Genomic DNA, 138,633 nt, shown 5'->3' on the forward strand with positions numbered 1-138,633 from the left:
AGCAGCTGCCCACGTTTTAAAACAGGGCGGTGTCCGTCACGCTCAAGAAAAAGTGGCCAACTATTAGCCGTCTTCATGTGCCAGAAACAGCTCAGCCTTTTCTCATCCAGCTGCCTTTTCATCTCCGCGCTGACAACAAGAAGACACTAATAATGAAGATTTGCAATTCCACCCACACCCCGGCGCTTCAAACAGATGATCTCTGAGCCAAATCTCTCCATGCGTTGATGTAGTCAGCGTTACCTCACTGGAAAAGGTGCAATATTGTTTTGAGAGGGATGTTTAGCAAATAAATGAGTGTCAGTGACTACATTTGGATTTGTGCAGTCCTCACTCCTCAGGGTTCAAACTTGTTGGATAAGCTTCTTAGTTTTATGTGACGATAAGCGGCCCTTGATTGGACAGATTTCAGAGTCAGGTTGACGATCAGAATAGAACCAAACGAGGAGGTGGTAGATGAAAAGTTCAAAAACCATCTTACATGCACTTCTATAGGAAGCTAAAGCTAAAGCTAACTGATAATGCAAACTGTTTTCTTTATGGACACATCTCATCATCTGGGTGTAGAATCATGAAAGCCACTCATCACAAATAAGTGACATTTTGTTTTACTGAACTATACATGATGAAGATCCTGTACTACTTTAGTTTTCATTATTCATGTTGAACTATTTTCATTTATTTGGCTGAATTGTACTTTTCTTTAGATACCATTCCTTCTTTTCAAGGTCAACAAAAATCAAAAACATTTTCCACATTTTCCAGGTGCTTTGTCTGAACAGGTTGTTTTTCTTGGATTAAAATATACATTTATTCCCTTAAATTTTTTTGTTGAGTTTCTTAATGACTAGACTGAATGCTCCCCTGACTTAAAGGTCACATATTCTCCTCCTCTTCAACCAGTTTAAATAAGTCTCAGAGCTCCTCAAAACATGTGTGTGAAGTTTCTTGCCAAAAATCCACTCTGATCCTGTATTTGATCATGTCTATAAACCCCTCTATTTCAGCCCAGTTCAGAACAGGCTGTTTCTGTGTCTGTACCTTTAAATGTAAATGAGCTGTGTTTGACCACGCCCCTCTTGAAGGGCTTGTGTGGCTTTGGTTTTCTTGCACCATGTTAACAGTGAGAAGGCAGACTCAGAGGGCAGAACAAACACCTAGCTGTGGGAGTGTCACCCACCTGGCGGAGGGGCTACTGCCCTTTGTGATGTCATGAAGGGAAAATATGTTTAAGCACACATTTTCTGAAAAGTGGAGCCGGCAAAAGACAATGAAGATGGACTTTTCTCATAATTGGGGGGGTTTGTAAACGACTAGAGACACATATTAGTGTTCGAAAAACATGGAGAGGTTTAGTTTGCATAATATGTGACCTTTAAATAAAAATTGATCATTAAATAAGCAAAACAACTTTCAAAGGGGAATTCGACCACATATTTAAAAATTAAAAAAAATAAATGTCTTCTTAAGAATTCAGTCGTATTCATTTGAAAAAGGTTCTTTCCTTTTAATTAAACTCTACATGACCTTTATTTGCTTCCATGGAAACGACAGAACGATCTTCATCAGTGACGTACAAACCTGACGAGCAAAAAAAAAGAGAACGGCTTTTGGTTGACTTCAACTTTTGCTCCATATAGAATTATTCCGTATATATTTAAATCTCTGATGATAGATTATAGATGCCCTTTAAATTCACAGTAGGTCAGATGCAGATGGCCAGTTCTTACGTCGCAGGATACACGATGCTGAAAACTCCAGTATCTACTACTAGAAATCAAAATGAGGCTGTATGGGAGGCAGTGATTTCTAAACTACACTCTAAAAACTACACTTGTGCTTCCTGTCACCAGTCTACATCTATGCTTCATCTTTACAGTTTTTTATTTTTTTTAAATATGTTCTGATAGAAAATATAAACTATATATAATCATTTATTAAACATAGCAGATCACCTGTAAATATTCAGAGCAGGTGTTTTGAAGTTCTCCTTTCAGGGGCTTAACAGGACACACTGGAGCAATCAAAATGGACAATGGTGGCTTCATTGATGTGTCTCACTATTTACTAAGTTATGTTTGTTAAAGAGATGACAGTAGTGTAAAAACGAGTTTTGAGTCGTCAGTGTGCGGTGACTTCCTGTTGGACACCTGAATGTTTCTGCTCTTCTCAGCACCTGGAATAAGAGCGATGCCGCACACTCCTAAACATCAGTTATTCTCTGCAGAGAGATGCAGTGTTTTTCCATTCTGTCTGCTGTGAGTGACGTGGACTCTGTTCCTGTCGTTTCCAGTGTCTCTCTGTGTGTGTGTGTGTGATCTTGGCACTTTGGTTGCGGAGAGCAAAGAATGAAAGTGATGCCGACCAGGCCCGTCAGCCGCCTCACATTTCCTGCTTCTACCAGGCCAGAGGGGAAGACAGTCTGGGACTCCTGGGGTTTTCTGGAGTCTGGGTCTCGCTGAGAGCTCTCTGGAAGATAAAACAAAATGACCTCATCTCACTTCTGCTTATCTCACAAAATAATGTTCAAACTCAGGGCACATTTGGCTATTCCACAGGCGGCAGCAGTTTGCAGCTTAATCACTCTGTAGCTGCAGGCTGCTGTCAGCAGAACGTCTAATTGTTTTGGAGGTTTGGATCAGTCAAGCACCTGCTGCCGGTATCCAAATATGAACTTCTCAAACTCCGGGGACAAGCCAGCTGTCTGAAATGGACACAGTGCTGAGTTGGCTCACCTCAAACTTGGAGATGAAGTCTGCAAAGATGCCGAAGAAGGCGTCCGTTTTGGTGGACTTGCCGTCCTCTCCAAAGTAGGAGACCACCTTCGAGAACTCCTCCATGGTCCGGTTTTGCAGGGACTCCAGAGACTGAATCGAAGGGTGGCTGTTCTCCAAGAAGCTCTGTGGGTGTGCAGTGTCACAGATTAAAGGAATGTACCAAAGAATGTTTAAACATTAAAGTCAGTCTACATCAGGAGTACTGCTCAGCCAGTGATAAGAGCATAGAGTCACCTGTAGCTCGAATAGTGACATCATAACGCCTGCTCTTAAAGAATAAATAAACACTTTATTTGTTACAAACTGGGGATTTAGATGAACATGCTCGAGTTACATTAAAGGAAATTTGGGATTTCTGGATAATGGAAGGCTGTGCATGTTTCATGCCCATGCCTGTGCCTGTGCTTGTGCATGAACTGAACCATGCCGAAGCACACACGTCTTCCAACCATACCAGGGCTAAGGAAGAGCGCACTCACACTGGTCAAACGAACTGGACTCTGAGGATGAAGCGTGTTTGGCATGGTACAGATTGCCTAGTGTGAGTGCGCCCTAAAAGTATTTGGAAAGTTTTAGCAAAAATATTTTAAGTTGCTTTCTTGCTGAATCAAGAAAGAAAAATGCTTCTGCTTGACTTGAGTTGGCTTAGCTTAGCATAGAATAGACCAGAATAGAATTACTTTATTGATCCCAAACTGGGAAATTGTGGAAAGTTTGGGATCATTAAAGTAATTCTATTCTATTCTATAAGGACTTGACATAAGACAGCTAACACATCAAAACAAGAAATCACAATCACATCAAAGCTTTTGGAGTGCTTGCAGGTGGATTTAATATCCTTTGGACGGAGCCAGGTTAGCCTTTTCACCTTCATTTCTAGTCTTTATGCTAATCCATTAATGACTCATTTAATGTAATTCAAACACAAAGTGTGTTTTTGAAAATGCAATTGTCATATTCCTAACGCAGTAAGCTTACGCTCATGACGGAGGCAAAGTGGTCCTCAGAGGTGGGCGGGATCTTCTGACAGGCCGTCCTGATGTCCTGGATGGTGGTGTGAAGGTCACTCAGCTCTGCAGTGATCCCCTTCTGGTTCACTGAACGAGTTGAACATGAAAAATGTTCAACGAAGAGTCAACAAAAATCATTACAACATGAGAGCTCTGCTGCTGCGACGTCACCGTTACCTTTGGCGGCCAGCGGCACTGTCGTCAGGTCTCTCGAAAAGTTGAGTAGCTCAGGGAAGTGTTGGCACAGAGACTTGGCCAGAATGTGGAGAAAGGTGGATTTCCCGTCCACTGTTTTGGTCGTGCTTAGCTACCAAAAAACAAACAGAAAATAAAGAATGATTTAAAAACCAAGAAGACGTGAAAACAAGAAGGTTAAAGCACACGAGTAAACACTTACCTCAGTGAGGAAGTTGATCTTGAAACTGGTCGTCCTGTTGCTCTTTGGCTGCCCGTTGTTGAGGTAATTCCCCATCGCGAGAACAAACTGTTGCCAAGAAAGCTTTATTTAACACGATTAGCATACAAACTCATGTTCTCATTGATCCCTGCTTCGAACGTTTACCTCCAGGATTTTGGCCAGTTTCTTGCTGCTCCTCAGCTCCACTGAAGCTTTGTAGATGTAATCGTAGGCCACCTTCATCTCCTCCGTCCTCTCCGGCAGGGTCATCTTAAAGTGGAGGCTCCGCAGGCGGGTCTTATACTCAGGCACCATCAGCATCTGAACGTGTATAAAAAAAAAGTTCACTTGAATCATCTTACTCTTTTAAAACGTTGTTAATCTGGGGGGTTGAGTTTTTAGGAGTACCTGGAAAATGAACTGGTCGGGGTCGCTCAGTTTGGCCGGGTCCTCGTCGAACTGCTCGTACTGTTTGACCTCGTCGTCGTCGGGGGCGTAGAGGAGCAGCTGCTTGACGTGAGCCGGCTCCAGCCTGTCTGTGGTCATGTTCATCAAGACCTGATGCAGCTCGCTGGTGGAGAGCTTCAGGTGGGCGATCAGGATGGCTGTGGAGGAGGAGGAGGAGGAGGAAAAAGGAGGGGGAAGAGGAGGAGGAGGAGGAGGAGGAAGAAGAGGAGGACGAGGAGGAGGAGGAGGAAGAGGAAAAGGAGGGGGAAGAGGAGGAAGAGGAGGAAGAAGAGGAGGATGAGGAGGAGGAAGAGGAAGAGGAGGAGGAAGAGGAGGAGGAGGAGGAAGAGGAGGAAGAGGAAGAGGAAGAGGAGGAGGGGGAGGAGGAGGAGGAAGAGGAGGAGGAAGAGGAAGAGGAGGAGGGGGAGGAGGAGGAAGAGGAAGAGGAGGAGGGGGAGGAGGAGGAGGAAGAGGAGGAGGAGGAGGAAGAGGAAGAGGAAGAGGAAGAGGAGGATTTAAGCAGAACAAATCATTTGAACACAGTAAATGGATTCTTTTATTTCCTTGTATTATTATGTTTGCTCTGGTGCAACCTCTGATATTCTATAATTGCACTTTCAGCTTTGACTTTGCAAACAAAGTGTTTCTGAGCATATTTAAATATCACTGTGTGACATGTAAAGTTATTATTAAATTGTGCATATGATTTTTGGGTTTAAAGGTTAGAGAATCATGACTTTTGCAAATCCTCAAATAATAGAAAAAAAGACTTAAATGTGTGTCATTCTGCTGGCACACACACAAACCGTCAGGTGTGTGCGTGATGTGTTTTGGTGTCACTCACAGGCGTTGTAGGCTTTCTTATGAGACAGAATCTCCACCACGTCTTTCTTTTTAAAGTTGTCTGGCAGGAAAGCTGGCTCTGGAGGGGACACTGATCATTTCAACAACACTGTAAGGAAGGGTTCTCCAGGCACCAGGGCTTACACACACACAGACACACACTTACATACACAGACACACACAGACACACACATACATACACAGACACACACAGACACACACATACATACACAGACACACACAGACACACACATACATACACAGACACACACATACACACACATACATACACAGACACACACATACATACACAGACACACACAGACACACACATACATACACAGACACACACATACACACACATACATACACAGACACACACATACATACACATACATACAGCGGTAACATGTGGCAGGTTTATGGGTTAATAACACAGCTCTGCCAGTGAAGCTCTAGTGGTCAAAAGGTCGCTGGATATCGACTGTGAATAAGTGTTTTTTCCTCTGGCTGAGCCGTGTTATTACTGAGATCTGTCATGGGAGGAGGGGGGAACAGGTGGGTTTGGTGCCTTATGGAGAATGAAGAGATGAACAGGTGAATGAAGCAGCTCCAAAACAAGGTTATGGAGAGCATCATAACTGTGAAAGTACAAAACAAAAGAGGAGATGTGAACATAGAAACGCACATTTTGACACTTTTTACAGCAAACTGTGGTAATTAAAAAAGCTTCTATAAGACACTAAGCATGATATAATGTGCAGTAAAGTGTGATTACAAACTAAACCACTTACTGGGTCTGCGCTGAGTGCCGAAGTGCAGATCAAGGTCCAAGAACTTCACCATGTCAGTGAGCTTGTCGTACTCTGAGTCCTCCCCGAGCTAAACAGAGACGAGGTCGAGGACTTGGTGAAGAGGAGACAGTCAAAGCGTTCTAACCCTGAGAAGCTGTCTAAGTATCGGCTCATGCACAGAACTATCCAACATGTCTGAAGTGGCTGCAGAGAGTCCACATTATGGTTCGATTGGAACAGATGCGATCCACCATATTCTGTTTACAAAGCTCAACGCTTGCCATGACTCATCAGAGACACAACACAGTCGATGAGTCGCTCTTTCCAAATATGGAACCAGAAAATGTAGGAGGAGTGAGAATGTTCGCAGCCACGGCGTGAACATTCACAAGTTATCCCTCGCTGTATTTACTGTCTGGGACAGAAGCTGGATTGTTCAGGCTGAGTCATGCAAACTTTTTTTTTTTTTTAATCCTCATCATCAGAGGGTTTTTTTTATGTAATGAAGTTTCACCGCTCACCTGACCCCATATGGTCCCCTCTGAGTTCTCCACCTGCTCCCAGCGCAGCCTCTTCACACTCATGTGGTTGGTGTCTGAAGCGCTGTGGCCCGAGGTGGGCAGCGGAGGCGGGTCACATGGAGGGGGCAGGGGTGGAGGTGGGGGTGGCGGCGCCTTGGGAGATGAGAGAAAGAAAACACTGGTTTTTGCTATGTGCTTGTTGCACCTTTGAATGATTTGTCTGTTCTGGTTTGAACCTGTTAGTAGAAGATATTTTTTTAAATCCCTCGAATGGAAGTATTCTGCTGCCTTCCAAAAAGAGAAAAAATCATTACAATGTAAAACTATTATTGTTATAACAAAATGTATTCATTTTCTTTTTTTTAACATTAAAATGAAATAAAAAGTTTCAAACTGAATGGAAAGACGTTGAGGTCATCGTCCAGCAACACTTGATGTTCTTCATGTTACATTAAAGCTTTAAAGAGTTTTTTTTCTGGGAATGAAACCGACTTAAATGAATATTGATGCCTCTTAATGACGTAAAAAAATCAAATGAGACCATCAGGATAAAGATTGATTATTTCAATATAGTTATTTCAAATGTCTGAAACCACGTCCACAGAGTAGGTGACAGGCGGAGTGATTTGCAGCAGGGAATCTTTGGGTGTTTCACGATTCAATTCAATTTAGATTCTTGGGGGTAACAATTTGATTCAGAATCTATTTTCGATTCAAAATGAATCCATGGATTCAAAGTCTATTTTTGAATTAGTCCATACTTCAGGATCTACTCCAGTCATCTGTGAGACTGGCTGAATTAGACTTGTGTAAATCTAATGTACTTCTAGTGATGAAAGATACAAAAGAAAACTCAAAGTACTGCTAAGTGTAGCAGGGAGTGATTTAGATCGTTGGAAGTTTTGAATCGATTTAGACTCTCTGAAGATAACAATCTCGATTTTTACATAAAAAACATTTTTTTCCCACCTCTAATTGACCGCACTCTGCAGAAACAGCTTCTTAAAAACTTTCATTATTTCATAATAACATGATTCATTCATTTGTTAAACAGGGAGCTAGAACACTACCTACAAATGCACATAACAAAATCAGCACAGAGAAGGACAAGAACCTAAAGCTGTTCACAGGAGCTTTAAAATGAATAATAGGTGGGTATAACAGGAAATAGTTTATTGTTAAAACATGATATGTTTGTATGTTTTCATGATGTAACATGAAGCAGATTCATTTTTGTATCTTCTTTAACGATAAAATGTCGCTGTATCAGCCACCATGCATGATACCTGTTGAGGCTGGTGTTCCTGCCGTGTGGTTTCATAAGTCTTCGTGTGTCCGGGGAGCGTGGAGTGAGAGGGCGGAGTCTGGGACAGCAGAGTGGACCCTGTGGAGCCTTTGCTCTGACACCGTGATGGGCTGTGATCCTGCAGGGACGGGGGCAGCGGGCCCTGGTAGCTGTGCTGGTGGTGGAGCTGGTGGTGCCTCTGCAGGACGAGCTGGCTCGGCCTCAGCGTCTGAGGGGGGGAGGGCCCCGGTGACGGCTGCAGGACGGTCTGGGGCTGGCTGAGCTGACGGGGGAGGTAGCAGGTGCGGGACGGCTGCGAGGTGCGCAGCGTGGAGGAGCCGAGGATGGTGTGGACCGTGGAGGTGCGGCCGGAGGCGGCCTGGAAGCGCTGGTGAGTGTTCTCCGCCTCCTCTCTGGTGGGGAGGACTTTGTGGAGAGGGGAGCGGCTGGAGAGGATGGTCCTGGGAGGGGGCGGAGGAGGGGGGATGATGGGGTGATGCGGCTGGAAGGGCATCCGACTGCGGGGGATGTGCTCGGGGGAGAAGCGGACGGGCGGCAGAGGGTCGGTGAATTGGACGGGAGGGGGGATCAGAGCCTGGAAAGGCGGGGGAGGCGGGGGGCTTTGGGTGGGAGGTGGTGGGATGGGTTCAGATTCGGAGGAGTAGGTGGGGGAGGAGGCCTCGTCGCTGCTGGTTTGCTCCTCACTGCCACTGCTGAGCTGGCGGGGCATGAAGCCCATGTCCTGGTCCTCCTGGAAACTCATCTGGAGGGTAGAGAGGACACCGTCAGACCTGATAATCACAACGTGTACCTCCAACTTACATACAGCTATCTATAAATACAAATAAGAAAATGCAATGTGGCTTCTATAAATGTCTAATGAACAAATAAGTGGCAAAAAAAATCAAGAAAATGCATGAAAATAAAAATGATAATCTACTTAGTTTTTCACACACTAAATTACAAGTACTCCAACCCCTCTACAACTGTTTCCATAGCGATGGGGATGCTGTGTAAAAACAGATTGTGATGATTGACAAAACATTTGAACACATATTTTATTGACAACACAAAGACAACATGCCAAATGTTCAAACAGATCCTTCATATTTTTTTGAAAATCATATGCAGGATTTTGAATTTGATGCCTGACACAGGGTCGTGTTTACCGCTCTGTTGCATTACATTTTAACAACACTCTGTCAGCGATGGGGAACCGAGGAGACCGATTTCTGTATTTTAGAAAGTGGAATGTTTTACCATGCTTGCATCATGTAGGATTTCAGCTGTTCAACAGTTCAGGGTCTCCTTTGTCTTATTGTACACTTCATGATGCGTGTTTTCAAAGGCTGACCGGTCGGATCTGAAGGAAGTGAATCACCTGGACTCTTTCACTACAGAGCCATGCTCCAGTACTACATGCAGAGGGATCATTATGGATCAAAAAAGTGATGCCTTCAATGACAAAGAAGTTGTCTAGCTCGCATCACATCGCCTCAAAAACCTCTTTATGGTTCAGCATTAATGGTGCCTTCACAAATGTGCAGGTTAGCCCTGCTGTGAGCACTAATGCACCTCATGATGGATGCTGGCTTCTGAACTGTGAGCGGATAATAAAGCGAGTCCCTCTCCTCATTTAAAAAAAAAATAATGTTTTTGCATTTCATAACTTTTCCAGTACCACTGTCCCAACTCTTGGACCTTTCATGCCTCCATTGGAGAAATAGGACAGTGGATATAAACCAGGGAGAGAGAGTGAGAGCGAGAGAGAGAGAGCGAGAGAGCGAGAGAGCGAGAGAGCGAGAGAGAGAGAGAGAGAGAGAGAGAGAGAGAGGGAAATGACATGTGGGAGAAAGGAGCCCCAGGCTGGATCTGAACCCTGGCCGCCCGCCTGGAGGACCACAGCCTCCTGCATGGAGGTTGGCACTCCAACCACCAGGCTCCTGTCTCAACTCCTTAGAAAGCTGTTGCTAGCATCAAATTCAAAATTGGCGTATACTGTAGAATCCCAAAAACAGTGACATCTGTCTGTTTTTAACATTTGCAGCCTAATTGCTTTGGAAACAAAGATTTAATTATAAAACCCATGAAATAAATAAAAAATGACTGTTAACATATGAACCTGGTGAATCATGTTTTATATATTCTGTTATTGGTTTAAGTCATGACAAACACTGTATGACACTTAGATGATTCCATGTCAGAAGTTATAAACTTAGATTTCTACTCAGTACTTAGCAGATCAAATGAGACTCTACTGTATAACTGAGTGTCATGTTTTTACTTACAAGCACCCCTCTTCTTCTGTAACCATGACAACCACCTTGATATATCTGTTCATGTGACACAAGTGTTCATTGTAGCGCACATTAGAGCCGCTCTAATGTCAACATGCACAACTACAACGCTATAACTGCACTGTAATGTGAGCTTGCTTTATATTTAGCAACGATAAGCAAACGCACCAAAAGTCAAACTGTACAGAAATAAAGCTTTCTTTTTTTTAAAACATTTGACCCAATAACTACGAGACATTAGTATAATTCCCATGAACAAACCGGTGCAGTACAGTCACAGCATGTCTTCTTCATTGCATCACACATTAGGTTCCCTCACTGAACACAAATAGATGTGCAGTGGTGCACTCCAACAACGTCCTTAGTCGTAAGAATATTTAGACTTTCATAGTCAGAAGCTGTGAAGATGAAAACAGGCTCACTTGAGATCACACGCTTTGCCAATGATTTAGTCACGATCTCTGTTGTTCACGGCAATTATACTAAGGTGTCGAAACGTATTTAGAAATCATTTATTTATAATCCACAGACAGAGTATGTATATATCTTCTACTCGCATCATTCTTTGCTCCATCACACCTTGCCTGACTCATCAGTGTTTTCCATTTATTTGTTTGGCTGAACTCCATGTTGTCTATGACAAGCAGCGTAAATACAAAAGTGAGCATAGCAATAAAAATAAAGCTAGTATTTTAATGACTGTAACCATGGTGACATCACATATTGGTGGAGTACCATTACGAAGCCTAGAGTTTGGCTTTTTTTATTTTTTTTGGGGGTGGAGCCACGAGACCATATTTGGTAACATTGATGGATATGTTTTGGTCCGTCTCTTTTCATATTTTGTGTACTTTGTCAGTCTGCCTGGTAGCCATGTCCTTAACCATACCATGTTTTTCTCTCGTACTTGTCACTATAGTTTACATAATGAACATTGTTCTGTATTCAAGTAGACGTTAAACTCTGGATTTAGACCATAAAGTGATGAGGAAAATGTTTCTGAGGACATAAATCAAATAAATGTAGGGTCATCTTTTTGCAGCCCTGCGGAAAGATGTCTCCAGGTTCATATACTTCCATATTCATTGCTCTATTCAAATTTAGAGGAAACTTGTATCTCTGTAGTCGATAGTACAGTCAGTATCTGGACTACCAATCTACATGCGCACAAGTGTGTCTGCTTAAAAAAACATGACTGTCAGCAGCAAACCGATGCTTGTATGGCAAGAAGGGAATTGGCTTCAGCAGCTGATTTGTTAGATAAACTCATTGAACAAATCTGAGAGGACAGGCTAGTTACTGCATGCTCACAGAAACTCTCAGATTAAAAGCTTCTACAGAGTTATATCAGCAGGTTTACACAAATAAAAAACTACATCAAGATTCTGCAGCTTTAAATTCAATTATTTTGTGAGTCGAGGTTTGCACACAGGCTACATTGATCCTGCTCAGGTTCCCCCTTTTGGAATGTTGATTCCATTTTTTAACTACAAAGACTGTACCATACAGCTAGAGGAAGATCACAGTCAGTTTTATTGATTCTTCCTGGTTTACAAAAAGCATTTTGACTGTTTGTGCATCCATAACATTTTAGCAAACACTAAAGGTTCAAAAGTGGGGGCTGGGGCCCCCTAAGGGGTCGTGAGACCCCCCATCTGAGACTGTTTATTACATTTTGTCTGTCCACGCAGTGCTACAGTCCATACATGGAGATCACTTGTGTTCTGCTTCTCGGGGTTCTCACATTTATTACTATAATAATGTCATGTTTTTTAGGTTTTTGTGTTTGTTTGTGTTGTTCTTATGCCAGTGTTTGGATAGGCCTATTAGTGCTCACGCCCGGCAGTGTGCAATGTTAAATGCTTTAACTACCCCAAGGGACAGTGGGAGTCCCCAGTCTGTTGCCCCCTTCTTTTTGGGGGTCGCAGGCTGAAAGTTTTGGGAACCCCTACACTATACTACCGTGGTTAGTTGCTGCTTTCTGAAGCCAATGATTTAGCTCCTCCCCTTCCTTGCAGTTGCCAGTTTAACAGAAAAACTGGAAGTCACCAATTATTCACACAAGGTGTCATGGAGTTTGAAATAAAAATATATAAAATAGTCTTCAAATCTCACATTGTAAACTTTGAACAACTTGAAAGACCGTAATAACAAAGCATAAACACAGCTTCCTCACCTCCTCATAGTCGTTCTCCCCGGGTATGAAGTCGTCCACCAGAGTGACCCGGTGGCCCAGCTGCTCACTCAGAGCGTCCAGGAACTTGTCCGTGTCCCGGCTGCGAGGCGGGCGCGAGAAGGTGAACAGCTTCTTGCGGCGGTTCAGCGTGTTGGGACCGCCGCCGTCGGAGTGCGCGGGGGAGGCCGGCGGGCTCTCCAGGCTGACGTAAGGGTTCGAGTCCTGGCTGCTCTGGTGGTGGATCTCGTACACGGGAGTCGGGAGAGGCTCCTTCCAGGACAGCGTGAGGCCGGATTTACGGCTCCCTGTGAAAAAAAATCAAAGATGGCGGTCCAATCAGAAAGGCGCAACTGTGCATGTGATGTTTCAGATCAAGAGTTTTTTTTTAATTGGGTTGACTCGGCTTCTAATCTATGCTTCTTTACTCCATCTAAGAAATCGTGAGTGAAGTTCTTTGTCATGTTCTGTTTCTCTGAGCGGTTACCATGGCAACGAAAGGATAAACTGCAGGCTTACATGCAAATATAGAGTTTAAAATATAGATGAGTTCTTAAACACTTAATCAGTGGACCTAATGCCATGTCACATCAGTCAGATTGTTCAAAATCAAACACTTTAAACACTTTAAATGTGGGTATTTAATAATTAGAATTGACTTCATTCATTAACAATATATGGTGCATTTTTAGAAGGTTGTTAGATTGGATGCCATGTTTGTTATCTGTAGTGATCCACTGCCTCCACTCTGTATTTACCAATCAATCATTGACATTCTTCCCCATTAAGAAGCATTTGTTTACAGCAACTCGATGTGAACATGGCATCAGACATTTGACATCAAGGCCCCCGATAAACACAGTTTTCATTCTTGCAAAAAAAAAAAAACATTTCCTCAATTAATGCATGGAGTCTTAACGGCACATGAACCTTTGATGAAAGCATGTGTGTGCAAGCGTCGAGTGTTTAGGCACGTGTGTCGGCCCCAGAGTACCTTTGAGAGGGGGGAGTGTGAGGGGGGAGAGAGGGCGCCCGTAGGCCTCGGTCTGTCCCGGGCCCTCGGGCTCTGCCGGGGAGCCCCCCTGCAGCGGCGGCACACCCTTCCCTGCGTACAGAGTCTCCAGCTCCGTGTACACACCTGTCATCTACGGGGGCGGAGGCATGATCAGCTGGTTAGCACACAAATTGCCGCAGCACATTCCCTTTGAAGGTCTGCTTGTTTTTTTTTTTAAAGAATGATTTTGCAAACCAGCCGCAAATCAAGTTCAATAACACCGTGCTGGATTACAGTTATTACGAGCAGACCTTCAAATGATGTGAGGTCCAGAGAGCACAGTTAATCGGAACTAGCATTCATTATGCCAGTTGCTTTTGTAGCAAGGTGCGGAGAAGCTGCGGTAATACCTACATGATTGAGGTCAGGGGACTCGGGAAAGGAGGTTCCGTCTCCTGACTGCCTCTCCTCCGGATTCCCAGATTCATCCACATGAATCCCTAAAGCACAACAAGGCATGAAGAACAGTGACACATGGAACGCCTGAACGCCTCCTCTGTCCATCCACCCCCCAGCCACAGGAAAGGGGGGAGAAGATGAAGAGGAGGAGGAAAGCATGAAGGAGCAAAAAACGCAAACGGCTAACCTCCTGGAGAGCAGGAGTTAGCAATGGTAATGAAAAACAAAGGAAATCAAGACAAATATTCCCTACACCTAAGACACAGATATGGAGTTCATGTATGACTACAAAGCAAAATGTTTATCTCCTATGTGAACCAGTCTGCTGCACGTTTTTAACATATATATACATATCAGTTTCAATCAGAAGCTGACCAACACAAACATAAAACTATAAGTGAGCTCTGGGCAGTACAAGTGGAGTCACTGCTGCCTCGTTTAAGGGAATATAAATAGTAAATGAACTGTTGGAAGAAGCTGATTTTCTGCCTCCAGGAGGATTATTCTTGTAGGTCCGACCAAAACAAGATGCAATAACCCTGAACACTAAATTATATATGAAGAAAAAGATTTGAAAAACGCACACCAGCTCTCATAATGAAGCTCAAAGTTCTTACAATATTATACCTGTACTTACATGAAAACAGAAGTACAGTATGATACTATAATATACGAGGTCATCATTTAGAACGCCCCTTAAAAGGTAAAGGGCAGGTGTTGTCGTCAATTTGATGTTTGTGTTGTAAGTCATGTAGACACTTTGCAGGTAGATTTTTCTTTTTTTTTTCTGTTTAATTGTTTCTGAAAAAAGTAACACTATAAGAGGTGAAAGAGAACTAAAATAAAGCTGCCGACAGATCATATACGACAAAAAAATCAACGTCTCAATGCCATTTGAGCAGACTTTACCTTTAATTATCTCAAGTTTCTTGTCACCTGTCACAGATCTTTCAAAATAAAATATCAAATACGACATGATGAATATCATAGCGTCGGAAATCTGACCGTAGAGCTGAAGGTCACATTGACATGCCATAAAGCTAAGGTGGTGATAAGGGGGGGGGGGGGCTGGAGATATGTGTGATTATTCAATAATTTCACAGTTTGGGTTGGCTCTTTCAATACTGTGTTGCATTGTCAGAAAGAAAAGAGCCTCAACGATTCATTAGCAGACGCTTTAATTAGGTTAGGCTCCACGTCTTAGTGGTTTGATTCAGGAGTGAAACCCCAATCAAGAGCTACTTAGAACTCCTGTGGTTGTAGATTTTTGGGGATTTAGTGCTACATTAGCAGTACATCTTTGTTCCTGTTTGTTGATATCTGCAGCGTACCCATTCCCAGGTGAGTCCCGATGATGCAGTCGTCAGAGCTCCTCTCTCGGATGCTGCCTCGGTACGACGTCCCTGTCACCCGCATAGAGCTGCTGCGCCGGTGATGCTCTGGACCTATGTCAGGCTCCAACACAGCTGGGTTAAAAAAAACACACAAAACCATCGATCAAAATGGAAATGTTTTTTTTTTTAAAAGCAGAGGTGTAAAGAGTACTAATATATTCTACTCAAGTAAAAGTACTGTTACTTTGATAAAATTTTACTTCATTTTTATTTAAAGTACCAGTTTAAAATGTACTTTAAGCAAAAGTTACTTAGTTACTTTTTTTTAACAATGCATCTCTCGTGTGTCGTGAAAAAAAGACGAGAGGATATTAATCTCAAAGTTGTTTTAATTAAAGGCCAATCTTTACAAAGATTTATCTTTTCAGATAAACATTTTCTTTTCTACCCTTGACAAAAACAAAATATACATAATGATGGATAAATAATCAAGGATTATATGTTCAAGTAATCAGCTGTTTATGAAGGGAATTTTTTTTACTATTTAAGAAAATACTAAAAGGGTCTTTGTCTCAATCATAAACAGTGTAAAGAGTATTTTAGTGTTTTTAGTTTTATTATTCTGAGGCTGGTTAGTCTCAAATGCACCAAAAAACTACTCAATTAACGCGAGTAAATGTAATTGGTTGCTTGGTTAGTTTAGGAATAGGGCGGCTGTGGCTCAGTTGGTAGAGTTGTTGCCTCTCAACCAGAAGGTCGAGGGTTCAATCCCCAGCTGAGCAACATGTCCGATGTGTCCTTGGGCAAGACACTTAACCCTGAATTGCTCCCACTGCTTCAGTGGTGGTGTATGAATGGGATTAGTCACTTCTGATAGATGATACTACATAGCGATCACTACCATCAGTGTGTGAAAGGGTGGGTGTGACATGTGGTGTAAAAGCACTTTGAGTAGTTGGAAGACTAGAAAAGCACTATATAAGCTCAAGTCCATTTACCATTTACTTTACACCTCTGTTTAAAAGTCTATTATTGCACATCTGCTCCAATGTCCCTGCAGTGTAGTGATCACTAAAACACAGCAGGTTGTTGAATGATGAAACTTCTCAAATCCGTTCATTTTAAATGTTCAGGTTGCAAATGAACCAAGCCACTTACTGACTGACTGTCTCTTGATGCAGTGTGTGTCTAGTCACTGATCACATGTCCGTGTTGTGGTTTTCACTCACCAGTACTCTTGAAACCCAGGAAGCGCGACAGCTTGCCCTGGCAGCGCTCCTGCTCGTCGTACGTCAGAAGCTGGTAGATGAATTGCCAGATCAGCTGTTTGGCCGGAGTGTCCAACACCGGAAACACGTCTACAATCAAAGTGTCCACATTCCTGCAAACACACACATTTCATAATGACATTCATGCACATGAAGCCTTACATAACCAACTTCTGCATACGGCTGCAAAACATATTTTGCATAGATTTAAATTCCTTACATCTATGTTTGACACGTGAAGCTGAGATGCAGATTGAGAAAAGGTGGGAGGATCACAGGGATGTCACTTACAGTAGGATCGGAACCTTTGGGTGTTTTTACTGTATGCACATGCTGTATAATTGTTGTTCTGTGGCGTCACATGTTTGCATCATCTGCAGAGCTTACAGCTGCATCCATCTCTTTTCTCTTGTTCATCCATTTTTTGAACCCAAATCCCTCTATTGAAAATATAGACATTGAATAAGGTAAAGCACAGTCTTGTGTTCATATTTAGTCCGTGATACAAAATGTGTTTTAAGAGACAATGTTTAATGTTTGTGAATACTGTTGCGTAACAGAAGGCATGGAGATAAACGGTGAACCCTCTGATGTTTATGAAAGCAACACATCTCTAAACCCACATCACACTTCACTATTTGGGGGTTCAATGTCTAAGTTGAATACTGATGAGGAACAAGCAAACAAACTACATGAAGCAGTATCAGAAGAGACACCTCCATATTGACATTTCTCTAAAGGAAAAGTTTCTCTTCATCCACACCCAGATGATAAACATAATATCTTATATATGACCTTATATGGTCATATATATATGTATGTATATGAATGACCACATAAGGCAACATTAACCTCTTAACCTCTCTCTTGATTTTGAAAGACCGTTATCACATCCTCTGTTCTCTGGATATTGTAAATGGTTATGGTAAATGGACTTGATATAGCGCTTTTCTAGTGTCCCGACTACTCAAAGCGCTTTTACACTGCATGTCACACCTACACATTCACACACTGATGGTAGAGGCTGCTGCGTAGTATCATCCATCAGAAGTAACTAATCCCATTCATACACCACCACTGTAGCAGCGGCAGCAATTCAGGGTTAAGTGTCTTGCCCAAGGACACATCGGATGTTGCTCAGCTAGGAATCGAAACCTCGACCTTCCGTTTGAGAGGCGACAACTCTACCAACTAAGCCACAAACAAAAACAAATCTACAAACAGATCTTAACTTATAAATGTTGAATGTTTTGAAACCTGTGAACTATACTGAGTCAAGGCTTTATATACCTGAATGTTTCATGGCATTCTTTTAAAGTGACCTTGACCAACTGTTTGTATTTGTTGTTTATTATTGAAAACAAAGAGAAAGACTACAGGTCTACGATATTCCAGAAATGTTACAGTCACCCCTGGTGGAATACATTTCTGGAATATTGGAGCCCTGCAGTGTGGGAGCCGACTTCCTCTTTGTTTTCAGTTACTTCTTTCCTCGACTCAGCACCTGACCTGTTTGGTTTGGTTTTGGTCAGGTTGCCCCAGTAACTGAAATCATCCATCTGAATAGGGCTGAAATGGTAAAAAAAAAGGGTAAAAAAGTATCCTAATATATATATATATTATGGAGCAGGGGCGTGTCCGTACTGTTTGGATTGGGATGGTGCAACAGAGGCCCTGACTCATGCAGGTTTGTGTGCACACACACAAGAATGAAAAGCACATTTTTAACCCTTTCTGTCTCCATTAATCACATTTATTTTAAATATTCACGTTCAAGTATAATACTGATGTTTTCGTCATACTTAAACTAATAACACAAGAGACTGGCTACATTCAAATCTTCTTTGATTCATTCTTTAAAGACTCAAAAACAAGATGCAATGTCGAGAGTCGCAATCGAAAGGACGTACAAAATGAAATGTGCTTCATCAAAGTACAGAGAAAGCTACGAGCAGCCTGTTTCAAACCAGCACTAAAAGCTGATTTAAATGTAAGGCCTGTCTCTGATGAGGCAAATAGCCAGTCATTGTTTAGGATTTTGGAGTGGCACCAGGGGTGGCCAATTAGATTCACGGGGGCCCCATGCCACCCTGGTTCCCTCTCTGGACACGGCCATGCAAAGGAGATGAACTCTGCCCTCTATTTATATAAAGACCTCCCTAGCTAAGAGTCTAGAACTATTGTTAAAGCAGTTCTGTAACATAGCAGTGAGTGAATGACTTCAGACTCTCATGTAACTGAACCAAAGGAACTCAGTGACATCTGTTATAAAACAGTAGGAAAAAAACGTATGAGATAAAGTTTCTGCCAAACTTTGTACATTTGTTTCATCACTTTATTTTCCCTCTCAGTCCATCATTCATTTTCTCCCTCTCTCCTTTTTCGCCTACATAAGTAGCATCCTTGGCAACCAGCTATAAAGAGTATGGTAGAAATACAGTTTCCCAGGCAACGGCTCATTTACAGTTACAGTATTTGTCAATGAAAGCTAGTTCATTTTCCCACAAAGAAGTTGACCAAAAAATAAAAAATAAACTGAAACCTGTATTATTACATCTCTTGCATTTGTACATCCTTTCTGTCTACTTTTGATTGGATTAGTCCCCCCGCCTCACTGACCTGTGCTGGAAGAAGGTCTCCAGGGACTTGCAGACCGTGTACCTCTCCTGAATGGTCAGCAGGTGCTCCAGCTGCTGGCTGAAGGTCCGCCCATGGACCCTGATGCTTGGGGGTAAGATCTCTGCTACCCACTGCAGAGAACTGAGGGCAGGAGACCTAGCCATGAGACACAACAGGACATTATTCTTTTTATTCACACATTCCTTTATTTCTAAAGTCGTCTTTCAACCTTTGTTTTGGAGCCCTTTATTCAAAAACATGCAGTGTGGTATAATACAGGGGTGAACCCCCTGAAAATGTCAAACCAAAATGTCAGGTGTGTCGGTGTGTAATGACCTGGAGCGGGGTAGCGTGTTGTGTGGCAGGCCCGGAGACTCCTCTGGGTCGGTTTGTTCTGAGGAGAAGTCACACGGACCCTCCTCCACCACCAGAGTGGGCATCCCCCCGCTGCCCTGTAGCATGGACACCACCTTCTCATGGGAACAGTTCCTGCAATGAGAGAGAGACCTTATTGGTTGAGTCAACAGGATGACATCAAACATGCTAACATTGATATCAGACTGTACTTAGAAATGTTTGATTTATGACTATAGTTGCAAAGGACACACACACACACACACACACACACACACACACACACACACACACACACACACACACACACACACACACACACACACACACACACACACACACACACACACACACACACACACACACACAGCTCTAGCAACTAAGGTTTCATGCAGTAGATCACACGATAACACCAAAATCACAAATCCACCCTGTTGTAAAAGTACAGCAAATTATGTCTACTTCTGATTGCTATGTTTGTCTTTAATACGTTATATTTGTCTTGTTTGGGATATTTTTTCAATGTCTGCTGTCTGGACCAATTCCCTCAATGTGTAGGGTGAACATACGTCATTAAAAAATGATCTTCTTGTTTTGTAAAATTTTGCAAAAGATACACCATAGGTGTTTACGGACTAAACAGTTTTGGGGACTTTTTGAATAGGAACTATCCAGCAGAGAGTTCCCTCAGATCTACACACCATGGGGACTTTTTTTGTTTTTGTCTGCATTAGCACCACCATGGTGTGGAGAGAGTAACTACACTGGAGTAGGAGCTAAAAAGGTTCCTCTAAACGGGCTTCTATGAACTACAATAGTTCATAGTTCCTGTGAATCAATAACAAAAGGGGGAGGGTTCCAACAGTTCCTGGAACTATAAAAAAGTTCCTGCGTTCCAAAAATGCTCATGTTACAACACAATCTGAGAACCTAGATCTAGGGACTTAAATATCAAGAAATTAAACAAAAGACGATTAATACCAATGTGATGCTGGGGACATTTTGCTACTTTAAATGAAAAACTACATGGACTACAAGTGTCCAGCTCTGATGCATCACAATGTATGATTGAATGGATTTAAACAGACAGATAAAAATGATGGGAGGCTGAGATTCCTCTTCAAACATGTTTGCCTTGGTAATTCATGTACCTAATGTTCTGTGTTTAACTGATGCCGCACACCGTACAGTATGTTCACTTTGTGAGTACAACACAGAAAGCTCTCGTGGACTTTCCTTTCTTTCTCTGCTGTACTGTGTAATCAAGGAGGCCAGAGCAGAATCACAATCAGGACGTCAGGCGGAACAGCTCTGCAATTTTTCTCTCACATGGCAGTCAGGCTAGCAGAATGAGTAATACTGGTTTTCACAGCAGTGGCTAAATCAGGTTATGTTTTTGGTTAATACACTGTATTTGCTGGGTGAGCTAAAAGGTACAATTCAGTTTCATCCACGATGAATTTCTTCCCACGCTCACTCACTACAGATCCAGAGACAGAAGGTCAAGAAGTTGTAAAAGTCCACAGAAGTACCTTGACTACAACTCCTACAAGAAAAGCTGTGTTTACATAAAGGCTGAGTTCACGTGCATCGCCCCATAAATACTGAACCTACACAAACACACTAGTCAAAGCTTGAGAAGAACATCAGACAGAAAACACAAGTATTTTTGTATTTTGGGAAAATAAGCATATTCACTTTTTAGTTAAATGAGGAGATCGATATCAGTCAGCTATAAAGCTGTGGCTAGCAGCCAGTTAGCTTAGCATAGCGAGGGAAAAACAGCTAATCCATAACTCTTTTGTTTTCTGGCACAAAATGACTTTTAGGACTTTTCCTGTTTAGTAGGGATGTGTATCATTAGGATTTTAATGATGCTGGTAATATCAATATTCTTATCAATACTCGTATTCTGTTTCCTGCTTTAACCAGAAATAACTTTTTAGAGTATTAAACCTCATTCACAAAATTCCCACTGAGAAAGCCAAATGAGGAACATACCATAAGAGATTACATCACAGCAACAACGTTTTGTACGAGCGGTAACCTTGCTCAGGCCCGGTTAGTCCTGGAGCAGTGTGAGTGCAGACTAGCGGGGGAATGGGGAGGGGGGACACTCGTGCTTAAGCACGGTCCGGGGCAACTTTGTTTATTAGTGTGAGTGCCCCCCAAGTCTGGGATCAGTGATGGTAGCTGGCTTACATTATGTCGTCAGAATTGTGTCAAATAGTCAGCGTCCTATTGGCTAAATGACTTTGTTGATGTTTGGCATGTGGTAAACATATTCAGTTAAAAAAGAGAGTTGTTTTGGGGCTTTTTATGCCTTTATTTTAGAGACAGGAAAGTTGATGAGAGAGAGAGAGAGTGGACGTGGACGCCTGTTTGGAGGAATATGCCTCGGCAATAACCGCTAGGATACCTGATTTAATTTATTATTTCAACTGATGTTCAAATGTGTAAAAATGCGTTCATGTAAATATCAATGTAACAGACATTTTTGGGTCCTGTTGAATGTTTAAGTAATTCACGTTGCTTTAAATTTGTATTACTATTGTATTTCAGTCAGACAACTCTCGTTTAAAATATTTACTGCAGCAGAATATAGTCTGTGTTTGGTGTCTAGGCTCCGACGTCATTACTGCTCACAGTTTTAATTTACATGCAGAACAGAATTTGAGGAGTGATGGGATGATATTTTAACACCCCCCTTTTTCTTATGGATACAAATCCTAAAAATTCCCCAAATCAGAGGAGCTGGATGTAAAGAAAATTGTAGATCTGCATCGGTTTTTTTGGGGGGGGGGGCTTATTTCATAGCTGAGACTTTAATTTTCCCCTGAGGATAACCTACAGGAGAGGGACACAGAGAACCAAGCTGAAGAGGTGAACTCAGCCCAAAACCATAAAAAATAAAAGCTTCATGTGTTCTTTGATGGATAATCTGGCATTGAGTGAAAGATGATTTTATAGTGGTGGCAGATGGCTTCTCCTCCACAGAAACAACCTGATATCTATTAATAAACTACCTGAGTTCAAGAGCTTGGACAGCAGGCACAGACAGAATACTACTACAACTGCTGCTAATCATAGTGTTATCTGTTCAAGACAAACCTCATGTCCAGTCCATTGAGGAAGAGGATACGGTCGCCTGTTTTCAGTCCACATTCCTCAGCAGGACTATCTGAGGAGGAGAGGAAGATGGAGAAAAAAATAACATGAAACATCAATCAGAGATTTGGCACCAAAACCTTACCCGCTAACGAGGTGCACTGAGCAGACTGCTGGAAGAAGGGGACAAAAAAAAAAAAAAAGATGGTGACTAATGTGGTGCTGTCAATCTGTGTGTGACATCCAACAAAGCCCATCAACAAACGAGATGATCTCTGTGCTAAATCGTATTACGTAAGGAAAACAGTGCTGTCAAAACAAAACCTCAGCGGAATATGTTCTGCCTGCACTGTGCCGTCCACAGTCGCCTCCTCATGTGTCAGCTCCCTGCTGAATGTTCACCACATCTGAAGCCATTTCATCCCGTTCTTTTACTTGAAGTTCAGACGTAACAAACTCGTCCATGTTTCGAAGGCACGAGGCAGACTTTCAAATCTTTTGTTTGTGTTTTTTTTTCTTCATGTTGTCAGTATTCAGATCACGATCAGAGACACGCTTACCCACCCCCACCATCTCCATATCAACCTCCATAAGGCCCACTGAGTCAGTCGACTCTGGCCGCTCCAGCACATAATGGTGGGAAATGTTGGTGGGCAGGAACAGTGCCGTCATCTTCTAACACACACACACACACACACGTGCACACACACACACCTCCCTCCTACAGTAGCATATTCCCTCCACAGCTACTTCGCAGCCTCTCTTGTCTGCTACTTTTATTAGTGTGAGCAATAACAGTTAATTAAAATCAGCTTTTACTGCTGCAAATAAAATAAAAATGAAAGTAATTAATATGTCCAACAAACGCTCTTGGTAGCAATCGCCCCCGACAAATATTGAACTGAGCGTTTGGCTTCAATTTCTAAACATTGATTCAGAGGGGGGGGATAAAAAAAACAAGTACAAGTACGCTGATTAAAAACAAGAGCAGTTTTAATCTGTGCTGCTTGAAGGGGCCTGACTCTGTAGTCAGACAAGTGTTGGTCTAAAGGAAATCCATGTGAAGTGACACTCGATGCTACAATTGATCTACACAACAAAAAAAAACTATTCAATAGGTGATATTTTAGATATTTCACTTTATTGTCACCATATATATTGACTTATAGACTGGAGTCAGCTTAAACATGTATCTGTTATCAATATTAAGCTAGCTGTAACCAGCAGCTGAATTGGCTTAGCTTAGCACAAACATTGTAAACACAGGAGGGAAAATGAGCCGTTCTTGTCCAAAGCTAACAAAATCTCCCCGACAACACCTTTAAAGCTCGCTAGACAAAGTGTTTGTGGTTTGTTTAATCTATATTTAAAAACAGCATAAGAGCATGTGGGGGTATGGTAAGAAATAATCCTGTGAACATTCACCTTCTTCAAAGCCAAAATGATTTTTAAAATCTAAAGTGGAAAAGTAGTCGTCAGTGGAGGCACTAATAGGTGCTGAATGTGAGGTAAACCTCACTCTTACAAGTTATGACATCACTGATTGTTTTGACTGTTTGATGTCAACTGAACATCACATCTGTTCCTCCTCCTCCGCAGATTTTTTTCATCTACATTCATCATTTGTAGTCACTCAAATGAAATGAAATACCAATTACCACAACATCTTAAAATATGAATGATTTGAAAGAAAAAATATGGATGAATGATTTATAAAATGATTATTAATCCTGTGATGTTTACACTGTTATTTAAACTGTTTATTAAACTGTTAACATGCTACACATGAAAGAAACACACACATGCACAAACAGGATCATATGGACATGCTCTAATGGAGAGATGTGAGGGGGCTTCCCACAGCGAGCTCTGCTGAGCTGATGGGAGTTCAGTCAGTGCCTTGCTTAAGGAAGTGAACTGGCACATCTCCAGCAACAAGACCAAGTCCCAGACCTGACCTGGTCAGTGCCGGGACTACAACCCGCGACCCACTGGTTGCCAACCCCACAGATTGAGCTACCGCCGCCTGAAGACAAACCTCAAAGCTAGGCCTACCCCTCTAATTCAGGGGTCTCCAACCTTTCTTCATCTGAGAGCTACTTTGCAAAAAATGAAAGTGGCCAAGAACTACTTGCATCAAATCGCTTGCATTTATTCACATAGCACACCTCAGCTGAATTAAGCTACTTATTTATTTCAATTAATTTCATTTGAATCATTTTTATTTGAACATATTTTCAGATTTAATAATTTCAGTGATTTTTTTAATTTTCTATTTTAATGTTTCTTTTCTTTCTTCTGTCATGATGCTTTTTGATGTCTTGTGTGAAGCACTTTGAATTGCCTTGTTGTTGAAATGTGAGACATAAATAAACTTGCCTTGCCTTGTTCAACTGTGTGAAATTGCAATAAGCCAACGCTAATCAATAATCCTAAATTCACATCAAGGTCCAAGAAACAATGAATATTTTACACTTCTTATTGTTCCACATAGTAAGCTATGTTGCTGAAAATTCACATCAATGTCCAAGAAAACATCACTACTTTACACTTGTTTTACGGGCCAAATATATGACAAGTGGGAAGAGGTGCATTTACTGTCGTCAGATTTTTTTTTTTTTTTTTAACACAGTCGGTCAACCTATAGACGAGCTACTTAAAAACCTGCCCGCGAGCTCCCTGTTGGAGACCCCTGCTTTACTTACTACAAGCTAGGGCCAGGTGCTAGAGGGATGTTGATATCATTATAAAATAGCATCCGAGGTCCCATCATGATTTGTGAAGCAAACTTTAATTAAACTTGTGAGGCTGTCAGGCTTAAAATAAGGATGAAAGTCATGTTTTCAAACTGCTATCACTCCTATGCAAAAACCTTTCAACATCAAATAAGTTCATAGTAATGAAATGGCTGTCATGTCATGTGCTATGAACAGGTGTTAAAGATAAAACCATGATGACACGTTATGAAGTTTCTAGAACGTCTTATTCATCAGTTATCTCATTTGTAAAAATGTTTGAGTATTTAGAAATCTCCAGCTTCAGATGAAAGTCTCTTTGAGCTCCCTGGTGGTCGTGGTGAGGCGCTGACTGACTGCTAGAAGTGTCGCTTACTGCACGGCACAGCCTGTCCTAAGTGTTTTCCTCTTAACATTTCATTGGTGAGTCACGCACATTCACTTCCTGGTACACTCATAGTCACACACACACACAAACACCTCCTGATCACCTCCAACCTCCAGCGGCTGGCACCACAACAGACTCAGCCCACATAGAACACATCCACGCCTCTCAGCCAACACAGAACAATGTTTGTAAAAAAGAGAGGGAGGGAGCGAGAGAGCGAGCGAGAGAGAGAGAGAGAGAGAGAGAGAGAAGGCACTGACCAGGCTGTTCTGTTCTGCTTTTTTAAATTAGATACCTGGGATGACGGAGTCGATGCAGACGGGAGCGTGGCCTCGCAGCGTGAAGCCGAAGTTCTTCTTTCCCCTGTAGACGCGGATGATCCTGAGGAAGAAGAAGAAGAAGAGAGGTGAATACATTAAACAACAGATTGAGGAACTATTCGAGGGATGCACCCATGCATCAGTTCAACGTCAGCTGATATCGAGCCTGTTGACAGACATCGGTTAAGAATGTGACATTAGAGCCCGATTGTATAAAAGTCGGGATGGCATGTCAGCTCACACTGTACGACTGACCAGACCTTGAGATTGACGTGCTCACACTGTACGACCCAATTGTTGGGCACGGCCGGAGAGCTCACGCTGTACGAGTGAAATCGGGACGGAGCGTTGACAATTATTAATAAAGTTTCATTTGAAAAAAACAAAGGAGAAAGAGAAGGAAGTGGAAGTTGTTGTAGGATATAGAAAAGTTGATACAATTGTAGATATATGGATACAAGTTTCAGAAAAGTGCTGCACTGATGATCTGTACAGAAAAGTAAAAAAAAAAAAACCGCTGGGTTGCGTCCTGCCGCTGGTCGTCATGACTACAGTCCTCCCTTGTCACTTCTGTTGGACCCTTTTCATGATGTAATCGTCAAGATTTTAAATTCTAAATATCAAACATGTTTGAAATAAATCGGGGCGTCCCCGACGATCGCCGGGCAGATCGGGGACGTTAAGATTGGATCTTTGTACCTCTCACACTACAAGATAATCTGAACAGAGAATCGGGTCCAAGCAGCCTGGAGTCGGGAGAGACCCTGAAATTGTCGGGAAGGAAGAATCGGAGCTCAAATCGGCCTGATTATCCTGCAGTGTGAGCCAGGCTTTACAGATGTCAGTAGACAATGTTTATTTGTTGTCTTAAATCTATCTAATTCTCGCATCTAGAACACCTAACTAGTGATTCAGAGGAGAGTTTTTTTATTTTTTTATTGGGCAGATGAAGTCACCTGTTGAACAAACTCTGACTTGTTTTTATTGTTAAACATGAGAGACAGTGGAGGCATTGTGGGAGTCTGATACCAAAAGAAGTCATGAAACAAACAACTGAATTTAAAACTTGCTGTAAGTTAAAGCTCTGAATTTTGAATATAAACACTTATTTTCTTTATTATTATTATTATTGTTCCAGTTCAACAGAAGAAACCATTAAAACCAAGTATGGCAGGGTAAAATTAATCGCAATTTCATCGCTATGGCGACATCAGCGTCACAATTACCACATCCCCCGAGAGTCTAATTAGTACGATAAAAAGAGGCTGTAATGTTCATGCTTTCAAACCATTCTGATGCAGTCACATTACACTCAAGACAGCGACCAGCTACTCTCACATTTATGTTTATTAGAGGTAAAAAAAACAACAACAACAACAACAACAACTTTTGGGGTGATTCAGGAGAGACATGCTGCAAACACAGGTATTGTGTGAAACATGAAGAACAGCAGGTAGCCATGAAGAGATAGAAACAGTCAGTCAGAGAGAAGTTTCACTCATATTTGCAAAATGCAAAAATGTTAATGCACAATAATTTTTTCTCATATCATACAGGCCTACTACGATAAAATCGATAAAATCCCAAATAAGTTTAACATTAGAACATGTACCTATTCCTTCTCCCTCACATGATATATGGACGGTTGGAGAAAGGGAAATGAGTTCAAACTAGAACATTTCTCCTTCTCTCACCAACCCTCTAACAAAAGTCAATTGATATATTATTTTTATCTTTAATGTCATTGTTTGCCTCGCGTCAGAAGGGAGAAAATCATTTCACAAATTGCTCTTTGAAATACTTTGATTGTCCAACCACATATTTCATTCTCAATGATCCAAAACTAAGATGCTAATTATTCCCATTTGATAAACTGGAGGTTGTTTTTCGTTGTTTGTCTTTTTTTGATTCAAAGATAATTTAGTTAATTGCTCTCAATTGTCTTCGATCCCACTCGGCACTAAATCGTTTCAGCACTAATAGTGTCATCATTTCACCGCTGATGCTTAACACTGATAGTTTTGTTATTCTGTGAATGGTCGGGAAGCCCAGCTGTCTCTGTTTGGACCTCTCGCTCTCTGCTGCGTTTCAAGGCTTCACTGTTGTTTTGATCCGTCACTTCCTGCGTGTGGGAGTCGGAACGGGTGGAGAAATGACGCTTGTCTTTACTGCGATCTGGGTTTGAGATATTCAGGCAGATGACATGAGTGTTTTTTTTTTTTTTTTACATAACATCCCAAAGTTGCTCAGCCTCAATCCACATCCCTCCAAAGATATCTCTCTCTCTTTGTTTTCTGTCCTTAATGAAAATAAATCAGGACTCAGTCGACATGAACACAAGCTTTGACATTTTGTTGGGGGAGGGGGGGGGTGTTGCTCTGCTCTCCTTCCCCCCCATGTGGAGGAGAACACAGGGTTGAACCTCCCGCTACATCAAAGATGAGACACTTGCGCTGTTTATCCAGGGTGCGTTTCCATGGAAACGACTCAAGGCAACACTGCCTTGATATGTAAACAGTGGGGAGGACTAAAGAAAAAGAGAGAGAGGGGAGAGAAAGCAGACGGATCTATTCTTTTATAGATGCTTTCACTGGCTCTTATATAAGACGAGCTAAATGCAGATGGGCACATCGGGTGCTGCATGTGTGTGAACGTGTCAGTGTGTGTGTGAGAGGAGGGTGTCAGATACGCAGCACCAGCTTCGAGCACACTTGACAATCAGAGTGTTTACAACAGGCTGCTTCAAGGCCTCTCCTGATTCCCATTAGTCGACAATAAACGCACGTTGCACTTTTATGGGCCTTCACGTGAGTCAGTCATTAAAATAATCATTACTTCATGAGTCCAAGTGCTGTCTCATTGTTCTGAAGCTCCAACACTGCCATGAATACACACAAGTCAATCCATAGTGATCGATAGTGAGCATTTATATCAATGTGCTCTTTTGTTAACAGGCATCGGCACGGCTATTTTCAAGCAGCTGTGATAAGATTCATTCGAGGAAACTTAAAATCCCGCTAGTTAAGCTAGCTCATACAACACAACGCTCTTTATATGACTATTGAACAACCCTGTTGATATTAACCATTAAAACCCAGGTGCCCTCCTTTAATGAGATAGGACGGTGGATAGAGATGGAGATCAGGGAGAGAGAGAGAGAGAGAGAGAGAGAGAGTGAGGGGATTAACATGGGGTAAACGAGCCACATGTTGGATTTGAACCTGGGCCACCCGCTTGGACATGGGGCGCGCACACTAACCACTGTGGCACCAGCGCCCCCTGAAGGTCTGTTTTTTAATAAGCACGTTTTGTGTTTTAAGCTTGTTCAATGTTTTTCTTTGAAATGTGACACCTTGTGTTCTACATGGAAAATTTGCAAATGCAACTCAAAAGTCATATTTCTGCCTTTATGCATGTAGAAAATTACAAAAGAAATAATGGACAATAAAAAGTAGGAGGCGTGATATATTATCTCACAAACTATTGTGCTTATTTCAGGCCATTATTGTAACCCTCAAAGGACACAAGATATTAAAGGGAACTGCATCACTTTGCATTGTGCTGATCAGTCTACCTACACATACGTTTGCAGAGTTGAGTTGGACTATAGAGACTGCAATGCTACATGAGATGTGTCGGGGTCTGAATTATTATTATTATTGGACATCTTTAAGTTAGACTGCAGGCCAAATCTTTAAAACCTTGAGAACATTTTATTATAATTTTAAAGGTATTCTTTTTGGCCTTTAATATATAAAGGCAGATATATTCTATATATACAGACAGGACAGTGGATAGAGTCAGAAATCTGGGTGAAAGAGAGAGTTGGGATTCGAACCCTGGGCCGCCCACTAGGAGGTCTACTAACCACTAGGCTACAGACACCCCTGAATATCACATTTTAACAGCCCCTATCTATCTATCCATCCATCTATCTATCTATCCATCTATCCATCCATCCATCCATCCATCCATCTTTGTGGTTTCAGTGGAGACATAACAGTGTTACACAACACTCTTGAGGTTCAGGAGAGACGCCTGCCTGCAGCTCAACTTATCATCGTGACTGTGCCACTTCTTCCACATGAATTAAACTCTCTCAAATGCTCTCCTTCTATCGATGTGTGATCTGCCATTATGATACACTCCACACTACTCAGCCTCACATTGTCCCTGCCGCCGCGTGGATGAACACAGGTCTCAGGGTTTAGCTGGTTTGTGTGGGCGTGAGGGAGTGTGCTGCCTCCCCCCCTGTAATCCCGCACTGAGCCCACTGCGCTGCTGATAATTGGACAGTGTGTAATCAGTGTGTTAGTGGGTGGATGAACAGCAGGGGATCAATGGTTCAGGGGCTCTACAATGATGCAGGATGAACATGTTAAATAGGTGAGGGGCTACACCAAGGCAGGGGCTAGTTAAAGAGGTTGCCTAAGCACGTTTCCTTCCTCAGGACTTATGTAACAGGGTGTGAAAAACATCTTCTGATGAACACAGAGTTAAGTTTATTCAAGTGCAGCTTTTTGACAGGACTCAGAAGACAACAGCAGGGATGGAAAAGGTGACACATTGTCCACGCTTTATTTTGCATTTTCTATTGAATCTGGACCTAAAAGTCTGAGAAATAAAATGCATCTTTTCGCTGCTGCATTATGTGTTGAAATAACCTGTTGGCAGCCAGAGTTCTCAAAGTTAACATCACTACGAGCAGAGTTGAGGAGCTCATTTAGCACAAAAATATAAACAACAACTTGAGTTGTCGGGACACTAAATACCAACACCTGTATCGATAACGATACCATAATCGATACCGTACCTCTAGCGTTAACAACACCAGTGTTGGAAATGGTGTTGCAATGCAGCCAACAATGAGTGTTCCAGTTAATGTGAAAATCCAATACCATCATTGATTAATACTTGCCCAAAAAAAAATTAACTGGCTTCAAGTAAATAATGACGTTCAGATAACAAAGAACAATGGAACTGTGAAAAAGAGTCAGAAGAGTTAAAGGTTGTTACATGTCATCAATATGTGTCACAATCAGTTTTGTTTATTGAGAGAATGGAGGGACTCAGGATATCTACAGGTACCCACATGTATGTATTTGGTCAATGGCATTGGGAAGATAAAAGTCATATCAGAACACTCTGGCAGTCATGTGTCTTGTTACATGTGCGCTCACCTCTGGTTGGGTCCGATGGGGGGATGAGCAGGCATCCCGGAGACAGACTTCCTGGGGCCCCTGTCCTTCTCCCCGTCGCCCCTCCCTCCCGGTTCTCCATCCCTGGGCACCGAGCTGGCCCGTTTGGACCTGTGGTGGCGATCCGAGTGATCCTCGCTCCGACTGCGGCGGATCCTGCCCTGCGGCTCGCTGATGCTCTTGCTGCGACAGAGACGGTTGATCACGTTCTGCTGGACGGAGTCGTCGAAGCGCTGCCGGTGCTTCTTGGGAATGAAGATTCTGGAGAACATGGTGGCATGTGAGGGAAATTAAAAAAAAAAGGGGGGGGTGATATTACTTTTTGTCCATCAGAGTTTTGTCAGGAAAAGAGTTAAGGAGATCTAAATCAGAAGTTGGTCCATTCTGAAAACATCTGGTCCTTTGGCACAAAAAAAGATAATGAGAAACATCCAGAGCGAGCAGAGATCCAAAAGTAGGAATCAACTCCTCAGCTGCGACAATAATCTCTTCAATCCAACTCCACTCTTATGCAAATCAACAGGCTTACTTCTTCAAATGGTTCAAAGAAAAAAGCCCACTAAGAGGCGACTTCTTCCCCCAGAGACAAAGAAAAGAAAGACAATTTTAAATGGAGGTCAGGAAGAAAAGATCTTTTTTTCCCAAGAAGCAGACACAGTGAGGAAATCTCGACATCACCCGCAGCTCGCTGGAGTCTCAATGCTGCAGCGTGAGGTACCAGAGCTCTAATACAGCTAGAGGAAAAAAAGGTGTGGGAGTGAGTAAGCATGGGATTTCTCTGCTCCCTTCTCTCTCTCTCTCTTTTCTATGTAAATTATCTCACTCTCCTACACTTCCGTTCCACGCCTCACCTCTGTGTCAACCTGACAGCGTGAGCACTGAGCGGAAAGCTGTCATCTTCTAATTGACCTCGGGTCTCGCCAAATTCACCGTTCTTTATAGAGAAAATCAAGCTATGACATTAAAACATCCGCCTAATTAACCTGATCAGAACTGTAGGCGGGAAGGATTAAACTAAATTATTATTCATTCATTATTCATTATTCATACCGAGAAGCCAGTATTCTTCCAAAAGCTCCAGTCATTATTAAAAAGCTCAACTGATTCATCCTTCAATAAATACTGACTACAAACAGGAGAAAGAACATCACAAACACCACACTAGGAGATCCATCCTCATTTATTCCCCTCAAGGTTAAATTCAGAGATTAAGTTTTGCATTACTTACAGCATTGGGACCAAAGACTGTAAATAAAAGTGGACGAAGCCTGAGTGACATCACCCAAGGGGGTCTTTGAAGCCCATCGGTGGCGGTCCCCATGCTGGAACCTCAACCTAACTTTCAGTCAACCTAACAGCAGGATGAGAGCTGGAGGGCGGGTCTTAAGCCTGCTGACAGACAGCTACAATGCGCTCTCAGATTAGCTACTCGCCTTATTGTGTTTATCACCTATCCTTCACCCTCACTGGACAGTGTGTGCAGTTAGAGACATGAGCTAAGCAGACCCATTTTGATTTTCAAACAGAGCTGTAAACATGTTAATTTCTCCTCTAAACACGGACATATTTGAATGGGTGTGTATGTGACTTCCAGTGCTTCTGCAGCCACCCTCAAGTGGACAATCGATGTACTGCAGGTTTTAGCATTTCTGTATCAGTTTCATTTTTTAACACAGGAGACTGAAGCTTGATTGGAACTCAATTTAAACATGGACGGTCCAAACTTTCTACAGTTGATGCAACGATGTGTTGACTTTAAGTCTGCGTGAAGCTCCCAAAATGCTATCTTCTAAGATTCCCATAATGCAACTAGATACAATCTGACATTAGGCGCTGCCTGCCCTTCTTGCCACCCAGGTATATTTCCCACCATGTGATCAGCATTTAAGACCAGAGAACTAGTAGGTCTTGAGATCTGATACCTGAAAACTACAAAACACACTAAAACATACATTTTGTGGCGTTATACCCAGAAAGGTCAAAGAGGGGTAAATATGTTAACTGTACATGTTGATATAATACATGTTGGCTGTGTACACACAACAGTGCAGACTTTGAGAACAAAACAAATGAGTCTTCCCCCACACACAGGGACAACAGAAACAACATTTCATTCAAGTTCTGCTGCCAGGAGACAAAGCAAACACCCACACATCCATGCTTGAACCGTTTTATACTGTGACGATGCCGTACCCCTCCAACTGTGCTCTTTGTTTGTTCTCAGGCCTGGGCTTAAAGGATGAGTTCACCTGTTTTTATAGTTGGCAAGGAAACTGATGTACCTGGATTTCTTTGACATTTGTTTTGTCAGTGTCTAAACAGAAAATATCAGAATTTAGAAAAGAAAAATGCTGATATGATTCTTGGGTATAAAGTTAACTCCATTCTGGGAAATGTAAAAAATAAAACACGAGATCTTCATTTTCCTATCACAGACTTAAGACAGACAGTGTGTGCATATAGGGGAAGCTTTTTTCAGTTAAAAAAGATTCAATTAAGATTCTGCAAGAAAGATGGGGCTACCGCAAGCAGTCTGTTAGCATAGCTTTAGCTTAGCATAGCCTAAATAGAAGAATCAGCCAGCTAACTTAGCTAGCTTAGCCCTGTCCAGAGCTAGCTACATATTGAAATTAGTTGCCAGTAGTCTGGTTATGTAATCTAAGGGCGCACTCACACTGGCAAAGTCCAGTATTAGCTTAAGCACAGTAGCCTACGGAACAACTTTGCTAATGTGTGCGCCCTAAGAATAGAACCAGGGCAGCCTGTCTTTATGCTAAGCTCACATCTCAGACTGCTTCTATATCATAATAGTCTGGCAACTAAATAAGATAAGAGTCTGTGAAAATAAAAAATAAAAAATCAGCTACCTAATGCGACCTGTTAGCATATCTTCCCATAGCCTACAGGTATCTATTTCAAGTGGCCTGTAAGCATAGCTTAGCATTGCCTAAAGAGAGGAAAAATCTAGCTTGAAGCAAAGAGTTCCTTGTACTCTGGTTTGTGAAATCTGGATAGAGATAGGCAGGCTTTTCTGAGTTTAATGCTATGCTATGCTAACAACCACGAGGACAGTCAGGAGGTGGTCTCAGGAAACCAATGAGCTCCTGCAAGGGTGTTTTGAGGCTACAGACTGGGATGTGCTCTGCGAACCCCATGGGAATAACATTGACTCCATGACGGACTGTATAACTGACTACATCTCCTTCTGTGTCGATAATGTGGTACCTACTAGGGAGGTGAGGTGCTTTGCAAACAATAAACCCTGGATCACCAGTGATTTAAAATGTCTGCTAAATAAAAAGAAGAAGGCATTCAGGGACGGTGACAGTGAGTTGCTGAAGAGCGTTCAGAGGGAGTTGAGGGTGAGGCTGAGAGAAAACAAGGAGGCATACAGGAGGAAGCTGGAGAGCAAGCTCCAGCAGAACAACATGAGGGATGTGTGGCACGGTATGAAAACCATAACCGGCTTCAAGGTGAAAGGAAATCAGGCAGAAGGTAGTCAGGAAAGGGCCAATGAGATGAACGTGTTCTTCAATAGGTTCAGCACGAGGCCTTTGGCTACCTCCCCGGCCCCCTGATAGCCACACAGACCCTACATCCTCCCCCCTCACAAGGCCCCCCCCCCCCCCCGCAAGTTACCTGGACGGCACCCACTGCCCCCCCCCCCCCCCCCCAACATGCTCTGACCCCCACCGTGCCCCACCCCTACCCCACACTTCTCTGGCCTGTCTGTCTGTCTCCAGTAGCCAGGTGAGAATGCAGCTCGAGAGACTCGGCCAGAACAAGGCAGCAGGTCCAGATGGCATCAGCCCCAGAGTTTTTGAAAGCCTGCGCAGGTCAGCTATGTGGCATTCTACAGCATCTTTTCAACCTCAGCCATGGGAGGGTGCCAGTGCTGTGGAAAACATCCTGCCTTGTTCCGGTCTCCAAGAAACCCTCTCCCTCTGCCCTCAATGACTACAGACCAGTTGCCCTAACATCACACATCATGAAGGTACTTGAGAGGCTGGTCTTTGCCCACCTAAGACCACAGGTGACCAGCTACCTGGACCCATTGCAGTTTGCATACTGCCCAAGGGTGGGGGTTGAGGACGCCATCATCTACCTACTCCACAGAGCCCACTCTCACCTAGACAAGTCTGATAGCACTGTGAGGATTATGTTTTTTGATTTTGCAAGTGCTTTTAACACCATACAGCCCATACTGCTACGTGAGAAGCTGGAGCTGATGCAGGTAGACACCACCACAACATCATGGATTACCTGACTGACAGACCACAGTTTGTGAGGCTGGGGAGGTCTGTGTCTGAGCGGGCGGTTAGTGGCATAGGAGCGCCGCAGGGGACTGTGCTGCCCCCTCTCCTCTTCACACTATACACCTCAGACTTCCAGTATAACTCTGAGGCTTGTCACTTACAGAAGTTCTCAGACGATACTGCGGTAGTCGGGTGTATCAGTGGTGGAGAGGAGACAGAATACAGGATGCCGGTGGATAACATTGTTGCATGGAATGGGAAGGACCACCTGGTGTTAAATGTAACAAAGACCAAGGAAATGGTGGTGGACTTTAGGAGGGACAGGCCTGAGCTAAGCACCATCTCTATCCTTGGGGATGAGGTGCAGGTGGTGGAGTGCTATAAATACTTGGGGGTGCACATCAACAATAAACTGGACTGGAAGCACACAGAGGCTGTCTACAAGAAGGGTCAGAGCAGACTCTACTTCTTGAGGAAGCTTAGGTCTTTTAATGTGTGTAGCAAAATGTTGTCCATGTTTCATCAGACTGTTGTGGCAAGTGCCATTTTCTTTGCAGCCATCTGTTGGGGCAGGAGCATCAGGGCTTGTGACTCTAAAAAGCTTAACAAGCTGATTAGGAGGGCTGGCTCTGTGCTGGGGACTGCTGTGGAGCCCCTGGAGGTGGTGATGGGGAGAAGGATGATACAGAAACTGTTGAACATTATGGACAATAACATGCATCCCTTACACAATCTCGTGTGTGAACAAAAGAGTGTTTTTAGTGGGAGGCTACGGCAGCTAAGCTGAAAAAAGGACAGATTTAAAAATACTTTTTTACCTACTGCAATTGCACTTTATAACGACTCAACTTTAAGTAAGGACAGAAGACATTTAAACTTTTAAACTTTAGCCTGAGCTGCATATATCATATATCAAACTGTATTTTGCACACTTGACTGCTTTTTTTATAATAATTATTTATTTATTTATCATACTATGCACTGGCAGAGCTAGTATTTTGTACTGTTATCTATGAGTAACAGCTACTTATGCACATGGACCATCCATACCACTTTTTTATCCTGGCTATGTATTGTGGGCTCATGTTTTTTGTATGGGTGGGATATGTATGTATATATGTGTTGTGTTGTGTGTTTGTTTGTATGTATATATGTGTTGTGTTGTGTGTATGTATATATGTGTTGTGTTGTGTGTTTGTTTGTATGCTGGCTGCTGGAACACCTACATTTCCCTGCTGGGATGAATAAAGTATATCTTATTTTATCTTTATCTTATTATCTTCTTATTATGATAGTTTGACTGTTTAGTTAGACGAGACTCTACCAAAAAAAATGCAGCTACCTCAAGTAGCCTGTAAGCATAATCTAACCAAGTTTAAAGAGAGAAAATACAAGCTAGCCTATTGCTGCACAGAGTTGCTAGTAGTCTGGTTTGGGACACTCTGGATAGAGCCAGGCTAGCTTTGTTTGAGGTTCATGCCAAGCCAAGATAACTCTGGCTGCTCCTTATTATAATAGTTTGATAGCTTAGTTAAATCAGATTTAGCCTGTGAGTGAACACTAGCATAGCCCAATGAGAGGAAACACACAGCTAACAGTAAGCACTTCTGAGTCCTTATGTTAATTTCAAACAGTTTCTTTAAGTCAGCTAATCAAGCCCCCTAAAAAAAGTGAGAACTGGCCAAAATAACTGTATTTTAGAGGATTTAAAACAAAAAATGTGGCCAAGCCAAGGTTACTATGGGTAAAGACCCAGGCCCCGCAAATGAAAATGAGCTATTAACTAAATCTGGTAAAATTAAAAATGTTTTGTCAATTGTTCCTTTCAATTCTTTCAAATTGTTGTTATCAAAAAAGGGAGAAAATGAATATTGAACCTAAGTTGCTACAATCTAATAACCAGACCTAAGTGAAACAATTTTGAGACTGCACTTGTTAAATTGAATAGAAAGAACCCAAGTCCCAGCTCATATATCAAGCCAGTGTGAAGATAATTATTTTCTGTTTCATAAATCCCAGTGGTTTTAAAATCAAACTAGCACAAACAACTATTTTCAATTCCACCTCCAGCAGTCTGTTGTGTTGAGATGGCTGATTCGCTGTTGATCTGCTGATCAGATGAATCAGCCACAAGCAGACTGAGTCTCTGAAAAACAAAAGAAAAAAAAAAACAGTACCCGCGGAGTAATTAGCAAGCAAACTCGCTGATGGTGACGAGATAACAGCTACCACTGTAACACTGTACATGTCCACGAGATGCTAATTAAGCCGCATGAGCACAACTTTGACGGCTAAATAAAGCAATTAGGGCACTTTGATTGTAAAGAGGGAAGGAGAGAGGGGGAGGAAAAACTAACTTCACAGCTAATGTCAGCCTTGTTCATTTCATTATGCAGAGATACCAACGCTCTTTGTTTAATGGTATTCAGGTAAACACAGAAGACCCCCAGCCCCGTGCTGTTCCTGCATGAAGCCAATAATGAAGGCTCATTTACATGTGGAACATAAAGGTCTCAGATTCTGTCACTATCTGCTCTCTATAAGAAGAGTGCAGCTGTTCAGTCTTTAATATGTGTACAGATCAGCCTACAAGCCAGACCACTTCAGACTTTTGAGGCTAGCAGTATAGCAGTAGCTATTTTACATGTTGTTGTTTTTTTTTAAATATGCTGAACATTATATGTTTGAGTGGAATATTTCACAGTTGTTTGATCAGGATGCAAAATGTTTCTTGATGGACCATTGCCATTATTAGACTTAATTATAAATGATTTCATGTTATTACAATCAGTCAGCATATTGCTTTATATTCAGTGTGATACTGACTGACAATATTGTTAATCCTCATCACTAATGTTCTATTATTTCATACTTTATTTCCGTGTCTTTCACTCTGTTTTCAATATGTTGGCAACTCAACTCCTTGACTGATGAAGATACTGTACTACCCAAACATCAGACATGATATTCACAGACATGAAGGAAGAATTCAAATCTTGCTGCTGTAGAAGCAGAAACTAACACTGCACTGTTGAGATGAAACATGTCAACACTACTATAAACTGAAGGCTATCAGACACAGAGGATACAGATGTTACAAAATGCCCAAATGACTTCTTTAAAAGTAAAGTATTCCAATTTTCAAACATAAAGAAACAACACACTGGTTTTTAAATATTTTACCCGCTATGTGGGGTCGCATGGAATTCAAATGGAGTCGCCTGAAATGTGTTTTCATGGATCAATAAAAAAATATCTTGTATATTATAATATAGTGAACATAGGCTACTGTGGTCCATTGTCATCCATTGTGCAGAAATGTCATCTCAGCCTTTCTTCCTCTATCCACAGTAATATACATGAAAAATGCCTAAATGTGATCTAAAATCAATGTTTACTTGCAACACAGTAAAAAAAAGAAAATATTACATGATTGAAAACTGATTTGAGAATAAAGTGTTTTGGATGTCGCCAGCGTTTTGTGAAGTCAAAGCGGGGTCACGAGCCAAAAAAAAGGTTGTGAACCACATGTGCTACTCTCTTCAGAGGAGCTGTCCAGTCAGCACCACAACAACACGGGACAAAAAGCAGCATGCAGCAGCCAATTATTTCTGACATGTTTCTCTCACATGCTGCTTGAATAATGTATTTTTTTGTTGTACCGCTGATGGCTCACAGCAGGTTTGGTGTATTGCAATGTAATTAAAGGAGCCAATTATCTAGAAGAAGGGAGATCGACCGAGTTTATCCATTAACCTCAATGTAGTTGTCACAAAGAAGTACCACCGCTCCTGTGAAGATGTCTTCTGAGAGTCTGGAGAGGAGCTTTTAAAAGTTTTGGGGAAAAACAACCCTGATGATGTCAAAATGATGTCATAGGGGTTTGTCTGGATTTCAACTTGAGTTATTTTGTTTTCATTTTGTTTCATTTGGATAAGGTTTAGGAAAGTCTCTCTTGTAAACTGGGTGTATGAAGGTGATGAGTGTCCAGCAAGGCATGCTATCAGGTTGCATTATGGGAAGTGTAGGATCCAGGATTTTATGGGGCTAAAGTTAAAACAAGCTTCATGTGACAACATCTCATTCACTGCTGCTCTGATGTTGGCTTATTTTTAATTCGGTACCTTGATCTGCCTTGAGGTGTCTTGCGGATATGCTTTGACTCACCTGCAACCCTATTTTTAGGGGATGTTTGGAAAGTTTAAAGCCTTTTTTTTCACAACAATAATCTAGTCATAGGTAAATCAAAGTTGAAGAAACAAGAATCTCAGATTTTCTATCACTCACATCCTACAGTTACACACGATTTGACCATTTGATTAACATATCCTCACATATTGACGCCATCTAGTGGTGAAAATGCACAAGTGCAGTTTCATCTCCTCCATCCACGTTCAGCATAAAACACTATAGCCGTCAAGTTAAGTACTTTTGAAAGGTAGTGAAATTTAAGGAGGAGCAACTCACATTTGATTTAAAAAATCTGGCACATTTAGATTTGTCAAAAAAGTTCACAATTTGTTTTTACTGATTCAGTATTCTGCACTCTATAGATATGGTCGGCCTGTATCTCCTCTTTCTAAACAAATGTGTTCAGTTAAAGATAAAGGCTTCTCCGCCTGCTGTCACTCTCTCTGCAGATTGTGATGGAGTTTGATGTGCACATGTAAATGACTGCAGTCTGAGACAGTGTTGCCTGAGCACAGACTACTGGTTACATTAAAAAAGACTCCTGGGATATAAATAAATGTTCTATAGTGAGGTAGGTGTAGCAACCCACACACTCCCTCTCTGCTGGCGATCCATGTTTCCTGCTATTTGTCATCTATTCATATCACAGTGCTAATACCTCCCTCTCTTGCATATATATATATACTGTACATACACACAGTATAGTATATAGTTAAAGGATGTGGATGTTTGCATATAGCTGCTGCTCTTGTATATGTCCAGACATTTCTTTGCTTTCTAATGCACAGCCAGCCCATCTGTTGAAACAGCCACCTCATCGCATGAAAAAAGTTTTTCCGCGTCGACTCTTTGAAACTAAGTGAGTGCTCTGATTTGACCTCATTTATACGGAACAGAGATCTATAATTATCTGATGGAGAGTTGCGGAGGAGGGAGCAAGCAGGGAGGAAGGGACGGATTTCTCAAAAGGGAGAAGTGACGAGCAGAAAACTACAATGAGGAGACCTCATTTCATTTCATTTCAAGTGTCCGGATGTAGCTCAAACACAGGCGAGTGAGAATCTTCGGTTCGATCGGTTTTGCCCGTCTTTTCTTCATCACGGACAAAAAAAAAAAAAAAAAAAGAAACCTCAAACGCACTGGATGTCACACATTAAAGAGAAAAGCGAGTGGAAGTCAAAGATCATTCTATCGTTTCAAATCCAATATGAGCATCACTGCTGGTTTGTTTCCAGGAACTGGCTGAAAGTGGAAGATTAAAAATGATGCGGTCGGAAAAAGTTAAGCTGTATCTGATCCACTGAGCAAACAATAAAGGTTAAAGAGGTAAAGTTAACATGTGATCATGGTATGTTCATGAACAGAATGCTGATACATAATAAACAATAAAACATGCAGATAAAAACTTCAGCGGAAAGAAAAAAAAAGGCTTGAACCTCTGATGATCGGTTACATAACAGAGTTCTAGTTTAAAGAATAACTGCAGAATATAATCTGAAAATACTAACATCTATCACAATGTGATGTAATTACACAGTATCCCTCTTCACATTCCATTTACTCAACGATCCTTAATTCTTTTTATGTTCTCTGCTTCAGGTGTAACTGTACGAGAAGATGCTTCTGAAGTTTAATTGTATGAAAGAACCTCTTCATGTTTTTTTACTACAAACTGTCAAAAAACTCCTCCTCTGTTCTTTCCTGTAGGATGTCAAAGACTGAGATCCAGCAGGTCTGCTGTCTGCTCTGTGAGGGTACAGACTATATGAAGCAGAAGACACCACGGTGACATCGTAAAGAGGTTATGGACTATCTTCTTTGGAGCTAGAATTGAGGCTGCACAATATTGGCTGACATAACATAATTATACGACCGATTAAGCAGACACTTTTATCCAAATTGACAGAACATCAGAGAGTAAGTAGAAGGATCTAGAGGGGAGGAAGTAAGAGCAAACAGACAGCTTTAAATCTGACCGGACACACACACAGGTGCTGACAGGCAGTGCACAGAGGAAGAGCACTTTAAAAAAAGAAAACATTCAAGTTAAAATATTGTCATCGAGAGCTGTTCTTGAGAGTTCTAATCAGCATCAAAACCATCCTTGATATCGTCATAATCATCGTCATTATTAACATTATTAAGTGCAAAATGTGCTCATGAAAAAGCTAGGTCTTAAGTTTTTTCTTAAAGGTACAAAACGACAGATTGAATGGAGTATGGTGGTTCGTTTCAGCACCAGGGGGCGACAGAGGACAAGAGTCTAGTTAGAGACTTATGGCCTATGGGAGGGAGTGTAGACCTGGATGTGATACATATTACCAAATGAAAAAGTATAGAAATAACACAGATGAATGCAGTATTTTTATGTACACATATACACTTAGCAGTCATGTTTTTTTAAATATGGGATTAAGGTCACTTTCTGCTGACAAGACGAGTGGAGCGACGCGTTTCTTAAGGCTTTATCCAAAAACGTGTGTCCTCATGTTACTTATGTCATCAACTGATGTTCAAATCTGTATTATTTACTCCCTCCGACGTCATGACAATAACTTTTTAAAATGAAAGCCCAGAGTCTGGTGTTTTCAGGGGACTCACACATCACTACACCGTGCACCTGAGCAGCAAGTGTTCCCACTTAAAGCAAAACTTTGGCGGCATGTCAGCGCCTTTAACAGCCTGCATATATGACCACCTTCATCATCATAAATCATCATCATCAGGTGAAGGGCTGTAATAATGATATGTCAAACAGATTGTTCATGGAGAATAAGAATATGAGATGGAAAACTGGCAAGCTTTCATGAAGCATTAGGCAACAGAAGGGAGACAGAATGATGTGTTTCAGGTCATATGTGTGACATCACGTGTGACTATGCACATGCACAGTTTGTATCTGCGATGGTTAAACGAGATATAGTTCAGCCCCTGTGGTTACACAGTGTTACAAACTGGTATGAGTACTGATTCACAGTTTGTGTTTGTGCCTTGTAGATCACAGCTACTGTAGCCAGGCATAGAAAGTAAAGTCTGCTTCATCATGAAACAGCACCATCATTCACTAAATGTGTACAATGTGATTGGCAGCATTAACTCAAATGTTTACTGAGTAAATACATTCATTAAAAAGTTGGGCTGTTTCCTTGTAGACTCAGGTACAATCAGACTGATGGTGGCGCTGGATGAAAAGTCATCATTATGATGGTCAGTCATGATGATGACTTTTCATCCAGCGCCACCATCAGTCTGATTGTACCTGAGTCTACAAGGAAACAGCCCGACCCTCAATCAACCCTGATGCGGGCATGATCGTGACAATCCAGGAGAAAACTTTCCTCCAAAGATGAGTAAAAAGTGTATATTGATGAAACATGTTTGTTGAAATGAAATAACCATATGAATGAAGCAACTCTTTGAAAAAAAAAAAAGTATAAAAAAAAAAAAAAAAGTGTATAATGATGGAGAGAGTAAACTCCAAACTATTTATGTTTACTACTGGCTTGTAGAGCTGCTAGTTCACCTCTTCCCATTAGACAGCATGCATTAATGTTTCTCATGTTGGAGCAGCTCAGCGCCCTGCAGCCACTGACTCTTGCTGTTCACACTAAACCCCATCTTTGTCAGCACTAATGAAAAGAAAGCTTTGTGCCCAGCAAGCACTGGGGGAGCTGATTAATGTAAAACTTGTGGATTATTTAGACCCGGGATGATCAACTACTTATTTTCATTCAAAGCATTTATATCACAGGTATTAAAACATGGTCACAAAAAAAAAAGATTGGTTTACTTGTTAGAGCTGTGTGCATTTGAGTCTGATTTCTGCAAAGCTTTAAAAGTAGAGCTCTGTTGGCACAAATCTTAATGACCATAATGCACTATCAGACATAAATCACAGAGACACTAAGCACGCCCGCTCATCGCATCAAGAAACCCGCACAGACTCCACTGAATACGGGCAGATCAGGTTTGAAATGAATATTTATGTAATCCAAAAAAAATAAAAAATAAAGATCAACATGCAGCTGCAACATCAGTACACAGATACACACACACTCGTGGCAAGAGATTACATCCGTCAATCAGAGCATCACTCATCCTAATGACTTCAGTCCCTCCAGAGACAACAAAAACAATTGTGTTTCTTCTGTGTTGCCGACTGTGTTACAACCAGCTGCATCGCATCAAACTACAAACACACACTGTTGACGGTTGATTTGAGTGAATTAATTATGGATTCAGTCTCGGAAAAAACGCCTTGAAGAAAGCTAAGAAAACAAACCAGGGAATAACGGAGGCAAATATCAAACATCTACAGGAGCAAACATCTTGAGCTGTATTCAGCATGAAATATTCACTCACCTATCACTTTGCATACACAATTACACTGATGCCACTTTGTGCAAACAGTGCAGACCAAGAGATGGTTTCATCAAATTTAAGCAATAAACGACAACAGAGTGGAAAAGAATGGAAAACGACACTCACCCCAGACAGTTCATCGTCTCAGCTGTCACCCATCGCTCAGAAATCAAACCTTAGCTCTAAGTTGCATCATGACACCCCTGCTGCTTCTCTGAGGGAAATGAAATATATGGAGGAACCTTGGTGCATGCAGGAGGCTGTCTTTACCAAAATGTCAAGGGAAAACAGTCACCACACAGAAAAAGAGAGAGAGAGAGAGAGAGAGAGAGAGAGAGTTGGGAACAGCCCGAGCTCTGAGCAGAATAATGAGAAGAAAATCCATCAGAGCCAAACACAAAACCCCCTTCAGAGAGAGAGGGGAGGGGGGGGGGGAGAGGTAAGAGAGTTGGGAGACGGGTGGGGGGATGGAAAAACAATGGAGGAATGGCATAAAGGTCGTTATTGGTGCTCGTGCAAATATGAGTGCACTTTATTATACAAATACCAACGAGGAGTTCTCAGGTGTTTGAATTATTCATGACCTGTTTAAGGCAGAGATAAAAACTCCCAAAACCTCAACACTGATTTCATACAGCTGGAGACCCCTCTACAAAACGAAAGCATTCGATACGATGCTCCTAGATACAATACAAAACTATAAAAAAAGATACAATACAATATAATACGATATGATACAATACATTACTACTTGATACAATACGATAAAAAAAGTTTTGATGGGGCGCTGGTGGCGCAGTGGTTAGTGCTCCATGTGTGGAGGCTATAGTCCTCCAAGCGGGCGGCCCAGGTTCGAATCCAGCCTGTGGCTCCTTTCCTACATGTCATTCCCTACTCTCTCTCTCTCCCCGATTTCCGACTCTATTCACTTTCTTATCTCTCCATTGAAGGCACAAAAAGCCCAAAGGTCCACTGTAACACTTATATCACAATACAACAATGCTGCATAAAATTGATGAATTGCAAAACATACATATAATAATAAAAATACATCGGAATATTTCATTAACTGAAGATTTTTAAAAAAGGAACCTAAAAATATAAAATGCAGGATTCATGTATTCATTCAGTCATCCTGCTTCATCTTTTAACTTCATTTCACAGCTCTCTGACATCATCCCGCTGTCTACTTCTTCTTTGGCTGATAAGCTTCTGTTCAAGTTTCCCTCATTCATGTCATAAGTACGACCATATGGGGTCATGAAGAAGAGGGCCATTTCTTTTCCCTAGATATTTGGAACCATCACACGAGTACAGGACTACAATATATTGCGGAATGTCTCCTCTTGTATTATAACACTAAAAAAAATAGTGCAAGGGAGCCAGCATAGTGAGGGATTCAAAAGATTTGATTGGCTGTACTTGTAGAAGAAGAAGTGCAATCTGTGGGCTAACTCTCAGGGGATTTGGAGAAAAGGCAGGAGTGCCGGTCATTCTGGCACAAACCCTGGCTACCTGAGTTCTCACTTTTAGTCATCTGGCGTTACTCCATTCTTCTAGCTCTATTTTTTTCTCTCCTCGTTCTATTTTGGAAGGGCCTGTGGTTGTAGAGCAAGCATGGCAACCGGAATTAAATGATGTTTCCATGAAGCAAGCAGTCAACTAAATCTGTCCGTGGCTCCTCATCACACACACCTCCATGCTGTGTACCAATCCATGCTGCCAATCCTCAGTTACCACTTAAAAAAACCTCTAAACTGGGGGGGCCAACTCCGTGTCAGTTTAGTCCCCCAGTTTCACTAACACTGATGACACTTTAAGCGACTTTGGAGGGTCAGTGTGGATTTACCTCAGGCAGCAGATGGGGTCCACCTAAACCTGCAGTATAGCTGTGGAATGACTGGCAGCCAATGGAGCCCCCCCCCCTCTAATCCAAAACCTGTTTGTTCAGTCATTATGCATTTTAATCCTTACAGATTATTTGACTTTTCACTGGGGATGTGTGTCAGATACAAAACCATGACTTGCAGTATAATAGAATGACAGTGGAAGCTTTGCAGTGTTACAAATTGAAATCCTGACTGTCTTGATTTTTATGTCCTCAGATTAGAGCCTGGTGAATGGGAAGGGCTTACATTGTTACTAAGATGTTTTTGGTTGTATTTTTGCTACTTTCTATTCTTATTTCACCAGGAATATTCCCATTAAGACACAACATCTGTTTACAAGGGAGTCCAGGCAAAAAGCAGGAGCATGAAATTCTACACGAAGAACGGACCAACAGACCAATAAGAATCAGAGATTACATCAGACAATAAATGTGTAGCGTTCAGCAGTAAGACTTGGACACACACTGGACAAATGATCCTTTATCCTGCCAATAAACTGCTCTCGTTTAAGGTCACCCTGTAGCTCAGACCCAGGTGATGGCGCTAAAGCAATAAAAGCACTTTAAACAAAGACAGGAGAGTTCTTGGAAGGACATACAAGATGTGTCTATGAGACCAAAATGGGTTACAGCTTCTGAGAGTTTTAGGAGCCAGTAGAGAAAATAACAGACATTTTGTCAGCAAAGAATGAAAGAAAACATGGAGAGAAACAAAGGAGGAGACATATCTTCAACCAAGATATCTTTTCCAAGACATAACATGTTCCTCATAGTGATTTACACACAAAATTTTTACAAAGATTTTCGGGTTGAGCTGTATGCCTGAACGCAAACATCCATATTTAGAAAGTGAAATGTGGTAAGTGGAGTCATACGCTTCTCAAGTGTGTCACAGTTGAGTTTCTAATGTCATCAGCTGTTTGTAACCATGTTCCAATGTGTGTTAAAGTCTTTCTATGTGATTTTTCACACTTAAATATAATAGAAATCAAGTATATCCTCTGAAGTATATCCTCTGAAAATAACTCTGTGAGTCATGACTGTCTACAATGAGTGTAACACCCGAGTCCCACTGTCTGTGATGTTTTCAGAGTTTTCAGAGTCCTATCTTCAGTTTGTTTACATCGCCCGGACGGCCGGCTGACTCCTCCCCTCACGTATAAAAGTAGTTTAATTGAGGGACTAGAGAAAAGAAGAATAACATACTGTACTCACTGCTTAACTGTGTTTCTAGATCACGCTCATTTCAGGTTACATGCAGTGTGAAGATACGAGCATAATAAAGATCGCTAGCATTAGCATGCTAACACAACAATGCAAGTTGTTTTGGTTCATGCTGGTGCTCAAGGGCAACATCTACTGGATCAAAAATATAATCGCAAATAAAGCCTTTAATAAGCAATACATGCCGGGTGACGGCATCTTTTTGAGACAATAGCTCACCCGTCTCTTGCTTCCTGTGACTTGAACAACACTAACTGTAGTTGTGCTGCAGGTGTAGACAATTACAGTAAATAATCTGTGGCACTTTCGCCCCACAGCGGTAACCAGCTAGGGGATGAGACGCTGCCAATAACATACAAATCAGTCAAAAGCAGCCTGGAGTAATTTGATGTCAGCCTTTGGCAATCAGCGTTGATTATCTTTCCGAGTAGTTTCTGCAACAGCAGTTTTTAAATGTCGATGTCAAGACATTTATGTGTATGTTTAAGTCATTTTTCATTAGTTCATGTGAATGGATTTGGTCTAATATGTGAATGCAAGAGGTAAAGTACCGTACTATGCATGCTCATTTTAATTAATGTCCCTTTCAGCCCGCTATAGGCCAGACTTGATGATGTTTCCATGCACAGATCCTCTCTCTACCAGCAGTTCATTCCTTATTGTAACTGGAGATGAAGGCGGTGCTCTTACCTGATGTTGGAGATGAGCTGTCGATGTTCATCAGTGGTGAGTATGTCGGGCAGGACCGAGGCCAACCACTCCACTCTCTTCTCGGCAGCGTACTGCTTCAGCACGGCGAAGAGTTTCTCTTTCACTTCAGGTTCATCGCCGAGAATCTGGTCGACCTGACGGAGAGCGAGGAGCAGTTTAAGACAAAGCAATCCTGTTAAAAAAAATTACTTCACTAAATCAAAATTTACATTTCTGTGGCAACTTAGTATGTCAGGAAGTTCAAAACGTGCCTTGTAATAAAGTTTTGTGCACTTTGTTTTTTGTTTTTTTTTACCAAAAAGCCACCTACCTTGAACCAGTAAGAAAAACTTGAAAATCCTTTGAGAATAACCAAACGTTTCCATCTTTAGTAGAAATGTTTTTTAGACATCTTATATCAATTATAACAAAAATAAATTTGTTGAAGAAAATACGTTTTTAGGACATTGAAACTCTAAAACAGAACAGGAAGTCTCTAACTAGACTCTTCTCCTCTGTCGCCCCCCGGTGGTGGAACGAACTACAAAACTCCATTCGATCGGAAGAGTCCCTCTGCACCTTTAAGAGAAAGCTAAAGACCCAGCTCTTTCATGAATACCTACGCATTGAATGGTTTTGATGATGATGATGGCTTTGTTTGAGAACAACGATATTTCGTATGGTTTTGATGCTGATTTTGAACTTCCCAGAACAGCTGTCGATGTTTTTGCTCTGCCTCTGTGCACAGTCAGCATCTGTATCTGATCAGACTTAAAGATGTTTGTTTGCACTTACTGACGTTGTTTCCTCCTTTCTGGATCCTTGCTTGTGTTACTTACTCTCTGATGTACGTCGCTTTGGATAAAAGCGTCTGCTGACTGAATTGTAGCCAAATAAATTAACTGTTCCTGTTTCATTAAATAATCATGGAAACATCTGTCACTCCATATTTACCTTCCTGTTGAACTCCAGAGCTTTATGTTTACGGTCCAGTCTCGCCCCGTCCCCTCCCATCTGACCGTCCTCTATGCTGATGCTGTGTTTCTGCCTCTGGCCGAGGCACAGCACCCCCAGGCGGAGCGTCCTCCCCTGAGAGGCCTTGATCAGCGCCGCGGCCGTCTCGTGCTGCCTGACCGGGATGCCGTTGACCTCCATGACGTAATCCCCGGCTCTCAGACCCGCGCGGCCGGCTGGAGAGCAAGGCGAGCAGTCCTCCACCAGCAGGGGGCAATCTCCCACGATGGTGAAACCGAAACGACCGTCCGGACCTGGAATAATGTCCATCTGTAACGCAAAAAAAAAAAAAAAGAATGAACTCCACAGGCATTTATTAAGCGACGTACACATAACTGCTGGGTTGGATTCCAAAGCTGTGAGACCTGCTGTATGCGGGATACAACTCCGATACTAGGTGGGATGTTCTTCTGAGTCTGAGCGATGGCCATGACAGCTTGGGGACCCAGGGTAGAAACATTATGTCCCTCGATCTCCAGAACCTGGTCCCCAGCCTGTAACCCTGCAAGGTTGGCGCTGCTGCCTTCCTCCACCGAGAGGATGTAGCTCGGTCCAGACCCGCCCAGCTGGAAGCCGAACTCCTCGGGCCAGCCCTGGTTGGAAGACGGCATGCTGAGGACTAAAAGAGAGAAAGAGAGGACAGGGAAAAGAAAGCTAGATGTGGGGGTGGATGACAAGTCCAATGCATGCTTATGTCCCTTTAAACCGTTCTTATTCACCCTCTGAAACCACGAGTTTTGCCTTGTTGAAAACCAACATTGAAAAAAAAGGAAAAAAAGCATTATCCTGGCCAGTCTGAGACTCATAAATTTCACTTACCCACTGAGGCCAATGCGTTCAACGACATTGCAAGAAACACCCGCGGATCAAATTATCCTCCGTGAGCTCAAATGATAAGCAGCCGTTCCCCGTTCTCTCCTCCGTCTCATCCGCTCTCTCCCGTGTCTCAGGTTGTACTATCCAGTGCGGCTCTGTAACCCTCTACCCTGATCCATGTCACCCTGTCAGGTCCCTGACCTGGTTCACAAACTCCAGCGCAGCCAATCAAATTAAGGCGTTGCAGAGATTGTGACCTTAATTAGCTTGAGAGGCAAAAAGGTCCCTTCAGCTTCTTTTTTTTTTTGACTCATTGCACATGCAGGGGCATCCTGTTGAATGGTGGTTATGTAACAAAGTGACAGCGCACACCACTGACTACACTTCAGCTACAAAATGACATCAAATAACAAACAAATAAGGTGCAAATACAGAGGCGGTGGAGGAAGTTGAGGGCCAAAGTTTGGACAGAAATATTCAAGCGAATGATATAATCCACATGTGACAGTTTTCAAAAACATCTCCACTATGACTAACACAGATTTACATAAAATCACATGTCAGCTTTAAACCCTCTATAGCGCAGCTGGAGGCAAATGATGCAGGATTCACAGTGGATGAAGCCTATATAAGACTTACAGAAATCTTTGGATGGATTCCGAGGGCCTCGTTTGCTCTGCCGGAAAGAGTATCGGCCTTTTTTGTTTTGCAAAAACTTCTTCATCTTGAATGTCAAAAAGCAGACAGCCTTGTATCCAGTCTGTCTTCTAAAAAGTGATCTCTAGAGAAAAAAAAAAATAGAGAAAAAAATATATATCCACCCCCCCTCTGATCTCTACCCCAAAAAAGTCAAACAGGAAGGGTGAAGAAGTGAAAACACTGCTCCATTCTTCCTCCTTGAAACCCCAGCAGTGTCCTCATGTGCAAAGGGTGAACGTGCATGAGGAGCGAGTGCAGTCTCTCTGCGAGTGTGTCAAGGAGTTAGTCCTGCGTCTCATCCCTGATTCATCCTGGGGCCAGCCTGCTTGCACAGTGTTAATCAGAAAACTGGGACGCATGCACCCGCGCACCTCGGTTCCTTAATAATTCTCTCTCCAAAAAGGCTATTGTGAGGCCTCATTTTTCTATAAATACACCGATGTGTCTTTTTTCCTCCTCCTCCTCCTCTCTTGGCTAGGTGGCTCTCCGAGGGACCGCTGCTGGCCCAGAATCACTCTGCGTCGATGCAAGGAAGCCTGATGGGTACTAATTGGAGCGTCTGCTTTGACTGGGAGTCTTTTTTGTCCGAGAGTCCGCGAGTGTGAGCTCACAGCATTGTTTAAGTCCATTGAGGAGGAGAGCAGGGGCAATTTAAGACTTCAGCCTGTAGGATTAGTAGGATTATAAACTGAATCTGTAGCGCACCTCCACCCCTTTGTAAATCATACTGAAGGAACACAGACTCTCCACCCCTTAATGAATACATATAAGAGACGATGTTACTATAGAGGACCTGAGAATGTCATAGCAACAAGTTTTATCTGGTGATAAGTCAGAATGTGTGACAAAAACACTGCAGCAATGCGATATCGTCTGTATCCAAGGCTGTGTTCAAGTCAAAACAGGAGGGAACCTTTGACAGCAAAAGTGTGACAGGCTCAGACCAAATGTGTGAAAGGTCAAGGTGACAAAAGAACTTCTGAGTTCATTTAGAAATGTATATAGAAAGAAAAAAGGAAAATTGGTTTGGCAAGAGTTTGATTTCAGCTCATTCATTCTGCATCCCCCAGTGAGATTCATGAGCCAGTAGCAGCAAACATTTGATCTTCTAAGAATCTTTCTCTTTGTTTTCCTGACTCAGCTTTCTCGTCGGTAGAGTCGGTCGTCTTTCAACCGGAAGGTCGGGGGTTCGATTCCCAGCTCTTGCAGCAACATGTCCGATGTGTCCTTGGGCGAGACACTTAACCCCCGAAATTGCTCCCACTGCTTTGTTGTTGGCGTATGAATGTGTATGAAGGGATCAGTAACTTCTGATGCTCACTTTACACAGCAGCCTCTGCCATCAGTGTGTGAATGAGAGGGTGTGACATGCAGTGTAAAAAGCACTTTGAGTAGTCCGAAGACTAGAAAAATGCTATCCAAGTCCAAGTCCATGTAGCATCCACAGACTGTACATATAAATGGACAAAGCCTGAGTGACATCACCCATCTGTTCCTGCAGGGGGCTCCAGACGCTCATCGGCAGCCGCCGCCATGATGGAAATGCTTTCTCAGGCTAACAACCAAACGACAGGCTGAGAGACGAAAGCTGAGGCGAGTTTTAAGCTTCTTTAAGAACCGTAACAAAGTGCCCACCTGTCAAACATGTCAGCTACGCGCCTAACTATGGATTTACATGTATTGTTTTCAAAAATCAAAGCGCTATTGTTAACAGACTGTATAGCTGTCTTCCTTCACTCCACCCTCCTCATAACAAGTTAGCAACTAGCTCTGGAACCTAGCAAAGCATTTAGCAGCTAAAGTCCCAGGTAGAGACTAAACAAAGCTGAAAAGAGAGATGGTTTAAAGATTATTTTGTGATAAAAGAAAAGAAGATAAAAGAATACTATGCTCCGTGTCTGCTTGCTGATTGAAGACACAACTGTTAGGATGCTAGCCAAACTAAATGTACAGTATCACAGCTTTTAAAAGCTGTGAAGATGTTCCACAAAGCAGACTAAAAATGACAGTAGAATAAAATAATACTAGTACTCAATACTTGTTTAAAGTCCCTACCTGTTAGTTGTACACCCATAAAGGTGTTTTAACCTATTAAGGCCAATTCAATCTTCTCACTTGTCTATGTTGGACATGTGTGTGAATTGATTTGGAAAGACATCTTACTGGTTTTTACACCTTAGGCGTAGGCACACACTTGTTATTTGTTGTTGACTCAGTTGTCAATAGTTAAACTACAGGTGTTAATAATGGGAAATGAGAATTTTTTACACGTTCATTTGTCTGATTGTTGCAGTGTTAACTGTCATTAGTGGCAAAGCAGCCAATAAGGAACAAGCAGTCTGACAGAAACTGAATTATTAAACACAAATTGTTCTTTCTTTAAGCAGACGCTGTTCACTTCAATTAAACTCTCCTCTTACATTACAGCAAAAACAGTCGATCATGCACGACAAGATGACAAATACTACACTGACAATTAATAGGCAGTTGGCTCTGACAAAAGCATAGCCTTGAGCTAAATCCATCTTCTGGAAAATAATTATATATTTGGACACATATAGCCTTCATTATATTTTAGATATCTATATGACTTTGTGGGGTAAAAAAAAAAACAGGGACCTGAAATATTTTATATTTATAATAAGCTTTACTGCTATATCAAAGTCAATAAATGGGTCAAAAGAAACTCATTTGAAACACTTCTCAAAAGCAAACTGTATCTGCAAATATGTTCAACTGATTGTGGGAGAACACATATCAATCATACTTTTAAAGCAATCAACAAACAAGAGCATCTCATGAAAAGGTCAGTCCAGAAAAGCCATAAATCCCATACCTGTTTAAACAGCATCCATGCAGACGTCCTGAGTACTGCTTCTCCGTCCGGCTCTGTGGGCTGTAATATGAGTGTTGGGCCATGTCAGCAACCAGATACAACAGGTGTAATGCCTCTGTGTGTTGTGGATGGTAGTGACAGAGAGAAAACAATATTTAGTTACTGCGAGGTCGTTATTTATGTAGGCACTGCAGCCTAAATGTTGAGAACAATATACAGTCCACATGTGTTTGCCTTGGAAATATATATATATACTGTATATATTGCACATTTCAAGTTTACTTTTTCTTTAAATTAAATTTTATTTACCATTTTGTTTTGTACCTTTTGCACTATTTAGAATTTATTACTGTAAATATTATTTATCTTATTTTACCTCATTTTATTTGATCTATTTTACCTTATCTTATTTTATCTTATTTTGGTTGTATTGCACCGTGGGACGGAGACAAACGCAATTTCGATTCCACTGTATGTCTGGCTCTTTGACTTTGAAAAGGTATCATGCCTTTTGCAGGTGACAAAATTAACTCCTGGGCCCATGTGAAAGAGTGTTTTACATCCTTACATTTCTAATAAACACATGGGTAACTCACTCTGGAAGTTTAAAAAAGTTTAATTCTAATATATTGAAGATGATCACAATAAACTATGGAAAATAAGGATCTTCTTTTAGAGAATTGCATTATAGTCAAAAATGTGTAAAAACATTTTAGTCTTATTTTGATAGTGTCTTTTTAAACTAAGGAAATGCAGGTTTATGTTTTCTGGAGTTTAATCATTATTACGAATCTGAAAAAGCACATTTATGTACTTTTATAGTAATTCAGCTAATTGCCAAGAGATCTCCGCCCACCGTCCTGCAGCAGGGTCAGCCTGAGCAGGTTAGCACAACCAATCAGCTAGCTTTAGCTTTAGCTAGGGAAGTAGCATGTTTGTGCACACAATACGTGGAGCTGGTATCCCTAGCACTAATTAAACCAACTATGTTGACGTAAGATAAAAACACTTTTGGGCAGCTATGTGTGACCTCGCATGGGAGGTGAGAGGAAAGTTACCATGTGAATAACTTATAATGCGGGAATAGAAATGCTTTGTTTGTTGCGCTCACGTAGGTTAGCATGATGCTAACAGAAACTTGTTCATCATTTAGATGGCAACACCTGGTATACTTTTAGTTAGAAAAATCTTTGCAGTGTTGACAATAATTTGAAGTTATCCTTTTTTAACCACGTAATAGTAACAAAACGATGTGTTTATGTTGCGTTTGTACCATAAACACCTGTTGTTGTGTGTCTCTGAAGGTGCTCCAGTAGATGATGGATTTCCTCACCCTGTTTGTTATCTACGTCATCGTGGTGCTCACATGTATATTCTTAGTCTGCAAATACTCAGGTCAACAGCAAACTCCCTTTAGTGTCTTATTCAACTGTTTAGTGAAGGTAAGAAAAGTTTGACTGTACTTTTATAATACGACACTGTGTGGCGCTGTGACGCAAAAACATGTCATCTGTTTACCTGTTCAACTTTTTCTTCACAGGTAGTTTCACCATTTACACCAACATGCCTCCAAAAGTTTACACAGTGGTGCATGCACAGGCTGTTCCATCAGAGGTTTGTACAGTAGGATTTTATGTTGCATAATATTTTATTTTCCCCTTTGATTTCTATTTTCTTCCGTACATTTTTCATGAATTTGTTTTTCTCATGTAGGAACAACATGTTCATCTATTTACATATCCTGCTGGAGGGAGTGGTGTATGCAGAGTTTTCCTATGAGGTGTTCGGCTTCTGCAGGGACATGGACACAACTCTAAGCAGCCTGTCTGTGCCTTACATCCTGCTGGTTATAAAGAACTGCTTCTTCTACCTCTGCATTAAAAGAGATCCAGGTACATTTTTGTATTAACTGCACTATTTTCAAACACACTTTATTGTTTGTCAGGGTGGTGCCAATGTATTAAGTGGGGATGTTAGTAAATCAGTCATTTAATTTTGTCGCTTGGAGGGAAAACAGTAGGCTGGTGACACAATATCCCCTATGGCATGGTGGGAAAATGTATCCTCATGTGAGGGTAAGACTTGAAATGCGCTGTGCTCATTTACACTCTGTCATTTTTTTTCTTGGTATCAAACTTAATTTAAATCATGTGAGTTTTTATGGTATGGTTTGCTTAAATTGTGCTGCTGTCTACATGCTTGCCTGTGCTACATTAACGTTCCCCATGAGTAGATTTAATATAGTCATTTAGAGTTATACTGGTCCTTGCTGGTTGTAGGTTTGCAGAAAAGCTGTTAAGTACAAGTTGCTATATACTTACAACATCTGTTATGTTTTAATGGATAATTTCAGTTGATGATTTACAAAAACAAATGCCAGAAATGTAAGTCTGGGGTACTTGTTTGTATTTTAAATTGATACATTATATGGCAGAGTGTTTTATTCAACCATTCCTCCTCCTCTTGCAGGCACAGTGACAAAGAAGAAAGTCGCTGGCCAGCTTCAAATCTACCCGTACGACAGGAGGCTGTTTCACCCGGGAGTCTCATGTCCAACCTGCCAGCTCATCAAACCTGCTCGCTCCAAACACTGCAGTGAGCACCCATGTCATACTTTTCTGTAAATGTGTTTAACACTACCTTGACACAGGACTGTATTTACTGTCGTGGTTAACATCATGTACACTCTGTGTTTCAGGGCTCTGCGACAGGTGTGTGCAGCGTTTTGACCACCACTGTGTCTGGGTGAACAACTGCATCGGTGCTCAGAACACGCGGTACTTCCTGCTGTACCTCTGTAGCGTGTGTGCCATGGCGGGCGACATGGCCGTGCTCACAGGAGACATGCTGCTCCACGCCGTACTGCGGTCAGGGCTTCTGGCAGCCAGTTATATAGACGAGTTCGGCCAGCAGCAGCCAGCAGGGTTTATGTTTGTTGTACAGGTTGGTGCTGTTGACATACTTAATGGTATATGCATCTGCTGTAGCCATTTGTATTTCCAATTTATCTTGATGTTTGTTAATGAAGCAATTTTCTCCCCCCCTCCTCCCTTAGCATCTGTTCCTGACTTTCCCCCGAATTATCTTCATGCTGGGATTTCTGGTCTTTGTCTTCTTCCTCCTGGCGGGTTATGCCCTCTTCCATTCCTACCTCGCTCTCGTCAACCAGACCTCCAACGAGTGGTACAAAAGTCGAGGATACTTTTGTCAGCACTGCCACCCGACTACAACAGCGGACCACCTCTGTGACCCGGCCCCAGACCACTCCAAAAGATACTACTACAGCAGGGGGATACTACCAAACCTGGGCGAGATCTTCTTCCCTCTAAAATCGGTTCAGAAAAAAGACATTTAAAAAAAATTAATACTGCCTTGTATGTTTTTATGATGCATTTACTGTACCATCCCCATGGGGTTAAGTGTCCTTAAGAACTGCTGCTGACAGAAGATATAAAGTTTGTGTGTGATTTCTTAAAGGCCTCTGGAGTTATGACTAATTAGAAAGCACACTGTCACTCAAAACTACTCCCCGTTGGATCAAATCCTTGTCCATTAATTAAATACTGAAGCTGAAAGCTCAGGACATCTTATTCAGATTTTTTTATTTTTTTATTTTTTATTTTTAAATCCTTTGCCTGCAATCAACTGACTCATTAGCACTTCACTGACACCACATGTCCTACTTTTCAGTGAATATCCAGAAGGCCTCACATTTCAATATTTGGTACTTAACGTGTTTTTTTTTCATCAGACATGGATCAACTTAAAGTTTGGCAGATACAAATTAATTAGTTTTAAAAATAACTGCTTACAATTGGAAACTTCAGGCCAGCAGGGAGAGTTTAACACCGTTATATAACTTTGACCCTGAGTTGTAAAACATAACACAATTGGATGATACACAATATTTAGCATAAAACTCAAACGCATGGTTTTTCTGATTTGGTTCTGTGTTTGGCCTTCATGTAGCCTATTTGGGGATTGCACACTGTGTGTAGTTGTCTTTTTACTTTTCTTTTTGTTTGACCACCTATAGGCCTCCCATTAGCTGAGGAGGATTTAACTGAAGACAAACAATACCTGTACATCAATAACTCTATAATAAAACACCAGAATATTTTTATTTTGTATTTGTTGAAAAGTTATATCTTAGGTTTGGATAGGACGGTGAGGATATTGTATTTACTGGAGATGGGGTGACTGTTCACACAGTTTGTGTGTGGGTTTCCTGTGGTTCCTGTCTCTTTAAGCCGGTGCGGAAGTGTGGGCAGTAATGGAAATGAAGGAAAGATAGGAGGTGGTGACTGTGCATAAAAAGATGATAAAAATATTTGTATGGACAAAAAACTATTTTTGGTATGGTGATCAATTGTGAACATGAAGAATAGAATTACTTTATTGATCCCAAACTGGGAAATGGTGGCGTTACAGCAGCAGGTTGTCCAAACACACAATATGAGCAAAAAACACAATATTAGCTAATTTAAACACAATATAATATTAAATACAAAGTAAATAAGCACTAAAAATATCAAAACTAAGAATGGGAATATATACAAGCAGGAATTAACTAAACACTACTAGTCTAAAGTCAGAAGTGGAAAAGGAAAGTCAGAACGAATTAAGACGGTGCTGGATGCCGCCATGTTTGTTGATGTTATTGACATCATTGGAGAATAAATTGATCACACTCTGATGGAAGGACTTGTTCAAACTCAGATGGTTGGGGGACTTATAATTGGATATCAGCTATGATAAGAAGGATAACTTTTGGTGGACTATGTGTTGCAGTTTTAGATCAGATCCAGCAGATGGCGGTAATGCAACGCTTCTTGATGCCTACCGCCATAAAGTCCAACAGAAGAAGAAGAACGGCAGAAATGCTGTAACACCTAACACGGTGAAAGGTCAGGGTTTATATGAAGCAAATCTCAACCGGTCTCCAGAGCAGGTCGTTACTTTCCTTTTCAAGACAACTTGGGGGTTAAACATTAAAACTACATGACGGATAAAGCTGTCGCTCGCTACTTTGGACGGTAAGAAAAGCAAGAGCTACCGGGCACGTACCGTCCTGTTCCGTCCTGACACTTCATTCAAACTGGACAGCGGGGGGAGCAGCTCAGTTTAAAGACTCTCTCCTGACATGTCTGCCTCAAAGTGCTCACGTCTGAGCGGGACTCTGGTGAAGCAGCTGCTGGACTCTGTGGACAGCGTCCTGTTTGACTGTGATGGGGTCATTTGGCGAGGGGACCAGGCCGTCCCCGGAGCCCCTCAAGTCATCAACCTGCTCAAGGAAAACGGTAAGAAGGTCTTCTTCGTCACCAACAACAGCACGAAGACGAGGAAGATGTACGCCGACAAGATGTCTACGCTGGGCTTTAACGTGAAGGAGGAGGAGGTGTTCGGGACCGCGTACTGCTGCGCCACCTACCTGAAGACGGTGTGCAAGCTGGAGGGGAAAGTGTACCTGGTGGGGAGCGACGCCATGAGGCAGGAGCTGGAGGCGGTGGGGGTCCAGCAGACCGGGGTGGGACCGGACCTCGTCTTCGGGAAGCAGCTGGACTGGGCTAACGTGCCTCTGGATGCAGATGTGAAGGCGGTGGTGGTGGGCTTCGATGAACACTTCAGCTACATGAAGATGAACAGGGCCCTGCAGTACCTGAGCCAGCCGGGCTGTCTGTTCGTGGGGACCAACAGGGACACCAGGCTGCCTCTGGAGGGGGGCAAGGCTGTCCCAGGTGAGGGACACGCTCCTCACTCAAATCAAAGACTTCAAACAGAAAAGAGAGTTAAACACACTTCAGGCTCTTACACACACTCACCCTTTAAGTTTGGCCTTACTTTTAACTTTTCAGAACAAAGTCAAATAAATTATGCAATAGGCGTAAATCCTAAACTGAAACCTGTATACTCTAAATTTACTCAAAGTGGGCTTACAATGTCAGACATTTTTTCTGACAGAGAAGAATTTAAGTATTTAATTACAGTCTTTTAGGTCTTTTTCCTTTTTATATCAGACTTCTAAGCATAAACGTGTCATACTTAATGTTAGCATTATGGGCTGAAGAGAGAAGTATCGGCCAAAATATTATTTAAATCAGTAGTTCTCAACTGGTCTTGCCACAGGACCCACCACCAGCTCCTACAGTACATGAAACATCGCTGGACAAATTCCTTTTTCTTTCAACTTACAATTTTAAAAATTGTGCAAAATTTGGACCCAAGATGGAACAGACATAGAAACTAAAACATGTTGAAAAAGGGGCTTCATACGCTTTGGACTGCCACAGGCACTTCACGACCCACTGTAAGTGGCTCCGCGACCAACTTTTGGGGTCTCGACCCACCTGTTAAGAACCACTGATTTAAAGCTCCTGTGAGGAACTTTTGGTTTCTGTTGATTTTACCCCCCCCCCCCCTCTCTCTCTCTCTCTGCTGCTGGCAGTTTTAGATTTTCAAAAAGAAAAAGTCTGGAATTGTGCAGTTATTGACTTTCGCTGACACCTATCCCCATTTGCCCCCCACCCCCCTCAGCAGTTTCAGAAATATGCTGATGGTCTTGTTCTCTTGAAAGTCATAAGTCATCAATATTCATTTCAGTCTGTCTCCTAACCTGCTTAAAACAACGTCAGCACAGTATTTCCATCAAAGAGGCCTGATGCTATTGGTTAAAAAAAATGACTTTCTTAAGAATGCCTGATATCTTTGTTGGGTTCTAACCTTCTGCAATCATTTTGTATGTTCTGTTTTTACAACATACGACGCCATCGTGGCCCTGAGTTACTAAAATAAGATAAAGTCTTATCTCTCTGCTTCCCAACAAGCCCCAACCACACTGAGATATTCAGGAGTTTTCAAGGACTACAATAACTTAACATAGAGTTTACATTGGGTTGAATGAACCAAATCATCTCATTTCTGCTCTTTAAAGACTTAGTATGTGATTTTTTTGATCCAGCATATGTCGCCCTTGAGCACCAGCATGAAACCAAAACAACTCGCGCTGCATTGTTGTGTTAGCATGCTAATGCTAGTGATCTTTATTATGCTCGTATCTTCACACTGCATGTAAATTTACCTGAAATGAGCGTGATCTAGAAACACAGTTAAGCAGTGAGTACAGTATGTTATTCTTCTTTTCTCTAGTCCCTCAATTAAACAACTTTTATACACGAGGGGAGGAGTCAGCCGGCCGTCCGGGCGATGTAAACAAACTGAAGATAGAACTCTGAAAACATCACAGACAGTGGGACTCGGGTGTTACACCCATTGTAGACAGTCATGACTCACAGAGTTATTTTCAGAGGATATTATATTTAAGTGTGAAAAATCAAATATAAAGCCTTTAAATTAAGGTGAAAGTTAAACTTGATTCACCTTGATTGGGGTTGTGATCTAAATTAGATAATGTCACCAACAGTTAGAGAAGGAATGATTTGCTTTCCTCTATAAAGTTGAATAGAACTGTCAATGGGTAACACAGGAAATGAATCGAAATTGTTCCAACTTGCAGAGTAATGATGAAAAAGTTCACCTTGACCCTCCTCCTCCTCCTCCAGGTACCGGCTGCCTGCTGAAAGCCGTGGAGACAGCGGCCCAGCGCGAGGCCCAGACGGTGGGCAAACCAAACCACTTCATGTTCGACTGCGTGGCCTCCCAGTTCGGCGTGGAGCGCGACCGCTGCCTTATGGTGGGCGACCGCCTCGACACGGACATCCTGCTGGGCTCCAACTGCGGCCTCAAGACCCTCCTCACTCTCACCGGGGTCAGCACCGTGGAAGACGCTGAGGCCCATCAGAAGAGCGGCTGCGCCGAGAGGCACGGCATGGTGCCGGACTACTACGTGGACAGCATCGCCGATCTCCTTCCGGCTCTGCAGGGATGAAAACCGTCCCACACATAGCTGAGCTCTGTTTGATATCAAAGGGAAATCATTTATTTTTTTCTGTAAAGTCTACGATTTAAAAAGATCTTTATAACGAAGTCATGACATAGCAGCTAGCTGCTGTGTGGCAGAAGAGACACAGACTATTAAACTAAAAAAAACACTCTTTAAAGGGGTCATATTATGCTTTTTCTGGTTTTATATGCTCTTTAGTGTGTCCTGTGCATGTTTAGACACATCTATGTGCAAAAATTCAATGTCCGCGGAAATGCGGCTTCTCCTACGTCCTCCTGTTAGCTGTAGCATTAACTGCATGTAACGCTCGGTTCTAGCCCCCCTCGAAAAAGATTTGTCAGTGTGACGTCTTGTCAGTGTGATATCACTGATCTAAGCCCATTGGCTCGATGTGGCAAGCCCTGCAGCTCATGTTGCACGGCCATTAACTTTTGTAGCACGCCCACGATATGCTGTAGCCTGCGGTAGCACAGTAGTGCTAAGGTGCTAATGTTTATGCTCCCCTCGGAGCCAAAGTGGCTGCATTCCAAATATGGTAAAAGGGGTGGGAAATTTCCGAGAACCGTGCTGAGCGACTGACCAATTATGGCAGAGCCGACAGGCCGACCAATTAGATCAGACTTGGCACACGTGGGGACTCTGAACGTGGGCACTTCAGAGCCTTAGACAGAGAGTCAGAAGCGAGCCGGTGCATGGAGCGGCAGAACATGAAAACAGACACTTTTTTAGAACTTTAGCTATTGTGAACATACTTTAGTAGGTACATAGATTAAATATACGAACCCCAAAAAGGGCATAATATGACCTCTTTAAACCTTCTATTTTAACAAATTACAATGATTTATTACTAATAATATATGATCAAAAGCCAATGTTGTTTCAGTGTTAAAGATGTATGTTCCCTTTTTTTTGCGGGGGGGGAGGAGTGGTGAGGTACTGTTGCGTCCTTCCTCTGTCTGTGATGCAATCTCTAATCAGCTACAACATCTCAAGAAAGAAAATGTGTACTTTGAGGTTTACACTGAACTGGTCTGACCTGAGCTCTCTTGTGTTTGATGGTGCTTTATGTATTCGACAAAGTGTTTGAACGTTTGCAGAGACATTCACGGGAGGGTGAAAGTGAGACCAATTTTTGTTGTCGCGTCTCGTCACCTGTGAAACGGTGATAAGCATTGTGTCTTTCTTTTTTTTGTTTTTTTTTTGTTTTGGTGCCTCGACCTTCCCTACACCACCTGTTTCTTGTGACTAGTCAACACACTGTCAGCAATACCTATAATAAACTCTATTTATATAGCACTTTTCAAAACAGGGTTACAAAGTGCTTATTATTATTAATACTTGACTCGATAATAAAAATAACTATATTCAAGAAAATCAACTCTCTGTGAATGTAAATTTTAAAACCGCAAACGTTACTCCATGTCTCCTCCTCGTCTCCTCCTCGTCTCCTCCTATGCTTAAAGTCACCTTGGTCTGTCATCGGCTGGACGCTGCAACAGTTGGAATCCCTTATCAACTCTCACCTGATGACAGAGGTTCCAATGCTGCGCCCCCTTTGTCCTTTGTCTGGTTTTTGGGAGGGCCTATTCCTCACATGTAGCTGCACATTTTTAGAGAGGGAGGGGGGGGACATGCAAAGAAAAGATGGATAATCTAATTTGATGTCATATTGGGCAGGGAAGATATAGAAAAGAAGAAAATTGCGGGACGACAAGACTTGGGGGAAAAAAAAAAGTTTGGCAGAAGTTTTAATATGGAGTGGGTGCAGCTTTGGGAGGGAAACGGTGAGACTTAGGTAGCTAGGAGGAGGAGGAAGGAGTTGGGGGGTGGGGAGGGTAGAGGGGGGGGTCTGCAGGGGACAAAGAGAAGCTGGTCAGGTGTACTGAGTCTCATTCACCCTGGTCATGACCGCAGCTCAATGCTGATAGTTCTGCAAGCAGGGAGCAGAGCGAGTGAGGGGCAGTCACGGGACGCAGGATGGTGAAGTGTTGGAAACATTCTGACAACAGTTTGGAGGAAGCACAGTGCACGGTAAGCAGAACAGCAACTACTGACTGAGCAGAGACATGTTTGTTTGCTATTTCCGAGGAGGAAACATTTTTTTGCCTATACATGCAACTTCCAAGAAAGGCAGCAGCCGCCGCATGATAGGATGAGACAACTCAGTTAACTTGTCTGTTTAAATCTCATAACACTGGTTCTCTGATGTTTGTCTTCAGGATGGGGGCTCGGCTGCGTCCCCCAAGTCCTACTTTCCACAAAAGGCACTCTGGTTCAGCCTCTCTGCTTCTCTGCTCCTCATCATCACTGTCCTCAGTGTGATGATGCACCTCAGGGTGCTGCAGCCTCGTCCTCAGGTACGTGACCGTCCCTGCACTCAGCGATGTTAACACAGAGGAGTTTGTCTGAACTGGTTGGTAACATTTTTCAAGGGTTTGATTTTTTGTAGTCTTCACAGATTGTGCGGATCACGGTCCCAGATCAGACTGGAGTCCTGATCAACCAATCAGCTGTTGTGGACCAGAAGAATCACCTGGTGACCTTTTCTGTGACCTCAGCAGCAAATCAGACGTCGACTGTGCTCTTTGATATGAAACGTGTACGTCTGGGTGGCAGGCAGGAGTTTTCTTTTGTTTCTGAATGTGTAATAAAAGATATGAAAGTAGCAGTTCAGCAGTTCAGAGAGGGAATAGCATGTGACTGTCTGCTGCTGTGTTTCAGGGTTTGATATGTTACAAACCTGCAGAGCATCAGAGCTGCTTCCTGCGTCAAATGGAGAAGTCTGACTATGACAACGTCAACTCCCTCCTCCACCAGTCAACGGACAAGGTAGGCAGCACTTAGAAACGTATTAGCCATGATCATACAGGCTATTGTAGTGTCAACCCACAGATGGATTAGTGACTTCAAAGAGCTCCAAAACAACTAAACAATACACACAAGGACCAAGAACAACCACACAGACACAAAACAACAACAAACATGTGCAAAGACACACATATGACAAAAAGAGACATTTAATGAGCCTGATGAGATGCAAAACATTTTTTTTTTTTTAAAGAAAGAAATAGCACAAAAAACGACTAAAACAAAATAGTTAACAACACAAGGAGACACACTCACAAAACAATGAACCACCAAGAGACTCAAAGGAACTACAGAGACATGCAAACCATCATAAAAGAGGCACAAACAACCACCAGGAGACATAAAACCACAAACAAAAGATACAAACGACCACATCTACATCATGAGCAAAAATAAAGACAAACTTTAATCTACCAGAAACGTTTTACAAATGCTGAATGACAACAGACACAAACAAACTAACTCTTACCCTCAAAAAGATTTGCAAAACAATCACAAAGACACGAAATGACAACTTAAGACAAAATCATCGACCAAAAAGACCACAAACAATTACAAAGTTATCACAAATAAGTGAAAAATGTCCAGAAGAGAGATAAACGACAGACACAAGGCGAAGACGATAAAGACTGGAAATACAAAGCAAAAGACACCAAACAACTTTAAAGAGACAGAGACGAGCGTGAAGACAAACAGCTGAAGACGTGCCTCACATCCATGAAGGGAAACAAATGACTCGGACGATAGACAATAGACTGCCATGAAGCCGTTAACAACTTCAAAGGTGTCAAAACTTCAATTAAATCAGAATCAGAATCGGGGTTTATTGCCAAGTACATTTACACATACAAAGAATTTGACTTGGTGTATTGGTGCTAAACAATTAACATGGAAATAAAGCAGAACTAACAACAACTTAAATAATACAGTATAAGAAGATATTATAATATATAAAATAGAATTGAAAAATTTAAAATGTAAAAAATAAAAAACAAAATGTACAAAAGGTGTAATGTAGGAGCTGTGCAGTGGACTATGAGAACGTTTGATATCAAAGGGAATCATTTAAAGACACAACAAAGTAAAACGCTATCGTAACAAAGAAACACAAACAACTACCATACGACAAGATACGACACGATATGATACAATACGATATGATATGATACGATACAAGACGATACGATACACTTTATTGTGCCCTTTGGGGAAAATTGTCTTTGACTTAAAGTGCTTCCAAACATTCAGCTGCTTCCACTAGAATCAATCAATAAAAAAACAATAGAAAAACACATCCACATGTAAACAGAAAGTTACACACCAATTCAAAACAACTCAACATTATTGCATAAGATCTGCAAAAGCACAGCATGAGAGATAAGATAACAAAGGTAATAGAATATAATTACATATAGGAACACCATTACGCTTTTACAACACCCACACAGCATTATGAAACATTATTCAGGATTTTGATTGACGCTGGTTAAAAAAGAGTTTTTACAGCGGTTAGGTTTACATTAGAGGGACTCTGTATCGTCTGCCAGAAGGTAGAAGCTCATACTCAGAGTGGAGGAGTAACTAGAGAAACACAAACCAACGAAGAAAGAGACAAAAATCAAGAAAGAAGCAAAGAAATGAAAACAACCACATCACAAAAAAAAGGAAAGACAAAAAAGGACAGTCCTCCTCCTCACATTGGTTGCAGGTTTCGACTCCTGATCCTGACTCTATTTAGTGTGTGTCTCTTCAGCTGTCCAACCTGATGAAGGCAATAATCTGAAAAATAAAAAACAAGAAACAAGAAAACATATTTATATTTTCATTTCATTGTACAGTGTTCCTCTTTGTTATTTTTTTGTATTATATTTTTGCTTTAATACAGTGTATAACTTCTGTACAGTTTATTTTTATTTACTTAGTTGTTACTACAACTTATTTATTTTCATTTTTACTTTTTTTTGTACTTTTCTACTCTTTTTTTCTTACAATGCTAGTCTATTTTATATATAATTTTAACTTTTTTTGTAGAAGCTGACTCAGGGAGAAACGCACAAAATTTCCAATGTAGACTACCTGTACTGTCCTGTACCTGTGCAAATGGCAATAAACATCTATTCTATTCTATGCAGGAAGGCTGTGGGGTCTTTAGTGTGACCTTACCTGGAGGTCTATTGTTTCTTAATCGTTCCTTGGCTCTCTCTTATTGCATTCCAGATATCTGAGACTACCAAGCTCAACATTAAAAGGGCAAATTAAGTTTGAAAAAAAAAAAGAGAGTAGCAGTTGCCCTTTTTGCCTCTCCCAGGTGTTCATGAAGCCTCACTAATGTGTGAACTGGCATTTCTGACCGCGGCTCATACCTTTACCGTACTGAGCCAGGACCTGCTGGGTTTCCTTAAAGGTTTCTGCATGACTTCCTTACTAAGAGAGGAGGAGGGGTTAAGTGTACAGGTCCTTAAAGAGCAGGATAATCTTCTCTCTCTTGCCTCCACGGCTGAATTCCTCAGCATATCTGATTCCTCCACGGCCCCCCTCGGCGTGCCCGGTATCTCCTTACAGGAGGCCATACAGCAGCGGGCCCTGAGCACTGGAGCGGGCACAATGGCCGCTCTGTTGTTGGGGCTTTTCAGCTTTTTAAGGCTCCTCTGTTGGATCAAAACACAACGTGATGCATTGGTTTGGTCTGGGAAGGGGGCCTGTGTTTGTCTTCTGTGTGGCAAACACCTACAATCTGTGATATTCAAGTCCACAGTTAGTTTTTGAATTGAGCCCTTTTTGCCCTCAGAGATGATACGTGTGAGACTATCTTCAATCTTAATAGCGATTTGGACAATATGAGCAAGGTGAATGGCTGCGACCACAGATTTGATCTGAGTCAAACCTGAGGTGGAGTTCTGTTTCTCTGCCTTCATCATCTTTTTTTGCATAAAAGCCCATTTCACTGCTTCAAAAGATGACTTCATCTCCTTTGTGTATATCATTTTCATTGGGTCATTAAATAGATGATAGGATGGAGGCTAGCTGTGGTCAGTCCCTCCTTTCTGCAGCACAATGCTCTTCTTGGTTGGATTCCTGGTTGCTATGTGATTGACTTGAGCCTAACAGAAGTTTAAGTGGTCTGTTATCAGAGCCAATCAGAGCTGTAAAAGGTGCTATTACACACAGAGATGAGCAAACGTATTGACTTCACTGGCCAAGATGTCAGGCTAATAATAGACACTCGAGTTCAGTCTTGCTTTTCTTCTTCATATCTCCCTTTGCCTCGACTCTAATTCATTCATTTAATTTGCCATGTGAGTTGAATATGATTCCTAACGCCCGGTTTATTAAAGCTGCAGCTCACTCATCATTGTCATGCTGTCCTCTGCAGAGCCAGCTAGAGCTGTCACGGAACGACACCCAGAGGCAGATGGAGTTCCTTGGAGTGCTAGCGACCAGTCAGGTGGACGTGTCCACGCTGGAGGAGCCTCTCCAGGCTCTGTGTCAGGACAGATCCATCCACTGGACCAGGAGGGCAGAGGGTGAGAAGAGCCAGGATGTTGATTCGGTCCCACTAGTACTGATCTGCTAGGAACAGAAATTGAGAAAATCCACCAACTTTTAAAAACATCATGTCCTCCTGTCTCACAGCTTAGTGCTGAAATCTATAAAGCCCAGCAGTGACACTAACCTTAGCTTTTTAAAGAATAAAAAATAAACATTTGAATATAGTTTATGTATCCTCTTCATACATGACTGCTCTGAACAGGGGAGGGAAATCAAAGTATTTTAAGATGAAAGCATTGGTTTTGTCCATCTGTGGGATCTGCTGTCTTTAATTATACAGAACAATGTGAGTCTCATCTTTTTAAACAAAAGTCCAACAAGTCAGAAAGATGTCGTTTTTTGCTTAAGCAGTGATTTCTGGTTGAATAGACGTGATTGAAACTCCTGCACATGAACCAAAACGTGCTGATGATGTCTACTCCTTTACTGTGATACAATTTGAACAGACAGCTGCCAGCCAATCACAATCAAAGAAGATACAATATCACAACTTAATGATTAAAGAGCGTTAAAATCCTTCACTTCAAGTCAAGATTAATCAGGCTGCAACTTGTAATCACTTACATTACAATTATTACATTGAATCTTTTGGTTATGAAAAGTAGGAAAATAGTTGAATATTGTAATATACCGGAGCCCAAGATGATATCTTGTATCTGTTTTATTTGACAAGAATAAAAACAAAAGAGCAAATCTTCACATTTGGGGAGCCAAACCAGATCTTTATTTTGAAGCTTTCCTTGAAAACTGCAATTATGAATCCTTTACCAAGATAAATATTCAGTTACTGGTATGTTCTGGTAAACAACAAATTGCTTATGTATCTATATATACATGTATAAATGTATTTTTAAGATTCGTTTGGGGTATTTCATGCCTTTAATTACAAACAGGACAGTAGATAGGGTCAGGAATTGGTAGAGAGAGAGAGAGAGAGAGAGAGAGAGAGTAGGGAATCACATGCTGTTCAGTGTATGTTTTTTCGTTTAGTTTGATGCTCTTATTTTGGGGTCAAATGTTTTATTGTTGATGATCCGTTCAGTTTGTGTGACCACTTAACCACCACAGGATTCATTCTTTCATGCTCCACAGTCACTGTAAATCATACTCTGTAGTCTTTAGTCAGATGGCAACCATTGAGTCAGGATGTAACCTATAAGCTAAATGTTTGACTTGCACTGAGCTTTTCACAGTTGCAGCATTTAGAGGCTGAATTAAACAACAGACTATATGTGGAGCTGGTGACAACATTTCCTCTCACAGGTAAACTATCAACACCAGGAAATAACCCGCATGTGAGGACAGAAACTGTGTCTACACTATGAACACTGTTTCCTCTAAGTTTGCATCATGTCCAGGATTTCTTCACTTTTTTTCTCAGCTTCTGTTTGTTTATGTGTTGTTGATTTTTTTTCAGGCCCGGGCAAACAGCGACTGGTCTACTTCTGCATCGACATCTGCTTTCCCAGCAACATCTGCGTGTCTGTGTGCTTCTACTACCTGCCTGAGTGACTGTTATTCTCCTCCCGGCCCTAAAGATCAGGGAAACAAAGTTGTCTTTTTATCTCCCTCCTCAAGAAAAAAAAAAAAAAAAACAGAAAGAAGAAACCGAACAAAAAGCAGCTTTGAGCGTTTCCTTTGTGCCATACAGCCGCCAGCAAACCAGTGAAGCAGCCAACCCTCCCAGTCCATTTCCGAGAGAGAAGAGATGGGAGACAGGCTGTCACTGTTATCACCAGAGCCTCATCATCACCCCCTTCATGTCTAATACCCTCTCTGGTGGCACGCTGTGGAGATTACAGGAGAAAGAGCCCCTTTTTTTTTCTTTTTTGTATTTCCTGTAACTCTCTGCTGCTGTGTAATTATGTGTAACTGTCCCTTTTGCAACAAGAGTGTTTTTCTGCTGCCCAATAAAAGACTGTTGTGTAAATCTTGGCAGATTATTCTTCATTGGACTGGAAACAAGAATACACTTTCTGTACATCATCTTTATTTCATTGTCATGCTGTCAAAGAGAAAAACACACTCACAACAAAACTTTGATTTTTTTGGAAGTTTTATTTGATTCAGTGGGGTCTCCCTTCAGATTAAAAACTCTTTTATGAGAGAGCCAGCCAAGATGGTACACGATGACATACTGGAGAATAAAAGCCAGCAGAACAAATGAATGCACATTATCTTAGTTCATGTGAGCGGTGTGGTCCTTTAGGTGACATAAATAATGTGCACTATAAAAACAAAGGGTTGAAAAAGGGCTTGTATGGTATAGTTATGATGTATTTTATTCAAACGTTTGATAATATCGGTACAGAAGGTTTCCTGTCTGGAGTAAACTGCTGTGATTGGCCATTCAACTTGGAGTATCTTATAAATGTTCATTCTGTGCTGAACAACTTACAAGCACCTGACACCGAGGAGCCTCATCTTCCTCTTTTCTCCAGGCAAATGGATTTCTTCACACTCCACCCCCCCACCTCAGGGTGCTGAGGCACATCTTGTCAAAGAGTCTCTTTCTCGTCTGTCCTTGTTTACCTCCGCAGAGTGTCTGTGATCTCCTCCTCCTCCTCTTCAGCCCAGCACGCTGTCGTTAAAGGCCAAACACACCACGGCCTTCTGGTGCCCGCTGTACTCCCTCTTGATCTCGCCGGTCTCCACGCACCACAGGCGAGCCAGGTTGTCTGAAGAGGCTACGGGGTGCAAACAGAATGTTTAAATACAGCAAGACACTTTATTGTCCTGCACTAACAGACAACTCATCGACTTTCAACCCTGATTAGACTCTTTTTGTTTCTGCATTCCTCGAGTTTCATGAAAATAACAGTCAGCTTCACACTTAACGATAAGATAGGTGTTCATTTCAAACAGTCTGTATTCAGCTGTAAATATTGATATATTAAATTAAACTGATATCTAGTAACGTATTCAATCTTGTAATGTTGAGACCTGCTAATTAAATGGAGCACCAGAGGTAAGTTTGCATTACTGCAGTGTAAGAGAAGTTGTTCACAAATACAACAGGCTGTAAACGTCTGAATTCGATCCAAATATTTCTTTTTTTTTTTTTGCACAGAAAAATCTGAAAATCTACAGCACCTCTGTTGTGTGCGTTTCTTATGTGTATTTCTTCAGGCCTTTTGTTCTGATCAAAGTATATCGACATGGCAGCCATTTTTTTTTCAGGGCTCTTGTACTGTACCAGTGACGATGTACTGGGAGTCTCCAGAGAAAGCGCAGTCCCACATCCAGCCTCTGGACGTCTCCCCGGGATTGTTGCTCTTGATGCTCAGCTCTGTCATCAGAGAGAAGTTGGACGTCCTCCAGATCTTACAGGTCTGGTCTGCAGAGCAGGTGGCCAACAGCCTGGGGGGGGGGGGGGTAACAACAACCACTCATTAGTAACATCAGAGCAGGAGGCTACATTTCTGAATTACAACTATACCTAAAAAAAAAAAAAAATCACACAACAGCATTCCATTAGGTCAGATATGGTAGAAAAAAATCAACTCATCTCAAGCCCTTCTAGCTTTAATAATATGAAGTTTTATTCAAGAGGTTGGATGTATGACGAAAAGTTCACTTACGTGGAATCAGGGCTAAATTTGCAGCGGAGCGAGTAGCGTTTGTGTGCAGGGATTTTAGTCTTGGGGATGAGCTGTGTCACCTCATCTCCGATTCCTCCAGCGAGGTTCCACACATAACAGTTTCCCTGTTACCAAGTCAAGAAGGACATTAAAAGGATTACGTACATACACATCAAAGTGTCAATAGACAGCCCTGCTTTCAGACAGTCTGGATACTGACCGAGCTGTTGACCGCTGCCATGTAGCTAGCGTCTGGGTCAATGTGAACCGAGTTGACCGAGACCTCTGGCTCGGGGATCAGCTGTTCGTTGTGGTCGGTTTTCAGATCCCAGATGTGGATCACACCACTCTGGTCTCCAACCATCAGCTCTGCCTGAAAAAAACAAATGCTGTTACTTAAGACTTCAGGCATCGGGAAGTATCTGAATAAAAATCACAGTAAAACAAACAAGTCAGTAAAGTATGGACTAATGTTGACGTACTCGAGATCAGTCGGTCTCAAGAACACTTAGTCTCGAGACCGAGAAGACCGAGAAGGTCTTAGTCTCGTCTCGGAATCGAAAGCATTTTTACTCGGTCTTGTCTTAGTCTCAGACTGGACGGACTCCAGATTATTAAATCAAGACCGGTCAAGACCACCACCACCACCACTGATAGGCTATTTGTCCACATCGTTTCTGTGATTAGAAGGAACACAACACTTTCTAAAAGAAAAGATAACTTCAATTCATTTGCAGTTTGATTTATTCCCCGGTTATGGCCGCAACCTTCTAAGTGTTACGGTCTAGGTGAGTGACACGCCCCCTGCACACAGGATGAGGATTTTGATATTTATGGTCCCTGTCTTGTCTCGTCCTGCCTTGGTCTTGGTCTCGGTTAGTGTGGTCTTGACTACAACACTGGTATAGACTTTTTATGAAAGCGTGTACATTGAATGTCTCACCTGGTTGGGATGCAGGCACACACAGTTGATCGGAGCGTTGACCTGAAATATTCTCTGACACTGCAGGTTTCTTGACCTGCGAGGAGCAGCAGGGGGGTCACAGTTAGTCAGTTCTACTGAGCATAGAGTGATATTGTTTTAGCAGCTGTGTGCTGCCAGAGCCGTACCTGAGGTCCCATATGCGAGCCATGCAGTCTTCTCCTCCCGTGTACATCCAGCGACCGTCTTCATGGAAGCCCACAGACGTGATGTTTTTGCTGACGCCATCGTAGTTGATTACCGGGTTGGGGTTGTTTGAATTTAGGTCGTACATGCGGATGTGCTGATATCCTACAATACAGAGTTTAAATCAGAATGAAACACAGAACAATAATATATAGTAAAAGAATAAGGAGGTTAAGAGAAATATTCTTAGCCAACCTGCAGCTGCGATCATGCTCCTGTCAGGTGTGACCTCAAGAGAATTCACTTGCTGGAAGTAGATGTTAAGGAAGTTGATCTTTTATGTCCACAGCTCAAGTTATATTAGATGAATATGTATATTCTCATATGTAACAAAAAACAAGGGGCTAACAGCAGCGATGTTGTTGTCTGAAGACTAGATTCTGTTGTTGCACCAGTGACAGTAAACAAAAGCTCCTTTGACAGCACCCATGTAGTTTTCTAGTCACACTGGGGTATTTTCTGAATCAGGGTGCCCTATATTTAACAGAACTATTATTCTTAGAATAATTTCACCAGAAGAGTATAGCAATAGACCAACTTCTCCTGCTGTCTGTATTTGTATTTTTTTTTTAATTTTCCGCAATTATTTATTATTCAAATCTTGGACTCTCCACATGCACTATCAAACCTCTGCAGATGATACAAAATGCAGCAGCACGACTGGTCTTCAACCTTCCTAAAAGAGCACATGTCACTCCGCTGTTCATCTCCTTACACTGGCTCCCAGTTACTGCTCGCATCACATTTAAAACTCTGCTGCTCGCTTACAAAACAGCGACAAAAACAGCTCCTCCTTACTTTAACTCTCTCATCCAGGTCTACACTCCCCCCCCCCCCCACTACGCTCTGCCAATGAGGCGTCTGATCCAACCTTCACAACAGGGTCCTAAGACACTGACTAGACTCTTCTCCTCTGTCGCCCCCCAGTGGTGGAATGAACTTCCAAACTCCATGTGATCTGCAGAGTCCCTCTGCACCTTTAAGAAAAAGCTAAAGACCCAGCTCTTTCATGAATACCTACTAACTTAATGATGATGGTCTCCATATTATTGATGATGATGATGATGATGATGATGATGGTAATGACGATGGTTTTTGTTTGATAACGATGACTTATAAGATGGTTTCTATACTGATTAGAGCTCTCAAGAACTGCCCTCAATGTTGTGCTTTGCCTCTGGTCACTTCCTGTCAGCACCTGTGTGTCCAATCAGACTCAAAGCTGATCGTTTGCTCTTACTGACATTGTTCCCTTTTTTCTAGATCCTTGCTTGTGTTGTACTTACTCTCTGATGTACATCGCTTTGGATAAAAACGTCTGCTAAGTGAATTGTAGAATTTGACATTGTTACAAATTGGGAGTTTATTGGATTTTTCCCCCCCAGTTTATTTAAGTTTGGTTACATACAAGAGCATTATAAAAAGCGTATATTTTCACAGAGAGGATACAGAGTCCTGGTGCTGGACCGTCCTGGTGCAGATCCCACTGTGAGCCTGCCAGAACCGGACCGTGTGGTCGTATCCAGCCGTGGCCAGGATGACCGGGTCGCTGCCCACCGTCCCCTGGTTCACATTCATGCTCCACTGCTGCTGCTGTCACTCTCACCTCACAGGTATGACTGACCCTGCAGAGAGGTATGGGGACATTCAGCCACACCTCTTTACAAAATGTTGATTACTTAAACATTAAACATTAAAATAGTTATATTCATTGTTAAAGTCATGGTATAAATTAAAGTTAAAACGCTCATGCTAACGTTAGCAAACTAGCCTAGCTGCTCAGCAGCTAAAAGCGGCTCAAACAATAACAGACGTTTCTACTTCAGAAGCTGACACATCTCGGCTGCGGTGTTATGTCGCTGTACGGCATTAAATGTTGTTGTTCGACGACTTAACACATTAAATAAGACAAGTTTTGATCACCTTATTTGTTGGTGTTGACGACGAATCGGTTCGTCCCCTGTAAGTGTCCCCAAAGAAACATGTGACGAGGATTCTAAAGTTCCGCTTTGATCAACGGGGATTTACCGCCACCTACAGACCAAACACCTTCACTGCAGCCTGAACCTCTGCTTAGTCTTTTAGGGCTCCCTGACTGATTGAGGTCAATCCGAATTTTATTGTCATATTATCCTGTTAAAGTAAGAAATTGGTGAATAACTGGTATTTAGTTCAGCCAGTATAAAAACCTTTTTATTGTCTTTGAGTCAATAATACTGACATGGGATCCCCGCACTTAAGAGCAGCAGAGGAACTAATTATTTAAAAAATAAAATCAAAACATTTTCCAACACCCATGCAGCACTCCACACATCTGCTTTTTGACAATGTACCAACAAAGTTTGTACTCATATATTAAAAAATACTTTCATGTTTGAGATATTTATGTCCAAGATAAATGTAACAGCAGTCACTTTAATCAAACACAAATCTTACCATACTTATGAGCAGGCATGTAACAACCTTGCAGCTTATTCAAATGTCCTGTGATGTCACAAGATCGATTTGACACAACAAAGTGACAAAATTCATATTTTCTCATTATTTTATTCAACAGTTGTTTCAGGCAGTAATAGCACATTCTTTAATAATCATATAATTCAAATTGATAAGTTGATTTAATAAATAAATAAGTTAAATAAATACATAAATAGTGCAGAGATCACTCATAGCTCACATGTATAACTGAACATTATGACTAGCTCTTCAGAGCAGTATCACAGGTAAAGCAGCTTACTGCAACACCTGTGCAGTAAGAGTGTGTTGTCAAATCACAGCGGCTGCAGCAGGGCCGTCATGTGCTGTTTCACCTCTCCTGGGTCAGCCAGAGAACAGGTCAGGACCATCCCTCTCATCCCAGACTTCAATTTAGAGGAGGGGATAATCTACAACATTTAAAATCAAATATTTTAGCCATATGATTTGCTTATTATGCTTTTAGAGCACACAGAATGAAAAGCTGCAGTACCTTGACATGTATTTTGCACCTCTCCAAAAGAAACTTCCACTTCATGGTGGTCCGCTCGTCATCAGTCAAACTGGTAAACTCCTCAGTCTGCAACAGATGAGGTGAAAATGCTGTTTGTCTAACTTAAGTCACACATGCTACATGTTCAGAGCGTGCTTGAAGTTAGTTCTATAAGGGGGAACTGACCGTGCAGCCGAGCACTTTTTCTGCGACAGGGCTGCGGAGGGGGCAGGCGTGCAGAGTACCGGTGTGGTCGGTAAAGTCTACCAGCAGGTCAAAGCCTGTGGAGGCTGAAAAGACCTGATCCCTCCCCGGACATAGCTGGTTGGTGCAGCTCTGTGCATCGTCTGTCACCTGAAACTTACAGCTGGAGCTGAAACAACAGAGAGAACAGACTAATCATTGTTAAGTCACTTAAGTTCATTGTAACTAAAATAAAACCTGAAGTAGAACATCAGAATTGAAAGAAAAACAAACAGCTTTCATCTTTGAATACATGCTTTTTTCCCCTCTATTCTGGTGTGAACTCACCAGCGTGTCTTGATGACTTTTGAAACAGAGGAGTCGAGGTCCAGCTTGGAGATGAAGCTGTATGTAATACCAAAGAAAGCCTCAGGAGTCTCCTGGGCCTTCTGCTTCAGCTGGCTCACTGTGTACACGTCAGTAATGGAGTCCACTGCAGAGACAAGAACAGCACCACATATTCATAACAGCCGTCTTCTCCAGGCAGGGACACTGACATGGTGTATACATATATACCACATATCTACTTTACTGTCATCAAATCCCACAAAAACTCAAACTAACACAGCAAATAGTCAAAACTCTTATACAACTTTTAGATTTTGACTTGTTCTCTGCCACAAGCTCCACATTGTCTTTCTTTTATTATTTTCGTTTATAATAAATTATATAAGAAACATTTCTTTGCAGGAATAGAAAGTGTTTTTGTCGGGGTTTTTTTTCATCTGCATTTTTTTTTCCACATTGACAATATTTTAGGGTTTGACTTGTTTTAACATGCTAGCATGTGCAGCAGTGTAGCTGATTGTGTTTACATGCAAGTGTCCTGTTTAGGACGGTGTTTTTGAAGTGTCCTGATTATTTCTTGGGCATGTAAACATCACATCCTAGTGTCAGAAATCTGGAAACATCTCGACCTTGTTTAGAGAATCCTGACTACCTGCTAACAGTTCTCGTATTAACCCAGGACACTGTGGCAAGTTGAACCCTTATCTAGGTTTCTGAGCATGCTCTGTTTGTAAAGAATGAAGTCACTGTGATGTAAAGAACCTCTTAAATGACTTCAATCTGGATATTATAGTATGACTTATTGTCACAGGGATATAAATGATCCTGTTTCTTATTCTTATTAGTATTAGACTGAAAACGGGGAAACTGATAAGCACATGAACGTGCTCAGTCGTAGGTTTTTAATACGAGGTACTTTTTGGGTAATTGTGGTTTTCCTCCACTGTGAGATTTGTTTGAGTCAAAGGAAGGAAAGTATTGAATAAAAATAATAATATTGTGAGCCAAAACATGTGAATGAGGTGCATTGTTCACTGCAACCTACCAGGTACATCTTCTGGCTTCTCATCTTGATCCAGAGCCCCAGAATCAGACACTTCCTTAGCGTAGCTGAACAGCAGGCTGGCTTCTCTCGTGTCTGTGAGTAGATTATGATTGACGGAGACAGAAACAAATACTCAACAAAACTCTACTTGAACAGCAGGAGGATATTTTCTCTCTTAACACCTTTACTGTTTCACTAGCTTTGAAATTTGTATCAGATCCTATATTGTTATGAGTGGTGCCGTCATGTCTTACCAGGATTGACAGTGATAATGGTTTTGGAGTTAACGGTTGCCGTCATGCCGTTGCGAAAGCTGTCAAAGCTAATCTTTGCGTCGGCGATGAAGAGAACTTTGAACGAAGAATAAAAAGTTAAAACAACAGAAAGTAATCTGTAACACAAACACAGAGTTAAATCTCAGATATCCCCCTCCACGTTTCTCCTCAGTGCTGTATGCTAATGCGACATGACAGGCTGGAATAACTTTTAAATAAAGATTCATTTTGTGGCTGAGAATGAGCCACAGCTGTTAACCTACCCGTCTCCTTCGGTATCAGCGTCTGGACGAGCTGAATGGCTTCTCTGTCCCAGCTGTGAGGGGAACGGAGGTCAGGGAGTGGGAGTGTGGTGAAAAAAAAAAACACACATGGAGTTCAGCAGGTTAATTTAAAGCTTCATGTCAGCAGAGAAAATTTGTGGTAACTTAAAGATACACAGCAGTGATCCAAAGGCCAAATGAGCTGGAATATGGCAGCGATGCAACATCAGTTATAAATCTTTATTCATTTTCCAAATTAGTAATGAGTGTGACACACCAGATGAGAGGGAAGGAGGAGACGGAGTCGTCGAAGAGCTTCACTTCCAGCCGCTGCCCTTTGCGTCCGTCTGAAGTGGTGAACTGCTTCAGCTCTCCGATCTGAAAACATAAACACAATCATATAAAGTTCCAATCAAAACATCTTTCCTTACTGTGAGGAATGCAGTAACATAAAGTGCACACTCCGGCCTCTCTATGAACTCTTGTCTCTTTAGCTGTAATGGTAGACAGGAACTTTCTAAGCAAACAAGCATACCACCATGTAAACACACAAAGAGACCAAACGGACACAATGTCGTCTGTGTGGAAATGTATACGATATAAAACGATATGCTTCATTTTCAGACTTCTTTAAACATCACAGGTATTTGCTCAGTGTTCACACTCATTGTTAAAAAAAACAACCCACCTCATACTTATCAGGCCTCAGTGAGACACGGAACATTTTAGTCAGACTTACCGTGGAGAGAAGGCCAAAAGCTAAGCAGTTAATGAAAAGAAAAAGTGGAATGATTTCTCTCTCTAATTAGTTTGTTAATTTTCCTCTTGGACAAACAACTTTTAAAAGTCAGATCGAAACATTTCTCTACCAGCTGGAACCACAACTGACCGAACAATGGCTACATACTTGGTTGACCGTTGGCCCACCGAGATTCCCCCAGCAGGACTCAACTCATTTTGTTTTTAAAAACTCAGTTGATCACATAAATATACTTTGCATTTTTATAAAGAGTGACTGATGTAATACAGTACAGGAAATGAACAGAGGGTCAGCAGCTGCAATTAATCATTACAGTTTATTATAACACACGAGAGTGATGTTGTATCTATATCTTTACAAGAACACAAAAAAGTTTGTTTCCCAAAATTTTTGAACTATTTTTTAAAAGACTGTTTACTAAGTTTGCAAACTTTGTCATAACTTTAGACTTTATTTACTGGAAAGAAACACTGGGAAACGTAGGGGATAACATACATTGACAGGTAGACAGATATGTGGGTGACAAAACAAGATATGTCAAATAGTCTTAACTCTAAAATGAATTCTTAAACCCATTAAAGTGTGTATGTTTTCAAAGGTGAACTTTTCCTTTACGACAATCCTTACCGACTTCAATGCAGCCAGTATATTTATCGCCATGCCGTCCAGCTTCTGCCCGTTGGCCACAATGTCTCCAAGAGAGTAAAAATCTCCAGAGTCCTTCACTGGCAGGTGGATCAGAGGAAGCAGCCCGTCGATGGTGTCGACTTCAGCGCACAGACGTACCTGAGAGTGAGCCTCAGACACCAGCAGCCTGTAGAGGCTGAAACAGCAGCTCCAGTACATTATCAATGCACATTACACACTTTGACATTATATTCTACACAGCATCACTGCTTTTTAACCTCACGTCTCTACAGGTATCTCCAAGCACAGCAGGGTTAAGATGAATTTTCAGAAACATTTGTATATAAAATTGAGAGTTACCTTGGTGTTGTAGGACAGAATTTGTCGCCTTTCTCAGGATCTTTGTTGGTAACCAAAGGATTCTCAATGACAACTGGGGAAAAATTTGAACAAAATATGTACATGGACAGTAAATTTAGCCCTAATTTAGCATTGCATTAAAAATCAGTTTATTTTATTTTGTCTTAAAGGCTTGGGGAAACTTTGACAGTGACTTCCTCACCGCAGTCTCCAATGCTGAAGCTGTTGGAGAGCCCGATGATGTACGCATCGTGTCCCCAGGCGGTCACATTAATGAAGAAGTCCGGTGAGTCCTGAACAGTGAAGCTAAATGTGTATCTCTCTTCACCAATATCTGAAATTCAGTCATACATGTTTGGTAAAGTGTAATGAAGAGAGAAAATCTCAGAGAAGGGTTGTTAGTTCATAAACCGTCCAGATGAGGGCGCTGGTGTACAAGTCACTAAGGTGCAATGTTGTTAGGAGAGTTTGTCTTTTTCTAACTCATTTTAAACATACTTACTTTTTCTGTCAGGAAAACTTTTGACATCACTTTTCCCTATGATTATACCTGCCAATTTCTGAAAAAAAAACCATAAAAAAACATTAAAAGGGCAAAGACGGTGAGCAGAATACAGGCTTTAAAATTAATTCAAGACACACACCGTGTTTTATTTGGGCACAAAAGCATTTTAATAAAGTTATACCTCAACAATATAAGATACAAATTTTGACGTAAGGAAAAAAATATTCGTAAAATATCAATGTTAAAGATATTCCTGTAATTGGCTAAAAAAAATCATGTGAACTCACCGGATGAGAGAAGTTGGGATGCAGCTCAGAGATGGCGATGTAGGTTTGAGCAGCCATTCTGTTAGTTCAGGCTAATATTTGTCACATTTAACATGTAATTTTCTGCAAAATGAGGTAAATTAAATAAATAAAACAATTAATATTTCAGGGTTTAATTCTCCTTGATAAAACTTCCAAAAAAATCGTTTTCTCTAACTTTACATGATTCCTAAGATAGTTTAAAACTGAGACACAATGTTTTGTTTGGGTTTAATAGTTAGCTAGCTCACTCCTTCAACTTACCAAATGTTCTCCGGAGGGATTTTATTCGTATTTGTTATTGATTATTAAAGCTTAATATCAGCTATATTTAAGGTATTTAACTAACCAGTCATACTTTAACCTGGTTCTGTTTAGTCATCTCAACTTTTACTCCTGCTTTTCGCGCCTAAACTGTTGCACGCGACCACAGTCCACTCCCGCGACAACATCTGCAGAATCAGATGCTGCCTTCAAATGCAGTCAGAAATATGAATATCTCTTATCAAATATTTTTAATTTGATAAGAATAAACATGCAGTTTTCTCATTTAAAAAAAGCAACTATAAGACAAATTAACCCCCAAAGTTTCATTTTGCAGTAGCATAAAACAACACTCATCTTTACAATTACTTAATTACTAAAGTGTTACTTCAATTTATTCCTTAGTCACTTATTTATTGCATTGTCCCTGCTGGTGTTCCCTCAATGACCAAGATATTTATCAAATCAAATCAAATCAACTTTATTTATATAGCACTTTAAACACAACATTGATTGATCCAAAGTGCTGAACATTGCAGAAACAAAGCATTAAAAAGTAACAGACAAGAATAACAACAATTAAAAAACAAAAACAAAAAAAACAGGTTACTGAACATTAAAAGCAATTGAGTAAAAATATGTTTTGTTTTAAGGCGAGTTTTAAAAACACCAATAGTGGGAGAGAGACAAATGTCTGGGGGCAAAGAGTCCCATAGTTTTGGTCCTGCAATAGAAAAGGCCCGATCCCCTTTGCACCTTGTCCTCGATTTAGGCAGTGACAGAAAGTTTTGAGCAGATGACCTAAGATCTCTCACCGGTTTATATGGGGATAGGAGTTCTGAGAGGTAGGCGGGGGCAAGTCCATTTAATGCCTTAAACACAGTCAGAAGTATTTTAAAATCAATCCTGAGCTTGACTGGCAGCCAGTGTAAGGAGGCAAGAACTGGGGTGATATGATCTCACCCCAGTGAGAACATTAGTTCTCACTGGGAACTAACTAGCAAATGTTTTCCCACTACACATTTATTCCAGCTAATCTACCAGAAAAAAATCATAATGGATGCAATCTTATTTGGTTGGAACTGTTGATGTGTGTTTCAAAGAAATAGTCAGAATAGATGTTTGTCGACATTACAGTGTGATCTGTAAAAACTGAACATTTACTTAACTGACTCCTGATTATTAAGAATATTTAAATAATGTTGCGCATGCAGCTATAATAAGTTAAAATCTGTATATTGAAACAAGGCTGTGATGGAAATAGATCTCTGTTTAATAATGTTTTGGTTGGCATTATTTGATGCTGTGTGAAGGAAGAAATCTACAATGTCAACACACATCCAGTACAGGAAAACATCTGTACAGCTGAGACACATATTATATTTGTACACTACAAGTAATTCCTTCAATATCCCTGCACCTCAGACTTTGACATGACCTTAATAATCCGTCCCAGTCGTCATTTATAGCTAGGGATTTGTTTCTCAGACAGCTTTTCTGAGATGAGCCTGACAGTTTCCTGTTTTGTTTTGATGGCACAAAGCTTATTCTGATACGTGGTAGTGCCTGATACACCACATGCAGGAGTCTAGAGGTGGAACAGTAAACCCTCATTTAGCTCCCACACAGTGACAAATCCTCTCGGTCGGGCGTTTGGATCTCATCCCTGTGATTTTCAGGCATTAATATGTCTGTTGATATGATTCTACGCAATGTGCTCCTACAGCTGATAAAAACAGTGGCAGCCATAACACAACCTCATAAAGATAGCATACAGTGGGGTTATTCCACAGCAGACATCAGGGTGTGTAAAATGTTCAGTTGATGTATTGATTGACTTTGTATAATGTTGTATAATGGGAAACATGACTGATTAAAATGCATTTTACTATACACACAAGATTGATTATAGTTATTTGCACCAGCGGCTGGTTATTCAAATGAAACAAAATCTTAAATTCTAATTTCATTAGCTGTTTCTGACTACAGTTTGTGAGTCCATTAATCACAGAAGAAATGTAAAGCATCATCAGATAAATCTTACTTTTGCTTCACTGATTTATCCATAATAAGTTCATGGCTGCTGTTAATACGTCATCAATCATACTCCGATCCGATACTCAGTTGGATTTTTAGAAGTGATTTAAATAACATATTTAGAAATCTTTACGATGAGAAGTCAGAAGGTGTTGCTTGTTGCTTATGTGTCGTGATTTTATTCACAGTATATTCTGCAGGGCTGCAGGAAGGTGATGTGATTGGGTGGCCCTCACTGCTGCAGGTCGGCTCCCATGAGGCCCTGCAGCTGTCTGACCACTCCTCGTCTATAAATCCGTCATCTCTCTTAACGGTGTGTAGCCTCTGTGTGCCAGTGTTTGTGTTACTTTTTGTACATCTGAATGTACGGGCTTCGGTAATGTTTGTAGATGTTGGCTTTAGGGTTTTTTTGTGAGGCTGTGACATGCTACAACGCCTAGAAGTGTACACTAGCCCACCTTCACTGTAGGTGGCCTTATCGAAGGTTTCAGCTCTAAGTCAAGCTAGGTTATGACCAGGAGTGGAAGTAGTTTTAAATTGTTGCCGGTTCTACCACCACAACCTTCTCATCTCTTCTTATTGTTCATCTCTCCTCGGCTTCATGCATCCTTGGAAAAATCGTTGAAAAAATTTGTAATAATTGTATGGAGCAGAAAGAAATTAGAAACACAAAAGTCGAACAATAAATCAAACACACCCTTTCACAGGTGCTATGTTTAGGAAGAAAATAAAAACACTCTTAAACGGAGTGACACAGTAATCCCTCATTGTCACCTCACACACAGCTGTCTGTGAGGCGCTGTCTGTGTTGTTGGAATAAATCAGAATATCATGAAACATCACATCTTATTCTGCAGTCACTGGTGGAAGGATTTCATGTTTGAAAAACACATTACTCATTACTTTCAGTGATGCAGGCAGTGGTTTATTCCTTTGCATAAACTCCACAAAAAGTAGTGATAGACTATAAGTTTTTTTTTTTTTTTTTAGCTTTTAAAGCTTTAAATACTTTTATTTTAGAGATAGGACACTGGATAGAGTCAGAAATTAGAGAGAGACAGAGAGAGATTGGGGAAAGACATGCGGGAGAGGAGCTACAAGTCGAATTGGAATCCCATTCAGATTCCATAATAAAAAATCTAAGCATTTTTTTTTTTTAATCATACTTTTTAACTGATTATAGTGAAGAAAACAATAATTTCAAATATAGTAATTTGATATGCAGTTTTTTTAAGCCTATAGTAGCATATTAAAAAGTTCCATGTAAATGCTGACAAAGTAAAACCACAGTAGTAAAACTTAATTTAAAAGTTCACCAACCATAAAATATAAAAATAAAATCAAAATGAGTATTCCTGTATGATCCACTGGTGCTTTTACTCTTTAGACTTTACGTTTATTTTGCAGATCATAGGCTCTTGGCTTTTTTATTTGTATTTTATGCAAGCAACCGTCCACTGCTTGACCTCCACGATGGCACCAGACAGGAGGTTTGTGGTTGGGCTGCACGCTCTGTGTAAAACATGAAAAGACAGGAGGTAGTACAGACACTGCTGCGAGGCAGTGGGCGTATGGGTCAATTTAAATGTCCATTTGCAATCAGAGAGTACCCAGGCCTTTTTACAGCATGGCTGTTCACTATACAGGATTTACTCTGACAAGTTGTGGTATTTAGGTTGATGATCCAAAAGGTTTCAGTTCACACACAAGCATGCACACATACTGTATATTAGACGGCACATACACACAGTCAGTAGACAAAGAACCTTTTTTAAGAATGAAATAAATTGTGTCAATCCTGAAAGAGAGATTCTATAAGGATCTAATGGAACCAATCATCAGTGTTTTATTGACTACGATCATTAAAATATACTCTTAAGTTTGTGAGCAATATCTTGGCATGGACCAAACATCCACATCCAAGTATAGCTTTAGCAGTCGTTGGCAGCGGCCTGTGTACTCTTTATTGGCTCCCAGACGTGGAAGCGGTCCAAAGTAGGAGTATGTGTACACTGTAATTTCCCTGCCACCTGTGTGACTGACTGCACTGTGGAGTTGCTGCAGAGCGGCTGGATCCAGCTGGTCTCTGGTAGAACAATGCAGTCTGTCTCCTCATCCACATGTCCACTGAGGTGGGGGGGTGCGTGTACCAATGACTGTGGAGGAAACCTTAAATGATGTTAATAACATGCTGTTGAAAGGCAGCACGGAGAAAGACATCAGTGGCATGCATGATGTCAGCGGCCATCGTTATGCCACCATACTGAGGTAATGGTAGGGAACACTGTGGCAACTGGTCATGTTATTGCTATGAGTCTATGAGCAACCTATGAACAGGAAATGTTACATTACATAAAATAAAAATGAAAACTTTATGATTGGGGGGAAAAAAATTAAGTGAAAAACATGACTGAAATGAAACAAAAAGTCTCTTCAGTGAGAGCACATCATAATGCTGTTACCAGATATATTCATAAATGATGAATTATGTGTGCTTTTACGTCACAGTCTACACGAAACAAGTACCACCACCTACACACCCAGGCCTCCTGTTGTCGACACACAAAGAAATCAAGGTACAGGAATGGACCTAAAAGGTACAAATGCTTTGTCGCTCCAGCAGTCCTCTAGTAGGGTACGAGCATTGTACCTCTGAACATGGTGCATTTTTGTACCTTCCTGTTTTTACCTCTAAAAGAACATTTCTGGACCCCTAGTGACTAAAATGTACATTTTTGTAATTGGTATATAGCTCACATAGTTACCGACTAATGGTGCGTTCCATTTACCTCAGAACTCGGACCTCAGAGCCGGTAATGATGTCACACACAAGTTAACGGCATTCCAGTTGCGAGTCAGTAACAAGTCGGACAAGCAACATGGACGCTTCCAGGAGTAACTTTGCTTTGTTTGCTAAAACCAGGTGAAAACAACACACTGCATGATAGTTTACTCACTAAAAACAACATGTCTACACATAGAACTTGCACGATACCTTCGGTGTGATTGATTGAATTACACAAATAGAGAACCAAGTTCCTAATAAACACACTAGTTACAGCTTCAATGTTACTGTTGATGCAAAGCATGTTGGATTTTAACTGCTTATGTTGCTGAGATCAAATGGAACGCACCATAATCCAAATTTGCAGTATCCTTAGAACAACAACTTAGAACAAGTGTGGGCTGAACACTACATCTTATTTATGGCTTGGGAAGATACCATCATGCAAAAGGAGTCAAGAATTGACTTTGCATAGACAATGATAAACATTTGTATTAAAAAATACAATTTGATCTGAAAATAATTATATTTAATAATCTTAAGACTAGCAGCATGTCCATGATTTATATTATGCTGGTTTGAGTATGTGTTCACATTAGAAATGGAGAATATTCAGTATAATGCATATAAAATAAGATCAAATTTAACTTTTTCTCCCAAATTACAATGTGGAGATAAATGAAATAGCAGGTTACATCTGGGAATAAAATAAATAAAGGGTAGTGGTGCAACTTCTCCAGAAAGTTACACTTGATAAAAAAAATGCACTAACCTTTGGCTTTGTGGAGTTTATGTAGTAAATACCACAACAGTTCATAAGTACACAATTAGTGTGTTCATCCTGCGTAGAATTAGTAATAAGGGCATGGGAAAGAGCCAAAACCTAAAAAAGACATTCCAACCCATGCATTGACCCAACTCAATCTTTGCTAAGGCTAAATGATACATTAGCATAATGACAATGCTAACAAGCTGATGTTTTCCAAGTCATATCTGCTATGATCGATCTAGTTGCAAGTACCCAAATATTTGCTAATTAGCATTGTCTAAAATGTGATGCATGTGTTTTTCTCTTAAAACGGTGAAAAAGTAAAGGAATTAATCGGGCCCAAACCTAAATCAAAACAGGTTATTTTAATTCATCCTATTGGGAAAAGGAATATTATAACCAAATTTCATGATACGCTAACCAAATAGTTCTTGGGATGTTTTTAGAGACATGGTGTCTCTGCAGAACGGTCAGGGGATCTTTTGTTAAAAAAGATTCAGCTTCTGGGACCATGAATTTGAATCCATCCTGCAGCTCTTGACATAGTGGTTAAAAAAAGGACCAATGGACTAAGATACAAAGTGACCAGAAACATTCTATCATCTGATTAAGACCATTGCATCAATTCTGTGTGATTCTGAAACTTTTTGTGGCATTGAGTAAGTGTGCGACTTTTTCTTCTTCTTTTCGTCTTTGCCTTGAGACATTTCAGGGACGATATCTGGGTATTGTTTTAGCCTTTCCTGAGTCTGAAAGTGAATGAGTTTTTGGTATTGAGTCTGAGAACATCATCTCATTCAAGTTTTTATCCGATCCTGATGTACAACCACTGACAATTTAATGTAACCCAGAGACATTTTTGTCAATTTATAATTTGAGCTGTGGAAGTGCCCAGAGCTGTATTTCAGCTACATCAAAGCCAGTCCCGCTTTCCCAGTCCATCACAAACATCTTCACATCTTCTGCTCAGGTACTTCCCCTCTGGCCAGCCCTGACACAAATACCACCCCCCCCTCCCCAGTTTGACCTTTTGAGTCTTTTTCAAATTGATAATAAATCTTTGAAGGGTTTTTTTTCATCCTCAAATGAGGAGAGAAACACATTCTTTCAATTATTACTGAGTGATACATGAAACAGAAGCTTTCATTTCTTTTTCCGCACGTGTTCCACTGAACAATGAAATCTTTATACTCTGGCGCATCGCCTCATAATGTGGTACAAAAAGCAGGACACAGTTTCACGCTATAACAGCATTTCTGAGCTGATTGTTAAATGATTCCAGGGTTGCTCTGTTTGGGTGATGATTTTACGGCATGTGGGGCTAATGTTGAGGCCTAATCTGTTTAAAATCAACATAAAGACACGCTGCTTCTCTGTTATTTATAATGGAATATTCTATCTTGAGAGACTAATTGGATTGTGAAATTTCCATAGCAGTGACTTTTAGTCTAGGATAATGATTAATGTAATACATATAAAGCTCATGATGGTGTTTTATTGGTGTTTTCTTAGACTTAAACTTTCCAAAGATTTAGGGATGAATCATTGGAATTTCTTTTTTCTAATGAGGAATGAAAGAAATGGTGTATATGTTCTGCTGCCCCTTCTAATGTTAATAGTTGTGATGTTTTTTACATAAAGTTTCAATGTTCTGAAAAACAGAGATAGTCAGATCCATTGTGTGATGTAAGGATCTCAAGCTTATGCTGTTATAAAAGTTCTCCGCTGTACATCATGTGCTGATGCTCAAAGGATGTTTAGGGGAGTCATTCAGTTTCTCAGTTGCTCAAGCTTATGTATCACATCAGACAGAAAGCCCATTGGTCTATCAGGAACATGACATTTTCGCACATTTCCATCTGTATTTAAAATAAATATCCAGTCTGTCTTTATTGACTGTCTAAAGGTTTCCAGACATGAGACATGACTTGTCTGCTTAAACAGGGTGCTTGAATTATTAAGACTAAGAAAGACTCATGAAGAAAAAGGCTCATTAAGCTAAATTGGCACATAACCCTCTGTGGAAACACGACTTCTCATTTCACTTATCACTTTTGAGTTTGTAAGCCCTCTATAAGCTTGATTTAACAACATTTAAGGATGCCAGTAGGTTTTTTTGTTGCTTATCTTCCTTTGTTTTCAGTCTCTATTTTAAGCTAGGCTAGGCTAACAATCTCTTTGCCGTACCTTCTAATTTTGACAACACAGAAAGTTTTTATAATTTTTTCCATCTAACTTTTGGTAGAAAGTGACAGGATATATTGTTTTATCTTATTTTACAGTTTTGTAGCCTCATAGGACAGGTTTTTTACACTTCAGTTTTTATACAGATTACATTAATGAGAAATGTGTCAAATATTAGCTAGCCAGGCTAAATGTAGCTGTTCCCACAAGCTTCTGGTCTTTCGGCTAAGCTAACTGCTTACCTAACTGTTTTCTGGTTTGGCTTTAAGATGAATGTGCAGACGTTTGGATTCAATCTTCTTATCTAACTCTTGACGAGAGAAAATGTTGCAAATTTCTCGTCACAAGAGCTAATCTTTTAACACAAATTGAAAACAGATACCAATGACTATATTATTAGTTGTTACTGCAAATATTAAGAAATTGTGCGTTCATTCAAACAAAAGCAGAAACAAATGTTCTCTATTTTTAAAAGATCAGATAGCCTACTTCAGAAAATGATTTGAAAACTATTCTGTGCATGGTAGGACTACTTCTGTGAAACAGAGCTGCACATGGTATTCAAACAAATTATAAGACAGATATGCATATGCAGGAGAAATGCATCATAGTCAGACTTCTACAATGTTCCTGCAGAAAGTGTCATTGCATTAGATGACTGTAAGAGCAGAGCTGATCTGAACCCACATCCTGTTGGATATCACTTAGGCCTTCTTCAAACTGAACACCATGTACCATTAGAGGAAAAAAGCTGCGTCTCATCTGTGTCTTCCAGTCCTCCCTCTTTGGGATGGTACTAACCTCTCATATGGAAGACATCATGCTGTTAGAGAGCACTAATAACAGTGTGGCTATGGGTTTAATAAAAAGGAATGGAACGAATTATGGCCCCATCCCAGCCACGACCATCATGTAACTGCAGCACATTAGCGTGGCCTCAGCAGCCGGTCCAGACCAGCCGAGTCTGTGAGAGAAAGTGAAGAGCATGTGACTGGGAAGGGCCAAGCAAAAAAACAGTCAGACTCTGAGGGTTCGATGCTGTGGTGAAGAGTGAGAACACACAGAGAGATATAAGAGAGAGTTAGCCTGTGGGTATTGCAGAGACAGTCTCTGCCCGGGGTAATGGCACGTCAAAAGCAGTTCGACAAAGACTGCTAAGCCGAGACTTGATTAAAATGGAAGTAAGAGTATGTAATGCTCAGCTAAATAAGCAAATGATGTGAATCCAGTGTCTCTGGGGATTAAATGCAGAAGAATTGACCGAGAGAAGAAGAAGAAGAAAAAAGACATCTATAACTGCAGGAATGTAGAACTGGAGACACAAGGAATTAAACAGAAGGCAGGTTATTAAGTTGCGGGATAAGTGTTTGATCAACTAAGAGAGTTAATTTTAAAAAGTCTGAAAGAATGGGCTCTCCTGGGTTTTTTTTAATGACCATAAAATGTCTTAGAATCCGTACAGGCAGTGGATCTTAGTAAAGGGATTTGTTTCTTCTAGAAGCACTAAGAAAATGGTCTCCAAGCAGGAGAAGGAATGGAAAAGAACCCCAAAACAAGTTCAGTGATGAAAAAATGTTCAAATCTTTGGAGACATCTTTTTTAAGAAACTAGATAGATTTACTTTGAAACAAATGTATGCACAAATCAGTTCCATATGTGAGGGAATAACGATGTTTTTAGGTGCTACTCAACATGCAAACTGTTAATGCTTAGAGCTCGGATGGGGCGTTTTAAACTGGTTAGGAAAAAGACTGAAATTAATATTGATCCATCGTTATGACCTACAAATGAAACCACTTACAAAATGTGTATGTCTAAAGCAGTCACTGCGGGGTAGCTAATAGCTTGTATACCTTTATGTATTTGTTTTTTTCAGGGCAAAGGTCCTCGAGTGATACGCTCGATTGTAAAAGAAAATGGAATGAGATTTATTTTGTCAACAAACACTGCTTATTCATGTAAAAGAAGATCCATGATGTATTAAAAATGAACTGATTTGTCCACAGGAGGCGCTAAAATAAACTGAAAGTCCCTCAAGGTAGCTTTAAGGCGTTAAAGCAGGTTTCTATCTTATCTTTTATACGCAAACTTAGGTTTCCATTTATTTTTGGGATATTTTATTACATGTATATTACATCCATGTTACCTTAACAGCAGTCGTCATCCTTTGTTTTTGGGCTTCCTGGTACATGCTGGCTGCAAACAAGAAGTACACCTCTTAGGAAACCATTGTTCTGTAGCACCACTAAAGGGCAACAGAAAATCATACTGGTGACTGTGTCAAAAGAACATATTGCTTTGTTTCAAAGGGACACAAGATTACAGGTTGCTTTTGTGTGCTATAAGTCAAGAGCTAAGATGCATTTATTAAACCACATAAGGGTGGGTAACCATTTTTCTTGTCATTTTGTTTTAAAATTGTCCACAGCACTACTCGAAATTCTCAAACAAATTGAGAGGAGGAAAGAAATCAAGCACTCACAGAGTGCTGTCGAGCATTCTCTCTTTTCTGTATATCAATAGGAAAAGTCCACTCACACAGACAGGTCTCATTTTGTTCTATCTTCTATAAGTGAGCTGACACTGTGGTTAAAAAAACAGAAAAATGTATGAAGATAACTTGTGTATGCACACTCCACTCTCTATATAAATTCAAATAACATTTATAATATCTTAACATTAATTCTGTGTGAACAGTTTGGAAAAAATGAACTGAACGTTATATAACATGTTTGAATAAAACATTTTAGTACCATTATTTTATTTGACAAAGTTGTACGAACACTCAGAGGGAGTCTAACCCTGACATTTGACCTCTCATGGGGGTCTCAACCCCGACACCCAGACCACCTTGGAGTGTCACCCAAATAATCACCGTCCTAATTGCCTCTTGTCTATTTATGTAAAAAGTCAATCAAGCTTGATTAAGAGAACTTCACGGCAGATGAAGACACAAGCAGGTGAAAAGTGGGTGCTGCTGGTGGCTCTGCGGGTGGGTGGGCCTGTCCCTAACCCTCGTCCCAGCATGCAGTGACACGTCAGGGGCAGGAGATGACAGGTTAGTTCAGACCTACAGCAATGCTGGGAATCCTAATGGCTCCATCAGGACAAGTGTACTGTCTTGTTATGTTGTATTCTATCCTCTAAATGTGACCTGCGTGCCGCTGTTTCAGCCTCCGTCCTGACTATATCTGTGACGGCAGCCGGCTTATATTCAACCAGAGGCTGTCTGGGTTATTTCTGAGCTTAAAATTTGACAATTTGTCTCCTTCACCCTTCTTATTGAGACTTGATATAGGACCTCCACGCCGGCCCACCGTCTCTGTCTGTCTTAAAAAGCGATCTGTTTCATTGAACCCACGCAGACGTCTGTTATATTTGGATTAGCTCGCCTGATTCGCTCTCCCGCTCTCTTTTTGGGACATTTACTTTGACCTCTAAGTCGTTTTCCCCTCCACTGTCAGTGACGTTATACTTCAGACCACCAGAGTTGGACTTCTGGTATTTCACTCTGGCCTCGAGATTACATACCTTTATGTGGGAATAATTACATCTAGTAGGATTTCCACTGAAATGGCTTGTTGCGGCTCAGACTTGTCAGCTGAACTGGTTAACTTGTACAATATTTGGGTAGTTTTATTGTTTACTCAAAAACGTCTATAAGAAAACTTCAGCTGTAGTTCAGAACACAACTGCTTGAATCTAATATGAAAGGAAGAAATGGTTTATGGCAGCCTTTCCCAAACTTAAGGCGGCCCACTTTGAAATACAAAAGTACACCGGGGCCTGTTATAAAATAAAAATTATGACTACATCTATCACTTTCAGTTCGGGTAAATTATTGGACATGACAACATGATATTATGGCAAGAGAGACACAGAAGTTTAGTAAATATTATGTCCATGAATAGTCATGACACGCCTTACTAATCACTTAAAGGGTTGACTCATGGTAAATCATCATTATTGCGATATTTCTTTTATTTTTATACCAGGTGGAGGGCTTTTCGCGGCCCACCTGCAGTGCCCACACGGCCCACCAGGGGGCCGCGGCCCACACTTTGGGAAGCACTGGTTTATGCTAACCACTCTGCTAAAGAAGCTGCACTGGGTCGAACTCATCTTAAAGTTATTTTATTTGTTTATAAAGCTTTTAATGGCCCTGCCCCTCCATACATCAGACATCTTACTTTGTTCTATGCTCCAGCATGATTGGCAGTTTATGGACATCTCTGCTCAAGGAGATCTTAATGACAATCTCTCTCAATATAAAACTATCATTTAATAACCTTTTGATTGATTCAGAGCAATGGTACATCCTGGCTCCAGTTAATTTAATTTAACTGTTACTTGTTTCAGTCACGCAGAGTTCAAGCTTCTGTTGTCATTTTGTTTTTAAAGAACATGTTTTTCTCCTTACCTTTGTTGGATAGGACAGTGGATAGAGTCAGAAAATGTGAGTAGGGAGGGGTACAGCATGCAGTTGGGGGAGGACTTGGGTTGAACCTGGGCCCGCTGAGTCAAGCCTGGGCCTCTGCATAATGGGGCATGTGTTTTACCCATTGAAAACCGGTAGGCCATATTGATTTCAATTTGTATTCTTATTCAGTTTGTTTCTTTATGAAGCTCTTTCGGCTGCATTAGAGTATAAAATGAGCTTTATAAATAAAGTTGAGTATACAGACAGACATTAATAACTGTAATTTTGATCATATTGGCTTGACAGCTGATTCATCTTTGGTCTTCTTGTTTATTTCTCAATTACAACTAATATGTGAGTAAATGTGGACTCATGCACGAGTAAATAGCCTTCCAGTGCAGTCCTAATATGAACACCCAAAGTCGCTCTATAATTGATTTCCTATTGGCCTCATGGCTATACAGTGTTGTCAAACTGATCAGCACCAGTGAGCTGCAGCCTGGAGAGTGTCGTATCCAATGCAACGGCATGTCAGGTTGGCCAAAGATACATTTGTGTAGTAAAAAGATATATGAAGACACACATGCATGCACGGGGGTGGGGGGTGGGGGGACTGCAGACGTAAAGTCACATACATCTGCTCACCATCCCTGTAATTGCGGCTCCATCAATATCATATTACCTGTTCCTTTAGCTGCCTATTGATCACGCCTGCAGCGGCTGTTCATGCGCCGGTTACGATGTGCTCTATTACCTGTGTGTTAGTGTCAGCCTCTAGAAGCAGGGTGCTGGGATTGACTGTGCATCATGGGAGGGATGGGGGGGGGTGTTGGGGATGGGTTTGGAGAGCGGGGGTATTATGGTTTGTCCAGGCTCTACATTGATCTCTGGGAATGTAAAGTGTCTTTGGTACAGATGGACGTCTTATGGCCTCATGGAGAATGTTGTTGGTGGTCTGCATTGGATGTATGGATTGGGTATGGATCTGTAATGGCTGCTACTTCTAGTGGTTTCATATCGAAGGTTGCTGATTGTATTTAAACAAAATGGAAATGCGAAAAAAAACATCAACATGAGAATTAGGAATCAGGTTCATACCTTTGTACAGAGATTGGAAAAATGGGAGAGGTACACAACTTCTGACACCTCCATTGAGCCTCTTGTTAAATGATATGAAGGTATAAAGTGTTTTAGTTATTTCCCTTTTAGGCATTGATATTTACAGATGTGCATATAAACTAAATATGAATTTCAATGTTTGTGCATGTACGCACAGATCTGTCTACTGCAGGCACATGAATTTACAAAACCTGGTTGCCATTGATACACTGATAATATTGAATCCATCTACCATAAACGTTTTAGACATTGATCAGCTGTATCTGAGATTCATGCGATCAGCGATTGTTTCTGTTGTCTCTTTGTTAGTTTTCCTTTGTGCTCTTATTATTTCTAATTATAAAAATATTTCCAATCGTAAGCATTCTTACATTTTGTGAATCCCCGTCTGTTTTTAAGTCCAGAAAACCTCATTGCAAACGGTCACATTACAGTTGAGATATTTAAGTCTTATCAAGTGGGGCGAACCAACCTAAGAACGGACTCAAACTGAATATTTAAATGACTTAAAAAAATAACATTTATATTGAATTTTCTAATTTCCAAAATAAAACAGGAAGAAGTTTTTCTTCACCATAGCAAGGAGGGGAAACCTTAGGTCAAAGCCTCGAACGACCTCTGAGCATTAAGTTTGATTAAACTGTCCTCTGAAATCAAACCTATAGATCTTAAAATGATTATGTCACATCCTGACCTGGAGGATGAGGCCTTTGTGGTATCAGAGTTTTACCATCAGGTCAAATATAAGTATTTTTATTTAGTCCTTCTTGTACAATTTTGTTACAATCTTTAAAATCTATAAGAATAAAAGGCTATCTAGGTTCTTATTTTACAACTATTTCTAGAAGTTGCTTTCTGATGACATCAAGGCCTGTGTTGACCAAGGCCCATTGTTATCATCAGTCAATTATATACTGTAGGCCACTGTGTTTTTAGTCAAGAAATAACGATCAAAGGTGAATCTTTTTCTTCCCAACTTGTTCTCCTCTGCTGAATGCTCCTTTAAGTCAATTTGATTAATGGCTCTATAATTTTTCTCTTTGTTAAATTCCTGGTTTGTCTAATCCCTCAAACCAAAGGATGTCCACACGATGATGAACATTCGCCTCAGAGTGACAGAAATGGCAAAACTACAGCTCCCTGCTCAGGGAAACATTGTGATACTTTGGATCTGATGAAGAGTAATGGTGACTACATTGTCTTCACGTCCATATACTCATATTGAAGATTCAAATTGTAAATGATAACTGACATCTGTTTGTAGTTACAGCTGCTGAATTTCTATCTCAGCATGTGCATTGACCATGATGTAGGAAAAGGAAAAGAAAGATGGAAAGTGTGTGTGGCCGATGATCTCTATTTTTCTTGGGACCTCTCGTCTCATTTCTTTCCCCGGCGTTGAAGGCCTGACCTGGACACTGGACGTTTGCCTTTCCCTCTTTCTCTTCATCCTCTTTTTTATGTTTTTTTTGCTCTCCTTCTTTTTCTCAATCATCCTTAACTGTCTCTGTCTGCATCAATCTGTCTCCTCTCTATCTCTGTATCTCCTCACCCTCTCTGCAGCCAAACTGTCTTTAAATCTCCCGTCCGTGTGTATCCGCGTTTGTGTTTTCTCGTGTGTGTGACATGCTTTTTTATTGAACGCTGGTAGTAAATCTCTGACCTCCTTGCAGCCTCTGAGTAAAGCGCTCTGATATTAAATAATGAGACTCGGGGAGGTGATCTGGTCCCCCTGTCAGGCCCCCCGAGGGATGAGATGTGATATTGTTCCCATCTCTGGCTCCAAAGTGGGATTACACTGAAGTCTGGCTCGCAGCAGCACACAGGAAGAGGACGCCGTCTTCAATGTGGACGTGTAATCACCGAGGATAAAAACGCTTGATGATCTTTTCTCATGACCAAAGGATTTCATTTGCCTACTGACATTCAGAAGCTTAGACAGTGAGTCAGCATTATTACCCTTTGACCATTATGAGTCTTTGAAAGAAAATAACGCTAACATGTTTTGAAAAACAACACTAAAATACTTTTATTTCCAGTATAATAGACTTCTTAAAAAGGAGAAGTGTACTGAAGATAAATTTGCCAAGATGGAAGCAGTAACTTTTTTGTTTCAGTGAACATCAAAAAACATTAGCTAGATAATGCTATCTTCGTAGCCTTAGCAGTAAAAATGCTTTTATTTATAAAAGTTATAATTAGTAAACTAGCTTAAAAAGCTATTGCTAAATGGGGTTAGCTTAGAATGACCTCAAAAACAGTGCTACTTCCAGCCTATCAACCGTTGTGCTTGCTCATTTTGATATGGCTTTGCACAGTGGGAGACTGACAATGGACACTCAGTTTGTTTAAAATGCTGCATATTCATTGGTTGGTACTTTTTGAAGGAAGCTGTAACTCTCCTGGAGCTCTTTGGAAAACGCTGACTTCCCTTTCCGCATGACAACGAGCCCACCTGTCGTTACACAGCAGGTCCTATTAGTAGGATAAGCTAGGTTAGCTAAGCAACAGCTGCAACCCAGAGACTGATTGTCAAATGTACAAACAAATCAGTTTTAACTCTGACTGGTCGTGGTGCTTTAGTAATGTTTCTCTATTGGTTAAAACAGGACATTGATTGACATATATACAGACAAATCAGTGTTGCACACTTGGTGTATTGTTTTGGTTGGTTAAAACCGGGAAAGGGACTGTTCAAAACCGGGACATTTTAGTGTTTTATAGATATTTGTGGGGACTCGGGACTCAGAGCTTGAAAAAGGGACATATGGTCACCGTAGGACGGTTAACTATAGTGTTTCTGTTAAGCTAGCCACATTTGACTATTTTGTAAACTTGCATTATGCCACAAAATCTTAAAGGCCAAAAGACAAATATAAATAAAATAAAGTATGAAATAAGCTCATTGTGAGTACAAGAAAATAATGACGCTTTAATGTACTGATGAAGTCAAAAGGAAAATAAGATTTCATGTGTTATATATATTAATTTTCATGTAAACTTTGTTTTCACAATTATTGAATAATAAAATTATTTATTCACGTGTTCTGATAAGCTTTTTCTGAATTCTGTCAGTTTGCACTCGCAAACACAGCCTCTCAAATATTAAACAAAAGCACTTAACTTACAATCTGAAACAAAAAATAGCCAATAAAAAAAAAAACTTTTGTTATAAATGTATAATGACTTCCTTGTATTTCCATAGAGCCCTCACACTGACTCCTTGCTCAGACCTTTGTTAAATTATGGAAGCAAAAATAAATATATTACATGTCAAAATAAATAATACACATTTTTATGATGCAGCCAATAGATTCATTAATATAACAAATAAATATCAAATAAATCATCATTATTGTTTCCACTGCTTCACTGTTGCCAGGAATAAGCCTCCAATTATTTAAAGGGCTTTCATGACTTGCCAATACTAAATACACTGTTAAAAAATGTCCATATCAGCAAACTACAACATAACATTAGATTAATTACAGATCACTTGTCTGACACACAGGGGGGAAAAACAGCAGTATTTATGAATAAGCCGGGCCGAGACAAAACTTTTTTTTTCTATCACTGAACTTTTTATTTTTCCTCTCTGAAGCGTCAGTCAGGCTGCTGAAAGGCGATCAGGTCCCTGAAGACTTTCTCTCTCCCCTCAGCGGCGGTGAGAGGATACTCCATCTGACCTGAGAGAGCCTTCAGAGGGAGACTCCAGAGTACAAGAGGAGACCGAACTCCCCAGACATCTGTTAAGTGGAATGGCATCTAATTTAGCTCCGGGATGCAGAGGGAGAAAAACAAAGGACAGCACAGAGAGGGAGGAGGAGGTGGAATTTAAGTGAGGGGTAGAGGTCTGTGTTAGTCTGCTACTGACAAGTATAAGAATTCACATCTGCATGTCTGTGAATTAATTTACATTTATATAGACTTATACAGATATCCTCCAGGTAAAAAGTGATTAAATCTAAAAAGAAAGTATACACAATCACTGTTTGGCTTGAATGAATAACAGATAAAACCATGACTGTGTATATAAAAGAAACAATCCCATATATTATATAACACTTTCAATGACAATCAACATCACATGCAATGAGTTCTAGGCATTAAAGGGATACTTCACCCATTTGCATTAATCTTTGTATCATTAGAAACCTGGTGGTATTTTTGAATGGTCGTGCATCCCGCCCTCATTTTCCCCTGAGACGGGAAAGCTCCGTATTTCTAAGTCTGAAAAGGAGCCTCCGATGATGCAAAAATCCTCATTTTGCATCCTGCGGTGCTGTGCATTCTGGGAGTTGTTGTCTTTCATCCACATGAGCCAAAAAGACACTTTCTGCCTTTTCTCGGTCAAGAAGGCACCAACTTCAAAATGTATTTCACATTTGTACTACATAATATATGACCCAATGTCAATACAGATTCATGTTTCAACGGGTGAATTTGTGGTGTGGAATTCAAACACATGACACAGATGTCACAGACACAAACTCAAAAAGTCTTACAAGTTTTAGGTTCATCTACAGTAAATAAGGCAGCCTGCTTGGTTGTCAGAGTTCAGCCTACAGAGCCCAGCTGTGTGACGGCTGCTCCCTCACATGTGTACACACTCACAGACACAGCAGGATCACTGACCCAGAGTCAACTTAAAGGTAGAAGAAAAGGTTATTTAAGTCTATTTTTAAAAATTGCATCAACCCTTATATTCACCTAGTATCTAAAACAAATAAGTCCTGTTTTCTTTCAAACAATATATATCTTCAATTTCAGAAAAAGTAATTGTCAAACTGTAAATTATTTACAGCCATAGTTCATTAAGAGAAATAACTGCACATCCCCTAGTCGGACATCCAGCCCCTCCCTGAGATGTTGCTTCTGTTTCAGGAGTTTAGTGTGCACTTTAAAGGTCAAAAGTCAACCATAGATACCCACTGGGGGTCGGCTTCATTAGGTGTTAATGACTGTCCCTGAGGGAAAACTGTCTGCTGTCCCTTTTATTCTAAACTCAGCGTCTTTTTGATTATCCAAGAATATCTGTTTCCTCACACAAGTAACAAAAGAATCTTCAATCCACATATTTCTAATCTGCTCGTCCTCCACTCTGTCTGTCTCCTCCTTTTCCGAAAACGATAAAAAGGCTGAGCCTCCGAACATCTTGGATCCAACACAAACCTCATTGAAGCGTCTCTGCCGAACATATGGTGGAATCAATGAGACGGCCCATCCATTAAACAAACTGTCATCAGGAGGCCTTTCAGATGGAAAATAGCATGAAGGAGCATGTAACGCATTAACTCGGATTATTTCTGAGTTGTAATTAATGCACGCTACTTTGTTCTTGTCTTGATCTGCTAATTAGAGAGGAAACTTGGGTGCAAATTATCTCCGCTTTGCTGGAGGAATGCGCCTCTTGCAGCCAAAACCGAGTGTTTTCAGCTAAATTGAAGCTTGCCTGTCAAAGCAGAGAAAGCCTCATATTAAGACGATCATAGGCCGTGTGATGAGGCGTTCATTCAGACAAATACAACAAACAAGTTTGGAGGAAACCTTTTTGATGTTTAGGGCTCCTCAGTTCCCATTTTGTGTTTTTTATTTTTATTTTTTATATTTGATATTTTACATTTTTAAATTCTATTTTATATATTGTAGTATCTTCTTATACTGTATTATTTAAGTTGTTGCTAGTTCTGCTTTATTTCCTTGTTAATTGTTTAGCACCAATACACCAAGTCAAATTCCTTGTATGTGTAAATGTACTTGGCAATAAACCCCGATTCTGATTCTGATTCTGATTAAAAAGGGACTGAGCTCTCGTTAGGAGGATGTGAGAATCAACCGTCTTCACACACTTAAGAAGAACTGGTGTGTTTACAGTTTAGTCCCTCAAGGGGTGTGTATGACACTAAATAGTTGTTGCAAACCGAAACTGCAATATTTATATAATAACTTCATATTGCATTGACATTGAATTAATGCAGATTAAGCTCATTTTTTTCAAATGTGACACCCAGACTGAATAAATTCAAAATGACTACAACTGAATTTGGTCAGAACTGTTATGTGCATCTTTGTTTGCATCTCTTTGATTTTTTTTTTTTTACCTTTAGGTGATCATTCTGTTAACCTTTGTACTTTCTTTGTACCTTGGTATAGTAATTTGCCTTCTCTCTTTTTGTTTCTTTTGTAGCCACGTTGCGTCCCCGTTTTTGCTGTCTTGCATTTAATTTTCAGTAAATTCACACATTCAATTCTCTCCCTTTGTCATTGTGTCTCTTTGTGTCTGTTGTTTGTATGTTTTTACTTTCTTCTTTTATGCCACTCAGATTCTATTAAATCTTTTTTTTTTCTCGTCTTTTTGTAAGTATAGTTCTAATTTTTTGTGGTTGTTTTTCCACATCTTTGGTGGTTATCTGGTTTATCATTGGCATGGTGTATTTCTTGTGGTGGTTTGGCATTTATTTGAAGTCATTTTGCATTTCTGTTAAGTTGAAGTTAACCCAGAAGTTATTCTGAGAAAGATCCGTTACATTCTGGCAACAACAAATACAAAAAGAGTCAAACTACATGCACAACATGTTGATAATGATAGTGTTGAGCGTGACAGGGTGAAGGTGTCAGACTCAGTAATGTTAGCTGAAAGCAGACTGCTCCTCTTCCTCACACTTCCATACTTGAGAGGTCGAGAGGTCAACAGATGACTCCTGTATTAAATGACCACCAGGACAGACCCCACCCACAAAGACCATCCCTCTGTCAGACAGTTGTTTCATTAAATCTATTTTCTCTTCACATTATAAAATAAGAATGATCTAGGTCTCAGTTTGATATATATTATTTTGTTGCGGTTTGAAATCCTAATGCAGTAACATGAGGGATCATACATAATCATGTCAACAGAAAATGGTTTCTCTGAACAATTTCCTCAATAATGACCCAATTGAGCTCCATCATTCACAGTAAATGAGTCCATTACACCAGCAGTCACAGATCATAATCACTTTCCCCTCATTAATCTGTGAATAACTCTATATGTGAGGGTCAAATGACCAGAGGTGACACTGGTAGTGGAATGCACTTTGGACTCTGACCTCTGTGAAGGCCGGAGGGCCGACCCTGACCTCCACAGAGAGTCCTGCAGCCGACCAGTGACCAGTGACCAGTTGCTCCAGTCATTTCAGTGGTGAGGAGATGTTTGGGTAATTAAAGGGGGATATAGATATGACATTGTTGATGATTGTTTGTACTAGTATTTTTTATTGGCACTACTGTGGCTGTGTATTTGAATGTATAAACGTTCAAGTCCAATGTCTAATTAGTAAAAATAAAGTTTATCCTATATAATAATATGGTATCATAACCTTTAATACTGTATCCTATCGTACCCTGTATCCTATATCAGATCATATCCTACTACACATACTATATCATATATTCTAACTTACCTTATATCATATTGTATTATCATATCGTTTATGGGCAGCAGTTTTGCTTAATGAAACACAACAGGCTTGTTTTTTTAGTTCCTATATTCTGTGTTTTTTAAAATGCACCAGTGCCAAAATGTTGCAGCCTGGATAACAATTAATTGTGATGTCATGGTAACAATTGGAGTTATCACAGATATATTGTTTCTCTATTGGTACTACTGTGATGTTGGCTAAATGTACAAAACGCTCATGTCCCAAAAATTGTCCCATTGGTGAAAATAAAGTGTATCCTACATTATCTAAGCGGGTGGCAGTAGCTCAGTCTGTAGGGACTTGGGTTGGGAATCGGAGGGTCACCGGTTCAAGTCCCGGCACGGACCAAGTCCAGAAATTGGTCTGGTAGCTGGAGAGGTGCACTTGAGCAAGGCACCCAACCCCCCCCACCAGCTCAGGAGTGCCCGCTGTGGGCAGCCCCCTCACTCTGAGACCTCTCCATTAGTGCATGTCCATAGGATCCTGTTTGTGCATGTGTGTGTATTTCAGCCTATGTTTGTGTAGCGTGTTGACTAGACAGAGTGTAAAAATGAATTTCCCCTCACAGGATCAATAAATTATTATCATATCCTTTAGTATTGAATCGTAACAGATCAGATCATATTGTACTGGACCATACATACCATACCTTATTCTAATGTACCTTGTAGCATATTGTATTGTATTGTAACGTAATGTAACGCAATGTAACGTAACATATTGTATTGTTTAGTATAGTGTCATATCTTTTATGGTTTGCAGTTTCGCCTTGTGAAACAGAACAGGCTTGTTTTTAACTTTGTTTTCTGTGTGCTGTGTTGTTTTTGTCAACACCAGTGCCAGGATGTTACATCCTAAAAACTTGGTGATGTCATGGTAACAAGAGGAGTCGCTAGATAATGTTCTGCAAACATTTCGATGTCTGCCAGAAATGTGATGTTTACTCAGTTAAACATTGCACTCACACTCATCTCACATTTCAACAATAGTAACTTAATGTTCTGTTTGGCTTTGATACAATCTTTAATAAACCTGATCCATTTGTTCTGGTGGGACTAACTTAATCCCCATCTTCACCCCGATGCATTCCAAACATCAACCACATGGATTTGGTGACCTGCAGAAATACCTTGAACCTCAAACACTATGATAAATTCTAATAATTTTTCCTAACAATAGTAGCTTTTGTGAATGGGGAAAAGGCAATTTCATAAAGCATGATTGTTAAAAAGATTAGTTTAAAAACAGCGCTGCATTTTGGAAAGGAAAGTGAAATTCCATCAAATGAATTAAGAAATTATTTGCAAGAGAAATACATTTATTATGTGTTTTTTGGTCAATTTTTGACTTCCTTGTAAATGTTTTTCTCTGTTTCATCCAGCTGATCCATTCTTGGTTAAATCAGACTGTGCCCTGTAAGCAGGCTGGCAGACTTCCTAAAGCAGCCATTCCTCTCTTGCCCGAGTGAGGACACTTGACCTCCTTCAGTAGGGGTCACCGGTCACTTTCATTGGGGTGTAAAGATCTGAAGGGGTGACATTCGCTCATCCATCCCAATATCCGGGGTTCCGTCTAATCCATGTGTTTGGATCCTATGCACCCTCAGTGGAGCCAGACGCTCACATGGACGACTGACAGGAGGGTCATTGTGTGGGTAACAGAGAAATGTATCAGGAATGGAGCCAGGTCTTTTTTTTGGATAAAGGCCTGTTCTGCAGACCTGCGGCTGAACCATCTTGTTTGCATATCAATACCTTCAGGCCTGAATAACTTCAGCCAGCTGATGAATGAGAGATTTGCTGCTATCTCGAGTGTCAGGGCTCTTTGGTGCAGAGGGAGACATAAAGGAAACTTTTCACCAGCGGGAAACTTGACGACATAGCTGGCTGGTTCCCTTTACGCACTCCTCACCCATGAATGGATGGGGTTGTGTGTCTTGAGGATATTCTATAACTGGAGGGTACACAGGGTGGAAAATGAACACCACCCACCTGTCAAATGCTCGTGAGTTTTAGTTAAAATTTCCTGAGATAACCAAGGGGCATCTAAAGCCTATTTGAAAATGTAAGTGGTTAAGAAAGTGGCTGTTAAGTTTAACAATCCAAAACTTTTTTTTTCAACAGCAGGCAGCTATCTTGGTATTGTTTTGTTTTTCTCAGGACAAGCTTTAAAGGCTTTATTTGTGATTTTTCACACTTAAATGTAATAGAAATCAAGTATATCCTCTGACAATAACTCTGTGAGTCATGACTGTCTACAATGGGTGTAACACCCGAGTCCCACTGTCTGTGATGTTTTCAGAGTTTTCAGAGTCCTATCTTCAGTTTGTTTACATCGCTCGGACGGCCGGCTGACTCCTCCCCTCGAGTATAAAAGTTGTTTAATTGAGGGACTAGAGAAAAGAAGAATAACATACTGTACTCACTGCTTAACTGTGTTTCTAGATCTCGCTCATTTCAGGTAAATTTACATGCAGTGTGAAGATACGAGCATAATAAAGATCGCTAGCATTAGCATGCTAACACAACAATGCAGCGCGAGTTGTATCTTGATAAAAGTGTCTATCTACTGTAGATGCTAAATGTTCCATAATGCTAAGTTAATTTTACAGTAGCAGCTAACTATGCCTGTCTGCTGTTTGTGGGGCACTGGTAGCATCAACCTGATGTCATATACACTAGTGAAAGTGCAGCAACTTTCTGATACAACGTTAATGGTGTGAGATTAATGTGCCAGCGCTGTAGGCGTATAAAGGTGTTGTATAAGTTCCTTACATCGCATGACAAAAAAACTACACTGCTTGGATGGACTAACGCAACTGGAACAACTTGTTCAGGTTAGTGATATGTTGAGTAGTAATTAGCAGGCTACATTTTAAAGTTACATGCATACTCTACATGTCTAAAAGGCAATACATCAACAATGACTTCAAGTGTCAAACTAGACTTGGACTTGAGTTTTCTTGGTAAAAGTACTGCATTTTTGTTACCTGGACCTGATTGTTGATAGGATTCAGTGTGGTCAACCCCCGAAAAAATCCCCATTGACTCTTCATTGGCATTGTAGAGCCACAAACTTTTTACACAAGACTTTCCACCAGAATGTAATGTGGTGGTGTACAGCTCACTGAGAGTGGTGAATCACTGAAACAAATCAGTATATTAGTGGGCCGGGCAATCAAAACAATGACATCATGTGAAAATGTTCAATCCATTTAAAAAAAAAAAAAAGAAGAAGAAGTAGTGCAGCTTTTAAATTCACTCAGTTTGTATTTATCCACAGTAACTTAATATTTACCTCCCTGATTCCAGCTCCCACTACGTTCCTTGTTTTCCCTCTCTGAAATATATCCCCCCACAGGTGACAAAGAAGAGCAAACAATGACTACCTTTTACCTCACCACCACACTGTGCCTGCTCCTCCTTGTGTATGTGTTCAGGCCCTGCATCGATTACAATGTATGGAAGATATATCAGGTGTTAAATAAAATTTTACAAATGTACGATAGCGACCCGTGCTCGACCCCCGAGTTAAATCAAGCTGACAGAGGGACATGGAACGTATAAGCACATATCCTGGCAGCCAATAAACTAAACAGGCAGTTATTGATCTGTACCATCTCCCTTCAGTGGAGGTCCCAAAGGTTGGGAATGTAATATTAATGGATCAGGGGGGAGTTGTTATATGCCTGTGTGTGTGCATGTGTGTGAGAGCATTCAGCCTTGCTCATAGCTCATGCAGGGCGACTCCATTAACCAGTGTGGTGGTAGTGGTCAGCAGTTTATGGCGAGCAGGCTCACAGGTCAAGGGGGAGCGTGGAGGTCAAAGATTGCCATCCTCAAAGGTCTCCAATCACCCTGCTGAATTGATTGCTTACACATCAGAAAGCCGCTGTGTTAACTTCAAATTTAGCTCCCTGGATGCCTGCGGACATATGACCCCTACTTTCACCACCAACTTCATTATTTCTCTGCATGCTTCAACTGGGGACTGACTGACCACTCATTTATGGTAACAGCTCAACATTAAGGGAAAGGCATTTATACTGTTTTCCTGTTGATAGTATGATGAGATGATTGATTCCAACTGTTCAATAGCCAGCAGCCTCTATAGCTCAGAATAACCTGGAAACTGATGAAAAGCTAGCTCAACACTCTCCAAAAATCAAACAATTATTATAAAACATATTTAACATGAGAACTAGTAAGCTTTAGAGGTGCTTAAAGGCTGATTTTATTACATTTGCAGAGCCAATTTAGCTTTTCCCCGTTTCCAGTTTGAGCTAAGCTAACAGGTTACTGCTAGCCTAATGCTGTAGCTTGATGTTTAGCATGCTGATGAGATTATTTTTCAGTGATCTTGTGAACGCCGGCTATCCCTTAATTTTCCTACATGTGAAGTACGTTTAGAATATGTTACAGGTGCATATGATTGAATTTGCTTTTTGTAGGTAGAACAATCACAGTTACTATGAGAAACTGAAGTATTTTGAAAACTTGTCATTATGCCAACATTAAGGCACTGGTATGGATTTTGTTAAATGAAGTCATAGCCAGACAAACATTTTTTTTTCGTCATGTCTACTGTAAGCATCAACCAGCACAGAGCTAGCATCAGCTGTGTCTAGTAGCAATTCTTAGTAGCATATCTAATAATCCTTTAAAACGCCACTTTTTAAAGTGTTTTTCACTTGTACTGTCAGTGAGAAGATCACCCTGACTTTAAAAATACATGAACGTTAAAGATTAAAGGAACAAATAGGCTACAGTTAATGTCAGATGTCATCAAAAATTACACAACACGGATTACTTTTATTTCCTTTTCTAATCATTAGATGTCCAAGAAGCAAATAAAAAATATATATCTTTTTTAAATTCCAGCAACAGTAACATTGGTTTAATTTCACAAATAGGATGAACTTAGTTCAATGCAGAAATGAGCACATCCACACGTTTTAGAATAAAAGTTTTAGTATTTCCAGCAGAATTTCAAATACAAAAGACTCACAATATTTCATCATATAAATTATGCTTTCAGAATTATACAGTTTCATATAAGTACCATCTGTGGAGTTGAGTGGTGATACAAATGAAGTAGAAAGAAATCACGGATACAGATGTGTGTGAAAGGAACATTTTATACACATGTTGTATTGGTAATTTAAATAACTGATCATTAACAGCACATAGTGGACTCTGCTGTGCCTTTCTTCTATGTTTGTAACAGTTGCAGGGGTCCCGTCTTCCTGCCTTTGCTACATTTTTTATTGAGATACAATAAAGACAGTCCAGAGAAAGATCTTGCATTGTAAGAAAAACAAACAAAACTAAAGCTGTATACACTAAGAACCTGTCAGAACATTTACATAAAGGTAAACTGAACATTGCTGGATTTATAACCCTAACTGAATAATTAATTTATGTTGCGTCCCATGTATTTCTATTGTGCCATAGTGCATAATTTAAAACCTGTTCCTTCTTTTCTCGTAGTCATTTTTTGTATCACAGTTTGCGTGTCTTTGATATGTAATTTGGTTTCTTGTAGCTTTGCCCGGCTGTCATAGCCTATTACTCTGCTGCCACTAAGTTTAAATTTAGGCCCATCTCCTTGCATTGTTGGCATCTTTCTGGGGTTATTTTCTTCAATATAGAGGTTGTGCTTTTTAGTGTTTTGGACAGCAAAGAGAGCTTAGCATACTTCTGGCACTTAGGGTGCCGAGTGTGAGGAGATCCAAGTCAAAGCAAATAAGCAGTATGATTCAATGTGGCCTGCGCTTGTCACACTACAGCGGTCGGAGGCACAACCAGCTCTTCTTACAGTCTTTGTTTAGAAAGTCTTAAAGCATTAAAGCTCTCATAAAATGTGTTGCTGTAAATCAAGAGGAAGGCAGGAGTTTTCATAGAAAAGAAAACAAAAGAAAAGGCATGTTTTGCACAGTTAAAGCTTTGGTAAACACGATGTTTCCATGGTAACCCGGGTCCGGTTTTGGTTGTTGGCTGAACAAGAACACTACTATCAGTTTTTAAGAGCTTTGGTGAGGAGCTGCTCAGTCCCAGCCAAAATCTTGGCCGGTCATTTGGTAAAACTTGAGATTGAAGGGTCTGTAGAAGTCTCTGAGCCTGAGGAGGACTTCTGAGGGGATCTGGGGATGGGGTCTGCCTTTCGACTTCCCCAGGCAGCGCGGCCTGCTGCTCCCCTCGGGCTTCTTTAGGCAGGGGAAACCTTTGGTCTGGTTGAAGTAGAAGTGCTTGTCGGTCACCACGCGTTTCAGTCCCAGGAAGTCCTGAACGCGGCCCATTTCACCCGCCGGGTCCGTCACGAGGCGCTCGCCGCTGACGAAGAGGAAGCTCGAGAGCGGGAAAAAGTGCAGCCAGTTCTCAAGGTGTTTGGCGTAGATGCCGATGCGCACGGCGCTCCAGGACGTGTCGATGAGGCCCGTGGTGGTGTTTCTAAAAGCCAGGTTCTCGAAGGACGGCAGCCCGGGAGATTTGGTTAAAGTCTGGGTGTAATCAGAGACGGCCCGGGTTACGGGGTCGCGCACCACCACGATGAGCTTAGCGTGGCGGCTCATGGAGAAGACACGACGAGGGGCTTCTTTGGTGATGAAGTAGCTGGGGGTCTTCTCCATCGTGATCTGACCCTCTAGAGTACGAGGCATCAGGTTCCTGTGTAAGAGAGAAGAAAAAACGGAGAGAATCGGCAATCAATAAAACTGAACTCTCAACGTCCATGAGCGTAAACCTGAGAAAATGGGGATATACAGTATTTTATATTTTATAAGAGTAACATCAGAACAAATAAATACAGTCCTTTAATTTCCTCAAAGTTCTCATGACATTCCTTTCATGATAGCTCAGTGCCTCGAAGGCTTTTTGATTTTCCTTTGTAATTAGTGGGCTGAATCAGCGATTAGAGGGAGATAAACGTGGCATTAGCTGCTGGAATTGATGGAGTGACCATGTCAGTGTAGAGACTGATAGGGAATTGCGTGAGCGGCTACTGTAGAAAAACCACAAGACTATATTAACCCCAGAAATGCAATTTCCTCCCATCCGCTGCCTCCTCATAAACATGCTCGTAACAGCCTGGACTCACTCTGCTCTAGTTTCTCAAAACAGGAAGACGGTCCATCAGGACTGAAATTAAAGACACATTACTGTCATACTGTTTTTTAGAGAAGTAACTGTCAATGCTATTACATATTTTTGTAATCCTTTGCCTTCCTCTTTGCATGTACTGGAAAGAAAATCCTTTTGACATAACAGGGTAAGATACTGTGATGAAATATGCTTTCTCCTTGCCAAAGTACAACCCTACTTTACCTGTAATTCATAAGCAAAAAGCGCTCAACACAACTCAACTTAGTTTTCCAGCTGCCGTTATTCAAAGTGAAGATGTGGGGTTCTGAAAAGGGGATTCCTGAATGTAGGTTTAATAGCATAGACGTCTAGCCCATGTGCCAAACTAACAAGCTAACGTTAAATAAACCAGATAATACAGTAAACAGGAACTACTGTATTACCAGTGTACTAAAATATACAATATGTAGATTCTGCCGCCAGGGGGCGCTCAATCTGTACTACAATTACAAAAGATGACGTTGAGGCTAGCGGGGAATCATGGGAGTTCTCTCTGCTCACAGTCTACAAAATAACAACACGAAAGGGAAATGAAAGAGGTTTAAAATAATTCACATAATTCATAACTCTGACTTTTTCTTATTTATTTTTAATTGGTGTTAAAACATTTGATTAATTATAATCTAAAAGCTAACAAGCATTCTTCAGACTAGACAGTGTGACTTGTCATAGCAGGAAAAGCAAGAATATGCCAAAACAATCTATATCACGATACTGGGCTGTACAGTAATTCAACATGTTTCAATACATATTTCTACACTATATTTGCGATATATTGCTGTTTAAACCAGTCTGGGAAAAATATCTAAAGTATAAAGAACACATCATCATATTCAAACAATCTGAGTTTTAGACTTTGTGTTTATTTGCACGTCTTGTTGACAGTTTTGTGAGGTGTCCCGTCTTTTTTAAACTGCTTTTTTTTTTTATTAATGTGCACCGTCCTTATATATAATTACATTAATATAGTCAATGTTTGTATGAATCAGAGCATTCTGATGTGCATTTCTCAGTAAAATAATATCCCAGACGTAAACCATGATTAGAATCAATTTGAAAATTGATACCATTCAGTAATAATCACATTTAATGAAATTTTCTTACACATGCTGTTTACATGAAAATGTCTTCTGGCAGGCGACCTGCACAAGCACTCAGGCAGTCAGACAGCCTCGACATGAATCTCCAAGTTTTTGTAACTTTGCTCAGAAACATAATTTACCTCTAAATAAACAGATTTATGTAACATTGCGAAACATTTGTCTTCTATAGAAACCTGTCTGATTGTCTTAAATATGTTTCCTGCTGGCTTTTGTTACAGCAGTATTGCAACGTTCCCCAATCTCATGAATTACTTGGAGAGAGCCATGTTATCATTACGGCGAGAAGAAATGGCCATTTGGTATAAAAATAAGACACAGGTTATACAGCGAAATGATCCTTTAGTAAATTAAATATTTTGGCAGCAATAGTCCTATTAGTCACGCTTGCAGGAAAGCAGGCAAAAGTCCAAAGTATCTTTTAAGACTTTCAGAGGTTTTGTATCGTCTGATGGTAGCCATGTGTTCGCCTTCAATCCTGGTTATTGCCTTTGGCCCTCTGATTGTTATTACCATCAGTGGTTGAGGTATTCTAGGCACAGTTTGGGCTTCCCTCTTCCTCTTGATCTTCACCCCTATTTAGATGACTCACTGGCTGAAAAGACACAGCAGTGCCTTCTGAAAGTTCAACAAGCCCTCTCTGAAGCCTCACTCAGAGTCCTTATTAAATGACCGGCAGATTGGATTTAAAAGGAGTGAAATGGAAGCAAAAGGAAGAAACCTGTTTGTTTTGTGTCCTTTCTGTCTTTTAAAATGCTACTGTGCCTCTAAAATGATATCTAATAACATCCCGTGTGTTCCCGAGCATACAGGAGATTTAGATCTCAGGATCAGTTGGTGTTATATAAATGTAACTGTGAGAGATCCCTCAGCTAATTTCCATGCTTCCCTCCCCTCCTCTGCAGACATGTGGGGATGGTTGAGAGTCGGAGTCTTCGTGGTTGGTCTGTAAGTGAAGGGCTTATGGGGCTCCGAGATCTGGTGTGCGGTGATGGAGCCGTCTCTGTTCCTCTCTCTCTCTGATCCAAAACACACAGTCAGATCCAAGTCCGGCGTTTCCCCTGGCAAGAAGCTACCAGGCTCACACCAATTATACAACTTATGGTATTCATTTGAAGTGTTACAGGGCCAGGGAGAAACAAGAAAATCAAGGAAAACAGCAAATACCAAATGTAGGCAAGTTCCTGAAAACATGACTGTAGCTGCTCTTAACATTGGGATGAGTTATAATGAGTACTTCACATCAATGTGAAGCCAAGTTTCTAATTCTGCGGTCACCACATGATGTGAGAGGCAGTAAAGTTTTTATGTGTCTCGGATCCAAAAAAAAAAAAGAAGCAACAATTCTCATTCGGGTCCAAGGACAAGATTTAACCACTCTGGCTTTGAAAGGAAATCCCACCCTTAGATACTGTTACTCTCACATGTCATCAATCTGTGAGGCTATTCTGTGGTCACTTCATGCTGGTTTTGGTTCCTTCACTTCTTCCCAACCTCCCTTGTTTACCTGCGTTTCCTACATTACACAGACTCCCAACAACACCAGCGAGAAAACATGCCCGAGTGATTTTGAGTATTTCCAGAGGAGAAGGGAGAGTATATAGCATCCTTTAATCAGCATAGTTTTTGACCACAATGCACTTGGGTCCCATAATGTAACTGTCAGTGGAGTCTGCCTCTTTTACGATGAATGAATTTCTCCCAGTGTGACTCTTATACGTCACTGCGATACAGCGGATTCACACAACATCATTGTGCTGTGAAGAAACTGGAGTTGAGAATTGACGGTTATGGTTTTTGTTTTCGGTTGTGGAACATCCTTTCAAAACTTATGTTGTATGACTTGAGGAAAACCTGCAAATCTAATATTGTACAGCAGTTTGCTCAGACCCAGTAAAGTGATTGGACAAGCGTGCTAAAAATACAATGTTACAACTCATACTATAGAGTATAATAGGATAAGTATATCCTCCTTTTGCTTTGTTTTTTGTTGTTTCCTGTCAAAGCGTATTTGAGTATTTAGAAAAGCGCTATATAAGTCTAATTTATTATTATTATTATCATTATTGTTATTTTTATAACAGCACTTCGACTTTCTCTTTTTTATCAATCAAACATCACTCAAGAAAAGGTTTACCGGTAATTGAATTAATATTGATGACAAAGTAAAAAATGTGCAAAATACTGATTTGTCTTTGACTATGAAACTACAGAAAACATGCCGATTTAACATTTACTACAGAAACCCTGCATCTCCCACAAAGTGTTTTGTCTTATAAATAAAACTTACAAAGACCTGTGTGTAAGACTGTCATTTTTTTAAGAGAATGCCTTCTCTTAAATCATGTCATCTTCTTCTCCGCTTGAGGAGGACAAAAAAGGGATACCTTGAATCCTCCTCAGGTGATCTCAAAATAATATGAAGCAGACAGCTCCGGGTCCTGACTCTTATTTCAACAGAGGAATTGTAAATGGAAACAGATAAATTGACATATCACGACGTAGCTTGTTCTGAGGTAATGTGTAGATCTGCAGACAGAATCAGGGGTGAAAGAAATCGTCGAGTCCAGTTCTGGGGAAGTTGTGGTGCAAGTTGTTTTGTTGGAGCATGATCAAATATTGAAAAAAGATAGTGAAAGGTAGAGTCTGTAGCTTTATGGGCGTCCATATACAGTATGTGGGGTGGTTCCTGTGTCTGCAGAGAACCTGTTTTCTTGTTTTGTTGTGATTGCCACGGGATGTTTCTGGGCGGGGAGCTGGTGTGTTCCCTTCAGCCAAATGGCGAGGACGCAGGTGAGTTTAGGAGTTGATACAAATTAAGCGATTGGACGCAATTCAAAGCGCAGAATATGACAGATGTGGACGTAGCATATAAAGCTTGTTCCAAAACGAGGGTGAACCTTGTGATGGCTTTTACACAGGTTCTGAGAACACCGGGGGTAGCAGCGTGCGGTTAGCTTGCATTGCAGGTACAAGCAATAAACGTACAGTACTACACCCTGCAGTGAGTGTCTGCTTCTGGGGGGAGATGAGCCCAGGAGGAAGGACCCAGTTTAAATGTTGTCTTTACAAGCTGCGACCAACAATGCTATACTGACTCCACGTTTCACTCTGTTGGCTCCATCACTTTAAAGTATGTGCACCTTGGTGTAGTGTTAAATAAAAGCAATATCACACTTGAGATTGTGCTAACCTTCTGCATGAGGCCACATCAGTGCTGATAATCAGTACAACAGCAATCACACTTGTGTGGTATATCACATCATTTCCAAAACCACTCAAGAATACAAGGACTTCAGCCCAAAAGAGAAGATGCAGGCATACGTGCAAATGTTCGGAGTATTTTTGTATTCTCCTGTGGTTGTGGGCAGCGACATCCAAAGATCTCAGAGCAAGAACAACCGCAACAAAAAACAGCGAGAGGTGCTTTTGTGTTGATGCTGTTTTAGTGTTTTGTAAAAAAAAAAGTGTCTGTAGCACACATCAGTCTAATGGAAGTCATCGTGTTCAATCCCAGGCAGAGTGCTGCTTCCATCCACATCGTGTTTACATCTTGAACCACTAGCCTGTAATCACAGAACAGCCTGGCTACAACAAAAAAGAGCAGGAGGAGGCTCCACACGGTGGCTGAGTGCAGGGTGGAGAGCGTACAGGAGAGAAGAGCGCGTAAGAATAAATGGAAAAGGGAGGAGAGGAGAGGAGAGGTAAAAGCACAGATGAGAGGAGAATAACATCAGCTCCAAGAGGGCATGAAATCCTCGGCTAGTCTAATCTCTGTTCTCTCTGGAAGATAATCACACTGTTTGTTCTTTGTATCTGATACCAGTTAGACACACTGCCTCTGTGTGGTTTCCAAAGGAGCGTTAAGTGACCTCATGTTTGTTTTCATCACACCTTTTAGCTGTTAGCATCTGGAGCAGGAATGCAGTCAGCTTTGAAAGCGCACAGATGTTCATTTATCTGCATACAAAATGTGTCCAGACGCTCTCACAGATTAAGCAGTGCTCAGTGTGGGTGGCCCCGAGCTTTATTAGGACCTGTTTTAAAGGACGGCAACGGCTAATAGGCTACTGTTTATGAGAACAGTACAAGGACGTACGAGGGAATGCAGCCAGGTCCTCAACCAAACAGGAGCTGGGTCACGTGCAGACACATAAAAAGCATTTTTTTATTTCTACCTTTACGGCCAAGATGAGGAAACTAAATATTTGGTCAAAAATGAGCTAACACCACTTTCCTGTGTGTGACATTTTTACAACATGAAAAAATGCATATGCCATAGAAATTAAACATTTCCATGAAGACACTAAGCAGAATTTGCAGCTACTACAAAACGGAGCAGCAGTCAAATAAAAAGCCAAACCGCACTCTGGCTCGGTGAAACGGGCTCAGCCATCATTTTGTGCACTCTGCCGCAGAGAAAGCTACATGTACTTAAAGCTAGTTATTGGTGAGATGGTTATATTTAGTTACTTTGCTGTTATCTGTATTTGGAGGGTCAACTTTTTAGAAACGAGGATCTTTGTCTTTGAGTTCTCCATTACACATCAGTGATGTTGTTTAAAAGAGTCAAGGGTGACAAAATCTTTTTAGCCTGACAGAGCAGATGTAAGTGCTATAAGACCAAATACATTAAACTGAATTTAAGATATTTTAACGATTGAAAATATGAAGTTCTGTTTGTCATGAGAAATACTTTTTAACCATAAACGGCTCAGGTGAGTTTTCTAAAGGCCAAACAAATAACCCAGAAGTCATCAGGGTTATTTGGCTTACATTTGGAGACAAATAAGTAGAACCATATTTAACCAATGCCAGAGACTGGGGGGTTTGAAACAAGAGGTTGGTGTTTACTGGGCAGCTAAAGCGGTTTAAAAACAAGCCAGTGAGATGCATTAATGTAAATGTACAGGACTGTGTTTAGTCATGGCTGACGACTCAGAGATTTTCAATCTCTTTGGAGGTCACCAAATTTGTGCAGCCAGGAGCAGCGCTAAGCCACTTAGACAAATTTGATCAACCTTAAAATCAGACATACCAAAGGGTAGGCAGATTAAAAAAAATCCTGTACCATTTTTCTTTGGTAGACTGAGAAAGACAGAGACTGAAAACAAAAAGCTTAAATCACAATAAAACGTTGAGTTTAGGCTTCATCTGTAAGTTTTGCCTTTTAATTTGGGGGTTAAGAATAGAAAAGAGAACAAAGCTAAAGCATTGAACCTTTTTTTTGCTGCTTTAAACACAACTTTTCATCACCGTTTCTGCTTATTGCTCTATAATTTGTAGTGCAGTTTGCCGCCTTGAATGTATGGTTTCCCTAACTTAAAGCGCCTCTTTAAAGTGACTGTGTGTATATTTAAAGGAAAAAAGGCCAGCGTCAGGTACTGTAAACACTACGGCTTTTAACGCTCTTCTAACGAGAAGCACACACTCAACGCCATTTTCACACTTTTGTCCTCTACTCTGATTCACTCACAAAAACACAACATACATATGTACACACAGGAACCCTCTGAACATGGCTTCCACAGGATGGACCCACATCTGGGAGCAATGAAGTCCTCAGTATGTGTGTGTGATAGTGTGTATGTGTGTGTGTATGGCGGAGATGAGGGAAGTGTTTCTGGGTTAGGAAGTTTCCCTCTGGTCCCGAGGTTTCTGATCCATACCGGCTCAGCTGGGCCAGAGGCCAGACCCCCGGACCCTCTTAATCCCCAGCAGCCTGCACCGTTCGGAAATGGACCCTTCCACCCTGAAGGTCAGAGGCAGATGGTTGTGATTCAGAAAAGCGAGACCACCGAGGATAACCGGGGGATCATGTAATGCAACATGTCATCATGTGCAGATTTTCTCTCCCGTACATGTGATGTTCCCCCGCTCCTTTTTTTTTCTTTCTCTAACGCTCCATTTCTTCTTCTCTCACCTCTGCTTTCCTCCCTCTTCCTCCCACTACTTCAAAGCCTAAACGTGGCCTCTACTGTATCCTTCAGAGTGAAACTGTTATGAATACATTTGACAAGTGTGAAGGAATATCAAAACACACTGACGTCCTGGACCACTACAGAAGGGACACATGAAGACAGATTCAGTCAGCCTTGTGTGTGTTCAGAGATGTGTAAAAAGCTGCTGCGCCGAGGCAGAGGTTTGTCATTACTGACGACAAATACAGGGCTGAGGAGCTGCTGCGGGCTGATTAGAAGTCTGCGTCGACTTTAAGCAACTCAGTAAAAAGAGGAGCTAAAGTGGTGCTCGTCTCTGTGTCTGTTGGAGTAATGCCATTGCATTATTTTGGGGATGTTTTCAACAATATTTAGACTTTTGTTCAAATAACTCAATGCTGTTAAAAAACAGAGAGAGATTTTTTTTTTGTCTTGTTTTCAAAGTTGCAGTTTTTACCTTGAGAAAATAGGATTGGAGGCTACATTTATTAACAATAAGTAATTTAATGCATTTTTTTTAAATTGCTTTTATTGTGAAGGAGAAAACTCCTGCAGACAGATGATACTTTGATGTCTTACACTGGGACTGAAAAGAGACTCCTGCACCATTTAAAAAGTCATCTGTGAATGCAATTTAATGTCATTTTTCACGGTGCAGAAATATTGAAAAACCAGCATGGAAAACAAAGTGTACATGCATGTATTAACTACAACAATTTATTGACATTTATGTCAAAATTTTAACTTTTTACTTCCACAATTCAACAACTGTTACTTGCGTTCCACCGTCTGTTTTCAGTGAACTAAATTAAAGACCAGCAAATTCCCTTTTCTCCACTAAATATCAGCAACAAATATTATCTGTCAGCCTCTTACAGACTATCATTATTAATATAAAATAAGTTGAATTGCACATCCGTGTGTGTGGCGGACTGTTACACACTTTGAAGGTTACCCTCTGGCTGAAACACTTAGGTGGTCAGGAGAGGAGAATTTTTCTTTTGCGGAGGAGTTTTGCATCACTGGTGTAGGTCGGTAGGAAAGAGCCTCCGTACTGTATGTATTTGAAGGGGAAAAAAGTAGAGGCGTGACAGTTAATCGAGACATCACAGGGCCTGAGAGCACTGAGTGAAGGAGAGGTGGTCAGTCAGAGTTTCCTCTAAGAAACCAGGGAAGCCGTAATGACAGAGGAAGTGCGTGCTTTTGTTTGTGAGTGAATGGTACCAATTCACTAGCTTCACACCATTTGAAGATTTAAGCAGAAGCTTGCAGCTGTTTGAATAATCTCTAATTTAATGATGTGAGTCCAGGATTATTTCTCTAATTGGACATTTCTTTAAAATACTCATACAGGCTTAGGTGAGCCAAACCTACATCTGTGTGTTTAATATGCAGCCAAGGATTGTAATAAAAAAAAAAAGATGGATGAAAAAATTGCCTGCTAAAAGTGAAGCCAAAGATTTCAAGCCCCTCCCTGACTAGCTGCAGTAAACCTCGCCTCCTCCATGTTAACAGATGGGACACCAGGCAAACTTTGTAATTAGATTTCACGTCAAATACTTTTCTCTTAAACCCAGAATCTGTCATGATAGTTACTTTCAAGCTCATTTGTGACTCTCGTGTCACTGAGCTATTTCAGCTTCTTTTTTGTACAACAGAAGGAGATGGAGATATGTCGTCCATATTTCTAAACAGTCATGAATGAAGCTAGTGCTAGCAGCTAACAGCTTAGCTGAGTGTAAAGACTGAAATGGGGAGAAGGCTAACTTTTCTCAACCTTAGATGACACTTATAGGGCCTTCACAGTTGCAGAAATCTCCTGAAAAACTCCTGATATTTCCAGTAGGAGTTTCTCCTGTCAGACCCCTGGTATTCTTTCTGCAGTGAGTCTGAGTGAGCTGATGTGAGAACACTGCAGGATATTCTCCGGAGAATTCACCTCAAGCCAATAGGAGGGGTGGTGACGTTTATATACTGAGACTGCTGCGGCTTTAATGTGTTTTATCTGTAAGAAAAAAGTACAAATATAAAGTGCTATTGTTTTTATAGAGCCTTTATGGTAGTGCTCTTGTGATTTTCTCAGATCCAGACATAGGCAGGATAACTATTCCCAATTTCTTGTTTGCACTAAACTAACAGGATGTTGGCTTTGTCCTCAAATGTTGCCTATGGACACGTGAGTGGTGTTGATCAACACGTTGTACCTTTGCCAGGAAAGTTAAAAAACTGATTTTCCAAAATTGTCAAACTACTTTGTTTAAACTTTTTTTTTATTTATAGGAAAAAAGATGACCATGTAAAAGATAAAGACAAAAATATAAGCAAGGAGGTGTGACAGGATGGAAGTTATCTTTGGTAAGTGCAAAAAAAGATAATGGACACTTACTGTAGATCAAAATATGTGGACAAAAAACTCAACACTGAAAAAATGACTTGAGACAGGAAGAAGGGAAGCTGTGATTTTATCTTTCTAGACACATAACTACCTGTAATGACAGAAGTTAGAAAATAAGACAGAGTTTACTCTGTGTGTGTGTTTGGATGTTTATGTTTGAGTCTGTACACTCAATGTGTCCATATGAGTAGGAATGTGTGTGTGCGTGTGTGTGTGTGTGTGTGTGTGTGTGTGTGTGTGTGTGTGTATGTGTGTGTGTGTGTGTGTGTGTGTGTGTGTGTGCTGCCACTGATTGCTCCCACCCCTCCTGACTTATCAAATGGGAAAATCTACATTTGTGTTCCTGCCGGGCCCTCAGTGGCCTACTTGCGTGGCTTTATCTCCGAGCTGACAGGGGTGGGGGGGCTGCTGGGGGCCCACCCTCCACCCTCCCTTCATCCGCTCTCCTGAACACAGGATGGAGAGAGAGAGGGAGGGAGGGGCGGGTAGATCCCGACCCCTGTGATGTCATGATGCCCTCGCTGCTGTTACATCATTTGGCTGTGACTGAGATCGTGATGGTTTGTGAAAGTATGGAGACTGTGTGTTAGTTAACAGTTCTTTTAATTTAAAATGTAGTTAAATACATTAAATAAAAAACAATAAGCCAGTTACCAGATTGGTTAAGAAAATACATTTGGCAAACTTCTTTTTTTATATACAACTATTTTTTAAATAATATTGAACAAAAAAGTAAAAAAAAAAAAAAAGGAATGGTTCCAGTATCAAAATTTTTTTTTTTTATATATTATTTCCTGCACATTTTAAATGTATTCATTGTATTATACAGTTGTGTTCAAAGTACAGTCATTTTTAAATAAAAATAATAAATCATAAATGTTATTACTTTTAAAGCCCTGCATGGAGAGGCACCGGCCCACACACCAGACTGAAGACCGAGGGAGACTGCACTTTTCAGGCTTTAGCCCAACACTTTGGAACGCTCTGCCTTTAAGGTTTAAGATTTGTGAACACTGCTGACTCTTTTAAAAAGCAACTTAAGACCCATTTGTTGAGACTTGCTTTTGATTCATCTGTTTCGTATATTGTTGATGTTTTTTTTCTCATCCTTTGGTAAAGCACTTTGTGACTCTCTGCTCTTGAAAGGTGCTATATAAATAAAGTTATTATTACTATTATTATCATCAATTTTTCATTTGAGAGTAAATCATAGACACAATTGTAAACTGCAAGGTGAGGTTCTTATTACTATATGCATTAAAATATTAAAAATAAATACCCGACTGTACATAATATGTTTGTATGTATCCTAGATAAAGACAAATTATGATAGATAGATAGATGACATTAAGATTTGTTAGGCCTTGAGTTCAGTCAGACAAGTTAAAGTTTAAACATGACACACCATGTACAAACATTCAACTTGTTTACTCTTCTTGACTGAGAAAACAACCACGTTTCACTAATTAAACAGTTTCTCAAAATGAGTGCACACAAATGTACACACACACACACACACACACACACACACACACACACACACACACACCTCAGACACTCTATAATCGAGTCAATATGGACTTTTGCTCGTCTGGCAACTCCCCAGATCTCGACCAATGAGAACATTTTAAACCGTCCAATCCTTAAAAAAAACCTCCCACTTCCGAGCAGCTTCAGTGTGCCACTCCTTGTGGTTTCTCTGCTCATCGTTAGCAGCAATCTTAATCTGAGAAGAGGAAATCACTACTGGCTGACGCACGGCTTTGACAACTGGAAATAGTCACTCTGAGGTATTAGTGCCGTTGATCGGGCTCATCAGGGTGGAGGCAGAAGGCCTTGAGACACACAGGACACATTGGAGTTTGGATGGACATGGAGAGGGAGTTCAAACAGCTTGAGAACATCAAACAGCCTTCTGAGAGAGAGCTTAGCTTAAGTTTTGAAAGCAGACAAAGATAGGTGTGTTTCTCTGTGGGACTCTCAGTGTGTCTGCAGGTTCTCACGACCCTCCCACCCACAGTGGCAGTCAGACATTAAACAGAGATAGACACCAGTGAGAAGTCTACGGCCACACACACACACACACACACACACACGCGCACACACACACACACACACACAGTCAATAATTACCTGCCTCTCCAGACACACCAGTGATGGTTAACTGGGTGTGGGTTTAAGTATCTGTTGTGTCCATCAAAAAGCAACCAACAGCAACCGAATAAAACTACGTCAGTGTGTATCTCTTTTCCTGACCCGAGTAAAAAATAACGTAATGGATGCCAATGGAGAAAGTGACGAACTTTGTATTTTGATACTTTACGAAGAAAATCTGTGGGGAAAAAATAGAGCCTGAAGGCAGCAGCATAAAAAGATGATTCAAATTTCTGAGTTCAAAGAAGTGATCACCTCAAATATATTATACTATAAAGCTTCAACAATTAGCTGATTCATCAATAAGTTGATTAAAGCTCCTGTGAGGAGTTTTTAGCTGGTTGTTAATTGCACTGAAATAAAAACCGATGCCTCTTAATGACTTACAAAAGCAAACAGAATCATCAGAGAGAAGATTGATTGATTGTTTTATATGCCGGGTCACCCTGCCACGGGGGTAGGTGTCATGAGAAGTTGAAGAAATACCCTACAAAACATTTTTACGCACAGAAGATTAAATATGATTTGTATGTATACAAGACATTTCAAAGAAAGCAGAGAGAGAGTTTTTTTTTTGCCAGAAGGCTACATGTTAAGGAAAATCAGCAAAGACACATGTTGAACTGTTTGTCCACAGGGGGCGCTACAAGCGTCAGAACCTGAAAGTTCTTCACATGAGCTTTAAAATTACAGATTTTAAAAGCTATTTAGATAATATAAGACTCATTTTAAGTCTTTTGGATACCCCTTTAAAACATTTTTAACAAGTACACTGCGTCATATTTTACAATCTGAACTAGAGCCTTTCTGCGGGGGGATCTTTTGAACCTATACCAGTACAAATTTGAGACGGGAAAGTTTCAAAGATTGTTGATATAAAAGCCGACATAGTTCTTTTTTTTTGTTACTTCAAGTGATCATCAAAAATCACCCCAAGGTTTCACAACATCACATTTTGGAAAACAAATACGCTGACATATTTTATTCAGCCAATATCAGCCGTCCGTTATATCAGACTTCTTCTTCTTTGTTGTTTGATGGCAATTAGCAAGCCAGCAGCGGTGCATTATTGCCACTAACTGGACTAGTGTGAGGAGCAGGAGATAGGCAGTGAAATAAATAAATAATAAATACCTTAAAAAGATCAAGAAAAAAGAAATATAAGACGAGGCCGTCAAGATTGTTCTCACTAAATCAGTATCTTTTGCAGACTTGACAATCTCACTTGTATTTTTCCTACAATAATCTTGATAATGAAAAGGCGATGATGTAAATGAGATGGACTCTTACAGAATTATAAGTATTGCAAGAAGTAACCTTTACAACTCACTGTATACAAGATGTTTACATGTACTGAAGTGAAACTTAACTAAAAACTGTGCAGCACTTTAGTTAAGTTGCATTTGATGACTGTACATTATTAGATTTAATTAGATTTATTTTGGATTTCAGTTCTTCAGTTTCTTTTGTAAGTATTCTCGTATTTTATACTTATTTTATATGTTTACTCATTTTACAGTCTGGTATAGTCAAACCCACTAAGATCAAATTAAAAAACCAGTAAGAGTGACTTACAAGTCAAACTTTCCCTTCCTGCTCTCCGTAGCTGTGACTGAAGTGTTGGTCAGTCGTCCTCTCTCATCGTGCAGTCATCTATCCTTTCTGATTGGATGAGACACGTCATGCTTGGAGGGTAAAAGTCGACCAATGACAAGCTGTCAAAATATTGATGACTGGGTTAAATCATTCCAGTTCAAATCCATACCTATCCTGCACCAATTTATGACGTCGTGTTTGATTAAATCGTTGAAGTTCCTCCAGCTTCATTTACATATTGTATGACGTCTGATGAAAATCTCTTTACATGTAAATAGCAGCATGTGTCATGTTTATTAGCATTGACAGATGTGCTGTTTATGGATAAAACAGACCAGTGTTTTCTTCCTGCACTGATGCAGCTTCAAATACTCCAAATGCAATGAACCCTGTGTTTTGAGCACAAAGCTTTCTTTCAGCCCGCAAGATCTATACATTTCCAAATTCTTCCCTTAACCGTTCCATCGGTCTGAAAACACCCTCCGCAACATGCAGCTCCAAGAATGTGAGCAGAGAGGAATTCAAGCGGAGAATCCCCTGTGATTGGTAGTAGAGTCAAACAGGAAATAAAACCTGGAAATTCCTGTCTAGGTAGCGCATCCAGGACACTGCTGAATTATACGACATGCTCCCTGAGAGAGAGAGAGAGAGAGAGAAGAGACTTTGAGACAATGGAATTTGTCTATAAGGAGTGAGATTTAGAAACAGACTGAAAAGAAACATTAACACTGAGGAGACAGAAGCAAAGACTTGTGCAGGGGGCTTTGCATTACACTGTTTGAGTGACCCGAACAAGCCCATAAATTAATCCCCCTCCAGCAACACTCAAGACTGTGGGTATAAATGTCAGCAGGCGCGAGGACTAACAGCTCCTTGTCAACAAGATTGAATATTCAGAAGTGAATTCATTTCTGCTGCAACAGGGCGATAAAGGCCGATAGGGAGAGATCAATAGAAAGGACCTATTTTAGTTGATCGATATCAGGGTATGACATTTATATCTGCTGGATATTTATTACGTCAAGAAAAAAGGCGGACAGAAAAAGGGGGGGGAGTGGGTGCACTTCAGGTGGAGCTGCATGCAGAGTGTGAATGAGTCCGACCTCACACACACACATACATACACACACCCACACACTTGCGCTCACACACTCGCACACCCAGGCTGTCTGAAACCTTGTTCCCGACCACCAAAACCACAGAGCCCTTTTCCAGCAGATGGCAAAGCCGAGGCTTTTCCACATATAAGCATTTTTTTTTCTTAAACAATTTGCCAAATGCTTCCTTTAAGGATGTCCATGTGTTTTGCTTGGTTAGCAGCTGAAAATCAGCGGCCAAAGCTCCAAAGACACAAACAGCACTTTGAAATGAAGAGCTCTGTCAAGAGAATGAATGCTTAAGTGATACTTTCCAGCCTTGTCTCTCAGATGATGTTGTTGTTGGCCTCACATGTAACGATTCTGTTGCAAATTGATACATGTGAACGACCAGGTACTTAACGTGTAATTACTATTAAGTAATCATGTTTTTGTAAGAATATGATCTCTGGAAGTATGGAAATGTGAAGAGGGCAGAAATGGGAGAGAGTTAAGATGGCACAGGGAAGGCAGATAGGTTTAAGAATCCATTGACATATGAAGCAGTCCCCACATGTTTCTATGAATATTTGATACATTCTTAGACTCAATTAATCACATTTTAACTCAAATAACCCTTTACTGACACTTCCTGCCGTTCCTAATGTGTTCATTCAAATGATGTAAAACTGTTATTTTTTACGAGGATGGACAATTGGATATTGTCAGGCTAAAAGCTTTTAATTGTTGGCCTTAATTATAAATTGGATTCTACATGTGTAGGTCAGAGTCGTTTGCATTCATACTAACTTATACTTCCACTTATAAGCAGAAGCTAATAGTCACCTTTAAATGGCCGTTATCATATTAGTTTCAATACTTTGTCTCACAGTTTAACAAATTGTTTATCATGTAAGGTTAAAAAATGACAAAAAGCTAATTTCAACTGTAAGAATGAAACACAAAACAGGCAAAGTGTAGTGGTGGCATCATTCTACCTAGAGCCCGACCGATTAATCATCCAGCCGATAATATCCGCTGATATTAGCATATCCAGTGACTATCGGTATCGGCTAGTTTTATCGCAGATATTACTAGATTTATTGACCAGTCAAAAAGCATTTCATTTGAGATTCATTGTTTTAAACTAGCAGTTTTCTTTCACCAGCAGAGGGCGCTATATGGAATACACCAAGCATCATCACCCTCCAGAGTGTCAAACTGTGACGCTACGTACATGCAAAGTTACTTTCCAGTTGTGTGACCATCTGATCTTCCTTCTACTGTATTTTTTTCTTCAACAAGTGTTTGACAACTGCAGATGAAGGATCAATGCAATAAATGTGTATATGTATCTATCTCTAAAGATTGAACATATATCTAAGAAAGATATCGGCCGATATATCGGTATCAGATTTTTTTTTCTCCCCAATATTGATATCAGTATCGGCCCCAAATATCCGGTATCGGTTGGGCCCTAATTCTACCCCTATAGCTTCAACTTTTTGTGGACATTGTTGCATTTTAATAACTTGATTTGCTCCCAACAGACTTTATCATTTCATTTGAACTATGGTTCATAGAGGGCTTCTTTTTTTGTTGATTTTGTAAACATCTATGGTGTTAAAGGCATTTGATAATTTAACAGTTTATCAGTAACCCTGATTGAGAATCACTGGACTTACGGGTTCTTGCTTCTTGCTTTGAACATTTACATCTGTCCTATATGAAATGAAAAAGTAACTCTCATAACTTGTCTGTAAGCCAGTGGACTGTTGAGCCCCTGGGTATAAGCTTCACCCTATCACTCTAAATGTTGAGGTTAGGGAATACTGAAGCATGCAGCATATCAAACTGCTTGGAGCTGGGTGGTTGAGGGTGTTGACTAATACTTCATAAGGCCTTGCTTCACAGCAACAGTGGGCCTAATCCTTCTCAGCCACTCGGCATGTCCCTGAGCTGTCCGTGTTAATGCCTGACCTGTCATCACACCGGTCCAATCCACGCAGTGTTGACACGAGCTGTCAGCGGATTAGAACAGACCAAAAAAAAAACATTTCATTACGCCTTCAAAGGAGAGACGGAGAGAAGGAGAAAAAAAAGAGAGAGAGGTGGACATGTCATGTCTAAGTAAGAGAGCACAACGTAAGGTCAGTTTCACAACAACAGAGAGCTGTAAGAGAAACATGTAAAGGTCGTCGGTCGCCTCACCTTTAACACTTTCTCTCACTGTTAAAACAACTACAGATCCTTCACTAGCGAGAATAAAAATGGCGGACCTGCGCAAAAGATTTGCTCTAGGCTGGGGGTGGAGTCTATGGGGAGGGCATTGTTTTATACCAGAATCCCACTGTGACATCACAAGGAGAGCAAATTTGAAACGGAGCATTTTCGTCTGTGTTGTAAGACTTATGCAGACCACAAACAAAGGACTGGATGGGTTTATTTCACATGCTGTTGGTCAGTAGACACTCAGGTTACCCAAATATATCTTCAAAAACACTGTAAAAGTGTTTTTTTCATAATATGTCCCCTTTAAAGGGATACTTCACCCGTTAGCATAGCATAGCCTGTTAGCATAGCTTCCAAGAAATATGGCGGATGTTAAGTTTAGATTCTTGGAGTGAGTTCCCACCCACTGATCTGTGATTGGTCTGTAGCTTCAGTGGGTCGAAAAAATGAGGAACTAGCGTTGTAGTTTCACCCCGCTAACCGCAACAGCTTCCGATGACGCAAAATGACAATTTTTGCGTCACTGGAAGCTCCTTTTCATTCAAGAAATACGGAGCTTTCCCATCTCAGGGGAAAATGAGGGCGGGATGCACGACCATTCAAAAATACTACCAGGTTTCTAATGATACAAAGATTAATGCAAATGGCTGAAGTATCCCTTTAAGAAAATTCAAAAACAAACATTTATAATTAAGAAAATAATTTTAAGCTTAATAATTTGCTCAGCCATAATTACTGATGTGTACGAAGTTGCATAGAGTACAGTAATGGCTGAAGTTCTTCTGTTTCTTGATGGGAAACGTACAGTATAGGGAACCAAGTTTAAAAACTACTTCTATGAATAACACGTGCACGTCTGATTTGAAACAATTTTTGGTATTTCATCGTTTCAACTCCAAGTCAAGCTGCTGCCCACATCACTCATAACTTTATCATCACACATGCATGAGACAGTTTGATGTACTTTGTATGCAGCAGGAAACCCCCTCCCCCCCCCGCCTCATCCTCTTCCTGAAGTCAAACAAAGTAATAAGAAGGCAAACTAACACTTGTGCACACAAACACACGCTTTGATCCGTGCTGTCACTCAGCTCTGTTCCACCTGAGCCTCACAGTGAAACCGATCGTTACCCGGCTGTATTGATCTCGCCCTGCGTCTCTCTCCGTCTTCTTCTCTCTCACACAACATTTTTTCTGCCCCACCTCCGCGTTCTCCTCCTCTCTCTTCTGCTTGTCTCTTTATCAAACCGTCATTTACTCCACAGATCTCTTTTCCTCATTCTTCCTCCGTTAATGGTTTTCCTCTTGTCTCTTTTCCTCTCGCCTCTGTGCTGTTATCTGATTTCATGACGTCATTTCCAAGCAAAATACACTTTAATATACAGAAGATGTTTTTTCACCCACTTGAACGTGTACATTTGATTTTGTACACCATATAAAAATATGTCACATGCCTTTCTTTCATGAAAAACAGAATACAATTGAGGCTGTTTTTCGACATGAGACAGAACGTTCTCACACCTTATCAGAAGTCAATTTGGGGCTGATCCTCAAGCAAACCATACTACCTGACTGAGTGTGGGGTCATTCACACTACCACCATCCACAACCGTCACCACCCATCCTCCCACTTGTGATCAGGCCTGTAGCGAGGCCCTCGGGGGAACCAACACTGAACACTTAGGGAGGCAGCGTGTCAGCTCAATAAACAGCAATTTATTGGCAGAGGACTGAATAAGCTGCCATCGCTAGAATCTATCAGCAGAGGCTCTTATTGGTGCTGAGAGTTACTAATGAGGAAGAAGAAGAGGACAGGGAGTGACACCAGCGACATGAGATGAGGTTTTTGCGGGTATATGGACGATCACTTCACATGGAAAAATAAAAGGAGTGTGTGTTTTAATCAGCTTTGTTTTGTGACATCATGCTCTGTTACATTGTATTAATTAATAGCTATAATAATCATGGACTAAAGAAGTAGACTGTAATGAATAATTTTGCACATTTGTTGCTAATAGAGAGCATATTTAAGTACTTTTTTCTATTGTTGAACAAGGTTGGGGGGGAAAGGGACAGAAAAAAAATACTCCTTCATTTACGTACAAAAGTAAAAATGTTTCAAGAGTCACACTTCTCAATTTAAAGGCCAAACAGATACCGAAGAAACTTTAAATTAAACATTATGTAACTTAGTGTGAGCCTGCCCAATCAAACACAATCAACCTCATCCGACTGGTCTGACAAGATCTACTAAAACACTTAAGGATAAAGCCTTCACATGCACAACAAAGCAAATTAGGAAGGAGTCCAAAAATATCACGAGATAAATAGTGAGCTTTGTGGGGCACTTTTGATTTTTTACTTCTTAGTGCAGATACTACACTTAACGTGGTTTATAACGTATTAAACTATTTTAATTTATTTATTATCTTTCTGACCTGTAGGCTACATTTAGAATTGTAAACCTTGGGAATTCTAATTTGTGGAAGCGTTTTTGGGAGTGCCATTCCACTTTCCCTGCTCTATTTGAGTTTTTACTACTGTACATTTAATGTCGTTTGTAACCTATCAGACATTTTATTAGGACAGTTACAATTTTGAGTTTTGGGCTGAAACAAACGACCCCATGTATTTGGAACATTCATTACATTGTTATCTTAGTAAAATAAAAAGGCTTCTGCAAATGTTTATTCAGACATTGACAGCTCAAAATAAAGCCTACAGCACTTTCCCTCCTAGCAAGTGACAGGAAACAGCTACAACTTCTCATCAGGCGTCGGTGACTCCTGCCCCCTGCCCTTTGGCCCCTACAGTTCATTACTATTCCGGTCACTTTGCAGGTCGAGGACGGGAGTTTAAAACTTGAAGGAAATTTTAAAAACATAGTTGTGGAAGTCGCTTCTTACCTGTACCACGCCAGGCCCTTGTCGTAGAAGCGGTCAAAGAAGTGCGGCTCTGCTCCGACGGCTCTCACGTCAGGATGGATGCGCAGGAACTCCAGCAGAGCCCGAGTGCCACCTTTCTTCACCCCGATGATGATGGCCTGAGGAAACTTTTTGCTCCCGAAACTATTGGCTATCGAGATGTTAGACTTGGCATCGCTGTTCGACAAGTCCGCCAGCTGTCCCCGGACAAACGACACCTGAGACGCGTTATGCGCACCGGGCTTCTGCGGTGATGGTCCATCATTTAGGATCATTTTATTTTGACTGCTGCTCTGTTGGTCGTAAACAGGCCTGGGTAAGGAGTCACATAATCCGTTGAGGCAGTAGAAGAGGTATGTGAAGAGTATTATCATGGTAAAGAAGACGGACAGCTTGGACTGCACCTTCAGGTGTCCAAAGTTGAACGCAGCTCTCCATACACTACATCCCATGAGTCGCAATCCTGAGCACGAAGACACAATTCAGGAAACATGCCCTGACACAGGACTTCATACTACTACACCTTGAAAGTCACTCAAAAATGAATATCTTTGAAATAAACCGCCATGTCGTGCCACAGCAGCAAGTGGCGCAAAAGTTGCGCATCGCGCGTCAAAAAGCTCCACATGTTCCTCAGCTTATCTCTCCCACCCGTGTCCTTTTTTTAGCTTGAAAAATCATCACAGGCGACTTGTAGACTCTTCCAGTGACTTGAGCTGAAAGGTGCTTCTGGATTTACGCCCCGCAGCGCTCAGTGCCGCCTGTGCGCTCCAGTGGCTCCTTGGCAGCGTCTCTATAGGAAGGAAATCCTGAACACCCCCTTACAGTCTCACTGCCAAATCCACGCCCTGTTTATCACACACACACACACACACACACACACACACACACACACACACGCCCACTTCCACACTCAGCCTGTGCGACTCTAAAATAACAGCGAAAAAATAATTAACGACCTCGCCGAGCTGACAGTGAAAGAGAACGTCTCATATCATTTTATTTTGAAAGCAATTTAGAGAGTAGTTAGACGTAGATTACACTTAATGCATTGGAGGAGGAAGGGAATATTTGGATCATGATGAAGAGGGAATATTAGCTTTTGATTGCAGACTGAGGACGCAATTTCCTCTCATTTCCCCTTAATTCACCGCATCCAATGTGAAGCTTTATTCTTATGTGGGAGCCTCGCTGCTGCTCTGCGGTGGTTTCTTTTCCCCCAAGTTGTTCACTCAGGATGTGCATTGACCACCTGCTGTCTGTTAACCCTCCTGACCAGTGGCCACACACCCCCCTGGAGCCAGCTATCACACACACATTTAACCTTTACACTGCAGCCCAGCAGGGGCAGACAGGTGTAGTCAGCTTTCTCTTTTTTTCTTCCACCGTGTGATTTCTTATCCACGAGAGGATAAAAAAAAAAATCAGTATTTTTTTCTACTCACCAGCTTTCTTATTAGCCTAAGTCTAATAAAGTGAAATCATTGACACTATCACTATTGTTTTGTTCCCCCTTACCTTCCTAACCATTAGGTCAAGCAAAACAGCTGTCACGAGAGACATATTTGCTGCAGGTTTTGGAACAAATCCTTTATGTGTCACCAGAGAGTCTAGCCGTTTGTTCCTGAATCTTGCCAATAAGGCCCAAGGACACAGATTATATTTACAATATATTACAGCAATGACAGACAGATTAAGTGTCTAGATCCCTCCCTCTGTGTGATACTACTGCTGCAGGAAAAAAAAAACATAAAATAAAGCCCTGTTTTAATTTTGCAACCTTAGGATGCCATCACATGGTTCTTCACTTGAAAAACATTTAAGCATTTAACCCCCCCATCCTCACTGTAGCTTCAGTGTTTAGTCAGCTCTGCATCATGTTTTTTGGATCTATGTATTTTTGTCATACTTATTGACATCTCTTTTGTATTTTGACAGATCCCTTGCATACAAAGCTGTTTTAGTCAACGACTAGAGAAAAGAAGAATAACACAGTCTACTCAGTTCTTATCTGGATGTCACGTTAGTGTCTTTAGATCACATTCATTCCATGTCGATTTATGTGCAATATGAAGCTATGAATTAAACCAATGTGCGCTAACATTAGCCTGCTAACACAACAATGCAGGACACGGGAAAATGCGGCTCGAACAAAGAACATTTTTTTCCGGCGCTTGCGCTTAATGGTGCTTAATTATGGTGCAGTATAATTCATAACTCCTTTATGTGAACGGGAGTGGAGGGGCGTTGGAGGTTTGCCGTTGGAGGAGAGCGGAGGCTTTAGAATATCGGAGGTGTCGCCAAACAAGCAGTTTGTTTTGGTTTAATGCCGGCGCTCAAGGGCGACATCTACTGGATCCAAAATGAAAACATTCTTCCTTTAGATAAAATAAAATAAATTTGAATGGTCGCTGAAACCTTTCTACTTATCCTTACCCGCCTACCTGTGCATAAGTGCACGTTCATGTGTTTGAGATAGTTGCTTCGGCTTCTTTTCCACTGAATGCTTTCAAAGTCGAGCATACTCTTACTGTTTACTCTAAAGTTGCTCAACCAAGCTTCAAGTACAATATTTTGACCAAAGCCACAATGTTTATCCTGATCAAGTAGTTTTGGTGCCTAAGCCTAACCGTAGGTTTCAAGGAAGGTTTTGGCTGGAATAATGTGTCAATATTGACATTTGGTTTCACACTCTAGACACCAACAATGATCTCCTGGGAGAAAGAGAATGAGCTCTCCAGCAGCAACAAGGATGAGAACAGACGTCAAAATTCAATGAATCTTATGATGGCTTTACATCTTAAATGGATGAAAATGTACAGAGATGAAACGTATAATCATAGACTGTATATAACATTTATTATTTACAGTCTATAACCAGTTGCCACACCAGGCTTATATCTACCAGTTCCTGCCTACAGTAGCTCCTCCTGGCCTTTGCCGATTCATAGAACTGGCAAAAGCTAGTTTCCCTATGCCGGAAATCAAAATAAGCCCTTAAAACGTCTGTCACAACTTATAAATTTGTTTTAAAGTACAACAGTATTGTGCAGTTGTGTGTGTGTGTATTTGGTTGAGGGACATTGTCCATGTGTACCTGTTTGTTGATTTGGTTAGATTTTTGCATTAACAAAGTAGTTTATTTATTATATTGATATATTTTAACGTTATATGCACCATGTCAGCCATCACAAGGAAAAGTGATGTCTTCAAGTACTTTGACAAAAATGACAGTAACGTGCAAGATGTGTGGCGTTTAAGCACATGGATGTGCTACCCTAACCCATGTGCTGTAACAAAGAGTTGTGTGGGACTTTACCTACCTCAGTTATAAACATTTATATCAGGTTTGTTGTGAGTCTGGGCTTAGCTTTTTCATTTGACACTGATGAATCACACAGCAGCATCTTGAATCCCACTCTTCACTTATGTAAAGGCAAACATGGAAAATGTTTTAGTCATGGCAGCGTGCACAACTTCAGAAGAAAGCGTGTCAATTAAATGTTTTTTTTGGACTGTATGAAAAAAAATATTCCTAGTTAAAATGTTCCCTTGCAGAGACAAGAACCCAACTCAATATGATCTCTCAGTGATCTGACATGGAGGCTTCTGGATATAAAACCCATTTTCCAAATGCACTTTTGACAATATTTGTGCAACAGTATAAATCACAAATGTATTGGCATCTTCACCTTACATGTTGAAATATAAGTGAGGTGCTACATGGCAGCACATCCATATGGATGATAGATCTGAAGGGATGGCGGTATCAATCGACCAGGGCCTCATCCAGCCTGGCAGTATGTCAATTTCCAGAAGTCTCTAAACAGAGAAGGCATCATTTACCCTTCTGTACTCCCCGAGCACTCCTCCCTATTGATCCTCTGTGTTGTTGAAAAACAATTGGAGACGTGCCACTCTGTAGTCAAAGTCATCAATAATGTGGGCTTGCTTTGTTTGCCATACAGAGCTGTTTTATTTAAAAGCACAAGAATCCAATGATGTGGTTTTTGCACCAAAATTGCTCTTTTAATTGCATTAAAAGTCACTCTCCTTACTTATTCTTGTCATGTGAATTTTACTTTATTTTAACCTTTTTTAAACATTAAAGTCGTTATATGTGATTTTTCACACTTAAATATAATATAAATCAAGTATATCCTCTGAAAATAACTCTGTGAGTCATGACTGTCTACAATGGGTGTAACACCCGAGTCCCACTGTCTGTGATGCTTTCAGAGTCCTATCTTCAGTTTGTTTACATCGCCCGGACAGCCGACTGACTCCTCCCCTCCAGTATAAAAGTTGTTTAATTGAGGGACTAGAGAAAAGAAGAATAACATACTGTACTCACTGCTTAACTGTGTTTCTAGATCACGCTCATTTCAGGTAAATTTACATGCAGTGTGAAGATACGAGCATAATAAAGATCGCTAGCATTAGCATGCTAACACAACAATGCACCACGAGTTGTTTTGGTTTCATGCTGGTGCTCAAGGGCGACATCTGCTGGATCAAAAAAAAAACTCATATAAAGTCTTTAAGGGTTCCTATAGATATGTAGCCATGCAGACAAAAGCATGGAAACAATATGTCTGCTTTGTTTCGATATCATTTACAGCGTGTGACTAATCCTGAATGACAGTCTAGAGAGTCTACTGTATGGTTACTTTGCTCACTTTGACAGTGTACAGGGGAACACCTGAACTTTGGCTTTCCCACACCCCCCACCTGTTTTTGAAGTGACACCTGTGTAAGGTCTGTTGCTGTGGGAAGGCAGACAGCTGTACAAAGCCCAGTGGTACCTGGTGTGCTCTGTAATTCTCCGTACAGTCCCTGTGATGACCTGCGGCCGCTTCAAAGATAGAAGCCAATATTCCCAAAACAGAGTAATCCAATTTCTGACTCACACTGGAGTCCCAACTAAGCAAAACCCTCAGAGGTAAAACTCAAGAGAGGACAGAGTGAGCTAAGACTTTATCTTCCAAAGGACTTGTATTTTGCCAGATTAAATTCTTCTACCTGACTACGACAGATGTTGACCAGTTGTTATTTCCAGAGGATAGCTAGGCGGGTTATGATGTGGGAATTAGGATTTTCATGACAGGTTAAAAATTAAAATCAATACAATAGATATTTGTGAAGTGCGGCAACCGGTCTCAAGTTTTGACAAACACTAACAGGGGTTCCCAAACTTTTCCCCCCATATAGCATTAGCCTTTGGATGAAACACCCCTCTTTTCAAATTTGTGGTATGTAATGATGGTAAATATCAAGAATTAAACACACAACTTGGAAATATGGTCACTTTTTTATATCTACAGTTGATAATCTTGATATAATGTTTTTGTAGACAGCGGTATAATTTATGTCTTAACAACAATCAAGAGTAGGAGTTATAGAAAGACCTAATAGAAAAGAGAGTTTTTTGAGCCATTTTTGCATTTATCAGATAGGACAGCTGACAAAGGAGACAGGAAACATTTGGCGATGTGAGTAGCTGACATACAGCAAAGGGCAGAGGTCGGATTCTAACCCAGGGCTGCTGCAATGAGGACTAAAGCCTCTGTACATGGAGAGAACAACATGACCACTAGGCTGTCCGGCGCCCTGAAAGACTATTCCTCAAATAATGTTTCTCTCCTGCTATTTATTTATTACAATTATTATTATTTTTTTTTGGTGTGTAGCAGATTTTTGATATGTAGGGGTTTGTAACATCTAAAGAGACATTAAAATGTTAATGTCACAAATAATGCTATTATTGGATTTTTATCTTTGGTCCATTGCCACCATTCTGCGAAAACTTGAATATAATCTCATACAAATTAAAGATAAAGATAAACTTTATTGATCCCCCATTGGGGAAAATTTCTTTGTTACAACAGATCAAAAACAGAAGTATAATTAGTCAAAATAGCAAAAAGTTAAAAAACAAACATTTTTACATTAATTAAATAAAGCAAGAAATTACAATAGAGATACAATAACACTAGGCATTTACTATAAACACTTTAAATGTTGGCAACAGATACTTATAAAACAGAGACATTCCCTGATGTCCAAAGAGGCTTGACGTTTTTTTCTGATATTTAAAGGCTTTGGTGTTTTCATGTTTTTTTGTTATTTTCTCACAATAGATAATCCCCTCACTGTTGCAGGACAAAGTGAGCAGGCTTCACCAGACTTCTCAAGTTCTCCTGAAGGGTGTAGCAGTTATTATCCCTCAGGAGAATCACAGAGGAAACAATACATGCGACTAGCTACTGAAGAGCATGCTCTTTAAATGCCCTGTTAACTCACCGGGATGGAATGTCTCCTTTTCACACACACACAACAGAAACCTGTCACCAAACTCCAACAGCCATCATCGTCATGAAAGGACAGCAAGGATTAAGGATGAATTACACAGTCAAAGCAATTCAACCCAAAGTTAGAGAAAACTGTATCTCTTTACAAGATATTCATCAAATAATGATATTCTGAAATGAAGGTTGAACCTTTGTAAAGTTCTTTTAGTTCGGCACATATGGAAGGATTCCAGTCAGAGAATCAGGACAGGAGTGTCATGGCTCTCTCACTCTGTGGCTCCCTCCTGATTGAAGTTCATTCCTTTCACCTGCTCTCACCTGCACACCAGCTCTCCATCTCCTCATCAACTCAGCAGTATATATACCCCAGCTCTCCATCCACTCATTGCCAGATCGTTGCATCAACTACTGCGGTAGACTACGGCTCAGGCAAAATTAAGATTTTGAAAGATCTTTGAAATTAATCTTTTGTGCTTGTTTTGTTTTTTGAGTCTCACCCTGTTTTTTCCTTTGCTTCAGGATCACCATTCACCCACCTGCCTTCCTGCTCAGCCATCTGCCTCAACCTGCTCTCCGGACTCAAAACTGCTCAGCCACATTCACACCCCTACTCTGGTCTGGTCAGCCTTCATCCCCTTCACTCTGCTAACCTCCAGAATAATAACCAACCCATCTTCATCTCAATTTGCCACAATAAACCTCATTACCCATCAACCCCTCTGTTCATGTGTCCTGCATCTGGGTCCTAAATTTACTGGTCGTAACAAGGAGAGCGGATTCACAGCTGAAGGGTTTTATTTTGTGAAAGACAGGTAGATATAAATAGACCACTTCAAACAAGGGGGCTTGGCTTATCTCTGACTTGTTTTGTGTGATCATCTGGGGCCACCTTTGAAAAGAGGCGATACACCTCAAGGGGCTTATCCTGATATAATACATTTATTGATTTGTGGTTTCTTCTCGTCATTAACGCTCAAACGTTTAACTTGAATGTCCAGGCTGCTCCTGTTGCTACTCTACTCGACTCTATGGAAGCCTTTAGGTTTATAAAGTCCGAGCTCGATAGCTCGGAGTAGAGCTTGTTAACTTAAGTCAGGCTTTCTCACAGTTCTCCATGTCACCATAACAACCACAATTTAAAAGAAAAAAAAAGCTGAAGTCAATGTCACTGGGGCATCACCAGCATGACCACCGTTGCTCCAACACTGGACCGTGGTTAGTAACCGGTTTGAGGTTAATGGAATTTCAGTTAATGAATGCTGTTGTATGGCTATGACATGCTAAACTTACGTTAGCCAACGTCCTCAAGCAAGATAAACTGGGAGTTAAATATCTAATTGACATATAAACCAGAGGAAGAATGGGTAAAATAGGAGGCGACAGTCTTCAGCTTTATCAGCAGCTAAATTTGTTGTAATTCTGTTAATGTAAGGTCGGAAATGCTAGCGAGAGTGGCTTTGCAGTAAGTTTTGTTGCCAAGAGGACGTACCTACTATGTTTTTTTATTTAAACCAACCTGGGCAGACGTGTAAAATATCTAAGCAGCAGAGTATTTCCCCCTCTCTGCCACTTACTAATACTGAATCATTTGACACAAATGTAGCTTAGCCCATGAAGGATCATAACAATTATATATAAAAAAAAAACAGACATGGCAGGCAACCAATCAAAATGGGTTATTTCACTTCCTGATTTGCATCAAAGTTGTTTCATTTATACACTCTGTACACAGTTGTGTGTCTGATCTTTCCTGCTTTTTATATTGAAAAACTTTTGTTAAGACGGTCGATCCATGCTATTGGCTCTGTTGGTTGTACTTGTAAAAAAAGATAATTTTGCTGCCCTGCTTGTTGAATCTCTTCTTATATATTTATGTTTTAACGCCATGTTGCCACAGTGAGATCTTGTCCCATATCTGAGACCTAAACTTGTCTGAGCATACTTTTTACTCTATCAACAAAACATCCAGGGGAAAAAAAAAATGTAACAGCAACAACCGGGCGACTGATTGGCAGCTACTCTCATTCAGAACAGAAACCCTGCAGGAATTTGAGCTCATGCCAAAGATGTCATGAAGACAACAAACCTTCAGATTTACCCTTTTTAAAACTTCCCACACAAACACAAAGAACACACCAACAAATAGTAGAGTCTAAGCAAGACCCGTCATCTGTGCACTGAAGTCTGTGTGTTGTGTGAAAGCCAGTGGGAGGGCCGTATTCTCAGCCATAACTGCAGGGCAGAGCTCTGCGGCCAGCTGGGTAAGTATAGGGCACAGCAGCACTGTACATTATCACACGGGCGTGGCTACAAGCTCGCTGCTCCAAAAAATGTTTTCAATAGAGGTAGGCAAGAAAAGTGGCCAGGCATGCCTGCACAGGATCGTCAGCTCACTTGGTGACATGGAAATCTGAGGGTAGTCATAAAAAAGTGTCTACCTGTTAAAGCTGTCATTTCAGAGGGAAAAGGCTGAAACACAACCTGATACCTGTTATCATATTCCAACTTTTACAGCAGGTCATTGTGGTTCAACTCAGGCTCTTCTCTTACAAAACTTGTTGCTTGTTTAAAGGGTATGTAGCACGCCTTAAACTGCTGTGTTTCTGGATTCGTTGTCATAAATGATATGACTGGAGGGTAACAAATTAACTTCAGATGGTTCCTGTTCAATGGAGACATTCTGGTTCTGCACTTAAGCCAATACCTGAGTCACTCTCAAGTCATTACAAATTCTCTGTGTAATTGGATTGGCCAAAAATTCACAACGATCTGCTGATCAGTGTAGACAGCATTCTGACTGATCTCATGCTCCAAGCTTTTAGGCCTTCACTCGTAACCCTGTGGAGTAACAATACAGGAGGAGATAAGGCTTCAGGTGTGTCATGCTGTACTGAGCTGCAGACACAACAACACAGGGAGAAATCAGCTTATCTCTCTGCATCTGACATTTCTGTTGCTACAAGGTTGAAAGAAGAGAGTGGTTGTAAGTCAATAATGTTACTTTCAGTCAGATGATGTAGGAATGACTGTTTCCTCCAATTACGGAAAAGGGATGAAAAAAATGTATGTATAGCTATTATAAAAAAAGAGTCCTTTTAAAACAAAATTCACAACACTTATTTTTACATGTTAACATGTCAAATGTCCACTTCTCAGGAACAGAAAGGAAATAAGACCATTTGTGAGGTAACATCTTTTCAGGGATAGTAAAACCAAAGCTTTACAATTTTCTGTCTCAGAAAACCGGCAGCAAAAAATCAAAATAATGATTTTTTGCTGCTATTAATTTTGATAATAATCATATTTTCTATTGACACTTTGAAATTCCTTTATTATACATTTTAAAACAGTTTTTGTTATGCTTTTATTTTGAATATTTATACTGTCATAAGCTAAGGGTATTCTACTTCCTATTTGGATACAAACCTGCTTTTATTTTGAAATCAAATAAGGAACTTCCAGTAGATTGGAGGTTACGACATTAACTTAACCACGGAAAAGGAACTTGTTAGGGATTGCACACTTATTGAAAACAGCTAAAGGGAATGGTAAAAATTGTGAAATGTTTGATGTCACAAGTTGGGTATTAATTTTGAATGATCAACTGAGCTGTCCGTGTGTTTATTTTAGTGAAACGAACCATTGAAAGATCACAGCGGGGTCGTTCTTTTCTATCACTGTGACTACAGGGAGACGCTGCAGTGGCCTCACTACGTTGCGTCTTAATGGGCAAAATAGCATGCGATAAAAAAAAAAAAGCATTAATGTCAGAGCTTAAGCCTTATAGGAGCAGCCAGTAAATAGCGACTTGCTGGGCTAGCTTGCGGCTTCTGTAACTCAATCAGTACAGGACAGACAAAAAAAGTGTTACCAATTTTCTCATCCAACTTTTGGCAATAAAATCTACAAATATATGTCTCTGAAATTTCCATATTGTGTTTAATCAAAATTCTTATTCACTGTACTTTTCCAGCTTTCAAGCTAAGCTAAGCTGCCACCTAGCTATAGCTTTTTTTTTTAAACCTAACTGTCAGTACAAGAGCTAAAAAAAAATTTGAATTTTTTTTTTTTTTTTACTGAAAACCTTCACCTAGAGTAAACAAAAACAAGTTAGGTCATAAACGCAGGAATTAGGTTATACAGCAGAAGTAACGTCAGGTGAGCTATCAGCTGATCTGTGCTGAACTCTGCAGCAGTGAGCAGTCAGCATCTTTGATAAGTTATCTGTTAGGTGTAACTAAAGGTAATAAGGCCACCCTGTAAAATGTGGTGATTAGAGCCACACGGCAGCTCCTGAGAGGTCATGTGAGTTCAGTGTGTGTGTGTGTGTAATGCATTCAGGGAGGCCTTTGTTGACATTACATTTTCCTCTGCATCAAACTCAAATATTTTGGAGAAATCTTGGCCTGCATGCTATAGCTACCTAGAGATTTACTGCTCAGAGAATAGAGGCATTTGAAACCATACGATTCCATGATCTACTATCATGATGTCATTCATGCAACAAGGACAGGCCTGTAATCATTCTGCTTGTTTCTTCTCCCTGCTATGAAATTCCACAGAGGAGAAGCATGTATCAAAGGTCGGACACGGCTGTAAATATAGAGAACCTGCTGCGCTGTTCGACCACTTGGTTGATGCAGAAACCAAAAAGACAAAATAAAAAGGGTACTTCGGCCTCTGACGTGATAGTTCTGTTGATGCCTTAACTTCTACAAGAGGAGCTT

At 40.8% G+C, this 138,633-nt stretch overlaps 7 protein-coding genes and 1 long non-coding RNA gene across 10 annotated transcripts; 3 read left to right on the forward strand and 5 right to left on the reverse strand.

Annotated features, from left to right (window-relative positions):
• Window positions 1–1,186: 1,186 nt before the first annotated feature.
• On the reverse strand, window positions 1,187–53,442 carry grid2ipb (glutamate receptor, ionotropic, delta 2 (Grid2) interacting protein, b). Of its 2 annotated transcripts, XM_061027638.1 has the most exons (26): window positions 53,298–53,442; window positions 49,312–49,565; window positions 48,887–49,216; window positions 47,933–48,087; window positions 31,304–31,582; window positions 26,099–26,184; window positions 22,684–22,753; window positions 19,555–19,707; window positions 19,219–19,374; window positions 16,561–16,712; window positions 15,329–15,463; window positions 13,953–14,038; window positions 13,539–13,689; window positions 12,548–12,852; window positions 10,363–10,407; window positions 8,076–8,837; window positions 6,790–6,942; window positions 6,269–6,356; window positions 5,476–5,553; window positions 4,593–4,789; window positions 4,350–4,505; window positions 4,185–4,271; window positions 3,965–4,094; window positions 3,756–3,874; window positions 2,736–2,900; window positions 1,187–2,469 (listed from the first exon to the last, which is right to left on the reverse strand). In XM_061027638.1, the coding sequence occupies exons 2-26, from the start codon at window positions 49,555–49,557 to the stop codon at window positions 2,398–2,400; spliced, it is 4,356 nt and encodes a 1,451-aa protein (XP_060883621.1). In that variant the 5' UTR covers window positions 49,558–49,565; window positions 53,298–53,442; the 3' UTR covers window positions 1,187–2,397. The 2 variants fall into 2 exon arrangements, with proteins under 2 accessions (XP_060883621.1, XP_060883622.1); XM_061027639.1 differs by lacking the exons at window positions 47,933–48,087; window positions 48,887–49,216; window positions 49,312–49,565; window positions 53,298–53,442 and adding an exon at window positions 44,257–44,459 and having other exon boundaries at window positions 4,185–4,286; window positions 5,476–5,565.
• A 765-nt stretch (window positions 53,443–54,207) lies between these two features.
• zdhhc4 (zinc finger DHHC-type palmitoyltransferase 4) lies at window positions 54,208–56,887 on the forward strand. Its single transcript, XM_061027627.1, has 7 exons — window positions 54,208–54,339; window positions 54,602–54,739; window positions 54,838–54,911; window positions 55,011–55,189; window positions 55,767–55,892; window positions 55,996–56,240; window positions 56,353–56,887. The coding sequence occupies exons 2-7, from the start codon at window positions 54,614–54,616 to the stop codon at window positions 56,650–56,652; spliced, it is 1,050 nt and encodes a 349-aa protein (XP_060883610.1). The 5' UTR covers window positions 54,208–54,339; window positions 54,602–54,613; the 3' UTR covers window positions 56,653–56,887.
• Window positions 56,888–58,148: 1,261 nt separating this feature from the next.
• On the forward strand, window positions 58,149–62,918 carry pgp (phosphoglycolate phosphatase). Its single transcript, XM_061027628.1, has 2 exons — window positions 58,149–59,035; window positions 60,857–62,918. The coding sequence occupies exons 1-2, from the start codon at window positions 58,441–58,443 to the stop codon at window positions 61,180–61,182; spliced, it is 921 nt and encodes a 306-aa protein (XP_060883611.1). The 5' UTR covers window positions 58,149–58,440; the 3' UTR covers window positions 61,183–62,918.
• A 126-nt stretch (window positions 62,919–63,044) lies between these two features.
• bricd5 (BRICHOS domain containing 5) lies at window positions 63,045–69,544 on the forward strand. Of its 2 annotated transcripts, none has more exons than XM_061027630.1 (6): window positions 63,045–63,228; window positions 63,417–63,554; window positions 63,656–63,796; window positions 63,919–64,026; window positions 67,439–67,589; window positions 69,032–69,544. In XM_061027630.1, the coding sequence occupies exons 1-6, from the start codon at window positions 63,175–63,177 to the stop codon at window positions 69,124–69,126; spliced, it is 687 nt and encodes a 228-aa protein (XP_060883613.1). In that variant the 5' UTR covers window positions 63,045–63,174; the 3' UTR covers window positions 69,127–69,544. The 2 variants fall into 2 exon arrangements, with proteins under 2 accessions (XP_060883613.1, XP_060883612.1); XM_061027629.1 differs by having other exon boundaries at window positions 63,046–63,228; window positions 63,647–63,796.
• Window positions 69,545–69,584: 40 nt separating this feature from the next.
• Window positions 69,585–74,376, reverse strand: mlst8 (MTOR associated protein, LST8 homolog (S. cerevisiae)). The gene is made up of 9 exons (XM_061028379.1): window positions 74,287–74,376; window positions 73,813–73,988; window positions 72,559–72,610; window positions 72,306–72,468; window positions 72,139–72,214; window positions 71,416–71,568; window positions 71,196–71,320; window positions 70,811–70,974; window positions 69,585–70,301 (listed from the first exon to the last, which is right to left on the reverse strand). The coding sequence occupies exons 2-9, from the start codon at window positions 73,939–73,941 to the stop codon at window positions 70,183–70,185; spliced, it is 981 nt and encodes a 326-aa protein (XP_060884362.1). The 5' UTR covers window positions 73,942–73,988; window positions 74,287–74,376; the 3' UTR covers window positions 69,585–70,182.
• A 524-nt stretch (window positions 74,377–74,900) lies between these two features.
• meiob (meiosis specific with OB-fold) lies at window positions 74,901–80,047 on the reverse strand. Its single transcript, XM_061028267.1, has 13 exons — window positions 79,985–80,047; window positions 79,695–79,752; window positions 79,395–79,526; window positions 79,193–79,265; window positions 78,833–79,028; window positions 77,723–77,823; window positions 77,446–77,498; window positions 77,162–77,257; window positions 76,908–77,000; window positions 75,863–76,007; window positions 75,518–75,704; window positions 75,332–75,418; window positions 74,901–75,248 (listed from the first exon to the last, which is right to left on the reverse strand). The coding sequence occupies exons 1-13, from the start codon at window positions 80,039–80,041 to the stop codon at window positions 75,135–75,137; spliced, it is 1,392 nt and encodes a 463-aa protein (XP_060884250.1). The 5' UTR covers window positions 80,042–80,047; the 3' UTR covers window positions 74,901–75,134.
• Window positions 80,048–105,921: 25,874 nt separating this feature from the next.
• On the reverse strand, window positions 105,922–128,391 carry LOC132955199 (heparan sulfate glucosamine 3-O-sulfotransferase 6-like). Its single transcript, XM_061027955.1, has 2 exons — window positions 127,578–128,391; window positions 105,922–107,705 (listed from the first exon to the last, which is right to left on the reverse strand). Exons 1-2 carry the CDS (start codon window positions 128,045–128,047, stop codon window positions 107,087–107,089), a joined length of 1,089 nt encoding a protein of 362 aa, XP_060883938.1. The 5' UTR covers window positions 128,048–128,391; the 3' UTR covers window positions 105,922–107,086.
• LOC132955200 (uncharacterized) lies at window positions 118,403–124,684 on the reverse strand. Its single transcript, XR_009665905.1, has 2 exons — window positions 120,556–124,684; window positions 118,403–120,446 (listed from the first exon to the last, which is right to left on the reverse strand). It is a non-coding gene; the product is annotated as an uncharacterized LOC132955200 (long non-coding RNA).
• Window positions 128,392–138,633: the final 10,242 nt, after the last annotated feature.

This window comes from Labrus mixtus, chromosome 21, assembly GCF_963584025.1.
Source record: "Labrus mixtus chromosome 21, fLabMix1.1, whole genome shotgun sequence".
Taxonomy (NCBI): domain Eukaryota; kingdom Metazoa; phylum Chordata; class Actinopteri; order Labriformes; family Labridae; genus Labrus; species Labrus mixtus.

What these genes read in the sequence shown, in the direction of transcription:
- meiob (XM_061028267.1), bottom strand. Translation starts at nt 80,041, where the DNA reads ATGGCTGCTCAAACCTACATCGCCATCTCTGAGCTGCATCCCAACTTC. An exon ending in AAGTTTTCCTGACAGAAAAA is followed by an intron (nt 79,527 to 79,694) that starts GTAAGTATGTTT and finishes ACTGAATTTCAG; the next exon opens with ATATTGGTGAAGAGAGATAC. An exon ending in TTCTGTCCTACAACACCAAG is followed by an intron (nt 79,029 to 79,192) that starts GTAACTCTCAAT and finishes CTGCTGTTTCAG; the next exon opens with CCTCTACAGGCTGCTGGTGT.
- bricd5 (XM_061027629.1), top strand. Translation starts at nt 63,175, where the DNA reads ATGGTGAAGTGTTGGAAACATTCTGACAACAGTTTGGAGGAAGCACAG. An exon ending in TCCACCAGTCAACGGACAAG is followed by an intron (nt 64,027 to 67,438) that starts GTAGGCAGCACT and finishes TGTCCTCTGCAG; the next exon opens with AGCCAGCTAGAGCTGTCACG. An exon ending in CTGGACCAGGAGGGCAGAGG is followed by an intron (nt 67,590 to 69,031) that starts GTGAGAAGAGCC and finishes ATTTTTTTTCAG; the next exon opens with GCCCGGGCAAACAGCGACTG.
- pgp (XM_061027628.1), top strand. Translation starts at nt 58,441, where the DNA reads ATGTCTGCCTCAAAGTGCTCACGTCTGAGCGGGACTCTGGTGAAGCAG. An exon ending in GGGGGGCAAGGCTGTCCCAG is followed by an intron (nt 59,036 to 60,856) that starts GTGAGGGACACG and finishes CTCCTCCTCCAG; the next exon opens with GTACCGGCTGCCTGCTGAAA.
- zdhhc4 (XM_061027627.1), top strand. Translation starts at nt 54,614, where the DNA reads ATGATGGATTTCCTCACCCTGTTTGTTATCTACGTCATCGTGGTGCTC. An exon ending in CACAGGCTGTTCCATCAGAG is followed by an intron (nt 54,912 to 55,010) that starts GTTTGTACAGTA and finishes TTTCTCATGTAG; the next exon opens with GAACAACATGTTCATCTATT. An exon ending in TGCTCGCTCCAAACACTGCA is followed by an intron (nt 55,893 to 55,995) that starts GTGAGCACCCAT and finishes TCTGTGTTTCAG; the next exon opens with GGCTCTGCGACAGGTGTGTG.
- grid2ipb (XM_061027638.1), bottom strand. Translation starts at nt 49,557, where the DNA reads ATGCCGTCTTCCAACCAGGGCTGGCCCGAGGAGTTCGGCTTCCAGCTG. An exon ending in AGGGGACCATATGGGGTCAG is followed by an intron (nt 6,357 to 6,789) that starts GTGAGCGGTGAA and finishes GTCTCTGTTTAG; the next exon opens with CTCGGGGAGGACTCAGAGTA. An exon ending in AGTGCCGCTGGCCGCCAAAG is followed by an intron (nt 3,875 to 3,964) that starts GTAACGGTGACG and finishes CAACTCGTTCAG; the next exon opens with TGAACCAGAAGGGGATCACT.
- LOC132955199 (XM_061027955.1), bottom strand. Translation starts at nt 128,047, where the DNA reads ATGGGATGTAGTGTATGGAGAGCTGCGTTCAACTTTGGACACCTGAAG. An exon ending in AAGGGCCTGGCGTGGTACAG is followed by an intron (nt 107,706 to 127,577) that starts GTAAGAAGCGAC and finishes TCTCTTACACAG; the next exon opens with GAACCTGATGCCTCGTACTC.
- mlst8 (XM_061028379.1), bottom strand. Translation starts at nt 73,941, where the DNA reads ATGAATGTGAACCAGGGGACGGTGGGCAGCGACCCGGTCATCCTGGCC. An exon ending in CGGTCCAGCACCAGGACTCT is followed by an intron (nt 72,611 to 73,812) that starts GTATCCTCTCTG and finishes ATCTACTTCCAG; the next exon opens with CAAGTGAATTCTCTTGAGGT. An exon ending in GAGCATGATCGCAGCTGCAG is followed by an intron (nt 72,469 to 72,558) that starts GTTGGCTAAGAA and finishes TCTGTATTGTAG; the next exon opens with GATATCAGCACATCCGCATG.